This window comes from Ictidomys tridecemlineatus, chromosome 1, assembly GCF_052094955.1.
Source record: "Ictidomys tridecemlineatus isolate mIctTri1 chromosome 1, mIctTri1.hap1, whole genome shotgun sequence".
NCBI lineage: Eukaryota > Metazoa > Chordata > Mammalia > Rodentia > Sciuridae > Ictidomys > Ictidomys tridecemlineatus.
Window position 1 is genome coordinate 62,137,342 of NC_135477.1, and position 144,179 is coordinate 62,281,520.

The window sequence follows — 144,179 nt, forward strand, 5'->3', positions numbered from 1 at the left end:
CTATAACTAATTTGTTGTGATTTTGCCTTTGACAAGTGCTTCATCTGCATTTAATTTTCATGACAGCTCTGTGGGATAGTCCTCATATCCCTATGTTATAAGAGCTTACAGAAGTTAAATTACCTGACCAAGAGCCCCCAGTTTTTTGTTGGGATTCCCCCCAGGGAACTCATTAATGGGCAGTGAATACCGAGAACGTTTATGACATAAACGGATGAACTAATTTTCTTCAGAATTACATCATGGTATGTGCTTCTTCAGCAGCACATATATTAAAATTGGAATGATACAGAAAGATTAGCATGACCCCTGCACCTGCATGACATTTATGAAGTATTTCATATTTTCTAAATAATTACTTGGTGGTATAGCTTCATTTACAATAGGCACCTGCACTTCTATGTTTATTGCAGCATTATTCATATTAGCTAAGAAGTGAAAACCATCTAAATGTTTATCAACTGAAGAATGGATAAAGAAAATGTGGTACATGTATGCATGGAATACTATTCATCCATAAAAAAAGAATGAAATCCTGTCATTTACGACAACGTGGATAAAACTAGAGATCATTATGTTAAGTAAAATAAGCCAAACACAGAAAGGTGAGTACTGCTTGATCTCATATGTGTAATCTAAAAAAGTTATAGAAGTTGAGAGTGGAATGGTGGTTAGCCGAGGCTGGGGAGAATAGGGAGGAAGGATGAGGAAAGGTTTATCAGTGGATTCTAAGTTATAGTTAGGTAAGATTAGGAAGGTCTGGTGTGCTATTGCACAGTAGGGTGACAATAGATAACAGTTATGTACTGTATATCTCAAAAAGCTATTCCATTTAATGTTCTCACCATAAGAGATCATAAATGTTTTGGAGATAGATATATTTAACCTGATTTAAACATCACACAATATATATACATGTATTGAAACATCACAAGTTACTCCATTAATGTGTACAAAGTTAATGTTGCTATGTATCAATTAACAAATTTAAACACCTTAGCACTATTTGTACTGAGATCACCAGACATTTCCACCTGTATCAGGTATTTCTTAATTAGGCAAAGACAACAATACATACCCACCATTGACTTCATTTTTTTTATCCTCTCCAGGAAAGGGGTAATGGTTAAATGCAAGTCCTTTCAAGTTTTGGCCAAAACAATGAAGACCAACCTCTTCTACCTCAGTTTAGTCCTTTTTCCTGCTTTCACTTGATAAGTCTGTTGCTTTTGTTCTTATCTCTTCCACTTCATGTCTCTAATCATCTTACTAAGGCCTGATTACTTGTCTTTTACACTAACTTTTCCGCACACTAAGAGTTGAGTAGGGGGTTGTGTGTTGACTAATTGATAAACTCAGTGAGGGTAGGGATTCATTTTGGTCTTGTTACCTGGCAAACAGTTGGTGTTTGATAATTATTTGTAGAAATCACTGTGGAAAGATCTTCTAACTTGAAAAAAACTGATTTTATTTTTAAATCTCTTTTCTCATATAGAGAATAGGGGACATTTGTAGAAAATTGTCTTGGGAATGTTAACAAAATAAAATTAGCAATGGTCAATCATTTCTCTGTATTATGTAAGAAACCACTCTGAGTCTCTGTGCTGCTTTTAGCAGGTGACATGTTTTAGGGTAAGGAAGCCAAACTGGTATGTATTATGAGATTCCATGATGGATGGATAAATTCAGTATCTGTAACCCTCTGAGGGTAGGTATAATTCCCCTTTCACGTGCTGAAAGAAAGAGAGAAAGGAGAGAAAAGAAAGAGGTCATGTTGGTTAGGATCCTCAAGAGAAACAGAACCTATAGGATGGAGAGAGACGGAGAGGGAGAGAGAGGGGGAGAAAGAGAGGGAGAGGGAGAGGGAGAGAGGCAAAAATAGATGTTTCATGAGGAATCTGCTCACCAGATTACAGAGGCTGACAAGATCTGCAGGGTGAGTCAGCAAGCCTGGGAGCCCCAGGAGAGCAGATGGTATAGTTTGTCTGAAGGCCAGCAGGCTTGAGACCCAGGGAGAGACCATTCAGTTCAAAGGCAGGCAATCAGGCAAGAAGAATTCTCTCTTCCTGGAGGACAGTCTGATTTTTGTTCTATTCAGGTCTCCAGAGGACTGCACCAGGCCCACCTAATCTAGGGAAAGCCATCTGCTTCATTCAATCTAACGATTAAAATGTTCAGCTCTTCCCCAAACACTCATAAACTCTCAGAAGAATATTTGACCCCAATATCTGGGCACCCTGTGGTGACACATAAAATTAACCATCATAGAAGATAACTTCTTCAAGATTTTACCCAATGAAGAATAGAGCAGGGATTTGAATCAAATCCTATTTAAAAACCTGTGATTGTTGCACCCATCCACCCTGCCCCAAGGAGGGAGAAAAAGTACCCAGCAGGCCTTCCAAAAAGCTTAGCCTTTTACCAAGCGGCAAGCAGACTCCCCGACCCCCACTTCTTCTTCTCTTTGTACTACAATATTTCCCCCCCTTTATTAAAAACCTAGTCAACCATTTCCCCCAGTGACAGTCTGGGAAAAGGAACCTATAGAGTAGACATGAGAAAGAACACCGGGAAGTGGAGAGGACATCTTCACCTTCGAAGAAGATGAGAAAGGCCACCATCAGGTGAAGGGCCCTGCAACCTCTGAGAGGGAAAACCCAGAATGGCACAGGAGAAAGGCCACTGCTGCAGAAGAGAGTTCCTGGCACCGCTGATGGCGAGGCAGCTGCTGATGGCTGTGTCCATGTCCCTTGAAAAGGTGCTGCTTTAAAAGCTGCAGCTAGGGACAAGTGAGGTCAGGGGAATGGGAGACTGCCAAGTTTCTGAAGCTGTCATCTGTCAGTGTCTGTTCATTTCAGCCTGGCTACATAGAGCTGAAGGGTGCTCAGGACCAAGTAGGGGGTGGAGACGACCTGGGAGCAGGTGTTCCTTCTCCGGTGAGGGACTGTGGCAAGAAAGTTGCTGCCCAGCGTAGGGAAGACCCCTTGCAGTTGTTTCTTACAGTGCTGTCCATGGGTTTGAAAGAACCATGTACTGTATGTCCCCTAAATATAATGCACCATGTGATACTGGCTTAAAATGAGCTACCCCAGAGACCTGGAGAGCAGTTTTCCTATTTTTTTTTTTTTTGGTGGTGGCTATCAACCCAGGGCCTCATACATGCCAGACAGGTGAGTTACCACTGAGTTTCAGCCCCAGCCCTGGATAGTAGTTTTTGTTGGTTGGTCTTTATACAGTTTAGTTAGCCACAGGAATGTTGATTAGGCAACCTTAATAATAGCCAATCTTGTTAGGATATGATAACTATTCAGTACATTTTTTTTTCTAATAGGAAAAAAATTAAAAATTTTAGAATATTAGATACAAAGAAACCACTTTCTCTATGGTATGGAAAAGAAGTATCAGGGTTTGGGGAAGAATAAACAGAAATACTTTTTGGCAGTTATATTTGTGTCTTTTAAAAATTGCATTTAAATCTATTGATTGAAACAAGTTTTATTGAACATCTTCTATGTGCTTGTAACTGTTCTAGGTACTGAGAATACCTTAATGCTCAAAATTTGACTTATTATTCCTTTCTCATGAGTTTAAACATCAGTAAGTCCTGGAACATTACTACCAATGATTTCCCAAATCAGCTGCCAACACTATCAGGAAATCATAGAAATGTAAACTGTTATTAAGGGATCAAATTTTGAGGGGTACAATGTTACTTCAGGACCAGAGACTAAAGTCAGGTGCATATCCTGCTGACAATTTAAAATATAAAATGTAATTTATGGTTTAATATTTTCATTATCAGAGACTCCACACTAGGTGGCGCCCCAGGTCACGACTGAAGCAGTAAAAAGCAATTTAAACATTATATGGGCTTCCATGCTAGAAGCAGTTTCCCTCTGGATTCTGAGAAATAGTATTGAGAGAAAGGGATCTGGACACAGTGGCACAAGCCTGGAGTGGCACAAGTCCTTGACCCATTGACTCAGGAGGCTGAGGCAAGATGATTGCAAGTTCAAGGCCAGTCTGGGCACTTAGTGAGACTCTGTCTCAAAATAAAAATAAAAAGGGCTGGGGATATAGCTCAGTGGTAGAGTGCCCCTGAGTTCCACCCTCAGTATCACAGAAATGGGAGAGGATGGAGGTGAGGGTGGGGGCAGGGAGGAAGGAATGAGGTTGCATTAAGTGATGATCACACTGTTCTTTGTTTAAGGGATGAGAAGTGGAAGTGAAATCTACTACATTGGAAAGATGAAGGCTGAGAAATTTAAAAACTAAAACCACAGTATTAAGGTGAAAACACAGTCTTCTCTAGACTGAGAGGAACCCTGTGTTAAGAAATGTTAGGATAAAGAAGAAGGATTACTATACAAGGACAGATTATATAAGTGAACTTCACCTTTCATGGTTGGGAGGTTTTGAAATGAATTTAACAGATTCAACTAAGCTTAATGGATGATAGAGCCAGAAGAGACATCATCTCTCCTGTCTGTCAGAGGAGCCTCTGTCTAACCGAGTAGTGAACATGTTGTAGGCAGTATTACCTAACAAAGCTGGGAATCTGTACAACCCTGTAATGTTTACATAATCTCACACGTTAAGCTTCAGGTCTTGATAGAAATTGACTTACGGATATCCTGAGATAGTTTGGAAGAACTAGAAAAGAGTATTTTATTCTCAGATGCAGGTATTACTAAAAGTGAGGAGTATCTCACAAAATGCTTGGCTGACATTCTAAGGTTGGCATTCTTCTGGTCCATGTTTGAGGCTTAGTCTTTCCCCTTTCCTGGCAACTTCAGCTAATATATGCATTTCCTTTATTTATGAAACTTTTTTTTTTTTTTGGTGCTGGGAATCAAACCCAGGGCCTTGCACATGCTAGGTACTCTATCATTAAGCTATGTCCCCAGCCCAGATTTCTTTTTTTACTTTTTATAGTACTAGGGATTACACCTAGGGGCCCTTTACTAGGGAGCTGCATCCCCACCCCACCTTTTTTGAGACAGGATCTAAGTTGCTGAGGCTGGCTTTGAATTTGTGATCCTCCTGCCTCAGTTCTTCAAGTTGCCCCAGCCCAGATTTCTTGTTTAGGTAGAAAAAGGGGCACTTCACCACTGAGTCACATCTCCAACCCTTTTTGTTTTGAGACAAGGTCTTGCTAAGTTGCTTAGGTCCTTGCTAAATTGCTGAGGCTGGCTTCAAACTTGCTATCCTTTTGCCTCAGCCTCCCAAGTCTCTGGGATTACAGGCCTGAGCCACCATGTCTGGCTCCAGCTCAGATTTCTTAAACCCATAAAAATATGTGTATTTACATTTGTTCATGGCTTGGTTGCAAACTTTTTGTTTACCTTAATATTGATAAATATCCCACTGGATATATTCATCATGGTTTGTTCATCTATCCTCTTTATTAAAAAACATCTTGCTTGCTTCCATTCTTGAGGTAATTATGAATAAAGGTGCTGTGAACATTTGCAAAAAAAAAAAAAAAGTGGATTTATTGTTGGGTGTCTGCCTTCCCACAGTTAACACTCATCCTTTGTGAATTCCATGTTGTATGGTTTAATCATTTAAAGTGACAGGCTGTGAAAGGGACAGGATAAATTGGCATAAAGTGAGTGGAAATAAATTTTGCTTTTTTTTTTTTCACAGTAACTTTTCATGAAGCCTCAAGACATTGTGCTAATAATCAGACATGAAAAATTTCACACAAGCTACATATCAAAACCAACAAAACTGTTAATAATGAAATAACACATCTCAGAACTTTGATAGAACTTGGCTTAGACTTTTACATTTTGTGGAGCTGTTAAAAAAAATATAGTAGGGACCAATACAGACAGAGCTTCTAACGTTTTGCCAAGGAGACTTTTTGTATTGGTGGTGCTGGGGATTGAACCCAAGGCCCTGTGTGCAAGGCAAGTACTCTACCAACTGAGCTATAGCTCTAGCCCCACCAAGATAATATTTAAAGCAAGTAACATTACTATCATTTCATTAAAGAAAGGAAACATAGGTACTATGAAAGTGGGGATAATCTCATATTAAAAGTTTGAGTTGACAACTTTCTTTTAGCAGTTTTTCCCTTCTATGGATAGCTGAAATTTTAATCTTGGCCTAGAATTTGGGGATAAGAGCCTAAATCAATACCATTTACTTTAACCAATTTTGCTTAAAAGGTTGATGGGTGAGTGGCATAGGTTGAGGTCATTTTTTTTTTTAAATTGGAGAAATCATAGCTTCTAACAACTAGTAGCATACACCATCCCTGAAATTCAATCACTATATATATTGTCAATTAATAAAGTTAGTCAATATTTACCACATCAAACACCTTCATAACAATTTTTTTTTTTTTTTTTTTGGTGCTGGGGATTGAACCCAGGGCCTTGTGCATGTGAGGCAAGCACTCTACCAACTGAGCTATATCCCCAGACCAAAAAATATCAAATCAGGTAATTCCACCTATTTAGTAGAACTGTTTAGTATACTTGGTGGTGCTTGTCATAATTTATCAAGAAAGGGGCTGGGGATGTGGCTCAAGCGGTAGCGCGCTCGCCTAGCATGCGTGCGGCCCAGGTTCGATCCTCAGCAGCACCACATACCAACAAAGATGTTGTGTCCGCCGAGAACTAAGAAAAAAATAAATAAATGTTAAAATTCTCTCTCTCTCTCTGTCCCCCCTTCTCTCTCACTCTCTTTAAAAAAAAAAATAATTTATCAAGAAAAATAACCCTGAATAAGAATTGCTATAATTATATAATCTATGTCATAAATTACATAATCCAAACTATGAGCTACTAATTCTCTAAAATGCTTCATTCTCCATTATATGGTCCTTAGTCTAATAAATGTCTGTTGCAAGAATAGATGTCCATCAAGATCGCTGCAAAACAAGTTCAAAAGCCTGTGATAAAATTTTAACAGGACTTGGAAACTTCATTTACCTAATTATCTTGAATTATCAAAATGTTCAATATTTGTATTTCATAGTAAGGTAGGTCATCTCCAATTTCATCACATACATATAGACACAGTTCTGAAACTGTTACTAGCCCCAACTATAAAAAAGCATAATAGTTTTAAATTCAAAATGAAGAATATATTTATTCCATTAAAAGGATGTCCCTTTATCAGAAACGGAGTGTTATGGATTTTTCTTTAAAACAATTACCTTTTTAAAAGCATGATGATCTCTTTTGCTGATCCATTCATACTTATTTTAAAAAAGGAGCATGGAAAAAATTTACCCAAAGAATCTGATAGAATCAGGGTAGATTTTAGATTTTGCTTGGAGATGTGTCCTGAAGACATGTCCAGGTCAGTCATAGAGGCAAATGCACATAATTATGACATCAACCTTTATGTACTGTAGTACGCTAAATTATACATTTAAAAAATGTTAGTAATTCAAAGGCTGAGGACTTAGTTCAGTGGTAGAATGCTTGCATGCCTCACATGTACAAAGCCTTGGGTTCTACTCCCAGCATCATAAAAAACAACCTCCTACCCCAAACCTAACCCTTAGGAGTGCTGTCTGGTTTCATTGATTCCTGCAACCTCTAAGGTACCTGAATTTTAGACATAGAAACTTGTGATTGATAGTTAACTGTGAATTCAAATGTACAAATGATTGACCATTTCAAATTGTGTGCCCCAAATTGTGTCATGACTTTCCCTTCTAACCTATAAGATCCCCAAATCAAAGCCACACATACACAGCCTAGATTTTATATATGTCCAAGTGTAGTGGTGCTGTCTATAATCCCAGTGACCTGGGAGGCTAAGGTAAGAGGATTTCACATTTGAAGGCAGCCCAGGCAATTTAGTGAGACCATCTCAAACAAAAAGGGGCTGGGGATGTGATTACCAGTAAGGTGCCCCTGGGTGTAATCCCCAGTGCCAAGAGGAAAAAAAATACACACATAAAAAAGCTATTTCTTAATTCTTCCATTGCTTCTAGTGTGTGTGTGTATACACACAGTGAATGAAATTGGCAATGAATGAAATACTTTTGGTCTGAGTCTTTTTTTTAAAATTTTTTTTAAGTTGCAGATGGACACAATAACTTTTATTTATTTTTATGGGGTGCTGAGGATTGAATCTAGTGCCTCACATGTGCAAGCTCTGTACCACTGACCTACAATCCCAGCCCTGATCTGAGTCTTGAAGAATATTACATAAACACTTTGTCTTCACATCTTGAAAATAAAGATCATACAATTTAAGAGGATAAATTTCTTTTTTCTTTCCCAAGTAGTATCTTTACTAATATAAACCATGTGTTTGATTATCCAGAGTGAGGAATAAAAAATTTTCCCACACCTTTGATCTAGTCTTATGACTACTATTTCTGTCACAGATGTTTGGCTTTGTGATTAAGAGACTTGAAATGTGTGCTTCAGTTTCTTCCATGTCCTTAGTTCCAGTGCTTGCCACTCCTTGGCCTAGAATTCTGGAGCATTACATTTTAAGACATTCTTCATGACTACTTTTAACCTATTTTCACTGTGATGTAAATTCCTACTATTTGTTCTTTTAATGGATCAATTAAATATCCATAAAGATAAACACAAAGGAAGTTGCTGCCCCTTTATTACTGACCTGGTCAACTTATAATTAAGTAGAGTGACATTCATAGTTCATTTTGATTGAAAACGCTGAAAACACAGAAGCTGTATTTTCTTAGTGTTATTACCACGGTCAAGAAGAAAATCAAGGTTATAACAGGTTTTTCTTAGACTATACTACAAAATTAATGTAGCTTAATCACACCCTGTTCACTTTCTAGGTCAAATAAGCAATATGAAAAGGCGATAAAATTTTCTTTGAAACTTCCAAGTACAATCTGCATATACATGATTTTCAGAATAATTTAATACACCAACCTCAAGATACAACTATCGTCTAATACCATTATTTTAAATTTAAAGAAACGGATCCTTACAAGACCAAAATAACCCACAGGCCATAAGGTTGGTTTTCCTTTTTTGTTTAAACAAAAGTGCACCACGATGTTTCAACAAGTAAGGCAAATGCCATGGATGTGAAAGGTGAGGTTTGCAATATACCACACATCTAGAACCCAGGGGAGGTAAATTAGTCAGAAGTGGTAGTCATTCTAATTAAATAATCAGGTAACATCATGACAAGTTGGTCTGCAGCATCAAAACTGTCCGTTTAACTTTCTTTTTTCTTGACAATCAGAGGTCCCACGTTGTCTCCAGTCTCTTCGTTATGTTTTGTGTGAGAACCATCACAGAATGGAAACTAGAAGAGAAGGAAAGAATGTGAAACATCTAATCCCCAAACAGTATATAGTGCTTGGCAGAACTGGAGTGATGTTTAATTCACACATCAGAACTTAAAAGATTTTTTTTGAAACTTTAAATAGGCTTTCTTAAGAAGCACATGCAAAATACACATACTGAGTAGGAGGAAGAAATCCCTTGGGGATAAGACACATCAGGAGTTGAATTTCACTAATATTTGATTATAGATGCTGCAAACCTATTTCAGTCTATATACTAGTTATGTTTCCAGTGAACTATGTCCATTGCCTATTTGTAAGGATTAATCTTTTTCTTCATCCTTGGTGCTGGGTTCAAACCTAGAGCCTTGTGCATGCTAGGCAACCAGTGAGCTATACCTCTAGCACTATTAGTAAGATTTTATTTATTTAAAATTAGCTTGTATGCTATCTCTACTGACCATCTTTGCAGTAATCTTTCCCCCAGTCTTTAATCTCTTTACTTTCATACCACTATGCTACTATTTCCCTTTTACCATTGTTCATAGAGGCATCTACAGTTGTGATGACTATATATAAATACTCAGTTTCTATTTTTTTGTCCATGATTTTACATTTTAGTTGTAACTGGTCTTTTTGGTATCTAGTGGGAGGAAAGGAACAAAATGAAATCTTTTAAAAAAAATATTTATTTTTTAGTTTAGTTGAACACAATACCATTATTTATTTATTTTTATGTGATGCCGAGGATCGAACCCAGCACCTTGCATGTGCTAGGTGAGCGCTCTGCCGCTGAGCCAACCCCAGTCCCAAAACTAAATTTTTAATAGTACTTCCCAGAGTATTCCAAAGAAGCTGAATCCTGCAAGTTATTCTGATTTAGTTTCCTTCTGTTTAAAACACATATATAGCTCTTGAGTCATAGCATATATTTTTTTTTTATTTTGAAGAAGTCATTTTGTAAAAAAACATTATTATTAACCTAGAATTTCCAAAATTGCCTGGATTATGGGCATTTTTAACTTTGATATCCATCATCACAGAATTATGTAGGGCATATTTTGCAAAATGCTGTTTAGGAGCCTGTTGCTTCAATATTACTAGAGGCTATCACTTTTCAAATTGTTATACCTGTATTCATAATTTTATCAAAATAAAATCATATAAAAATAAGTTCCAGTATTTGATAGGGTGAGTTTTCCTTCATTATTCTTCTTTGCTAACTTTATTATGTTTTATTTATTCTTCTAGATAAGCTTGAGAATTTTTTTGCCTTATTTCTCTTGTAGTTTTCATTTTCAGTTCCCATGCACATTCTTCTAAGATTATTTCTGTTGTTATTTTATATGCCTTTATATCATTTCCAAATATAGTTCTAGTTAGATATATTCTCATATCTGAATATTCTTGCTGTATATCATTTGTTTTTTGCAACCATATCCTTTCTATTGTTAAAAGATAAAAATAAGAATTCAATAACATTTCTGGTGACTCCTCAGGATTTTATACTTAGGAGGTCCACTTATCAGTAAAATTCTTTCTTTCCTTTTATATTTGTACATTTTATTTCTATTTAACATCAAACCGTGAGAGCTAGCATTTATTTTTCTTGATATTTTGAACTATACTCTAGAATCTGGGAACTTCCTGGTTTAATAGAAGGTATACTGTGTCATTCAAGTTTATTCAGAAGAGTAACATAACAGTGCCTTGCCTTTCAAATAACAATCACCTCATTACTTAAATGAACAAAGTATAATTTCTGACACTTGAAACCTGACTATGATGGCACATAATCTCAAACTATGATACTCCAAAGCCTCAATTCTAAGATTAAAATAATATTTGACTGATGTTATAGAAATCCCATCTTAACTTAACTATTGGTACATAATTAAAACCAGCAATAAATTAATTAAAAATTATAGGAAAATTCAAGATATGAGCATATCTTAAATTTCTAGACATAAGTCTATCTTGGTGTAGATGGCAGTGCAAATGTAATGTATGAAAAGACTATATATTTCTTTTTTTAGATCACTAGGATATGGCATATGTTCATAATAAAGTCCTTGTAACAAAAACATGAACCCAAGATTTCAGTTTTTTTCTTGGAATAGATGAGGAAAGAGGCTATAAAGAGCAAACTAAAATGTATCCCATATCAGAGGTCAGCATTTCAAAGTGACATGTTTGATAAACAAACAGATACTTTTATAGTAAGAATAAAAGTTTACATTGTAAAAGACTTCATTTTTATAAATAGCACACACAAAGCATTTTAGTACAGTTTTATTTACATGGATTATAAAATATATTTCTGAAAATGAAACATTTCTAAATAAAAAGCCTCAACTAACTTATTGAAATGGCACACTTAATTTTTGTTTTTATCTCTTCAAAAACTAACTTTTTTTCACATATTACTTCCTCCAGAAACAAGAATCAAGAATAGGAAGAGTGATTTATAAAGAAATATACAAAGAAAATCTTGTTTTCTCTTGAGGTACCGTATCAAAAACAGGGCCTTATGTTTGCTAGGCACAAAGATGCATCACCAGCTCCAAAAAACAACAACAAAAAAAAAACCTTATAAAATATTAAGAAAGTCAACATTTAAAGTTTGAATATTCTTTTTTCTAATAATCTATTTCTGCCTAAAAACTGAAATTGGCCTGTTTCTTCATGTTCAAACAAAAAATAAATTTTCTTTAAAAAGTAGCAAGAAGGTCTGGGTGCAATAGCACACACCTGTGATCCCAGCAGCTCAGAAGGCTGAGGCAGGAGAATTGAAAGTTCAAGGCCAGCCTTATCAATTCAGGGAGACACCTTGTCAAAAGAAAATAAAAAGGACTGGGGTATAGTACCAGTGGTGAAGTACCCCTGGGTTCGATCATCCTAGCCAAAGGGAGGGGGGAAAAAAGGAGTAATAAATCCTCGCTACTTGTTAATAAACTTTAATAGGTTTATAGTGTATGACGCTTTTATATCTTTAAAATGTAAACTTGGGCCTGGCAGTGGTGGCTCATGCCTGTAATCCCAGCTACTTAGGAGGGTGAGACAGGAGGAGTGCAAGTTTGAGGCTAGGCCGAGCAACTTAGCAAACTCTGACTCAAAATAAAAAGCAAAAAAGCAAAAAACTGTGGACGGAGCACAGTTGTAAAGTGCCTTTGGGTTCAATCCTTAGTACCAAAAGAAATGTAAACTAGGTATTAAAATTAATTTTGTTCAGCAACACTTTTTTTTTTTTTTCCCCAGTGTTGGGGATGGAACCCAGGGCCTCACACATGCCAGGCAAGTGCTCTACTACTGAGCTACATCCGTAGTACACCACTGCACTTGGCTACAAAAATGCATGAAAATCGATTTCAGTTCATAATCTCCCATTTTCTCTCCTGTCCTCCCTTTCCTCTCCCATTCTCCTTCATCTACCCTACTAGATTCACTTTTGTTCTTCTATTAATTTATATTTGATTGATTCTTTATGTTATCCTATACAGATGCCTTTTAAAAAATATAGTTGTTTGTGGACCTTTATTTTTATGTGGTGCTGAGAATTGAACCCAGTGCCTCACACGTTAGGCAAATGTCCTGCCACTGAGCCACAACCCCAGCCCTACAGATGCCTTTTAATGGTACTTTCTTTTATCACTTGACTCCAAAATTTACTGTACTAAATCAGAACATGCCCCATTCAGTGCAGATTTCTAATTTTAAGTTGATGAAAAGACTAAAAACTTTTTTTCAATAGAGAACTAAAATGGGTAATTTCAAAATAGGATCATTAATTTCTTAATACAATATACATGGTAATAAAATATATTTAAATTAATCCAGAATTCTCAATATAGTATAAGTGAATGAATGTTACTTGGCATTCGAATTCAAAAGGCAAATTATATAAAAATATTGATGTATTTCAGGGAGTGCCTTGCTTGATATTTCTATGCAAGAGAAAGAAAATGTGTAGTGAATATATACATGCTTTCAAACATATCTTCATAAAGAGTTTTTGTGTTAAATAGCAAGTGTAATAAAAACAAATTTTGAAATTTGTTCAAAATTTAAACTTCTGAAATTAAAAATTCTGAATTATGTTTAACTGTCAAGTAAAGAACTTAAACAAAAAACTCAAAGGGTATTTTAATTCAGTTGACATACTGCCAAATTTCTTGTAAGATGCCAGTATTTCTTTATTATCAAAACCCGGAGAAAGTTTGTTAATCAAATTGCCTCAATTTCCTGGGTGTTCATAAAATAAATACTCTACTATTAACCCAATATGAAAACTATAAATCTTTAATACTGGGAAAAAGAGTGTGAGAAAAGGTTAGAATGAAAGAATAAGTACAAAAATATCAAAGATCCTTGCTCTTTCCTTGGAAAGACAGTAACACTCTCAGGGTCTTCATAAAAAACACAAGGCGCAAGATTTGTTTTTTTTTTTTAATGACCCCTATGTCTTGTGTCTTTTTCAAGAAGTTTCAAAATAGAAATAAATGCTCTTCTCTGTGTCTTCTATCTGAAACACTTAAAAAAAAGAAACTATCATATTATCTTCCTCTTCCAAACTTTATTTATTATTATTATTTTTTTGTGTGTGGTGCTGGGGATTCAATCTCGGACCTTGCACCTACTATACAAGAACTCTACCACCAAGCTATACTCCCAGTCCTAAACTTTGTACTTTTAATGGGAGTTTTGATGCTATGTTCCCAAGAAGTTACTTGGGGTCATTTTGGCTCATTACCATTACCTGAACTGAGAAATATGATTACTTTGGTTGAGAAAAAAAGTTAAAAGTAATGAGATCTTTGACACTACATTAGAGAACAATATGACAGTTTTTACTCATTTTATGTCCTTAATTTAATAAAACACAAGATAGTGGATATAATATGAAAATACATACAGAGAAATTAAGATTTTACAAGACCATAAATCTAAAATTGGGTTTTCAAGAGATCTAACATTGGGAATATTGTTTCTGTGAAAAAATGGACTTAGTATACAACCTATTACTAAACCATTAATAGGATGGAAGCTTTCTCTCTTTCATTCATACACATACACCTTCACCAAAACAGAAGCCTGCTGTCACCACTATCACCACTACCTACAAAATTAAGGACTCAAACTCCCCAGGTTATAAATGACAGAAAATAATTCTACATACCACTTGATGTGGGGGATGGGGGATGACAGAAATTTAGTAAGACTATGGTGCATACTCTTCCCTCTCATGACAAACTTCTTTCATTTTCTTTTTGAAAGTGAGACTATCTCTTCTTTTATAAGGCAGAGTTTCACATCTATCCTCTCACTCTCCTTTCCTTTCACCCATTTTCAAGACACCACTATCCTAAATAGTACCTTTCCCTAAAGTTACTTTAATCTTTTCTGTACTGGCTCATTTCATTTTTACTTAAAATATGGATAGCCCTTTTGTAAAATACTACAAAATAGGCCAGTTTCTGAAACAGCAGACAGCATATCAAGTCTGGAAAGAGAGAAGGAATGGAGTATGTTAAATGGTGGAATTACTGTGCATCAATAAGAGATCTGATTCAATTAGGTATGGGTGATTGCATCTTAAGAATATCTGTATCACACGATATTTTTTGATTGGTAAAAAGGAGCTTAGATTTTGTTATTTATAAATACAACTGGTTTGAATGAGGGAAAAATGAATATAATTCAATACAACCATTTCAACAAAGGTGTTAATTTTAAGTCTTATGTTAGTCAACCAGTAAATGTGTCACTTGGCAGCTGTGTGATAACCTTTGGAACCTGAGGAATGTGGGGAGTTTCCAAAGGTGTCTGAAGAGTAAGAACATTCATTACCTTATATATATTCAAAGTGAATCCTTAATTGAGTCATGCAGGAATAACAAGTACCCAAGACTCAAGAGAAAATTCATAACTGGCAAATCCTACATGCAAAGAAGATTACTGAAGCCCATAGACTCCCTCTTCTAACCCTCTGGGAACTCTATAAAATGAAAGAATAATAGTGGAATGTTTTGTTGAATTATAAAGTCTAATAAACATTCAAACCACTAGCTTGTGTCCATTCGTGATCCTTCTTGTCATAAAAATTGAGATCCTAGTTGAAGAAAATCCATATTTACTTTATTGGACACTTTTACCTCTGGGAAAACCCAATCAACCCAATCAAAGGAAAACTCTCCTTATCTCAAAGCGATGCTTTATTAAAGTTCCCTCAAGCAGTTACCTTATTTTTCTTTCCTTCACTATTTATATTTACTGTAATTTTGACATATACTCAGACTTACAGCATTTCTTTATTAGTAACTCACATTTTAACCTACTTGGACACAGTGTTTAATCATTCTGTTGAAATGACACCAAAGGTCAAATGCCTACTTGCTTAATCCAACTGTTCTACTACAATAGTTTATTCACCTGATTGTTTTTGTATAGTCAGATGTTCACTAATAATCTTTGAGAATTTTCCATTTCTACTTTAAAGCCACAATATTTTTAGTTTTATTGTAATCCTTCTGGCCTATTTCACCTCCTCAATTGACTCTTGTTCCTCTTTCCAAAATGCAAAAAATTCTCTAAGATTTCATACTTAGCTTTTGATTTTTATCAGTATTAAGGATTAGTTACATTCTTATACTTGACTCATCAGTTTTGCTGATTTCTATCTCCAACCCTGATGTCTCAGCTGTACTCCCACATTTTAGATCATCTGCTGTACATTTCCATTCAACTGTCACCTCAAATCCACTCTTTGAAATTGAACTTGTTATTACTATTCTGGAAAATTGTTTTTTTCCCTGAATTCCTTATTTTTGCTAATGACAATCTTTCTAATCTCCACCCTTGGTTCCTTTAGTTTTTGCTCCCCCAATCATCCATACACAAGTCACTAAATTTGGCTGATATTTCCCTCAAAATGTTTAACTGTTCCCCCCCACCACCCACAGCTAGCACTCTGGTGTAAGTATCATAACTTTATGTCTGAAATCTCTGCTGAAAACTATGTACCCTACCACTTCTGCATGCCTGGAAGGACAAATTCCTTATACTGTCACTCAGGATTCTCCTCAATTTAGGTTTATTCTCTGGGGGAAAGAGGAGCTTGTGTAAGGACCAGACTAGGGTTTTCACCCTATACACCTTTCCTCATATGAGCCTTTTATTGAAGATTTTGAAAATGGGTTCCTAATACTTGCAGCATATTTATATACCAGCTATATTTTCAGGGGCAATTTAAATCCCAAACATAAATTATTATGCTTTCCCAGAAAATTTTAGTCCATGGTGTAAGCTCTTTCTTTTCTCTTATTTAAAACATTTGTATTGCATTTACTATACTCTTCCAAGAAAACTACTGTTTTACTATATATATATACATATATATATATATGTACATATATATAGTTAGCAGTAAATGAACTTATATTAAGATCATTAACTGAAGATCTATTGCAACACCAACAGAAATTCTGTAATTTTGAAATGCATTACTTTTCATATTTTAATGAGCAAAAAGAGAATGGGACCTACTATAGACAAGGTTTGTTTAAAAACAACAAACCAAGTTTAGTCTATTGAATACTATTAAGAGATTATTTTCTAGCAACCCCACAAGTACTTACTAGGAAGCCTATTCTGAATATACAGTGTTATTCTTAAGGTACAATTTGTTGTAATGGGTCTGTTAATTTTTGGTTCATATTTCATATATTCATCAATTTCTGAACACAGGAACAAAACCTAGCTCTGTATCACTGGATTGTACATAGATCAGTTTGGGAGAAATAGATTCGAGAAATATACTTTTTAGAACCAAGCTCACAGTTTCTTCCACATTTAAAAAAAAATTTTTTTAGTTGTCAATGGACTTTATTTATACGCAGTGCTGAGAATCGAACCTAGTGCCTCACACATCTTAGGCAAGCACTCTAGCACTGGGCCACAATTCCAGTCCTCTTCCACATTTTTGATAATATGATTCATTAAAATGGTTCTTCACTGTGGGAAGGATCACCAACATAATGTACTTTCAAAAATGAAAGTACATTAATTTTAATTTTTTTCCAGAACTTGGTTAAACCCATAGCTCTGTGCATACTAGGCAAGAACTCTAATATTGAGCTATACTCCCACCCCAGAAACATCAGTTTTTTTTTTTAAATCTTTTACTATTATTTTTGGTGAAACAAATTTTACTTGAATGCTAATAATGGTAGCACATATGATGTTTTCACTGTATTTCTAATAATATACCAGAAATTCTGAAGTCATTCAAGAAAAAGATGAACCCAGGAGAGGATTCTATTGTCTGGCTCACTAGCTGCCATCATATCTAAACCTGAAAAGGTACCGTAGGTGAATAATTTCCACAAGAAATCTAAAATACAATTCTCATAAAATAAATAAGATTTTAAAGAATCTTGTATTGTTAGATTTTTAATTAAAGGAGTTAACAGCTGATAGAAGGTTTAGGATGCCAATAAGATAGGGTAATTTTCAAGTTTCTTTTGAAATTTCTGAAAACTTGTCCTAGTATCCAGAGCTGTTAATCTTAAAAAAAAAAAAAAAAAAAGTACTTCTTTTGTTTCTTGTTGTACTCAAGCTGCACACTCCCATTTCCTGGGATAGAGGAAACTAAGATCCACTTGGGGAGGAAATCCTAAGAGTAAATTAAAGAGATTTTTCTCTTTATTTGGTCAAGAATATTGTTGCATTCACCTGAACTCAATTGAGGGTATGGTATAATTTGACTGAATGGTAGTTATATATATGTTAGTAGTAAATATATGGAAAACAGAAGAATAGGATGCAATAAAAAAAAAAAGAAAAAGAAAAAAGGTCTGGAAATTACAGTCTGGTAATACAAGTTTGACAGAGTAGATTAAAAAGAAATGTTACATTAATAACAGCTTTGTATGACCTATTATCCTTACCTTTTTGGACCTCCAGCAACGGCAGAACACAGCTTTATCTCCCAAATCCTCCATGTCAAAAGCATGTACTATCTTGGGATTGTCTTTCTGGATGTGAAGATTTACCATTGCTTTATTGCTATGATCTTTGACATAGAATCTCTTGTAAGCTAAGTAACCAATTGCAGCCGTCCCAGCAGCAATGGTAACTGCTGCAATCCATTCAACTGGGGCAGGGAAGAAAAAGAGGAATAATTACCCAAACCAAAATACACACTAAAAATCATTCACAAATGTTTAGGAAATTCAGTTTTTGAATATTAAGGAGTGCAACAATCAAAGATTTTCAATGTTACCAAAATGACCAGAACATGCTGGTGTAATAGTGAGGGATGGGGAAAGTCCCAACAAAGGTCTAAGGCAGTTATATATTTTCTATTGAGTGATGAAAGTGAAATTAAGATAGAAGAGGGAAACAAAGGTTATTTTCCCTTCTTTAAGACAGAGAAGCAAAAACAAGGCTTAATCTTTCTCAAAGTGTTCATAAACAGATTTTTAAATAATTTGAGCCTGCAGGTATACACTGCTTAAAAGAAAACACAAAACCTGCAAAGTAAAATTTTAGATTACAAACAAACAACTACAACAACAAAAAACAACAAGAGGAGATTATGTTAGCAAAATGACTCATTAGTGTTCATTTAAATAGCTAGTTCCTTAGTGATTTTAAAATGATTTTATTTATCAAAACTTAATTCTAATTACCCACAGAATCAATATTCAAATAAAAAAAACACGAAAAGAACACAAAACAAAACCACTCCTAAAGCTAAACATTCAAAGGAATATATCTTGCAGAATTCTAAGTTACAAAGTCATTCAGAAGTCTGTTTTTCAAAGTTTCAAAGTGCTTTCTTATTAAAATAAAAATCAGAACATACAAATTTCACATAAAATGTGATCAATATAATTATAGTCTCATTTAATAAATTCAAATTTCTATTAACCACAAGTGGATGATTATCTGAATTCCCCACAAACTCCATTTTTAATTTAATGATATTATTCTCCTTTCTAATTATAATAGTAATAAATGTGTTTGACTAACAGGCCATTTACTTATTCTCTTTGTGTAGTTCTTCAAGGAATTCTTAGAAACCCAAATGCTTAATGACTACCCCAGCTCCAGGCAGTGATGGATAGAAGAAAGTTCTGCATAATCTGGTTAGTCTCAGCCTCAGATGAGAGTTGTCTATTCTCAGCATGGAGTGGGCTGCAGGATGATATTGAACAGGGGTCAGGAAAAACACAGTGCACTGCTTCCCAGCACTTCCTGAGTCACATCTTCACAGTGTTTGAAATAAGTTCCCAGACTATCAAATAAAGCCCTAGGGAGATTAAGTACAAAAAACACATTCCAAGGCCAAATAAAAACACATAAGGAGTTAGTAACCATATGGCTTATTTGCATTACTGTGGTCAAATTTCCTATTTCACTAATGTGATCAGTCACCATACCTAACATTGTCTCACGTGTAATTGTAGCTCAATCTTAACTCTAAACTGGAAAGGAAATATATCATTCCCATACTTAATTCCTTTTATCTTGGACTTCCAGTTTACTTAATAATTTTGTCTGTAACAAATTTTTCTAATTAATAATTTTGTTTTTAACCAATGTTTCTAATTACCATGTTCTATGGATTTTATTTTCAACTTCAGTATTTTTTTTTTTTTTTTTTTGTAATACTGGGGATTGAACCTTCAGCCTCTTGTATGCTAGGCAAGTGCTCTACTACTGAGCTACATCCCTAGTCCAGTATTCTTTCCAAAGTAATTTAGATTGTTTTCTTTTCCACAACACTTCCATTCTTTCATTGCTATAACCACCTAAGATAAACATTAACTGACACTTTGTCCTTCCCAGGTGCTGCATGACTGAGAAAACTAGTCATTTGACAGTGTTAAACCTTTGGCCTCATCAGAAGTTGTTTTAAAGTACACTCTTCTTGTAGATTTCTCTTGAAATTTTAGTGCTGTTTCATGGTATTATCCTGTGGTATTTCCAAGCAGGGCTGCAACTTTGCTGTGATTTCTACCTTGATCTGTGATCTTTCTTTTTGATGCATTATTTACTATGGAACTTTCTTGGAAAAAATATTCTCTGTTAGGAGCTACGTCTACTTAGCTAATGGAAAGACACTCTGAATAGCTAAAGTATCTATTTAAAAATGGACTAAAACATTGCTATGCACAGGATATGCTCAGTAATGTTTGCTGAATGTTGTCTTTAGTACAAACTTAAAATTTGAGGTCAATATTCCATAAGACTAAATAACACAACTCACTAAAAGTGAATCTTATATTTTACTGTTTTACGTGAATTGGGAAGTGCTTTCTGACGTATCTGTTTTAATGGTGCTTACAGATTGCAAAAAATCCTGAATTGGCTAGTTATTAGCTTAATGATACAAAAAAAAAAATTCTATAGGAACTTCAACATCAAACTCATAACAGGTCAAAAGAATCTCTCCTAGCTGTTAGAACATTCTTTTCTCATATTACCAACTGAATTCATTTAGTGACTTAAAAAAAACTTTTTTTTAACCTCCCCTAGATTTTGTGATGGTAAAATAAATGACAGAATAACTGGCATAGAAAAGAGGCAATACTGCCAAATATCATTTAAATAAATGAGTGCTGAGTGGCTGCTCCATGGGGAAATCAAAACATACTCTCTGATGCTACCCCCATCATGGGTCACTTATGCTGTAAGCAATTATCACAGTACCATGTGTGTTAGAAAAATAGCTTTGTATTTGCTCCAAATATGTGTTTTAGAATCACGGAGCTAGATAATATCTTAAGAATTTCCCCTTTTTCTCTCCCCAAATTCTATTTCCTTTTTTTCTCTTCCCAAATTCTAATTCTCTAATCTCATTTGGGGACAAATGTAAGAGTTCCCAGAAGTAACAAAAGAGTTGCTATTTTATCATTTCATTACTGTGGCCTGAATCAGTCTCTTCTGGCAAAAAAGTGAATTTCACTGACTACTCTAGGGAAAAGAAGTGGAAAAAAAAGCTAGATAGAGATAAACAAAAATGATGGTAGATTTAAAAATCAACAATTAGGGGAGAGAAAAAACTGAAAACCTGAGTCAACAAATAACAAAACCCAGTGACATTTAGTACTCGATAGGTATATGCCTATTAAGAAAAGTCATGCTGCCTCTAATACCAGCAACTCCAGAGGTGGAAGCAGGAAGATCACAAGTTCAAGGTCAGCCTGAGCCATTTAGAGAAACCCTGCCTCAAAATAAAATACACAAAAGGACTGGGAATGTAGCTCTGTGGTAGAATGTTCCTGGGTGCAAGTCCTAGTATAAGCAGAGGTGGGGGAAGAATAACCTCAGAGGCAAAAAGGGACTTTACCAAGACTCAATACTTAAAAATATTTTGTCAGTTGGCATCTTTCAGACTCTGGGTTAGAACTGGGTAGCTCCAAATCTTCAGCATTTCATTTTTTCCCCCTTTACTGGCTTATCTTCGTTTTGCTTTTTCTGTAGATATTTCTCATGGTGCAGTTATTCCTATAGTTAGATTGAACCCACTCTACCCAATTCTGTTTAATAAATTATCTTCCATTAAAGAACATAAACATTTCTAAACTCCCCCTTTCTTCCCTTGAACTATTATATAATCTCTAGACTTCTCTCAAAATTATTCAGAGATGGAGAAAACACGGACTTGACCCCGAATCCCACACCCTTATTTACAACTCATTCCTCAGATTTTCTTTATCATGAGGATTATTTTTTTCTTTAAATTGGAAATCTCACCCTTCTTCTTTTCTTTCAGCCCCTTTTCTGCCTCAAACTGCCTTCTCCTACCCACTGTCAACTGCCACAGAATCAGAACATTCTTTTCTATCACGAGAGGGGGAAGGGAGCTGTGTTGAAACCCAGTCTTCCCTGAGATTTTGCACAGACTGGAGGTGGTGCCTGGTAATGTTTTCTTCTCAAGGCTTGGTGTACTGGTGGAGTTCAATGTGAGTTGAGTAGAAGTAATGGACTAATTTGAATTTGCAATTTCATCTGTCCGGCCTTAACTGTCTTATCACGCCTATGCCAAATGTCTTACCCTTACACCAAATGACTTATCTTTGCCTTTCTCTTAACCTACTGTAGTAAAGTGTGGAATTTACTTCTTCAGATAAAAAACAAAAAAATAAAATTAAAAAAACCCCCAACAAACAAGAAACCCTTTAGTATGGAATATTTCAGACACACATAGAGACCATGCAGGATAAAGAAAAATTCATTTACCCTCATCGAGTTCCAATAATTATCAACAGATGACCAATCTTGTTTTGCCCATAGTTCCAAATCCCACCCTCTCATTATTTATTTGTTGTTTATAACCCATCGGAGCTACAACTTTTTCCTCAGTATGATTTACATATCCTTTCTCAGAAAAAAAGAATTCCTTAAAGCATTACTTTCAATGAATTAATGAATTTACTCAATCAATTTGGTGAAGTTAAATGAGGTGGGAAATTATGAATTAGTTTCAATAAAATATATAAGGATACAAAAGTCAGACAAGATTTACATAAGGTTTGGGTTATATGCATTCTAATGATTAGGGTTTGGGATGGATAATGAAGGGGAAGGTGAACAGAAAAATCTCTATTTTGTAACTTGGGGGTAAAGCCACTTGTGAGTGTAAGTGGTTTAAAGGAAAGGCTGGTTAAAGAAGCCCCTTTAAAATACTTAGTTCAATTGTTTTTTGCTTTTGTTTTTTCTTTCTAAAGATGAAGGCAAATTAGGCTGAAGAGAAGAAAACCATTATGAGGGGCTAAAGATTTAAAAGTGACAAGTATCAGTGAGGAGGCAAGAATTAAGGCATCTGGAGGATATGGGAAGAGAATGGCCTCAAGAATTATATTTTTCTTGTCAACAGAAGCAAAGGGATTAAGGATGAGAATAGATTCAATGTCTCCTGGAGATATTAAATAGCCCGGTCAGTTCTGGAAGGTCCATTTAGAAGGCACAGGGAAGAATCCTAAGAGATTAGGGAAGCAGGCAGGAAATGCCACTTAGTGCTAAAAACTATAATGAATTAATGGTCTCATCAACCAAATCGACAAGAAGACCCATCTTATGGGCAAAGATCTTTGATAGGATTTCTATTGCGATCACTCATTCTCATTGCCTACTTCCAGTCCTGGCCTGATCCCCATTTACTCTTATTTATAACCCACTCATTACTTTTTCTTTTTCCCTGAATATAAAGAATTCAGAATGTATATACATAAACTTTTACTTTTTATTCAACATATAAGTTATCATTGTCACATACTATGTTCTAAGCCTTTTATAATTATGAATTCACTTAATTGAGAACAGGTGTGATCATCTTCCCCTAAATTAAAAAATCAAATTGATCTTCAAATCTATAGAAGCTAATAGGTTTGTTTTGAAAATTGAGTAGAGGGCTGGTATACTTGAGGCTCTGATTCCTAGTACCTCGAAAAAAAAAAAAAAAAGAGGAGAAAGGAGAAAGAGGAGAGAGAGAGGGAGACAGAGAAGAGAGACAGAGAGAAGAAACAAATTTTAATGGGGTGTAGGGATGTTTATTCTTCCAAACCAAATTGTTTTCTGTTTCTACTTTGCCAACCACTATATTTGAGAAGGAAGGTACTGGCAGAGAGATTTACAAAGCCTCTGGGCCTCTCCCTATGGCCCCCACAACAACCTTTATGCTTATCAGTGAAATAAAAAGTAGTTACTCCACATAATGAAGTTGTCAATCAGCTTCACCAAGTGATTTTGTATCCTTTACTGGATGATAAACTAATGGAAAACTCATCCCTGAACTCCCTTATGTAAAGGCTTAAAAAACAAAAACAAAACACTTGTCTTGCTTACAGGAAAAATTAACCTGTACATAGTGATAAGAAGTCCTAGGGATTCCACAATATGCTACCTAAATGAAGTTCAATTGTGGTCATGGTTATTCAGGAGGCCTGGGCAGGGAGATGAAAAGTTTGACTAGCCTGGACAATTTAGAGAGACCTATCTCAAAATAGATAAATGGCTTGGGATGTAGATCACTTGCCTACCATGCATGAGGCCCTGGATTCAATCCCTAATACCACAACAAACAAGCCCCTGAAATAGAGTTAAATAGATTTCAATGCCTATTTACACAAAATGATCCCATATTTTAAACAAAAACACATTTTGGAATCTTTTGGCCCATGTGCAGTCTTTCTATAAAATTAAAAATATTGGCAGCAAAAGTCACATGAGCATTTTATTTTATCCAAAGTCTTATTCTTGACAAAAGTTTTTATAAAAACCAAAACCATAGATATAACTCGATATTTTAAATGTACAAGATGCCTCCAGATGATGATCCTTTCAAATAATTTTTGCAAATAATCACCTTTTTATTATTATTAACTTAGAAATGTCACTGATTTTTTCCCCTATCTTCCAAGTAAATTTTGTCAACAGAAGTAGAACTCTCCAACTTATGGACTATCTCTCTTTAATACAAAATTAGGGTTCAAGTTAGTAGGGGCTTATTACAGAACCTGGTACTACAAATGCTCAGAATTTATTGAATGAATCAATTGTATCAATTTTAATTACTTCTGGACAAGCTCTTTACCTTTACTGGTTACATTTACAGGTAGCCAAACTTTGCATTTTATACCAGGACAGAGAGATCACATATATCATGTAGCATGAGGAGGGTGTTATACTAACAAATATAGTATTAATATTGTTATAAAGTGAACTTCACACTAGGCAAATTTTATAAATAATTCTCTTAACTTTAATTGGACTTTCTGCAAAGTATTGTTTCCAAACGTTAGGTACTAGTACAGAGAAGGATGACTGTGGAAGCTGAAGGAAAGATCAAGGAACTTGGTTTTTAATCCTCTCTCTTGGACTACAGCCACTGAACGCCAGATGCAAGGGGCATAATAAAAAACTGGGAAAACAGAAGACCTTGGATTGGGTTTCTTCACCTTAAAAAAATCTGCAAAATTAAGATGTGATTAGTCATGCACGGCTTCAGGATTGCAGGAAATTAACTTTCTGGCTCCATGTCGATTTCAACGTGAGAAGGAGAACATGTTTGTTTTACCGCTCACCTTTCCTTTTTCTAGGCCCAGCGACTTAAGGACACAAAAGCAATTTGGGGGAAAACAAGAAAAGCCAGCAGCGAGATCACTAACTGTTAGGGTTTGACTAGTTGAGGGAAACAAGTATCAGAGCTGCGTAGGCTACTGCATGGCCCCGCGCTACTTATGCCTAGTGACCATCCATCCACACCCTGACCTCGCTCCTTTCACTGGTCCAGTCCAGAGCCCGCAGCCGGGCGGAGCGCATGTCCTTCTGCATCTCAAGGTTAAAGGACCTGCAGGCGTGTAGGACAGTGATAACAAACCACAAGAGCTGCGGGCGCTGCAACCGGTGCGCAGGCCGCCAGCCTCACCCGCTCCCAGGCCCCACTTCACCTCGTATGCTGGATTGGGAGGTCAGACCCATGGCTCTGTCGCTCGCAAGGTGTCTGCGCAGGACGCGGATCACAAATGGGCTCACACAGACCGCCGGAGTCAGAGCACAAGAAGCGTCCTAAGGGCACCGACTGGGGTTGCTACGGCGCAGGCGCCGACAGGCTGGAAGCACGTGTTTGTGTTCGCCCGGGGTTGATACTGAGCATGCGTGGACCTGTGTCCCGGGCCCTAAGGAAGTCTGGAATCCGGATTTTGACAGCTGCAGGAGGCGGGAGGAGGAAGACTTAGAGGGGCAGCCACTGAGTCTGCGCAATTCTGAAGGGCGGGGCCCTGGGAATAGGAAATCCAGGTCAGATTTTACATTTCTTCCAGGTGTGTGGGTTTCTGGTGGCGGGTACAGGTTCTTGCAAGACACTTCCCTTAACCAGAAAACTAAGATATTACCTAAAATTTTCTTGCTTAGTTCTTGCTTAATTTTTACATGTAAGGTCGGGTCCAGTTTTCATATAAGATGCCAGCGGCAAACACAGGCATCGATGATATAATCCTTTTCCAGAACCTCCCTTAGGTCCCGGTGTGCATCCACCTCTTCCTTCTGCTTTGACCTAGTTAATGATCCACTCAGGACCTTGGGGCGGGAGCTACCTAGAGGTCAAGTATGAAGGAAGGAGGGAAAGGGGAGAGATATACTTGCTTATTTCTACAAAAAAAGTGTTCACTTAAAAAAAATTATTATTCTTTCCCAACAGCCTGAAATTTGTTCCAAAATTCTTTTGAAAGAGCAGGTTAGAGGCAGCAACTGGGGATTGGGGCTAAACTTGAAAGAGTACTTTGAAGATGCGTCTTCTATCGAGCTACCTGCTTTCACTTGTTCTTACGGAGGGTAGGGGTTGCAGGGAGTTGATTTGCACAGAATGGGTGGCCTCCCATTTCTGCTTCCGAACTCTCCCAGCACCTGACAGCTCCTCTCACCTGGAAGCCCCAGGGGTCTATAGGCCCGCCCCCGGGAAGCTCTGGGGCGCGCGTTAAATGAACAAAGGCAAAACTCCTTCTGTGGTGTCGTAACGCCAATCCTGGGGTAGAGACGAGAAGGACCCCTGAAGTCCTCCAGATCGCAGTCATGCCCACCGGCGCCGAGCGTCAGCCCCGCAGCTGGGGTCTGGTCGGGCAGCCTCTGGGCATGCTCAGTGCGGCGCCTGCCGCGGGTCGCGCAGTCGGAAGCTCGCAGCGGCCGCAGCAGTGCGGGCGGCGCTGACGCGCGCGCGGCTGCGGAGGGGACTGGAGGACGGCGGGAGGGGGCGGGGCGCGGGAGGTGGGGCCGCCGTCGCCGTCAGGGCCCCAGGGAGCGCGGGGCGCCGCTGCCGCCGCTGCTCCGCTCGGTTCCGTCTCCTGGGCAGCGGCGGGACCGGCGACCGCGGCGGCGGAGGGACAGGAGCTGGGAGCCGCGGTCCGCAGAGTTGGGCAGGGGAGCACCCGCGCCTCCGCGGCGTCATGGGCCCCCTTCCCGGGCCTCAGCGGGCACCAGCCGCGGGAACCCCCAGGCCTCCTCGCGGCCGAGCCTGAGCGACCCCCGGGTTCTCAGGCACTCGCTCCCTACTCCCTATTTTTTCCTCCTTTCGCCACCGTTACCGCTTGTGCACTCGGTTATGGCAACAGAGCCGCCATCCCCCCTCCGGCTCGAGGCGCCCGGCGCCCCAGAGATGCGGACCCCACCGGTGAGCGATGCCGCCCCCGAAGGCGCCCCGCAACCAGCGGGCGGCAGGCTGCGTTTCCTCAACGGCTGCGTGCCCCTGTCGCATCAGGTGGCTGGGCACATGTACGGAAAGGACAAAGTGGGTAAGTCAGGGTGGCGCGGGGCTTCCAGCTACCCTTCTACCTCCACGAGCTCCCTGGCCAACCGAGGCAGCCTGGCGCTCACCACGGTGCTGGGACAACCTCCCACTCCGCACCCAGGGCTGCACGCCGCACCCCTGGCCTCTTCCGCCCTCCCCGGGAGCCTCGCTACCGGTGCAGAAAGGGGCTCGGAAAGTGGGGCTATTTCTAGGGTGTGAGGCTCAAGCTTACTGGAGGGGCGACGGGGAAAGGCGTGTCTGGTCTCCCCAGGGAAGGGTGGGTGTTCGTTGGAGACGGTGTTGTTAGTAAAAATAAGGAACTTCATTTTTACTGGACGGGGAAGTGAATTCTCCCTCGAGCGCAAGATCTGTTTATTATAGGCGAGTAGCTATTGCAAAAGAAAAGGAATGAAATGCAGATGATGCTAATCTAGTGCTTCTCAGTTGGGTGCAGCTGCATAGCTGGAGGGGGAAAAAACCAAAAAACTGGGCTTCCCCTCATACCCCGGGGGAAGCTTGCTTGGCTTAATCAGGATCTCTGCCTCCTTGTCCCTTGATGGTGTGTGTGTGTGTGTGTGTGTGTGTGTGTGTGTGTGTGTACGTGTCTGTCTGTCTCCTGGATTTCTCTGGGAGGCGTGGTTCCAGTAGTGCAGAAACTCGGATTCAGGGTAGGAAATACACCCTGCTAGAATGATACACAGATAAAACATTCATAAAACTAGCATGGCCTCTGTAATACATTTTGTAAGTTCACAACTTTTAAGGGATAATATGAAGCTTATCTCAAGTTAGGAACTGTAATTCACCTAGTTTATTCACAGTGGTTCCTAGAGCCATGATTACTTGAAGAATCTGATAGATGAGTACGTGAGTATTGCAGATCTTTGATCCGGAACAACCACTAGAGACTATTTGTTTTTTGCTGGTATAATGATTCAGGTTTAGGTTGGTAAGTAATAAGGACATTTTTAGACCACATGACTAAGGTTAAGCCTGGTTAAGTGGTAAACCTAAAGTCATACAGCTACTATGTGTTACCATGTGATACCCAGGGATTTTCCTTGGAGTATTGTTTTTTTCATTGTTCTGTACTTGCAGAAAGTACACAGACTGGGACTCAATTACACTCATGAAATGTTGAAAGAATGACAATTGACTGCTCTGTTAGTACATCAAGTTAGGAAACAGTACTTAAGGTGCTTAGCGTAGACATTTCCTCCTATGGGTCGTATCTGTGTATGAGAGTTTGAGTGTACCCATGGAGTCTCTGTTAATAGAGACTTACTTACTCATTTATATTAATAAATTGTGATGATACTATTCCTAATAATATTTTAGATAGAGGGCTAAAAGATTGTTTACCTAAGGGTCCTATAGCCCAACTTATATGCAAAGGGGGAAAAAGTCAAAATCCCAACATAAATAAAAACGATCTCTATGAAGATTGTTACTTAAGAACATAATCACTGCTTATCAAAGTATGTAATAGTGTTCTTATTAGAGTTACCTGAGATTAGTAAAAAATTAATTATGGTGACTTGAAATTACATTATAAACAGTGACTGAAAGAGTTGATTTGTCACTCAAATTTCCTAATTAAAGTAGTAGTTTACATTTTGGAGGATGTTTTTCCTCAATATTGTTTATTATTGTATTCAATTTAAAATAAACCTTTTTTCTATTAAGGTTTTTTTTTGACAAGGAACTGTCTTTGTATCCCCATAATACAGTTCTTCAAAGATACAGGTGCTGGCAACCTAATAAATATTGTGGAATTTAATTCTCAGGTACTTACAGAGTCATGCATCTATTGTTAGTATTTTGAAAGGACACCTATATGATGATAATCTTCCCTGTTCATAAAATGAATAACAGGATGGTTAGTAATTCAAAGTTCATTATGTCTCTGCACTATCATGAATCACAGTTTAAAGTACATTGTTAATCGGACTTTGGTCAACTGAAGTAATTCTCTGTAAACTTTGTTAAGGATATTGTGTGAATATTTGTTTTTGTATTGTTTTTAAATTTTTGTTCCTATCATTACGTGGCCAGATTTTTCCATTTTAGGTTTGATATCTTAACTATCTCCAAAAAGGAGTTGTTATTTTTGGTAGTTTAAAAATAAAAAATGTGGAACTTGATAGAACAAATGTGCTTAAACAGAAAATTATATGTTGTTGTAGCTAAGTATCAAGACTATATTCATATTTCTGATTATCAGAGTTATAGTTTACATTCTCCACTCAAATCTGTTTCATCAAATACACTTTAATTTTGAGTTCCAGGAGTAAAACTTTTTTTTTTTTTTTAATTGTAAAAATGGTTCATAATCTTTTAGGGAAAAAAATTTTTTTAAGTAATGCCCTTCCCCACATTCTTATTCTCCCAGGGACAATCACTGGTAACAATTTTCCATGCATCCTTAAGCCTTTGTTTCTGGGCACATACATAAACACATTAACACAATTCTAATTTTTCACACAGATAGATATATCAGCATTTTTTTTTTCTTTTATAGTGCTGGGGTTGAACCCAGGCAACCTAATAAATATTGTGGAATATAGCAAGGGCTTTACCACTGAGCCACACCCCCAGTCCCAGCTTTTTTTTAATCCTAATTATGTCGTATAGTATAAACATATTTTTGTACTCCTTGATTTACAATGGGGTTACATCTTGATACACCTATTATAAATAGAAGAAAATTGAAAATGCATTTAATACTACTATCTGCCAAATGTCATAGCTTGGCATCATAATATACTTTTACCCTTGTGATTGTGTGCCTGTAGCTTTGGAAGCTGTAGCTTTATGCCACTGTCTAACAGCGTAAAACAATATGCAACATAATCTTAGACCTGGAAAAGATTAAAATCTGAAGGATGATTTCTCCTGAAGACCTATTTTTTTGGCACCAAAGTTGAATGATTGTTAAATTGAACCATTGTAAGTTGGGGACTGTCTGTACTTTATTCTTCCTGTGTTATATTCTGCAGAGTAGATATATCAAAATTTGCTTAACAATATATTCTTATAAAAATATATTTTAGAGTTTTGCTATTATTTGTTATAAATAATGAACTAAACATTCTTTTACATTATAGCATACCTTGTATAACTTTACTATTTCTATAAGAAAGTTTCACAAAAGTGTAAAATTACATTAAAAACAGTGACCCAGAGAGAGTTAATTTGTCATCCAAGCCTAATTAAAGTAGTAGTTTAGATTTTGGAGGATGTTTTTCCTTAATATTGTATATTATTGCATTCCATTTGAAATAAATTTTTTTCTATTAAGGTTCTATCAATTTAATTTCCCAAAGCTCTCTAGAGTTAGCATAAAATCCTTTTCTGTTTTAAGAACAAAGATATTCTCTTCTGTAGCCACAGTATATTTATTAAATGTGGGAAATTTAATAGTGATTATATTTTATAGCCCCTTTTCTAATTTTGTCAACTGTTCCAGTAACACCAATGTGTTTTATCCCATTTGTTTTTCTCAGGGGAAGAGCTGCTTAAGGATATCAAATTGCATTTAGTTATGTCTCTTTTAGTCTCCTTTAATTTGTAGCATAACCTCAGCTTTTCTCTTTCATAATATTGTCATTTTGAAAAATAGGCTAGTTGTTTATGAAATATTCTTCAATTTGAGTTTCTGATTCAAGTGATGCATTTCTGGCTAGAATATTATATATGTGTACCCTTTATAAGATAGTATGTCTAGAGACCTGTATCTGTCTGACCTTTATTAGTGGTTAATTTTGGTCAACTGGTCCAAGTGTCATCTGGCTTCTTCAGTATATAATTGTTATTTTTCCTCTTGCAATTAACAAGCTATCTATGGGGAGACACTAGAAGGTCATGCAGATATCTGGAAGCCTCATTAAACTGTGCTCCTAGATTTGGCATCCATTGATTATTCTTGCATAAGTCTTTGATGGTTACAAAATCATGAGTTTTCCAATTCTAATATTCCCTGTAAAATTTTTCATTATGAGAAAGAGCCCTCCTTTTACTTCTGTCCATGCATGTCTACATTTATGATTGGTTTGGAGTCATGGATTTCTGTTTTTATAATGTTTAAGAACTTTTCTTGCCTCTCAAATTGTACTGAATCTCGCCATTGAGATTGACTTTCTGTCACCAAATTACTTTAGAGATTTACCTTCCTTCCTCACCCTAGAATCAGCCATTTGTCCAAGGAGCCCTGGTTAATTGGAATAATATTTAGAAACTCTGATTTTGGTGCTATATGTGATGTAACTACTGAGTACCTTTGCTTCCAGGTCTTTTCAGTGGATGTAATTTAAATGAATGTATAAATATTCCAGAAATCATAATTTTGTACTTCTAATTTCATTCCAATCTGAGTGCTTTCTTTTCTTTTTTGTTTCTGAATTTATATTTCTCTTCTTCCACATTGAGAACCCTGACTCCTGGTGTTATCATAGGTTTATGATTTTTGCTCAGTCCTATAATTTTCAGAATTTCTACTCCCATACTTCTGTAGAAAAAATCATAAAATGAAGAATTCAGCATGAGATTTTCTTATACTAAGGGTATGTGGTTGGCAACTGTTGAAAATTTTTTTAGGTTAGATTTTTGTTGTTATTTCTCCCCTCTTTACAGTAATAGCATTTATTTGAAATATTTGATTTCATGTGTTTCTGTTTAAATTCATTTCCATTCAATTATATACAGGAATGCTTATAAACTAACATGCTTTTGAAAGTTGAAACTCCTCCCCTTTGTTCAGAATGCCTTGTAGATAGCCAGTTTTATTGTTTTTTGATTCGATTTTACTGAATTTCTTATATAAATAAGCCCATTTATGAGAACTTTATTTCCCCTTCTTTCTGAGGCAGCAGGCATACTATGCTGTATATACTGTTTTGCACTTTGCTTTTAACAGATAATTTATCCTACCAATCAGCATAGAGCTTTTCCTCATTCATTTTTCATTGCTCAGTTGTGTGCCACTGTGCATCTGTACCACAGTTTATTCATTTGGTTTCCTGAATTTGCTTTGGTCTTTTATTTGTTTTCATTGCTTTATTTATTTATCCTAATAATACCTCACTGTCTTGATTCAAGTACTATATAGTTAAGTAGTGATAAATAGTAGCTTAAGCATCTTATTTTCCATTTCAAGGTTGTTTTGACTTTTTCTGGCCCTTTACATTTCCATATAGAGTCAGATCACCTTGTCACTTTCTCCAAGAAACCTGATGAGATTTTGTTTGAGTTTGCTTTAAATCTATAGATTGTTTTGGTGAGAATTAATTTCTTCACAATCTTGAAATATTGTGAACTTGTTATATTTCTCCATTTATTCAGTTCTTCTATAATTTCCTCTATAAGTTTTCAGAGTAGAGTTCGGTAGATTTTCCATAAGTATTTAATACTACTATGAATTGTATTGCCTTTTAAAATAACTTTTATTTTGAAAAAATTCCGAACTTAGAAAAATGTTTCCAGAATAGTGTGATGAACTATACAGCTCATCTAGATTTACCAGCTACCAATATTTTACTACATTTGCCTTATTACTCTTTGTAGATGATGATTTTGTAAAACTATATAATAACAAATTATAGACATCATGACCTCTTTCCTCTAAATAATTGTATAACTAAAAATGACTATTTCTTACCTAATCTTGACCAAATGATCAATTTCAGAATATAACATTTGGCTTTTGCCATTATTTACATAATATTTCTTATACTTGACCTTAGTTAAAGGCTGAAAAGCGATATACTAATATCCTTTATAGCAGTGTTTTTGACTGTACAGCATCAGACATTGCATTTAGTTGTCATAACTTTTTTAGTTGCCTGGCATTTAGATCAGGTCTTTATTTTTATTAATCTTTTTTAACCATGAAAATTTTCAAGAGTTATAGGCATATGGCGTTTTATAATATCCTTAAATTATGTTTGACTGATTTTTTTCAGGTGTGATTAGATTCAGGTTATGCATTTTTGGTGAAAACATTGTTATGTTGTGCTCTAAAAAATCATGATAAGAGGCACAAGATGTTAATGATAGTGTTGATGTAACTTTGATCATATGATTAAGTGATGTCTGCCTAATTTTTTCCAATGTAAAATTATCATTTTTACTATAGTAATTAAGTAATTTGAGAGGAACATTTTGAGATAGTTGTATACCCTGTTCCTCATCAAACTTTATATCCAGTGATTAAACATCCATTGATGATATTTGACACACTCACTTATTAATATGATGGTTGCAAAACAAATAGTCAAACCTTTTCTGTTACTTTGGTTAATCAGCATTCCCCTCCTTATTTATTTATTTATTTATTTATTTATTTTAAATGATTTTGGTCATCAAACCCAGGGTCTTATGTGTACTAGGCTAGCACTCTACCCAGACCTATCCCCTAACCTTTTTAATTTTATTTTGAGCAGGGTCATTTTGTGTTGCCCAAGCTGGCATAATTTTTCATCTTCCTGCCTCAGACTCCTGAACAGTTGGGATCATAGATGTGTGCCACCATGTCCAGCTTTCTTCATTATCTATTAGGATGGAATATTCATTTCAAATTTAAATGAATAGATACTATCTATTATTGTTACTGTTGATTTTAATGCTGATGTTCTCCCAGATTTGGGCACTGGTAGCTTCTTTAGGCTTGCTACTGTATGTTAATATTGCTTTTTTTCTTGTATTTTCACTTTCTGGCATAAAGGTTTTCTATGTTCATTTTGTGCTTTTCATGTTCACACCCTGAAATGAGCCATTTTTCTTCAAGGAAACTGGCTCCTATGGGGATGAATGGTGTTTAGAAATCAAGATCTGGATTCCAGGTGTGGTCATTGCTCCTTGCATGTAGTTCTGTTTATTCTTTCACCAGATTGGATAAGAAATATTTAATTTCATATTGTTGAAATTTTGAGTTCATTCTTATAATTTAGCAGAGTTTTTTGTTTTTGGTGTTTTTGTGCTAGAGATTGAATCCAGGTCCTTGCAAATTCTATTAAGTATAGCCTCATACCTATAATGTATTTATTTGTTTATGTTTTTGTGGTGCTGGTGAACCAACCTGGGCCCTCACCCATGTGCTTTACCACTGACCTATCTGCCTAGCCCCCCCACCCCCCCCACACACACTAAAATTCAATACTACAGGGTTTTTGTTTTCTCCCATTTTCTGTTTATATCTCCTTTCTTCATTGAGAACTTTGCTCAAAACATTTGTATATTTAATTTTTGAAATATTTAAACCAACTTGCATTCCTGGAACAGAGTTCACATGTCCATGATAAATTATCCTGTATATATTGGTGGGTTTAATTTGCTTGTGTTTTGCTAAATTTTTTTTGGCTATGTTCACTTGAGATCATGTTCTATATATTTTATTAAATCTGTTGTGGTTTTTAAAAATCATGATATATATTGGCTTTGTAAAATTGGGAACTAATTGATATTTTTTCTGTTTTCTGATGAATTTGGTAATTTTTTAATTGATATTGTTGTTTGATAAAATTTACTCATAAAGCCATTGGTCCCTGCAAGTTGTCTTAGGTTTTAAATTATGAATTCAGTATTTTTAGTAGATGTGACAATTCAGATTTCTTATTGTGTCAGTTTCAATAATTTATGTCTAAAGGAATTTGTTCATTTTATCTGAATTGTTGGTTTTACTAGTATGAAAATTCTGATTCTCTTACTGTCCTTTTAATGTTTGTAGGATTTGTAGTGATATTGTGTTTTTTCACTTATTCCCCAAGAGAATATATATTTTCATGTTATTGATCTCAAAGAATCACCTTTTGATTTCACTTTTTCCCCCTCCATTGTCCATTTCTTATTTCAATGACTTTTTTGCTCACATCTTTGTATGTATTTGGAATTAATATATTATTCTTTTGCTGGCATCTTAAATTGGAACTTTTTTTCTTATATAAGCACTTAGAACTACACATTTCTCTTTTAAGAATTTGGATTCCAAAAATTTTGATATGTTGAGTTTTCATTATTTAATTTAAAATACTTTCTAATTTCCTATTTGTTTTTTGATTCATAGATAGACATATGTTGTTTACTTTCCAATTATTTGGTATTTCCCCAAACATTGTATTGTTATGTCCATTGTGGTTAGAGAATATTCTCTGTATGAGTCTAACTTTTAGATTTTAAGACTTTTTTTTATGGCCTAGCTTGAGTTAGTAAATGCTCCATTTGTGCTTGAGAATGTGTATTCTGTTGGATGTAGTGCATTTTTGAAATGGAATTTGGCCATGTTGGTGTTGTGGTTTAGATATGAACCCAAAAGCTCATGAGTGAGACAATGTAAGCAAGTTCAGAAGTGAAATGATTGGGTTATGAGTCTTAATCTAATTAGTGCATTAATCCCCTGATAGAGATTAACTGGGTGGTAACTATCTGTAGGCAGGTATAGTGTGGCTGGAAGAGGTGGGTTTTTGGATTATATATTTTGTCCTTGGAGACTGTGGGGTGTAGGCAGGGGCATACTCTCTCTCCCTCTTTCTCTCCCTCCTCTCTGCCTCCTGGTGCCATGCCCTGAGCTGCTTTCCTCCACACTCTTCTGGTATGACATTCTGCCAATCTCTGGGCCCAGAGCAGTGGAGCTGACTGTCTGTGGACTGAGACCTCTGAAACCCTCAGTGCCAGATAAACTTTTCCTCCCCTAATGTTGTTCTTATCAGGTCTTTTGGTTGCAACAGTGAACAAGTTGGTCACTAAACACTGAAACAGTTGGTCAGGCTGGCCTCAAATCCTAGCCTCAAGTGATCCTGCTTCCTCAGTCTTTTGAGTAGCTGGGACTCTGGGGTGCATGCCACTAAGCCCCACAGGATATAACATTCTATGTGTCAAATTGGTCAAGTTGTTTGATAGTGTTGAAGTTTTATATATCATGTACTAATGTTTTATTGATTACTAAGAAAGTCATTGGGGTTTTATTTATGGTTTTGTTAATCCTTTCACTTCTGTCAGATTTTGCTACATGTCTTTTGAAACTGTTATTAGGTATGTATATATTTGTGTCTTCTTAATGAGCTGACCTTATTATTATAGAATGTTTTCCTATATATAAGAATCCTTTTCTTGAAGCTTATAGTGTCTGATATTGTGTAGTTTGATGTATAATAATATCGATATATCATCTTTCTTATGACCTGTACTTGCATATTACCCTTTTCCTTCATTTTTACTTATAACCCACATGTCTTTATATTTAAACTGTTTAGGATTTTGTTTTTTCCATCTATTTAATATTCTGATTGTCTTAGCTCCATGTTTTTGTTTTTCATTTGTTTTTAGAATATTTCAGCCTTTGTCTTGTCAAATATTTTTTCAGTCCCTTTCTCTCATTTAAAAAAATTTCCCTTAAGTATTTTTTTATACTTTATTTATATAATTGAGTTTAAACAGAAGACACAGTTAGCATATGCTTATTTATCATGTCATAGTTTTACTTCTAATAATAAAAGCAAAATGCCGAAGTCTGGCTGGGCAGGATACACCCTAAACCTGGATCCGCCCTAATCCAGTAGGATCCTCCCTAAACCCGGATCCACCCTGGTCCTTGAGCAGGGTCACCTTTCTCAAACATACATGCAATGTCACTGCAGATGTCCAAGGCAAGTCCATTTCCACGAGTCCTTCCTTTAAGCAACATGGGGTACGATGACAAGGAAATTGTCATACCTACTTGGCTAATGGCTCTCAGCAGCAAGACATGTTTCTGGAAGAAATATTTTTAAAAAAGAAAAGAAAAGAAAGAAAACTTACCTAGAATGTTCCTTTCATGGATAATTTTTTTTTCCCTTAAACTGGGGATTGAACTCAGGGGTGCTTAACCACTGAGCCACATCCTCATCCCTTTTTATATTTTATTTAGAGACAATGTTTTGCTGAGTTGCTTAGGTCTTCCTTAAGTTGCTTAGGCTGGCTCTGATCTCTCAATCCTAATGCTTTCAGCCTCCTGAGCCTCTGGTGTTTGCCATTGCACCTGGTGCAGATGGAAATTTTAACTTGTGTTTATCTTTACATAATTATAATCCTCCTGAATACACAACTTTTGTTGTGGTGGTGGTGGTAAAAGACCCCAATGTAAAATTGACCATCTTAACTATTTATAAGTATGAACTAAGTGTTAACAGAGTTCACATTATTGTGCAACACATCTCTGGAACTTCTTGATTTTTTTTTTTTTTTTTGGTATTAAACTGCTTTGTTTAAAAAAAATTTGCATTCTTTAATTTTGGAGGAAAATAAAACAACAACAAAAAACACAGTACAACATCTAACTCTACTGCCAAATTAGATAGGGGATAGGGGCTTGAGGCCCTTGTTTCTTGCCGTAAGATGCCAAGGACAGGAGAAAACCCACTAGAAAATCAATCAGCGGAGGAAGCCAGGTGGGAAAGGGCCATTCAAGGCTGTAGGAGCCTTGGGGACACTATATAGAGGTCAGATTTCTCAGTGGCAACTCCTAACCTACTACTTTTAGGCGAGAAAAACTTTATAACCATTGAATAATTCCCCTGTTCCCTTTTCTCCCAGCCCTTGGTAAGCACAGTTCCATCTTCTGTTTCTAAGAGGTTCACAATTGGAAATCTTTTCATCAAGACTTTTTATGTATATAACACTCTTCATTAGTCCCACAGAAAATGTCATAACCAGAGGAGCAAAGGATTTACTTGTTCTAAGTCCTTACTTTGAGGAATGGAATTCCTTTTTCATAATTTTTAGTTATATTTTAGTACTCTTAAAGTCCCCAGATCTTTTTAACTGCTTACAAACTCATCTTATCCAAATGGATTAATATTTACCTTCCTTCTAATCTATAGTAGGTCTTAAACAGAATTGATTGCTGTATTTCTTAAGCTGAAACTCTGCTTTTGTTGAGTTAAAGACTCCTCACTTTGAATGAACTGATTATAAAAAGGTGCCCCTTCCTATACAAGACTTGGTGCCTGCTCTCAGCCCTCACTTTTCCCAGTGGCTACATATCCTTGTACTATCTATACAGCTGTGAACAGTTCATTAGAGTCAGAAAAATTTCTTAAGTTGCTTTCTTAAAATAGAGGAGAGACTTCTAAAACATTACCAAGTAGGAAATCCATATGTGGCCACTGTTGGCATTTTTATTTTGTGTTTATAAAAACAGGATCAATCTGTGCTGCTGCTTTTAACTTGTCTCTGGTTTTTAATGGAATGTCTATTACGGAGGTATTTTCATAAAAATTTACACTTACATTTATTAGAATATGAGGGAACTGTAAGGGTGTAGCAGTTGGAGACAATAAAACTAAGTGATTTAGAATTTGTGTTCTAGTGCTTTGCATATAAAGTACTAAAACATGTTTGTTGAGTATTAAATTTTCTAATATAAGTAAAATTAAATCGCTAAACTTATGACAGTGGTTTGCCTATTCTGGAACAAATATATCCTGTGAATTAATGTACCCTATAATTAAAACACTAAAAACTTTCTAATTTTTGTTCCATAGGTATACTGCAACACCCAGATGGCACAGTTTTGAAACAGTTACAGCCACCTCCAAGGGGCCCGAGAGAGCTGGAATTTTATAATATGGTAAGTAAGGTAAGATTTGTTTGTTGCATTAAAAGTGTTTTTCAGAGTTTTTTAGTGGTGACTCACGGTAAGAAATATGTTTGACAGCCTGTCCTAGTTCACTATGTATAATAGAAACAAAAACTTCATGAAAAACAATGCTTATGTTTTACGGTATTGGATGCAGTGTAGTATTTTCTATTCTATTTCATTTCTCAAAGGGTCTGAGTCACTAAATTGATTTCAACCTGGGTAGTGACCCACAATATGATAAACACTTAACTGAGAGTCTCCATAGTGTCAGAAATGTTAACTTACATAAGTGTTTTTACTATAGAATTTCTTAAAAATGCTAATCTGCATTGTGAATCTCTAAATGGGAAAGGAAAACATCTGGTTAACCATAAAGACTAGGAATGTTTTTTTAGTACATTCATAATATTCTGTGACCACCACCTGTATCTAATTCCAAAACATTTCTCATCATCCAGAAAAAAACCCTCTACATATTAAACCACGATGCTGCATTATTCTTTCTCCCAGCACCTTAAACCATTAATCTGCTTTCTAATGGGCTTCTCTGTTGCCATTTCATATAAATGGAGTCAGACAAAATGTGGTCTTTTTTCCCTTAGCTTTCATTTTCTGTAATGTTTTTAAGGTTTATGTACATTACGACATACATCAGTGCTTCATATATTTTTATAGCTGAGTAACATTCCATCATGCATATATACTATATTTTGCTTAGCCACTCACCTGTTATGGATGTTTGGGTTGTTGCACCTTTTGGCTTTTGTTAATAGTGCTATGAACATTCATGTACAAGCATTTCAGACTTATTTCTACTTTTTGGTATATACTTAGAAATGGAAATATTAGGTTAATTGGTAAAGCTGTTTATCCTGAAGTGGCTGGACTATTTTATATTTCTTCAGCACTATATGAATGTCCTAATTTTTCTACATCCTCACCAACATTTCTTATTTTGTCTTGAGTGGAATTCTAGTTACTATAAAATGTTAATCTTAATGTAGTTTGTTTTGATTTGCACTTCTTTAATGGCTGATGGTGTTTAGCATCTTTTCATCTTATTTGCTATTAATATATCTTTTCCAAAGTATGGAAAAGATACCTTTCTGCAGGTTGTCTTTTCATTTGCTTTCTAGTGTCCTTTGAAGCACAAACTTGATTTTTTTTTTTTTTTTGTGTGTGTGTGTGTGTGTGTGTGTGTTCATGTATATGTGTGTGTGTGATATTGGGAATTGAATCCAGGACCTTGCACAGTTTAGCATGTGCTCTATCGTCCAGCCCCAACCCTTTTTTGAGACTCAGTCTCACTATGTTGCCTAGGCTGGTCTTGAACTTGTGATCCTCCTGCCTTAGATTCCTGAGTAGGCTGGGATTACAGACATGCACCACCATAGCCAACAATCTTTTGAATAGGTAAAGCCCAGTTTACCTATTTTTTTTCCTTTTGTTGCTCATGCCTTTAATATCATATCTAAGAAGCCATTGTCTAATCTAAGGTCATGCAGATTTATATTTTTTGTTTTCTTTTAAGAGCTTTATAGCTTTAACTCTTAAAATTAGGCTTTGGATCCATTTTTTATGAATGGAAGAAGGCATCCAACATCCTTTTGCATATGAATATCTAGTCATCCATTATTATTTTTTAAAATCGCTGTACTCTCCCCATTGAATTATTTTAGTAGCTTTGTCAAAATCAGTTGACTAAATGTAAAGGAGAAATGCTTAAAGGAATTTTGCCAGTAATGAAGGGTGAATTTGGAAGCAAGAGGCTGCAAATTGATATTGGTACAGACTGGTTTGTAAGTTCTCAATTCTGTTCCATTAATTTAGATATCTGTTTACACTCTTATTATAGCTGTGTAATAAGTTTTGAAGTTGGAAAATATGAGTTTTTCAACTTTGTCCTTTTTGAAAATTGTTTTGGGTGTTCTGGTTTTCTTGCATTTCAGTTTATATTTTAGGATCAGCTTGTCAGTTTCTGCCAAAAAAGCTAGCTGAACTTTTTTTTTTTTTTAAATGAACTTTTTACATTAGTTTGGGAACTTTTGTAGTTTTATCCTTTATTCTTTTAATGCTACATTTTGTGTTGATTGAATTTTACATGTTGTCAACTTTTAATTTTAGCAATAAATTGTAATTTTTTTATGTCAGTGGTTTTGGTTTGCTAGTATTTCATTGAATATTTTGCATTCATAAGGGCTGTTGGTCTGTATTTTTTATAGTGCTGTATATGATTTTTTAAAGAATTCATCTACTTTAAAAGAACTCAGCTCAAAATAACAAATAATGTTAGACTTACATGAAAATTCTTTAAATGATGGGACACTGTAAAACCACTCTTCCAGTTACCAATTTATTGCCTCTCCGTTCCAAATTCACCCATCATTACTGCCTCTGTGATAATGAACTTAATCCTTGTAGCATTTCTCCTTTACAGTGAGATCATTGTTAAATATCCCCAGTAGAAGGCATCAGAGAGATATTGCAGGAGAAAGAGGCTGCAATATCTGTTGATGATTCTATCTGTGTTCTATTGGTCAGCAGTATAGGGTTTCTTGCTACAGTTGAATATCTGGAAATATGTATCCTCTGTCACCACAGAGCCCTGGCCCAACCTGGTTATCACTTTGTGGCACTTCCAGCACAGAGGGCTTCTGTGTATGAATTTGTGCCTTGACTCCTTCATAGTCATCTCCTCTTCATATTTGTCTTCTGCCACCATCCTGGGATGGACATCAGGCATTCTAGGTTTCCTACCTATATGGCAGACAAACTCTCCTTTGGGCCTGTGTTCTTGGTTACTCTCTGTGTGGTTGCTTCATGCATATCCAGTTGTGGGCCAGCTCTGGGTGGGTTAACCAAGTGGACTTCTCTACTATTCATTGAGCTTCAGTTTTGCCTTCTGCAATGAGGTCTAGATATCTGTTCACACTCTATTATTGTAGTTGTTGAGTAAGTTTTGAAATTGAGAAATATGAGTCTTTCAACTTTGTTCTTTTTGAAAATTGTTTTGTCTATTTTGGGTTCCTTGCATTTTGGTTTGCATGGAACCAAATGAGTTCTGCTTAGGAAACAGGCCTACTTTCCAAGTTTATCCTTCTTAAGCCAGAGAGTATCTTAGAAAATTCTCATTACATCTTCTGGTTGCTCTTTCATTGCTGCTTAGTAATTCTTTATATTAAATGTGCATTGCTTAAATCACTGAGGGCTTCTTTTTCATTATTGCCTCCAGAAATGATGCATGTTCTTCATGGGGAAAGTTAACTGTCAGTTGTGCAATACAATGTGGAATGCTTCTTGTGCATTCCAGAATACTTTATATTTTAACTCACCATGGTATGTAAATATATTTGAATAGAGAGCCCAAGTGCATATATGTGTGCTTTCTTCCTTTCTTTTTTTTTTTTTTTGGTGGGGGAGGGCAGGTGAGGGTATTGAGAGTTGAACCCAGGATCACTTTACCACTGGGCTACATCCTCAGCCTTATTTTATTTTTTGAGACAGGGTCTTGTTGAGTTACTGAGGGTCTAAGGTTTTTTTTTTGTTGTTTGTTTGTTTTGTTTTTTGCTTGGCTCTATTGTTTTTCACTTGTACTGAATGCTTTATATAAGTGCATGGTAATTTTTCACTGGTAGTGCTTCTGTTGTTCCTATATTAAATATGTTTCTAGTATTTCTCCCCCTATTAAAGTTCTCTTAAGTTTAGGGACCATCTAGCAGAAGAAGATATTAGAAGTTTAATAGATAACAGTGAAAGGAATAGGTGGGTATATTCATTTGTTATGGCTGCCAGAAAGAGTAACACAGATTAGTTATGCAGAAATTTACTATTTTACTGTTTCGTAGGCTAGAAGTCTCAAATCGGGGTGTGGTTTCTTTTGAGGTTCTCTCTCTTTTTGTCTTGTAGATGGCTGTTTTCTCTGTCTTTTCCTGGTCTTCCCTGTGTGTGTTCATGTCCTATACTCCTGTTCCTGTTACAATTATAACAACTTAGGGATTACCTTAATAACCTCATTGAATCTTAATTACTTTGTTTTTCTTTCCCAGTATTGGGGATCAAACCCAGGGCCTCACCATTGCCAGGCAAGCAGCCTACCAGTGAGCCACATTCCCAGCCCCCATTATTAAAGACTGTTCACTGCCTTAGGTACTGGGGGTTGCAATTGGGCATATTACTTTCGGTGAAGCACAGTTTAGCCTATGATAATGTGTTTGATTCCTATGGAGTGAAAGTTTGTTTTCTTTCCTTTTTGTGAAAAGTGACATATTACTGGAGCATAGGCTTTGGGATTGTGTTCTAATTTTAGTTCTAACATTTAGTTGTATGACTATGAACCATGACTGATTTTTCTCCAGGTTTTAAAATCCCGTGGTTATATTAATACTGAATTATTAAGTTCCAGTGAGATTTAGATTGCATACAGTAATCTAGATATCATGCTTGAATAATGTTGCCACATTCTTGTTCTGCTTAATACACAACATTTCTTTCTTAGTACACAATATTTTTCAGGGCTGTTTTTGTGGAGAGACAATAATGTATTTTCTTTTCTTTTCCTTTCAGTTTCTGATAAAATGGATTCTATCATACCATAGACATTCTAGCAGTTGGCCCTAATGAGATATTACCTGTATAAATATGTATGCTCACTTGTAAATTTGTTTGCAGTTTAGACTTGCCTTAAAGCAAAGAATTTCCTTTCCCCCCATCAAACATTTATATTTACTTGTCAATCTGGAATATACAAGCAGACTTAATAATCATTAAATTTGTATGGAATTGTAATTTTGAGGATGCATGAGATGCATTCCCTTGAATTAGAAATTGTATTCTGTCTGGGATATTAGGTCATAAATTTTGAGTATTGGGTTTTTTGGGGGGCAATATTAGTCCTTTGTGTGGTGAGAATAGGTGGGTGTATATTTGGGCAACCATACGTTGTATATTTTTTGAACAAACCTGATTTATAATATTCTGTGCTATGTTTTCCTAAGTATACTTTTTTTTATATTGTACCAAATTATAGGTTTTGACTTGCAAAATGTGGTCACCATTCTATATGTATATTCTATATTCAGGCATTTAGAGAACCTAATATGTTATCAGGTGTATTCATATTCTATTACTGTAACAAAATACCTGAGATAATCAGATTTTAAAGAGAAAAGGTTTATTATGGCTCACAGTTTTAGAGGTATCAGTACATGATTGATTGGCTCTGTTCCTTAGGTTGTGGTGAGGCAATACATTATGGGAAGAGCCTGTGGGTGGAACAGAACTTCTCACCCCTGCCCAGGAAGCAAAAGGGGAAAAACAACAACAAAAAAAGAGTATATAAAGAGATTGGGGTCCCACAATCACCTTTAAGGTATGCCCCCAATTATCTAAGGGCCTCCTATATACTAGAATCTACCTCTTGAATGTTCTACCAGTTGCTGACTATACCAAGCTGGAGACCAAGCCTTTAAAACATGGGCCTTTGGAGGATATTTAGCATTCAAACTATAGCATCAGGTATCTCCAATTTCCTCACTTAATTTTAAAGGCAGTGTATATAGTATGATGGCTCAGAGTTAAAGCAGTAAGTCTCTTTTTCTTTCAGTTAGTTTCACTAATTAAAATTTGTGTGAATTTTAGTGAATTAATTACTAGTTCTTAGTTGCCCTACAGTAATAGCTAATAACATGTACTAAATAAGCCAAGGTCTGTTGTACTCATTACATTAAAAAATCACCACAACCAATGATTTTCAAATGCTTTTTACTTTATTGCCTCATCATTTAAAAAAACCCCCAAAAACCAAAATTAATACATTAGTATTTAGAATAAAAATTATTAGCCAGGTGCAGTGGCACACATCTGTAATCCCAGAGGCTCAGGAGGCTGAAGCAGGAGGATCCTGAGTTCAAAGCCAGTCTCAGCAGTTTAGCAAGGCTTTAAGCAACTTAGCAAGACCCTGTCTCAAAAATATAAAAAAGGGCTTGAGATATGACTCAATATACAAGTGCCCTTGGTCTCAATTCCTTGTACCAAAAAGAAAAAGAAAAGAAAGAAGTCTAATTTTAAGTCTCCTCTGAGATTCAAGGGAAATTGTTATCTGTGAGCCCCTATACAAATAAAAAAGAAGTTACATACTTGAAAGATGCATTGGCCCAGGGTAAATACACCCATTCCAAAAGAGAGGAAAAGGAAAGTAGAAAGGAAGGATCAGACCAAAGCAAGACAGTAACCCAGCAGGGCAAACATTAAATTTTAAGGTCCATGTATGGCATCCTGGGCACACTGTGGCAGGAAGTGGGCCTCCAAGGGCTTGAACAGCCTCGCCCTTATGGCCTTGCTGGCTGCAAGATACATGTCTGTTCTCTTGGACTGGCTTTCTTTACTGCCTGCAGCTTTTTTTTTAGCAGGAAGTCCATGTTCTTGGCATCTCTAACTTCCTAGGGTCTTTTACAGCTTTGGCTTCTCTCTCTCACAGTTCCATGTGTCACCCTGTAGGTAGGGCAGCTTGCAGGGACTCTGACTATTATTTACTGCCTGGCCTCCTAGGCTTTCGTTCAAAATCTTGGTGAAAGCTTTTGTGATGTTATGACACTTGTGTTTCCTTGCCTACAAAACTAGTGTTGCAAGGAAAACACCAAAGTCTGCTGTTAGCACAAGCAGTTCCTGTGCCTGACTGAACCATGGCTGCACTGGTGTTTCAGTCAGCTTTTTCACTGATGTGACTAAAAGATCTGACTAGAACAATTTTAAAGGAGGAAAAATTTATTTGAGGGCTCACAGTTTCAGAGGTCCTAGTCTTTAGAAGGCTGGCTCCATTCCTTTGGGCTCCAGGTGAGGCAGAACATCATGGCAGAAGAATGTGGCAGAGGCAAACAGGGTTGATCAGGAAGTAGAGAGGGGGAGATTCCACTTGCCAGATACACAAACATATATATATATACCTAAAGTCAGGTACCAGTTCCCATGTCTGCCAGCCACACCCTACCACTTCTCTTAGCACGCAGTTAATCCCTCTCAGGGGGATTAAATCACTGATTAGGTAAAGACTCACAACCCAATCATTTCTCTTATGAGTCTTTTTGCATTGTCTCACACAGCTTTTGGGGCACACCTCACATTCAAACCATGACAGCTGGCTTCTGAGTTCCTTGTCAGCTGAAATGAATGCCAGTGGAAAGAGAAATGAGGTGGTCTTGGGTGGGCAGAATGTCTTGGAACTGTCTTTTAAAAAAGATTCTGCCCTAGAAATTCTGAAACAATTTTCACTTAGATACCTTTGAAGCTGTAATGGGTGGGTTCCTACAAATTCCTGAGATGTCCTCAGGACACATTTTCTTGTACCTGCATGAAATGCTTGGCTCCTTTTTTTAAAAAAAAATATTATTTATTTTTTAGTTTTAGGTAGGCGCAATATCTTTATTTTATTTTTATGTGGTACTGAGGATCGAACCTAGTGCCTCACTCATGCCAAGCGTGTGTGCTACCACTTGAGTCATATCCCCAGCCCTTGGCTTCTTTTTTAATGACCCTAATATCTTCACCATCCTTGACCACAAATAGGCACTTTTAGCCTATTTTGTCCCATCATCCTAGATGTGCAACACCTATAAAAGCTTAAATATAGTATGTTATGTAATAATTCAGAATTATTATATAATAATAATTGTAGCATAACTACATTATTGATTAACATTGTGTACATATACACATATGTAAGCTCTGGATTATGATTTCTGTCCTATTTTGATGTACCTGTGTAAATTTCATTGAAATATTTGTAGAATTAAAAACTTGGGACTTAATGGATTCAACATTCTTTTCTTGTCAAGCTGTGAATTTTTCAGTCTATCTCCTTTGCTTTTTGTTCCCAGTTCTCAATGCAAATCTAGCAGAACCAGTGATACCCATGTTGCAGCCTGAGTGCTTTGTTGCCTTGAAATTTTCTCACCAGATAAACTAGTCTGTCCTGTTTAGGGTCAGTCTCACACAACATCCCCAAACATGGACATAGTGCAACCAACCTATTTTTTTTTCCTCCCACAATGTAACAAGAATGGTCTCTAGTTCAATATCCAGTGGAGTCCACATTTTATCACTCTAGCCTTTACTGTCCACATTTTTCTGTCTTCCCTTCCGTCTTTCCTGGGATGGGATACATTTTTTAACTAGTGATTCAGTTGCTTAACAGTTTTCAGGGTTTTTTTTATTTGTGATAGTAAAATGTAGTTTGATTCTATTTTTTATAGAAAATTGCCCACTCGGTAAAGTTCTTGATGATATTTAAAAAGATATCTCTGCTGTATCTGGTATGACTCCCTTTTCAGTCCTAATGTTGTGTTTGCTGTGTCTTTCTTTCTTGATCATTTGGTTGCTAGCATACTTGGAGTGTATTATTGTGTGGAAAAAAAGAGAAAGAAGCCATGATATTTCACTGTTCAGTATTTAGAATTTTATTTATTCCCCATGTTTCAGCTGAACAAAACTAGAGCCTGGGTCCAGGATATCCATAAATCTGTAGTATCTTCTAGAATTATTAAAGGTTATAAATCATGGAATTAAGACTTATATTGTATTAAAGGATAAGTTTTTTTTAAAGAGAGAGAATTTTTAAATATTTATTTACTTATTTTAATTTTCAGTGGACACAGCATCTTTATTTTTTATTTTTATGTGGTGCTGAGGATCAAACCTAGCACCCTGCGCATGCCAGGCGAGCCGCGCTACTGCTTGAGCCACATCCCCAGCCCCAGGTTTTTTTTTTTAATAAGAAAAAAATGAGCTGGGTATGGTGGTACATGCCTGTAATCGTAGCTACTGCTACCTGGAAGGCTGAGGCAGGAGGATCAAAGATTGCAAGTTTGGAACCAACCTCTAAAACTTAGCAAGACTATGTCTCCAAAAAATAAATAAATAAATAAATAAAAAGGACTAAGGTCATAGCTTAGGGATAAAACACTCTGAGTTCCAGAGTTGAGATGATGTTTTAAGTAGGCACTCAATTCCCTCCTTCCCTGGGGCATGGAGGGCAGTTAATTGTTCATTGAATCTCCTCTGACCAAAACTTATTTACATATTTAGGGTAAGAATTATTTTGCATTTGATGTCAGTTACCTGCAATTTACACTGTTGTGAAATAATCCAAAGGACAGTAAAAGGGTAGTATTACAGAACCAAGGAAAGTGTGTTTTAAATAACACATAGCTTTTCATTGGAGACATAGTGATATTTTTTGCTTACTCCAGATTTATTTCCAATTAAAACTCTCACCAGATAATTGAGTCAGTGATATTGTGTTTGAGAAATGTGCAGGGCAACAATAAGAAACTAACCAGTTTTATATTTCTCTTTGTTTCAGGTTTATGCTGCTGATTGTAGTGATGGTGTTCTTCTAGAGCTTCGAAAATATTTGCCAAAATATTATGGCATCTGGTCACCTCCCACTGCACCAAATGGTAATACTTTCTTAAAAGTACAGCTTCTAGTTTCAGTTCATAAGATTAGTTTTCTGAATTTATATAAAGGGAAAATTAGTGTGTGTTATAAAAATACAGAATATATGTGTTCTTACTAATCTTTCTTCACCTCACTAAACAAAGCTTTTTAAAACTTTTGCTTTACCATAACCATTTTCTTAAATGGCATATACAAGTTAATGATCAGACTGTTGTTATAGTTGAATGAAAGTATATATACTAGTACTTAATACTGTTTTAATTTATATATGTTCTTCTTTTCTCATTTATTATATAATTTCTCTTTCTATTTTGAGTAATAAAAAAATTCAAGAAAACAAATTTCTCTGCATGACTTCTCTCTATTCTATCTCCCTTCTTCACCCCTGCCTTCAGGCTTTAAGTTGCAGTCTTTTGAAAAGCACTGCAAAGTTCCTTAGAGGATAAAATAATCTATATTAAGAATTTAATTTTCTTAGTATTAGTTAATACTTGCAGCAGTATCTACCCCTTGAATAACTTTGCTGGAGCAGGTAGAATTTAAGCGAGTAGCCATTGTTTGAATAAGTTTAAGAATAACCTATAGTTCCTCCTCTACAGTTGTTTTGGTTGGGTCTTTAAGTCATAGCATTGAAAAAGCTGATACAGATAATCAATACAGAAATCAATAGCAAAATGTTAGACTTAAAACTGGTAATTATGTTAATTATAAGTCAACAAATTCATTTAAAATTTAAAAAAAATTATTAGACTGAATTGAAAAAGTTAATATTAGCTTTGTTTATAGGAGGCAACAAAGACACATTTTAATTATAAGGAAATAAGGATGTGAATAAGTAAAAGGACAGGAAAAGATATTTAAGATATGTAAACACTAACAAAAATAAGCATAGCTGTGTTTAAAAAAAAGAATGACCTCTATAGTATTTTTATTTTTCATTTTTGGTAGTACTGAGGATTGAACCCAAAGACACTCTATCATTGAGCTACATCCCCATCCCTTTTCATTTTTTGTAGTCTTGTTAAAATGCAAATTTATAGGCATTCAGACATTTTGATTATTCAGGTTTGAGTTTAGTGGTATGATTTGTAAATAAAAGGTACAAGTTTTCTGATGTAGATCTTGAACTACATTTTGAGAGTAGAAAGACAAGGAGACTCCACTTTGAGCTTATTCTTCTCCTCATTTGTTTCCTTCAACTCATTGACTTAGTATGCCAAGTTTCATTAGTAAGAAATCATGGTATCTCACTGTGATTGATTATCATCAGTTAGGTTAGTTGTAAATTGATGGCTCCTTTGTGTGTTTAGGACTGTCCTGTTCTTCAATTGTATGGAAAAACTGAGAGTGAGCTCAGGCTCTGTTAACATAAGGCAGAATATGCTTTATCTGAAATGTTTGGGACCAGAAGTGTTTCAGGTTTGTGAGTTTTTCAGATTTTGGAATATTTGCATATGTATATGAGATATCTTGATGGGAGCTAGGCCTAATCATGAAATTCATGATTATATGCACCTTGTAGTCTGAAGGTAATTTCTTTTCTTTATTCTTTATTTTTTTGGTACCAGGGATTGAATCCAAGGTCCCTACTATGCAACATCCCTGGCCCTTTTTATTTTTAGTGAGACAGGGTCTCACTAAGTTGCTTCTACCTTAGTTATCTGCAAGTTGTGCACTTGATAACAGTAAACTCTTTGAGCTCATTTTCTGTATGTTATGTTAAATTGTCTTATAAAACACTAATTCTATTAGTTGAATATAACTGGAGATTTTAGTGCTAGGAAGATGAAAAGATGAGTTGAAGAAAATAAAAAAGAGGGTAGAAAATTTAAATAGTAGGCAAAAAATGACAGGTCATAAAGTATACATGAAATGGAATGGTCCAGTGATATCAACAGTTGCCTCAGACAATTTCCTATTTTTTTCTTACTTTATTTGCTCTGGAAGGTGTTGGACAAAACTGTACCATGCAGATTTCTCAGTTTAAATTTTGCTAGACTTCATGGAATCATATTTCTACTTTTAACCTTTTGATTATAAGTAAAATAAATGTAAGGTGGCCAGCTTACACGTACGTTTAGGGTACAAAATCATGAAAATAAATATTTTAGTAGATTTAAAATTTAATAAAGTATTAATTATTTAATATGGTTTGTATCTGTGCTTTACATAACTTAAATTAATGACATTATTTTTAAAATTGGTGTGGGCACCTTATGTTCTCAGGGAAGTGTTTTATTATTTTTAAAAATTTATTTTTAGTTGAAGATGGATACCATACTTTGTTTTGTTTATTTATTTTTTTATGTGGTGCTGAGGATCGAACTCAGTACCTCACACATGTTAGGTGAGTGCTCTATCACTGAGCCACAACCCCAGCCCCTCAGGGAAGTGTTTTATAAAACTAATAGTTTTTTCCTTCATAATCCAAAGTAGTAAAATGCTGAAAATAGTAAAAGTCATTTTACTCAATTTGTTCAACGAGATTATTATATAGCAACTTGAACCATAATTGCTGACCACATACATTATTTTCTTTCGAATTTTCGACAGCTTTATTTATTTATTTATAAAATATTTACTTTTTAGTTATAGGTGGACACAATATCCTCATTTTATTTTTATGTGGTGCAGAGGATCAAACCCAGTGTCTCACACATGGTAGGTAGGTGAGCGTTCCACCTCTGAGCCACAACCCTAACCCCTGACAGCTTTATTGAGATGTAATTTACATATTATAAAACTCACTTATTTGAAACATACAATTCAGTGGTTTTTAGTGTATTCACAGAGTTTTACGGTCATCACCATTATCTAATTTTAGAACATGGCCGGTGGGATTTTTTTTCTTTTATTTTACTTGTAAATGGACACAATGATTTTGTTTATTTTTTTATGTGGTGCTGAGGATTGAACCCAGTGCCTCATACATGCTAAGCATGTGCTCTGCCACTGAGCTACAACCCCAGTCCCTGGTAGAATGTTTTTAATATTTTTATTGGCAATTATCTTTGAAGATTTGGGGCTAGTTATATGTAATAAATCTCATTTGTACTTGTGTATAAACACTTAGAAGTATATTACATGTACCATAAAGAGACCTTTAGATATTCGATAGTTATTTGAAGTGATAGAAAAGTTTAACATCAAGAACATGAAGTAGATTTGAGCAGATGGAGAGTTTTCAAATAGAATTGGTAGGTTTCTGGATTCAAGCTTCTAATCAGGTTTCAGGAAGCATGTACTGAAACAAGCCAGCACACATCCGTTCCTCACCTCCCTTTACTCCAAATTTGGGGGCTCACAGTCTCTACTTAGAATTCTTTCTACTATAAACTTTTTTTTCTGAAAAAAAAAATGGCTGGATATTGATGTGGAAAAACAATTATCTCTCCTTTTTTTGCATTTGGCTTAATTTTTTGTGGTGATTCTTCACTTGGTCTTAACTCCTTTTTTGGGAGGTTCAGAAAAGAAGATAGTAGGGCTGGGGTTATAGCTAAGTGGTGGAGTGCTTGCCTGGCACTTTTAAGGCGCTAGGTTGATCCTCAGCACCACATAAAAATACATAAATAAAATAAAGACATTGTGTTCATCTACAACTAAAAAATTTTTTAAAAAAAGTATAGTAGATTGTACAGATAAAATTGGTGAAAAACGTACTGAAACTTGGAATTCATATTTCAATAATTTATATAATCATTAATGTTCATTAAAGGGAACTTGAATAAGTCATCTTTCAATTCCCTGAGTGTCCTCCACCCTGACTCCTTTTAAACAGATGGCTAGTTGCCTTCATCTTTATTGTTTAGTTATCCGTGATTTAAAATTTTTTTTCATAATTCAGATGTTTCTGAATTTTTTCCTTTGATGCTGGGAAGTTTTCTGGCTCTCTTTCTTACAGTATCAAGGCTATGTTCAAGCAGTAGAAAATGTGCTATAGGTTTTTTTTTTAAAAATATTTTATTAGTTGATGAACCTTTATTTATTTGTTTATACGTAGTGCTGAGAATCGAACCCAGTGCCCCACACATGCTAGGCAAATGCTCTACCACTGAGGCGCAACCCCAACCCTATAGGAATTTTTTATACTTAACATATTATAAAACAATATAAGTGTCGTATGTAATTTATGTTTACAATAATTTTTTTTTAAAGAGAGAGAGAGTATTTTTTAATATTTATTCTTTAGTTTTCGGTGGACACAACATCTTTGTATGTGTGCTGAGGATTGAACCTGGGCCACACGCATGCCAGGCGAGCGCGCTACTGCTTGAGCCACATCCCCAGCTCAACAATAATTTTATATACGTGTGTGCACTTGCATGCGTGTATGTGTGTGTGTGTGTGTGTGTGTGTGTGTGTGTGTTTTGACATACTGGGGATTGTACCCAGGGGCTCCTGTATGCCAGGCAAGTGTTCTACCATTGAGTTATATTCCTGCCCTTAATAATATATATGTATATTTATACACAAATATACATACATATATATATATTATATAGACAATTTGAGACAGGCTCTTGCTAAGTTGCCCAGGCTGGCCTTGAACTTGAATCCTCCTGCCTTAGCCTTGCAAGAAACTGAGATTACATGCATGTGCCACCATACCCAGCATGAGAATTATATATATTTAACAAGATAGAAAAGTTTTTTCATTCACAGTAACCTTTATAATCTTATATTATGATCAACAACATGAAAATATATAAATATTTTAAGCATACTAAAAATGTTCTTGGTAAAGCCAATGAGAAATCTTAATAGTCTGTTTATAATAGCATGAAGTATATTTTGGAATGATTTCTACCACAAATTTTTTTTTAAAATATTTTTTTAGTTGCAGATAGACACAATATATTTATTTTATTTATTTATTTTTATGTGATGCTGACTTAAACCCAGTGCCTCATGTGTATGAGGCAGGCACTCTACCCCTGAGCCACAACCCCAGCCCCCACAAATTTTTTTAACTATACTAATTCTAGATATATTTTTCAAATGAATTAATGTATAAGTATTGGATTGACTATAGCCCCTTAACTACATTTCTGGTTACTGTGACCTCATGAAATGACCTTTACATATTTATGAAGAATATATATCCTTTTATTTATTATATAGATACCATCACTAATCTTTACAGAATGTCTCTCTTAGATCTAGGGTTAACAAACGCCAGGCCTAAGACCTCTGGAGGACTGGCTTTTTAAGAATAAATTGTCCTGAGTAGAGAGTTTCCACAGTTTGAAAATTAAATCTAATTACTTACATTATCTTTATAATTTGTACCAACATACATACATATATATGTAAAAATGAGCTGTATTTTTTAATATTCAAAATTTTGTCTCTACTTGCAAACCTCTTACAAGCTAATCATACCATTATATTGTAAGACTTTACAAACACCATATAGTTTAATTTACATTTTTGATCTTGGTCATAGTAAACCTAAACTATTCCAGATACAGCATATTTATCCTATCTTTAGTCCATCAGATTTTTTGATGCAGTTTAGAACATATCTTCTTTTTGCCATCATTGTTTTTATCATTAATATAGCATTAAAAATAGGTTCCATATTTAGTGCAGTAATCTTTAACATCTATGATCTCAATCTGTAACTCTTCAGACTTCAAAAAAAAAAAAAGCAAGCTGGCAATGTTTGAGCAAGAAAGTATTGAACTAGTAAGATGGAAAAGTGAGTAGATTTAGCCAATATATTATAATAGTTGAGCAATTATAAGGCCCTGTTTGACAGGATTGTGTTTTGTAATCATGGCAAATATTTTAACTTGAGATAAAATCAATATGTAATAGATGTTTTTGTTACTATTTAACTGTGGCTAAGACTTGATATTAGCCTCAGGGTTAATAAATATCCATTATTAAATGCTTAATTGGGTTGTGACTGTCTTTTTATTTTGTAGTTGTTAACTTATATGGAAGGGTATGCATATACTTCATAGAATCATTTTATATTTTTGTTTATACTGAATATTGAAGTTTGACCTGAATCTCATTGTTGGTCTAATCTAGTTGGCAGATTTTAATATTTATCAATGCTATACATGTTTAATATTTATATATACTTATAGGTAAAGTTAATAAGTGTTCAGTTAGTATCAGATATGCACCAGGCATTATGCTAAATAAAATGCTGTTTATACTCTTAAAAAGTAGCTCTGTAAAGACAAGGATTTTACCTGTTTTGTTTACCTGTATATCCCAGAACAGTACCTTGTGTGGTAATTATATGTAGAGTATATGCAATTTTACTTTTGAAGTAAAGGAATGTTGTAACCTTCATTTGTGGACCTAGTATTGACACTGCGCCATACAGTATCTCATTTAATCTTTGTGATATCTCTGTGGTAGATTCTAAAATTATTTCCATTTTATATATATTTGAGGTATAGAGAAGTGCTACTGAGGTCACAGAATAATACATGGTAGAGTTGAGATCTGAACTTATTTCTGTGCTTCCAAAGTAATTGCTTTAAACTTTATCATTTTGGTTAAAATTCTTTAGATGTGGGCTGGGGATGTGGCTCAAGCAGTAGCGCGCTCGCCTGGCATGCGTGCGGCCCGGGTTCAATCCTCAGCACCACATACCAACAAAGATGTTGTGTCCACCGAGAACTAAAAAATAAATATTAAAAATTCTCTCTTTCTTTAAAAAAAAATTCTTTAGATGTAAGTTCTAGAAATGAACTTGATTAAACAAAAAGGGAGACTTTATTTATAAGGATACAGGGGTATCTTATGAAAGCCAAGAGTTACATATCTGAGCCCAAGATGGGGCCAGAATTAGAAATCAAATTGTATAAAAGCCCAGGACAATCTCTCTCTGTAGTTTTCTTAATCGTTCCTCTTCTCTCCTTGGGGATCTTGTGCTAGCTCCTCAAGTAGACTCAGAGATGTCACCAACAGGTTTTTTTTTCTGAATCCCTGTTCTAAATTGGTAAGACTGGCCAAGGTTGTGTCAGATTCACTCCTTCCTCAGTGAATTCCAAAGTGTGACAATGACTGCAAACAAATCACTTCTGAGGGTCTGTGGATAGCTCTTGAGCCATCACTGTAATACCCAGTGACATTCTATTTAGTCAAATTGAGTGTTGTAAAAATTCTTTGCCTGTGGCAAGTAATACAGTGTTTCTAAGATTGAAACCAACCCCATAACAATATTTAGTCTTAGGTTATATAATACAGTCTCATATTTTCTCATTCTTTCATCTATTAAGTTGAAATAATGGGTAGTGACCTACAAATGGAAAAGTACTGCTCCATTCTACCCCCAGAGGGGCCTCGCTGAAAAAGTGCCCTTTGTTATCCAGTCTGTAGCATTACCTTATGAAGCCGTCTGTAGAAAATGCCTTTGATCATATAAGTAACTGAATCTCCAGATTGACCTACTTTGAATTAAGCTGTGTTCTGTGGAAAGAATTTACTAGTAGCATTTTTCAGAGTGAATTAATACTCAGATTTATATACAGATGACAGATTATAAAAAAACAGTAACAATCTCAGTGTTCAGATCATGTCCCAGTTTTTTTCCTGCTTACCTTCTTCAGAAGCTTACTTGGAATTCATAACAACATTTCTTTCCTAAGAACTCTGTATCTTTAAAGCATCTTTTGGTGTTTACTTTTAATAATTTAGAAAAAATGATATGAGAATCTCAAGTTCTTATTTTTATTTAGAGAAAATTGAGTTCAGAGAACTAAAACAAAACACCAAACCAACCCTCAGTAGGCCTTAACTTTAGGTTTTTATTTCTGAAAGCTAGTAATAATTAATGTAGCAATTATTTGATCATTTCAATCATAAAGTTACATCAAGAACCTGAAAGTAAAGTGAATTGAGCTAGTGAAAATAAAAATCAAATAAAATCCGTTGCACTCATCTCTATTTACAGAAGAACTGACTCTCTCATAGAGTGAGAAAGGAGGGCCAAGTCTAAACTCCCACTGGGAAGTAGGATTGGAAAGGGTAAACACTCATAATTCAGCAAAGTATTATATTTATACTATAAGTAGTTTACATTTATAATTTCCTCCTTTCCAAAAAGAGAGAAAAAATAGGGATCTTTATATTCAGACTTGCAAAGTCTCTATCCCAGCTTCTATCAGTTCTATTTTATCATAAACAATGACAGATGAATGAATAAAGAAAATGTGGTACCTATACACAATGGAGTATTACTCAACCATTAAGAAGAATGGCTTTGTGACATTTACCAGTAAGTGGATGGATACGGAGACTATTGTGCTAAGTGACATAAGCCAATCCCCCCCCCCAAAAAAAAACCCCAAAACAAAGATTGAGTGTTTTAGCTGGTATATAGAAGCTAACCTACAATGTGTGGGGGGTGTGGGAATAGAAAAAAGTTCAGTAGATAAGACAAAGGGGAATGAGGGGAAGGGAGGGAGGATAGGAAAAGGAAAGACAGTGGAATGAAACTGGTATAACTTTCCTATTCACATATAGGAATATACCACAGTGAGTCTCACCATCGTGTTCATCTACAAGAATGGGGTCCTAATTAGAATAAGATATTCCATGCTTATATAATTATATCAAGATGAATTCTACTGTTATATATTATAACTAAAAAGGACCAATAAAAAAAGAAACAGCTTGTTTTTAATCACCAAATCAACAAGGGGAAAATAACCTTATACTGAGATATAGATGTGGGGTTTTCCTGCTGCATTTCTACTCCCATGGACAGCCTTGTCTTAGTAAGATTTTTGGGTTCTTTTGTCTCCAAATCAATGAGGATAATTTGAATGTGAAGGATCTACCATAACAGAATCTTTAGTCTTTTCTGATATTTGGAATCGAAGCCATGGTACTGAAGTTCTTATACAACTATATATATAAATAGAGAAGAAGGATCCGTTTCCTCTTTTGCTTGATTGGAGATGGTAGGAAAGACTGAAGGACACTGCGTATCTTCTTCTACATCACTTGGTTGTCTTTTAAAGTATAGAAACTTGACTGTGTTCCAGCTCCTTTATCAAGACATTCCACTTGTCCCATGTTTACTGTCTACACTTGTTATGTTTGTGTCCAGACCTTTTGTTTTTTCTTATCCTGTTGAAGATGTCAGAAGTGTGAAGGGCTCCTTCTTATACAGTTGGTGCTGCTCTCATGGGTTACATTTGCTCTTTTGTCATATTGGGCCTAACTTGGGTATAGTCATAACCTTCCTCCCGTATTCCTTTGTCTAAGGGAGAACATTTTTCTCTTGAGGAAGAAGATCTTTCTCCCTCTTTTTTTCCCCACCTGTGTTACTGAGGATTGATCACAGGGGTACTTTACCATTTAAACATCCCCAACTTTTTATTGATATTTTTTTTTTTTTTTTGAGACAGGGTCTCACTGTGATGCTGAGACTGACATTGAACTCCTGTTCTTCCTGCCTCAGTTTCCTGAGTCTCTGGAATTAAGTGTGTGCCACCACACGTGGCAGATGTATGCCTTTTAAATCTGAAGGGCTTAACTAAGTTATCTCAGTTTTGGTTCTGCTGGAGGGGGATATATATATGTGCGTGTATATATGTATATGTATATAGGTTGTATATAGTGTGTGTGTGTGTGTGTGTGTGTGTGTGTGTATATGTAATGTTGTGATTTAATAACTTTGCTAGTCCTGGTAAGACAGGAACAAAGAAAAGGACATCAGAGGGTAAGTCTTCTCTTACCTCTAGTACCTGTTTATTTAATTTTGAGAAAATCGGCTCTTTGTATGACCTTATTTATGTTGATAGATAGCAGGATATAAGCTTCCCTTATCTTGAAAAGTTTTCAGGAGAAATGCTTGTTAGTACATTCATAAATGAAAATGAATCATGATATCATTTTACCTAGGAAAAGGGAAAAAATTTCCTTTGCATACTTTTTTCCTCATTGGACCTTCCTTTCAAACTCCAACTGTAAGCAGCTCATCTGTGTATAATAACTGGGGCTTTTATAATTTTATTCTTGAATCTCCATTTAAGTTTTCTGTGGGAACATGCAAGCAGAATGCCAAAGTGATTTACAGACCAACTTTTGGGGAATGCTGCATTCTAAAAAGCAAGATATTTGTTTTCTCTTTGAAACTAGTAAGACTGAAATGTATATTTGCAATGACCATCATTTGGATGTTTTTTTTGTGGGGGGTACCAGGGATTGAACCCAGGGACACTTAACCACTAACTCACATCCCCACTGTTTTTTATTTTTTGAAACAGGTCCTTGCTGAGTTGCTTAGAGCCTTGCTAGGAGGTGGCTTTGAATTTGCCATCCTCCCATCTAGGCTTCTGGAGTCATTTGTATTACAGGCATGCGCCACCATGCCTGCCTCCAATTACTAATTTTAAATGGAAAATAAATATTGTTAAAGTACTAAGATTTTTTGCTTAACAATACATAGATACCATAAATAGTATTCAAAAGGGGTATGAATGTATTCTGGGACAGCTCTTGAAATAATAATATTACCCTTTTTTTAAGATTTTTTTTAAACATTATTTATTTTTATGTGGTGCTGAGGATTGAACCCAATGCATTATCCATGCTAGACGTGCGCTCCACCACTGAACCACAACCCCTGTCCCCGTTATTGCCTTTTTGATGCTAGTGGAAACCTTATTATCTACTTTATACCTTTTACTTATAGTTGAATATGTATTAAATTCATCTCCTGCTAGAGTTTGTCAGTGAAATTTATACTTGTTATAAATTTGTTGGTCACTCTTTTTTTTTTTTAGGTAGAAGAGTAATAATTATGGACTCTAAATTTATTTCAGCTTATTTCTTTATAGTATAATAACTTTATTTTATTTTTATGTGGTGCTGAGGGTCAAACCCAGGACTTCGCATGTGCAAGGCGAGCACTCCACTGCTGAGCCACAACTCCAGGCCCTGAACTTCTCATTTTGTTTTTCTCTTCACAGTTACTTGAGTTAATTTGTCTATTCTAATTAAAGTTTTTCTTTAATAACAGATTTATACCTAAAACTGGAAGATGTGACCCATAAATTTAATAAGCCCTGTATAATGGATGTAAAGATCGGGCGAAAAAGCTATGATCCCTTTGCCTCATCTGAGAAGATTCAGCAACAGGTCAGCAAGTACCCATTAATGGAAGAGATTGGGTTCTTGGTGCTTGGCATGAGGGTAAGAGTTATTATTGGCATAACTATATACATTTTTTTTCTATGTTTTTCCCTTGAAAAACTATGAATATCATTATAATACTAATATATCAGAAGATAATGTTTTGAAATTAGATTATCTATAACTCCCCAATGTATGAATTGTATACCTTAGGTAATGAAGGTAGGGATTTTTATCTCTTGTTGACTGATATATGGTTATTGTCTCTGGTCCTGGTACATACTAGGTGATTAAATAAATAGAAAACTGAACCTCAACATTATAACTTTGGTAATTTTGTTTTAAAGAAGCTTTAAGTTTAGTTGCAAAATAAACATTAAAAGTAAATGTGATGTATGATTCCCCAGAGAATTGTGCTACTTATATATTCAGTAATTTTACTATATTTTTAAAATGGAAAATAAATTAAAATATAGGTTGCTTCAACCTTTGGGGTTTAAAATAGTTGTTTTATTTCCTAACAATTCTGTTGACTGGCATTTTTAGTTTTTGATTTTTAACTGATAGTTTTACATATATGGCATACCATGTAATGTTTTGATACGTGTTTAATATTCATATCAGGGTAAACATATCTATCACCTCAAATATTCACCTTTTCTTTGTGGTGAAAATATTCCCAATTCCTTTTTCTAGTTTTAAAAAAATATACAGTACATTATTATTATCTATGGGTTCCTTACTATATATTAGAATGCTAAAACTTCTTTTCTCTTTCGACCTTTGGATTTGCACTTCAAGTTGTGCTTAGGGAGACAGTTCTTTCATTGGTTACACCCACAGCTCCTTATGTGGTTGCTGGTATCAGATAACTTAACTGGGACTTGCTGGTTTAAAATGACCTTGCTCTTGGTCTACAAGTTGGCACTGATTGTTGACTGGCTTTTATATGTGATGTCATCTGTCAGAAGGCTAGCTTAAGCTTTTTCATGTCACAGTACCACATTCCAAGAGGCACACACCAGCAGGAACTGCAAGTCTTGTTCAGCTGATAGGGTTGGGAAATAGATTCTACTTCTGATGGTGGGAAAAACCAAGTCACGAGTTGAATTACAGAGTGCAGGAGGATGAGAGAGAATTGTTCAGGCTGTTGTGCAGACAGTACCACGCAGTTGGGAAATAATATGGAATAAAATTGTCTAAACAAATGGTATGTCTTTTAGGTGTGTGGAGATAAAATTTGTGGATAATGCCAAATGATTGCTTACTTATATAAACATAATGAAATCATCATGTAAGATAATATGTGAGTCTTTTGCATTTTAAACAGGAGAGCTAATAAGAAACATAGGTAATTGTTAGTGTGGTAGTAATAACTGCACAATCGAATTTGATATGATTGTAAACAAAACAAGAAAAATCACCCATTTATTTCATTTTAGATAACAATAAATTGTGGGTATACAGAAAAGTAATGGAATAATATTAAAACAAGAAATAGATATCCCATAGCAATCTGACTGGACAGCTATTTAAACCTCCACTCTTTTCAAATTTCTTACCCTTCCATTTTCTCACTTAGTGGATGACTTTTGTCTTTCACTTTAGAAAAAATAAAAACCATCAGATAGGATTTACCTTAATTTCCTGCTAACAAATATTTATACTTTACCTACAATTGCTGTTTTCCTTGTGTTCCTTCCTGTTGAATTGGAAAATTTTTAATCCTTTTGTCTAAAGGCATCCCTTCTTTATATCCTCTAGGTCTCACTCTCTCCCACTATCTCAAGAGCCTTATATTTCTGTCCGTAGTTTCCTCAGCGTTTTTAACATGAATGAGTGCTAGAGTTTGCAAGTAGAGATAATTTGACTTCACAATCTATTAAGTTGATCGTGTGATTTTTGTCTTTAATTCTACTTATGTGATGAGTTACATTTATTGATTTGTGTATGTTGAATCAATCTTATATCCTGGGAATGACCAACTTGATCATGAAATGCAATCTTCTTTATGTGTTTTAAAATACTAATTGCTAATATTTTAATAATATTTATATCTATTTTTTATAAATTTTATTTATTTATTTAGTTGTAGTTGGACAAGAATGAAAATAGTCCTAAAATGTATATGGACTAATAAAAGACCCAGTATAGCCATAACAATTCTGAGCACTATGAATAAGCTTGCAGGTATCACAATATCTGACCTCAAATTATACTATAGAGTTATAATAAAAACAGCATGGTGTTTTCATAAAAAGAGATATGAAGATCAGTGGAATAGAATAGAAGACACAAGCAAACCCACACAGGTACAGTCATCTCATCCTTGACAAAGGAGCTAAAAAACAATGTTGGAGGAAAGAGACAGCCTTTTTAAACAAGTGGTGCTGAGAAAACTGGATATCCATATACAGAAGAATGAAAGGTGACCCCTATCTATCTCCTTGCACAAAAGTCAACTCAGAATGGATCAAAGCCCTTAGAACTACACAGAAGCTTTTCAACTGATAGAAGAAAACATTGGGTCAACACTCCAACATATAGGCTTAGGCAGTGACTTCCTTAGTAATAAGTTCTAAAGCTCGAGTAATAAAACCAAGAATCATAAGTGGAGTGGATCAAATTAAAAAGCTTCTGAATAGCAAAGGAAATAAGTATAAAGAGAGCTGGGCGTAGCAAAAAATGCCTATGATCCCAATGACTTGAGAGGCTGAGGCAAGAGGATCACAAGTTGGAGGCCAACCTCAACAACTTGGTGGGACCCTGTCTTAAAGAATAAAAAGGACTCAGGTTGTATATAGCTCAGTGGGGTAAAGTGCCCCTGGGTTCAATCCCCAATACCAAAAAAAAAAAAAAAAGTGAAAAGAGATCCTTCCTTTTCACATGGGAGAAAATCTTTGCCAGCTACTTTTTCAATATTTAAAGAACTTAAAAGTCTCAGTCAATAGATAGGCAAATGAACTAAACAGACATTTCTCAAAAGAAGAAATAAAAATGAATAAGAAATACTTGAAAAAAATGTTCCAAATCCTCAACAATCAGGAAAATGCAAATCAAAACTACACTGAGATTTCATCTCACCATTTAGAATGGTAAACATCAAGGATATAAATAAATGCTGGTGAGGATATGGGGAAAAAGGAACACTTAAACATTGTGTGACTGCAGATTAGTATCACCACTATGGAAATCAGTATGGGTGTTCTTCAAAAGACTGGAATGGAACCACCATATACCCAGTTATTCTACTTTTTGGAATCTATCCCAGAGCTGAAATCAGCATACTGTATTACTGTTTATATTCCAGTGTTTATAGCAGCACAATTCAATTCACAGTTGCCAGATGAATAATGTGTGTGTGTGTGTGCGCGCGCACGTTTGTACACACACAATATGCATATAGGTGTGTATGTGTGTGTGTGTGTGTATATACAGAGAGAGAGTGTGTGTTCGTTTATATATACTACTCCACCATGAAGAAGAATAAAATTATGTCATTTGCTGGAAAATGTATGAAACTGGACATCATGCCAAATGACATAAGCCAGACACAGAAAGTTGTGGGTCAAATCTTGTGTGGAAGCTAGAGAGAAATAAGGAATTTAAAAAGGGGATCTCATGAAAACAGAAGTGAGAACCGTAGAGTAGAGGTTGCAGGGAGTAGGAGAGTGTAGGAACAGCAGAATGAAATTGACTGAATTATCCTGTGTAAATGTGTGCATATATTACATTGAATTCTGCTTTTATGTATAATTATGATATACCAAGTTTTTAAAAAGTTAATAAGTAGAGGGAAGACCAATTAAGTAAAGGGAAGGGGATTGGGGGAGAGAGGAGGGGAAGAAAAAGGGAAATACTATGGAATGAAAAAGAACAAATTATGTTACATACAGGTGAGAATATGTCACAGTTAACCCCCACTGTTATGCATAACTATAACATGCTAATAAAAACAGTAAAAAGGATATTAAACTATTGATCTTCTCTTGTCTTCTTATATCTTCAACTTCTGCCTATCCACTGTCTGGTTTTGGTTTAAATATGTTCAAATCACTCAATTCTTTAAAAAACAGAACACCAAAATCACTCCTGTTGTAGATTTAACTTGTCTCCTTTTCAGAACCAAACTAGTTACTTCAATTTCTTTGCTTCCCACTCAGAATCTAGATCATTATAATCTGGCTTCTGCCCATCATGTTACCAGATTGCTTTTCACTAAAGTCCCTAATAACACCCCCATGTCACTAAATTTAAGTAGCATTTTTCATTATTCATTTTACTTTACTTTGAAAAGCAGCCTTCAATATTGGCCAAGTTCTCCTTGAGACATTTTTCTTTGTGTTGGTGACATTCCACCTCCAGTCTAAGACCACTTTGCAATCTCCTTTACCAGCTCATTTCTTTCTGTGTATTCTTTAAAAGTTGTAGTAATTTCTTGTTTCTATTTTAATACTCCATCTCTTTTTTTGTACAGTGCTTTCTGTTCTTTTTGGTTACGTTTTGGTTTCACAGATAACTCCCAAATGTGCATATCTTCAACCTCCACTTTGTATATCTTCTAATTTGTGTGTGTAACAGCCTACCAGACATTTACTTAAACGTCTCAAACCCAATCTGACTGACACATTTATCCCTCTCTCAAATGATCATAACAGTAACACCAAATCTCTCTTATTCCCTGTTTAGTGAATGACCTGCCATACATTCAGCCTTACAAAGTAGAAACCTGGTAGTCACTGTCATCCCTCAGAGCCATCTCTTGATTCCCAAACATCTCTTGAGTCTCATTTTCACTGTTGTCCCTCTCTGAACTTTGGTCTCTCAAATTCAGTTTTGCTCTTTTCTAATTTGCTCTCTAAACATTGTAAAATATATGTCTAATCACAACATTCTCTTGTTTAAAAACTCTTTATTGGGTTTCCATTACCTTTAGTGTACACTTACAGGATAAATAAGTAAGCATTGTGTAATTTAGCTTTGCTAGGATTTATTGCTTCCCTAGATAAATAAAGGTTTGTTTGCATTTCCTTATATTTTTAAAAAAATTTTGTTTGTGGTGCTGGGGATTAAACCCAGGTCCTTGAGTCTGCTGAGCTTCATTCTCAGCCCCCTGTTTGTACTTCTTTAAAAGCAGCTTTATTGAGACTTAACTTATATATCTTTGAATTCATTCAGCTAAAGTCCAGTTGGGGGTATAGCTCATTGGTAGAACATTTGTCTAGAATGGACAAGGCCCTGATTGGATTCCCAGCACCACAAAAGTAAAAATAAACAAAGCTGTCCTCTGGTATCTGGGTGTTCTGCACTCATGAGTTCAGTCAACTGTGGATCAAAATTAAAAAAAAAAAAATCACATTTGTACTACCGTACAGACTTTTTTCTTATTCTGTAAGCATTACTATATAAAACATTTACATTGTTTTAGGTAATATAAGTTATCTAGTGATGGTTTAAAGGATACAGATGGATGTATTTGTAGCTTAAATGCAAATTCTGTGCCATTTGTGTAAGGAACTTTAAGTGTCCTTGGATTTTGTTGTCTGCAAGGGGTCCTGGAACCAATCCTCTGTGGATATTGAAGGAGAAGTGTATACATTTAATTTATTTTTATCTATTTATGTAGTTGGACAATCATCACCACATTTACTTTTTGTAATCACTCTTCAAAAACACTTTATACTCATTAGCAATCACTCCCCATATCTTTCCAACCCCTCTATTAGTATATGACAACTTATCTATTTTCTGCCTCTGTAGATTTGCCTCTTCTGGACATTTCATATAATTAAAATAATGTGGTCTTATGACTGTCTTCTTTTAATATTTTAATATATTAATATTTTCTTTTAATATTTTCAAGGTTCATCCATGTTGTAGCATATATTAGTACTTTAATTGCTAAAATAAAATAACATTCTACTATATGGGTAATACACATTTTATTTTTCCACTTGTTTATTGGGGGACTTTGGGTTATTTTCTTTTTAATGAATATTTCTGTAAATGTTTCTATTTACGAGTTTTATTTCTTTTGGGTAGATTTATTAAAATGTGAAATTTGTAGCTACTATGGTTAAGTTTATGTTTAGCTTTTTAAGAAGCTGCTAAAGTAGTTGTACCATTTTACATTCCTACCAAAAGTATTATTTTCTCATATCCTTGACCCATGTTCCTTTTTTTATTCTTTATTTTGAGGAGGAGGGGATCCACCTGGTAAATGTCTTGTAGTGTCTTATGGTTTTGTTTTGCTTTTCCTAATAGTTAATGTAGTTGAGCATCTTTTCTTTAACTTATTGACCTTTATGTATCTATCTACAAAGAAATGTGTGTTCAGATTCTTTGTCCACTTCCAATTGGCTTGATTTTTATTACTGAGTTGTATACAGATCCCTTATGATCTAATCAACACTTGATTTTATAACTATTTTTTCCTGTTCTGTGGGTATCTTTTCACTTACTTGATGGTGTCCATTGAAGCACAAAAGTATTTAGTTGTGAAGTCCATTCTATTTATTTATCTATTTTCCTTTTTTTAAAAAAACTTGTGCTTTTGGTATCATGTGTAAGAAACCATTGCTTATCCCAAAGTCATCAAAATCTAATTGACAGATTTAAACACTTTAACTTTTAAAAAATAATTTCTTTAGTGGGTGGTAAGTTCATTGAACTTTTAAAAATTACAGTGTTTTTTAGACTGGTAATGACGACAGACTGGGATAATTTTGAAATTAATGTTCCCAATTTTAAAAATTGCCCTCCAGGATTGTCATGCCTTTAAATAAATTCTTGGTATTATCAAATAGACTGTTAAGTTAACCCAGTATATTGGTTTTTAAAAATTTTTTGTTATGTTTCCTGTTACAATGAAGAGGTTTGGTAGGTAGAATAATTTTCTTATTTTCTGTGAAAATTTAGGAATTTTTTATTTTTAAATGTCTTTAAGCAATTATACTGTTTTCTTGATTTCAAGATCATATAGACTAATAAGACTAATCATTGACTTAACAAAGTTTATTGACATATGTGTTATAAAAGAGTAGAGCTGGTCATGGTGGCATACACCTGTAATTCCCACAGCAATTCAGGAGGCTGAGGCAGAAGAATTGCAAGTTGGAGAGCAGCCTCAACAACTTCGTGAGACCCTGTCTCAAAATAAAAAAATCAAAAGGGCTGAGGGGCTGGGGTTGTAACTCAGTGGTAGAGCACTTGTCTCGCATGTATGAGGTACTGGGTTCTATCCTCAGCACCACATAAAAATAAATAAACAAAGATATTGTGTCCATCTATGATGAAGAATATTTTTTTTAAAAAGGTGGGGCTGAGGATGTAGCTCAGTGTTGAAGTGCCTCTGGATTCAATCCCTAGTACCTAAAAAATAAATGAGGTTGAAACAAAATAGGGCCTGTAAAGCAAAGGAGTCAAAAAAATGGGGAATAGAGTGATTTTGGAAAAGGTGGAGTTTTTTTAAACTGGCTGTTGCCAGTTTCTATTTACGAGTTTTATTTCTTTTGGGTAGATTTCTTAAAATGTGAAATTTGTAGCTACTATGGTTAAGTTTATGTTTAGCTTTTTAAGAAGCTGCTAAAGTAGTTGTACCATCAGACTTAAAGAACCAATTTAGAAAACTGAAAAATAATAACTGACTTAAGAGAAGTGACTTGCTTTGGAATGTAGTATTTTTAAATAGTGATAGTGTCCATATGGGCTAACAGTTGTACACATGGTTATTTAATTTTCTGTATTGTCTGAAAACATGTGGTGTGTAACTGTAGTGATTTATTACATTTATACACCAAAATTAATTAAAATATAATTTGTAAAATTCACCTGAAAAATTTTTAAATGCATGTATTTTGCAAAATTTACCTGAAACATTTTAAATACATATATTTTAAGATTGTAGATGATTTTGTTTTTAGTGGTTCCAGTATTTTTAAAAAATCTATATTTTGTAAAGATAAATCTAAAAGAGACACAATACCTTTTATTTTATTTATTTTTATGTGGTGCTGAGGATTGAACCCATTACCTCATATATATGAGGCAAATGTCGTACCAGTGAGCCGTAACCCCAGTCCAGTGTTCCAGTATATTTTTAGCAGCAACTTAATTGTCCCCCCCCCCCCTTTGGTACTAGGGATTGAACCCTGGGGCGCTTAACCACTGAGCAACATCCTCAGCCCTTTTTAAAAATATTTTATATCAAGACAGGGTCTCACTGAGTTATTTAGGGCCTCAGCAGCTTGGTGAAGCTGGCCTTGAATTTGAAATCTTCCTGCCTCAGCCTCCCGAGCCACTTGAATTATAGGCCTGGCTTAAACTTAAATTTTTGATAAAGAAATACTTGCCCTTTGGAGAGGTTACCTTACCTAATTACTGATTCCTGGTTACTTGGAGAAAAAAAGCCAGCCTCAACCTCAGCAACTTGAAAGTTATACTCGTACCCTAAAAACACACACATGTGTAGCAACAAACAAAGGAATTTTTAAAAAAATGTCTAAGGCGATATGCTAAGGTGAATAGAATGCTGAGCAAAAGCAAGCTTGATCTTTATTGACCACACTGTCTAAAAATCAGATTTTTTATGTATTTCTGTTTTTCTATAACATGGGATTTAAATTTCTCTTTTCCATCAATAGATTTAATGTGAAATGTATTTAGATGTTTGAATTTTTTGCACCTGACATCAATTCATGTAGAAATACCAACCAAGAAGAGCAGTAGCTTATTCAGCATTCTATTCTCCTTATCCTATCTCCTTAGGTGTTTTTAAAAATTCCATTGTTTGTTGCTACACATGTGTTTTCAGGGTGGGAGTATAACTTTTAAGTTGCTGAGGTTGAGGCTGGCTTTGAATTTGTGATCCTCCTGCCTCAGCATCTGGAGCCCTTGGGATTACAGGCAGCTGCATAGCACCCAGTGGGAGTATCTTTTGATTTACAAATATCTTTGCTACTGGCCAAAAGTTGGCAGTAAGTAGAGACTGGAGAAACTCTCAGATCTCTTTCCATTCCAGTTTTAGTGAAGTAGAAATAAACATAGGAACAGAGAAAGTCAATAAAGGAGTTCCATTGAAACTATTTAGCTTTTAGTCTATAGGTGAAATTTAGGTATTCATATGTGAGGTTTAATTTGGCTCAGAAAATATGCTCCTGAATAATAGAATAGTGACAACTGTGCTTTCAGAATCTTGTGCGCGCGCGCGCGTGTGTGTGTGTGTGTGTGTGTGTGTGTATGTATGTACACGTTGCTAGAGATTGAACCCAGGGCCTCACACATGTTAGGTAAGACTGAGCTATGTCCCCAACTCTGTTCTAAATTTTATTTTTGAGATAGGGTCTCAAGGTCTCAGTCAGTTGCCCAGGCTTGCCATGAACTTGCCATCTTTTTGTGTTGCCTTCAGAGTAGCTGGCATCACAGGCAAACATCACCACACCCAGCCTTAGAATCTTAAGGTTATTTGTTTATTCATTGGTCCTAGTGATTGAACTCAGGGTCTCACTCATGTTAAACATGTGCTCTACCACTGAGCTATGTCCCTAGCCCTAAACCCTTTTGAAACATGTAAAATAGATGTTTTATATATATTATGATTTTTTTAAAAAAAAATTTAGTTGTGTTTAACAGTTCTTTAAAAAAATAATTTGTCCTGTAATCGAATGTAATCTTTGATGTTTTTTTGCCATTTATAGTACCATTTTGTTCAAAAGAAATTGTCTTTCTTTGGCTGGGGGTGTAGCTCAGTGTTCTAGCTCTTGCCTGGCACACTTGAGGACCTGGGTTCCAGCTCTAGCACTTACTGCCTTAAATAGGCCTATATGTGAGAAAGAATGTGGTCTGAATTTTTTCAATGTGGTAAAACATTTTAAATGGTAATAAGCCATATCAGACTGGAAGTTAAAATGTATCGATTTCCAAATATATTATTTTTTGTTTGTTTAAAATATTTATTTCTTTTAATTGTACACAATAACTTTGGTTTCATTTATTTAGTTTTTATGTGGTGCCAAGGATCCAACCCAGGGCCTTGCACACACTAGGTGAGCGTTCTACAACTGAGCCACAATCCAGTCCCTAAATATATTCTTACTGCTTCTTAAAAATAATTTTTGAGAAGATGCATACTTTTATGGTTTAGATTCCAAAAACTATAGAAACATATAGTGAGTAGTTCACCTCCACACAGAATATCTTAGTTTTCTTTTTATCTGCAGTGTATTCTTGTGGAGATACTTTAAACTTATGCAAATATGCCATCTGTGTGTTCTATTATCACAAAACCTACTTTGAATACTATTTTGTGTTTTGCTCTTTTCCCCCCACTTAACATATACCAGAGATCTTTCTATTGTGGCACAGTATTGTTATACCACAATTTAATCAGTTCCCTTTGATGGATTTCTAGTTCTAGTCTTTTGCTGTTATAAGTAATGTTACAGTGAATGACCATAGACTACCTCATTTTATCAGTGTGCTAGCATATCCTTGGGATAAATCCTTAGAGGGAAATTGCTGGGCTCATATACATTTATAATTTTGACTGGTATTGGCAATTTGTCTGACATGGAGCATGTCTTTCAACTGGGACAATTTTGCTGCCCTGGGAGACATTTGGCAATGTCCAGAAGAGACTTTTTCAGTTGCCACATTTAGAGGGAAGGGCTGTATTCCTGGTAAGTTTGAGAGCTGTTTGATTTCTGTGAACTCTTCAAATCCTTTGTTTTTCCTTAAGTGTAAACATTTCTTATATTCATCATATAATAAATCTCAGCTAGTTTTTCAATTTGTATTTTGATTTCTTAGTTTTGGTTGCAAAAGCCTTCTCTAATTATGTTATTCAAGGATTCTTTCTTCCATGTTTGTTTTTTTAGAAGAGGTATCATTTCATTTTGTGCATTTTGGTCTTTGATATATTTGGAATTTACTTTGGTGTACAGCATAAGGTATCATTGTTTGATAAGTAATCCATCCTTTCTCACTGGTTTAAAATCCTATTATCACATAACTAAATTCTCTTATGTGTTTGATTCTAAAATATTTTTAGGAGGGAAGGTTAGTCCTATTTTGTTTTTTCCTGGATCTCCTTTTTTTTTTTCTAAGTGAAGTGTTTTTTGGAAGAAAGGGCAATCCTTTTTTTGAGTTGGGGCCTCATTATATTGTCCAAACTAGCACCTAAAATTCCTAAACTCGAGCTATTCTACTGCTTCAGTCTCTTGGTTGGGACTATGGGGGTATGCCACACCTGTTCTATGTGAACTTTAGAATTAACTTACGTGGTTAGTTGTAAATTATCTGAATAGAATTTATATCTTTTATGAAGTGGAATTGTCTATTTGGAGAACATTCATGGGTGTTTGTTTTAGGAATGTTCTAAAGATGTCTTCATATAGATTTTATACTTACTCAGTTTATATGTCTTAATCTTTTGGTTTCATTTGTAAATGGGATCTTTTTTCCATTTTCTGACTGGTTTTATGATTATAAAAGATTGTTTTCTGTTTACTAATTTGTACTTAATCACCATTTCAGATTTTTATTGTTTATATTCATTTTTCAGTCGATTTCTAGTCCAGCAATTACCTATGAAGAGTAATAATTCTATACTGTCCTTTTTATATGATTAAACCTCTACTTTTTGGTCTTATCTATTTGCATCTGCTACTAACTCCAGAACAATATTAGATGATAATAATGACAAAAAATATTGTGATAGAATACTTTTTGTGGAAGCTTTTTATATTTTAAAAGAAATACTTCCTTATTTTTCCTTTAAACCTGATGCTAACTTTTGGTAGATTGAGATAGATAAGGTTATCTACAGTGGATATTATATTTGTTAAATACTTTTTCAGCATCTGTTGATATGAGTACATGATTTTTTTCTTTTCAAACTATTAGAATGAATGATATAGGTTGATTTCATTTTTAACTCACCTTTAACTCATATTGCTGGGTTAACCTCATGTGGTCAAAGAGTATTCTTTTTTTAGTGTTCACTGTTTTTCTTTCCTCTTTTTGATAGGTTTATCATGTTCATTCTGATAGCTATGAGACACAAAATCAGCACTATGGAAGAAGCTTAACAAAAGAAACTATAAAGGATGGTAAGTATTTAAAAAAGAAAATTTTTTTATAGTATCATTAACACTAATTCTGAAGTCATTTCAGTTTTAGTTTTCCTTCAAAATAATAATCAAATTCATAATAATTTTTTTAAATGAAGCAGATTCACAGAATTGGATTAATCAGAACCCCTGGTTCATAATGCATCCAAATCATGGGACCACAGATGGCACTTTTTTAACATTTTCATTCATATCTTACTAATAAGTGTGTTAATTTTTCATTACTGTGACAAAAATCCCTGGGACAGTCAACTTAAGGAGAAAATGGGTATTTTGGCTCAGAGTTTCAGTGTATGATCATTTGACCTTATTGCTTTGGACTTAGGGTGGCACAGTACATCTTGGCAGGAGCATGCTGTGGAAGAAAACTGTTCTCCTTCTGGCATCCAGGAAGCATGAAGAGGGGGACAAGGGGCCAGGATCTCAATATGCCCTTCAAGGGCACAGTCTCAGTGACCTCATTTCCTCCCACTAGACCCGTCTCAAGGTTTTTCCACCTCCCAGTAAGACTAAACCTTCACACATAGGCAGGGGACACTATAGATTTAAACTAGCCCTATGCTTTTTAAAAAAATATTGAACATTTGTGAATCAGCTATCTAGCTCATACTGAAACTAAAGGTTATCTTTAAAATCATTTTTTAAGTAAAGACTATGAGACATAATATATCAAAATTGCTTGTTATGTAAGAGACTTTTAGGATATATGCTGTGTATAATGCTTTTTTGAAACTTCCAGTGTGTAGTTGAGCTGTGAAACTTTTAAATAGTGTCAATATATACTTCTAAAATATTTGTGGTCAAAATATCACAAAAACAAGGATATCCTATATCTCTGAAACATTCATTCTTAGCTCTACTAAGATAAGGACCAGTTTATGTGTAGCGCGAATTTGTGGAAAATTTTTGTTATGTATAGAAAATAAACATCCACAGTGTGAGCCTGACAGTTAATGTTTCCTTTAGTATACTTAACCAACAGCCAGATAATATTCAGATTGACTTTTTAAAGAATATTTTTCTGGGATACAGTTTGGTCCTATCTGAATATATTTCTTAACAGTTATTGTTCCAAGGTGAAGGAACAAGTTATTTAAAAGCAGAAATAAAATTGTACATACCCATAAATTCCCAAGTATGACAAAATTTTAAGACATAGTTTTAAGAGATGCCTAATGACACGGGTTATTTAAAACATTTAAAAGTTTCTGTTTTGCTTAACAGTCATCCTGGAGAAGTGCTAGTCCCAAAAGCAAGTTTTAACTCTTGTGAAAAGACCAATCAGTATTGAGGAAAAATAAAAATTAGTAGAATTATGATTTGGTATTTGATTACAGGCCATTGACATCATTAAAAATGGTTATATGACTCTAGGATTTAGATTAACTCTTAAATGTGATTCTAACAAACAGGTTTTTTTTTTCCATAAAATTCCTCACAGTAGCAAATTTTGGAATGGCATTTCTTCAGAGAAAACATAGAACTAAACTTCCAGTCTACCTGTCATAAATTTATTTTTCTTTTTTCTTTTGTTTGGAGTATTTCACTTTACATTTGTGTCATTTAAATGTTTTCTTATATGAGTTCATCACCAAAAATTGAGATCTAAGATTTCTATGTCTAACTGGAATTCCTAGAATTCCAAGTTTGACTAAGTAACTGTAAGGATGGTGGGGAAAATACTGAAGAATTTTATCTACTATGAATCCACTTTCCAAATGATAACTATTTTATACATTGATTCTAATCCGAATGTATTGTTTTATAGGAGTCTCCAAGTTTTTTCATAATGGGTTCTGTCTAAGAAAAGATGCTATTGCTGCCAGTATTCAGAAGATTGAGAAAATTCTGCAGTGGTTTGAAAGCCAGAAGCAGCTTAGCTTTTATGCAAGTTCATTATTATTTGTTTATGAAGGTTCATCTCAGCCAACCACTACAAAATCAAATGACAGAACTTTGGCAGAAAAGTTTTTGTCCAAAGGACAATTGTCAGACACAGAGTTACTGGAGTACAACAATAACTTTCATGTGTTAAGTTCCACAGCAAATGGAAAAATAGAGGCTTCAGTAGGCAAAAGCTTATCCAAGATGTATGCTCGTCACAGAAAAATGTATTCAAAAAAACATCACAGTCAGACTTCATTGAAAGTTGAAAATATGGAGCAAGACAATGGGTGGAAAAGCATGTCACAGGAACATTTAAATGGAAATGTACTTTCCCAACTGGAAAAAGTTTTCTACCATCTTCCCACTGGTTGCCAAGAGATTTCGGAAGTAGAAGTGCGAATGATAGATTTTGCTCATGTGTTTCCTAGCAACACAATAGATGAGGGATATGTTTATGGTCTAAAGCATTTAATTACTGTACTTCGAAGTATTTTAGACAATTGAATCTTTTGCTGCAGTCTTTTTAAGGGGTGGACAAATCATCATAAAGAGCAGCAGTCATTATCTCTGCACCTGTAATGCTGTGTAAAAACTTTGTATTGTGAGTCAACATTTTATTTGTCTTTATACTTTTGGTAGAAAGGTTAACTTTTTTATAATCTTACTCAGGAATACTAATTTGTTCATTAGAAAACTATGAAGAATAAAGAAACAGGAATGTTAAGCAGGGAATGTGGTGGTACATGGCCTAAACATCTATTTGGCTCAAGCAAAATGCAAACCATTATTCAGTAAGAGTTTATTTAGCTTTCTGTAGCCAATGTATCATGAAATCTATCCACCCAATCTTGAAAATGAGCCATATCTAACCTATGACATAATTAGAACACCTTCAAAATCTAGAAAGCACAGGTTGATATCCTTAGTATTGCTATGTATGAAGTTATTAAAACTGGAGAAAATTCTACTTCAGAAATAAGTACCATTTAGGTTTTATATTAAAAGTTCAGACCAGCGTATCAAAAGGTGCTTCTTAGTGAAATGATTTAGAATTGTTGCATTCCAAAAGCAGGTTTTTCCATTTAATTTCCATTTATCTATGTAATACAAAATATTATACTTTGTGAAATACACAACGGAAATGGACAACAACAACAACAACAAAAAATATCTTGAAATTAAAGGCACTGATGATTTTTACCAGGGTCAGAAGAGAGAAATTATTTGCAAGAAACAAATTTTTTTCTTTAAAATTCTTTTATTGCAAGTTCTTTTGTGGCAAAAATGGAATCTATACTTACTACAATGTGAGAAGACATTACATGATATGTAGGTATACATATAATACTTTTTCTCAAACAGAGGCTTCAAAAAGGTAAATGATTGAAATTTTTTTCCCTCTAAACAATATTTTAGAGTGTTTTGCTTTTAAAATTCATGTTAGTTAAGCAGTGGTATAGATGTTTGTTGCTAAATATAGTGTTTCTCAGAATTTGGTTAAGCAGTGAAAAACAGCATCTGATCATGTGTTTTTAAAAATACTGTGTGTAAATTAGTACATTGTATAGGGTTTGGAGCATATCTAAATCTGTGCTTCTGTTTCACTATTATTCATAACAGCTTTAGATCATATCAAAAGAGAAACTAATTTTATTGGGGGCAGAGGCAAAAACACATTTGTAAATATTACCTTTGTTTTACACACACACCACCTTTTAAAAAATAACTAGGTATGATTTAAGATCTTTTCCTCCTCTTTTTACCTCAGAATCACAATTTAAATTTTTAAATCCAAGTGCCATTTTTATGTGGTATGGAGGAAATTTTGTTTCTTAGCTTCCCAACTCTCACCGAGGGTACTTTGCAAATATCTGAGTCCAAACAAAGTCACCAGATAAATTTCTATGAATACTATACTTAGCAAATCTTTTAAACTGGCATAACTTTATATGCATTTTGTTATTTTTATTTAGAATTAGTGTAAAATATTTTTCCTTGGGATGTGATGTTTTTCTGTATTCCCAAGTGGGTATTGGCCATACATTTTTGTGGGAATGAAATTCAAGTCTTAATTAATAGAAACTTTTTTAGTTTTACTCTTTTTTTTCTTCAATATGGACTTTTGTTGTTGTTGTTACTTAGATAGTGTTAAGCTCATATAAATGAACACTATGTTGAATCTTCAGAGGATTTTTGTATGGGATTGTGTCAGCCTATGTACATTAAATTTAATAAATTTAAGTATTATCAGATTATTTGCACATTTTAGTTCAATAAAGTCTGAATCAGCTGTTCTAGATTTTCTTTATCTGTATTTGGAAATAGAGTTTTGTAAAGTCAATGTCTTGCCTTTCTGATAAAATAGATCATGTTTTGTTTTAATAAAACAAGAAGTGCTTTTATCTTTGTTTTTCAGGGAAGGGATTAACATTTAATTCTTTTTGTTTACATTTTTTATCACTGTTACCCAATGACCATTTTATGTTATTACTTTATAAGTAAGCTTGTATGTAACAGAATAAGTATCTGTTTCTGTAATCTACATGTGACTATTATCTAGTCCTGTCTTAAGATTATGCGGAAGTATGCCACTGTGGGGATGAATGATCACTATTCAGCAAACATGTTTGAACATGTAAATGTTTAAGAAATAAGCAAATTAATGATATGGTTTGGATTAATAGGATTATTAATTTTTTTCTCCCCTAGGAAACATAAATAATAATGTTAGTGTATTTCTTATGAAATGCACTCATATAAAGGACTTTTAAGAAATTGTGGATGTGAATACATTTCTCAAATGAAATTTAAATTGTAAAATAGTTTTATAATAAAGTATTTACATTAATTGATATTTTAATATGGATGGAAGTTGCATAGATTCAAATAAATTAAAATCCACGATAAATGATACATATTTTATCTAAATAGTTTTTCAAGAAATAATTATGAAAATGTGTATATTAAATGGCTCTAACATGGAGCTTGTGGTATTTCAAATTGGTATTCATGATTCTTTGTTTTATGTGTCTGGAAAGAATGTACTTATTATGCCTCTTTACACTACAATTTGCTACTGTGGGCCTCAAGACTGTTCTACTGAATTAGAACTTTTAAAGAATTTTGGATTAAGTATAATTTAGTATTTATGATTTCCAAGATATTCTTATCATGTCTGTAAAGTCTCTACCAAATTATAATATTTGAAAAGGAATTAATTTCCATAGTTCTTTGAGTTGTAGTTTTCTTGCTTCAGGAACCTGGAAACACATTTTTAATTTTATTTTTTAAGGATATTGGAATATTATAGGATAAACAAACTAGAACAGTGAAATAATTTTATCATGAAATTACAGAAATCGTGTCCACTATTTTAAAGCATTGTCATCTTTTTAGTACCATTTTATCTTAGAGTTTGAATTTAAACTTGATTTGCTTTAAAAATTGTTTACAGTGCTTTGTAATTTTATTCCTTATCCAGTGCCTTTAACCTTGATTTGGTATATTTGTAGCTTCAGTTTTCCTTCCTATTGTATCTTATAATGTCTTTAATAGCCCAGGAGGCATCAATTTCTTCTTAAAAAATTGTCAGTTTGATTATCTGAAGATGTAGTAATTACTCATTAATATTTTGGGAAACAAGTACAGTTTTCTTTGGAGGCCAGGCTTCTTAGTTTATTCAAAAACATCGGATGTATCGGATGAATAATGTGTGCCAAGCATTTGTAATCCCTACCCCTAGTATACAGTTTGAACTAATCAGACAAGGCCCTAACTATTTTAAGCATCCTGTCTAGGCCAAGTAAGGTTTAGGAACTCAATTTAAATAGAGATATAGAGAAAAATGCATTTAAAGATAACTAGCATTTGAGTTTGTGTAAAGATTAATAAGTACTGAATTAAGGTGAGGCAACTAACCATTACAAAGTTTAGATAATTTTGCAGCTTTGTAAACTTCATTTGACTCTTGAGTTTGGGTAGTAGCTATTGATAGTGTAAAAAAGCCTAATTTTTCAATATTCTTGGTGGTAAAGGTACGTTTACTTAGACTGTCCATTTAGAGTAGTGTTTAACATAACATTACTGTGAAAAAAAACATTCCATTACATATTCATAAGCACATTAACTGCACATTTTAAAATTGTATTTTACAGTTTAGTACAAGTAATTTTAGGCCTCAATCTTAAATCACTGATATTTAAAATTTGGCAGTAGGGGGTTGTGATGGCTCATGCTATAATCCCAGAGACTTTGGATTCTATGGATTATGAATTTGAGGCCACCCCAGGCAATATAGGGAAACCCTATCTCAAAAAATTAAAAGAAAATAAAAAGTCTGGGGATATGTAGCTCAGTGGTAGAGCACTCTTGAGTTCAATCCCTAGTACTACAAAAAAATTTTTTAAAATATGAAATTAACGTTTTGACTCAGTGATTTTATTGAAATTTTAAATAGTTCAGGAAATTGTTAATATTTCAGGAAAATTAGAGTCATCGTTTTTTGTTAATGTTTTAAATTCTTATTGCTTAATTTGATGGATTCTAGTAAGAGGAAAAGGTACTCATTCAATTAAACAAATTGGCTTGTACTTTCAAGAATTGTTTTTAATGTCATCATTGGGGTTAAATTTTGGCCTGGTGTTCACCTAAAATATATATAAACAGTGTAATTATAAAGTGAAATAATCTTAAGTATGATGTATGATACACCTGCATATAAATGAAAATGAAGTGCACACAGACACTTTACTATGGGAACTGTACTGGAAGATTTATGAAAGCATGTGAAATTGCACCTAAAATTGTGTTATTAGTGACTATAAGCAGCAATGCTAAATTTCTTGTACTTGATGAATGAATGTACTTAGTCACAGTAACTTTGGTTTAAATGTCTAAGTAATGTCTTTAGTTTTTTTTTTTTTCTTTTAGTGTGTTTGTAATTTGTACTATTGATGGGGATAATTCTTGGACTGCAGGGGTTATTGTCAATGTGTGATTTGTGTTTTTGTTTTATAGAGTCATCTAATGTGATATACCAATTTTTATAAGTGATATTTAGATAATTCTAATAACTGTGTATATTTGACAACCTATTAAAATGTTTTGCATTGGAGTTTTTTTTCCCCCCCATTACTTGTAACATGCTTATAGCCTCATGGTAATTTAAAAGTAACTCATTCAGTCAAATATTTTAGTGTGTGTTATGTACCAGAAACTATAGGCATTACTAGGGATTCAAAGATAGATAGAACTAAGTGTTAGTAGAAAGAAAGGTCTAATTCAGGAATCATTTTGTATGAATATTTTTCTATCATGAACTAAATAAAGTCCAATTTACAGAAGTGAACTATAGGAGAAACAAATTGACTTGGCTGTGAAAACAGTATAATTTTAAAACAAGTAGATAAGATTTTTGCATGTATTGAAGTTTAGTGAATTGGTTACTTAATCAGTGACCAAGTTATTCTTTTCATGTATTAAGAGGAGGATACGCCTACACTTTACCAACCATAGTTTTTAACTTCGAGATTTAAAAAGTTGAAGATTCAGTTCCTGTTCACAAAATATATGCTGTCTGGTCTAATGGGGGGGGGGCATGTAAATGTAGGGTAAAATGTTATTGGAGCTATGACTGCTACTTACCTAGCAGGATTATGAAAGAGGGCAGTTGGAACAGCACAAAGAAATAAAGGGTCATGGTTCATAACAGCAAATGTAAGTCAGTGTCTAGAAATGTCTCATTCAGCCTCTGTGAGTATGTACATGGGAAAGATCAATACTTCTCAAAGCACTCCTCCCCGCCTCCCTGCCCTTGTTATGACTGGCTGCCAGCTGCTGAAAATAACAGGGAACCCTGTCACTATGGTCTCCTCGTTACAGCTAAATATAAAGACTTCATCTTTTAGATGAAGTGAAATACAAAGTGAAAATAATTATAATGTAATAGTAAGAGTGAAATATAACCTCTTGTGGATTTTGCTTCAATGCATACTCTTCAGTAGTGATGCTACTGGTCCATGGACCATACTTTAAGTACCAAGATTTGCAAGAAGTTCTCAGAGTATATGAATGTGGTATAATTCATATGCTTGGTTTGACGTTGAAAATTATGAATTTTTAAGGAAAGGTAGGAATGTCTTTAGAATTTTTTTGTAATGCTGAGGATCAAACATGGGACCTTGTGCATAATCAGCAAGCACTGTACCACTGAGCTACACCCCTAGCCCTTAAAATTTTTACTACAGGTTAACATAATTTGACAAAGTGCCTTGGGATTGGTTTTTTTTTTTTTTTTTTTAAGGATCAAGGTAGAAGTCATCATTTTGGAAACAGTTGCCATTTGAGTACATTTAATCAGGGCAGCTCTGAATATTGCGAAGCAAGCACTGGGATCTTAAAAAGGTTTTTTTTTGTTATTGTTGTTTGTTTGTTTTTAATGGAGAATTTCCATACAAAGAGAAAGCTGTTTTTGAAGGCAATTCATTGATTGGGAAGAAACCCTCATTCAGATTTGTTAATTAGGGCATCTAGCGGAAGGCCAGCAAATACTGACTTCAGTTGTTTATCCAAGTCTATTAGAACATTCTGTGGTTTGACCTTTTTTTTTTTTTTAATATTTATTTTTTAGTTCTCAGCGGACACAACATCTTTGTTGGTATGTGGTGCTGAGGATCGAACCCGGGCCGCACGCATGCCAGGCAAGCTTGCTACTGCTTGAGCCACATCCCCAGCCCTGTGGTTAGACCTTAAGCAGTAGGTGTGAGTGCATTCCTCTGGATCTCCACTTTAGAAAGCCTTAGGCTTAGTTATGTAATTAGCCATCACCAGAGGAACACAAAGAAAATGAATATGATGGGGTGGGACATATTATATGGAGAGAGAAACTATTATCTCATGCATTTTGAAGATTATAAACTTAAGGTAAAACAGATTTAGCTTACGGGATTCGGATACAGTTCAAAAAACGTCATGTTTGCTAATTTGTAAAGAAACTACTACCACAGTCTTAATTTCCATTTTCCACACTCCTTATAGTAGTTGGCCCTAACCCATCCAGGTTATTTCAGAGGCAGAACAAATCAAGCAATGGTCTGACCAGCTTGACCACTCTGTCAGTAATTGTTGCTGCACAATAACCCAAAATGTAAGTGGCTTAAACAACTTTATTGTTTGTATGGCTCTATAAGTTGGTTGGGTGGTTCTGCTGGTCTTGGCTAGAATTACTCATGCTTGTAGGAAGGTCAGCTGGTGTGTGGCATGTGGGTAGATATAAGTCTCCTACATCTTCTCAGCAGAATAGTCCAGGCATTTCTCTCCTTTTAAGGGCCCAAGAGAAGCTGAAAAATATGAGAACAGGATTAAAGTTTATGTTAAAGTTGCTACTGTTGCCAAATCCAGTCAGTGTAGGAAGGCACTAAAGAAAAGCATTGACAGAGAAGGGGTCATAGCCCAAATCAACACATGCTCCAACCTCAGAGTAGCTCACACAGGGCACCAGAAAGGTGAATCTTGTCATGGTTCATGGTTTCATCAGTCAGCCCCTTCAGAGATAAGTAAGACTAGATATTTAATTCTAAGGATCATAACAGAGGCAGCAGGATAAGTATCATATGCAAATCTTTAAAAGCCTTTTTCTTTTTTACTTTCATCCAAGTTTCCATTGATTACTTCCTCTAGGTAGAGCCCAGGGGGGCAGCTCATCTTCAATTTTAAATTACTGTGTTATTGTGGTTTGTTATCCTAAGCACTCTCATCTTATTCATGAGCCTCCTTGATGAAATGTGTCAGTTGATTTTCTTCCAAGTGTGTACAAACTGTAAGCTTCTGTGACAAAAGTTACACACACACACACACAAATGCACGTTTTATATGTAGTATTAATACCAGTCCTTTAATTGATGTTAGAACTATTTTTTCACTGAACCAGTAATTTAAGTTCAGTATTAGATGCAAGAGCTACTGAATTCTAAAATAATATTTGAACTTCAATATCCTATTCTAATGTTGGTTTAGTTGATTCATGTTCCTCTAAATCAGAATTTCTTATTAATTCATTGTTGTTTTCTCCCTACCACTTTCTCTTATTTTATTATTAGTATATAATATCCCAGCAAGAGTGAAAATTCATTATTCCCAGAGTGGATATTATTATTTTTTACCCACATATTAGCCTGTTTTGTGTTCCTAGAAAAAAAAATCAGAAGCTGGAAACTTTATAAAGAAAACAGATTCATTAGGTTCATGGTTTTGGAAGCTAAAATTAAGAGATTTGGTGACTCCGTTTGTTCAACTCCAGATGAAGACTTTCTGACTGCCTCAAGCATGGTGAGAAGCATGACAGGTCACAGGCAAGACAGGAAGCAAGAGAGATGAGGGAGCCAGGCTTTATTCTTTTTATAACAACCTGCTCTCGTGGGAACTAATCTCTGACAGACCATTAATGTTTTCCAAGGGTGGGACCCCTTGACCTAATTACCTTCCTCTGTTCCTCACCTGTTAAAGCTTCTACCACTTCTCAGCATTGCTGGGCTGTGAACTGTGAGCTTCCAGCACATGAACTTTTGGGAGACACATGCTATATCCAAACCACAGCAACCCTCCAGTAGACCACTGTTTTAACATCTTTTATTGACCTTTTCCTTGTCCCTGTAACTATCATCTTATTTCTTCCCTTTTCAGCAAAATTCTTCCATTTATTTCCACTTCTCCTATTTTCTGATAAGTTATTCCACTGAGGCTTTGAGAGTCTCATCCCCTCCACCCCAGCAACAGAAATGGTTATTGTTGAGGACACCAGTGACCTCTATATTGTTAAATTGAAGTTCAATTCTCACCTCCCATTTTACATGACGCAGTAACATTTGACACATTTTGATGTGCCTTCCTTCGTATGTGTCTTCTTTATTCACTCGTTGCTCATTCTCCTTTTTTCCCTTCCAACCTCCTTTTTTCTCAGACTCTTTTGCTGAGTCTTTCTATCTTCATCATCCATTGGTCTTGGTGAATTCTGAAGACCAGTTCTCTCTTTTATGTAATAATTCTACAGGTCAGGGTCTCAAGCCTATTAGATGTAACCATTTTTAATAATGAATACTTTATAAAACCACACTTGCTATTCCAAACTGAAATGTACAGGTGATATTATCTATTCAGACATGTAATTTTTAAAATGAAAATACAAAATACTAATTAAAAGTCAAAGCAGATCTAAATAAATTGAGGACACATTGTGTTTATGGAGGTAAAGACTCAATGTCTTTTAAAAAATATTTTTAGTTGTGGATGGATACAATACCTTTATTCATTCATTCATTCATTCTACCAGGAATTGAACTCAGGAGCACTCAACCACTGAGCCACATCCCCAGCCCTATTTTGTTTTTTATTTAGAGACAGGGTCTCACTGTCTTAGTGCCTCACTTAGTGCTTCGCTTTTGCTGAGGCTGGCTTTGAACCTCTGATCCTCCTGCCTCAGCCTCTGGAGCCACTGGGATTACAGGTGTACACCACCGAGCCCAGTTTATTTATTAATTTTTATGTGGTGTTGAGGCTCGAATCCAGTACCTCACACATGCTAGGCAAGCAGTTTGCCACTAAGCTACACCCCCAGCCCTCAATGTTTTAAAGATACCAGTTATCATCCAAGTGATCTATGGATTTAAAATAATTCTAATTAAAGTGCTAACTGAAATATTCCCCCATAGAAATATACAATCTTCCTTGTCAGTTTCCCTTCCCACCTCCATTCCCCGGCAAACAGTATTCTGTTTTCAAATCACATGCATTAGTTTGAATTTTCAATGTTTATTTGGTGTGGTTGCTTTCATCATAACTGTTTTGAGATTCATTCTCATAGTTGCATGTATCAGTAGATATTTCTGTTTATTGCTGAATAGAAGTCTATTGTATGTATGTACCATAATTTGTCCATTGACCTGTTGAAAAAAATTTGAATTGTTCCCATTGTTTGGGTACCACCATAGCAAGGTTTCTTTGAACTTTTGTGTCCAATTCTTTGTATCAACATAGTCTTTTCTTTTTCTTGGGTAAACACCTAGAAGTAGAATGACCAGGTTAGGTAGTGGTTTAACATTTCAAGAAAGTGCTAAACTATTTTCTACAGTGACTTTCTGTTCTACATTTTTACCATTCACTTGCTACATGTACTTTACAACACTGGTATGGTCAGTTTTTAAAGTTTTTAGATATTCTAATTCATATAGCTCATTCTGGTTTTACTTTGAATTTCACTAATCATGTGAAGTATCATTTTTTTGTGCTTGTTTGCTACCTGTATGATTTTTTATGGAAGCGTATGTTTAATTTTTTTTTGCCCATTTATTTATTAGAGGTTGCTTTTTTAAAAAAAAAATTAGTATTGGGAGTTCATCATACATTCTAGATTCATGCTCTTTATCAAATATGAGATTTGCAAATGTTTTCTCCCAGTCTATGGCTCATATTTTATTCTCATGACAGAGAACATATTTTGTCTTCTGTTTAAAGACCAGAAATTCTTAAATTTGCAGTTTCATCATTTTTTTTTTCTTTTATGAATGGTGCTTTTGATATTGGATCTAAGAAATCTTTACCTAATCCAAGATCACAAAGAAGTTTATGCATGGATAAATCTATCCTATAAATCCAGGGATGCACAACCTGTGCATTATGATTGATAGATTCTTATTGTTATATATATACATATCAAATAAAATTATAACCCTTAGATTTTTCCAATCACACAAGGCTTTATTTATTTGCAATGCTTTTTCTTCTGTGTAAAGTAGTTTCATGCCAAAATTTATCTCCTGATGAGTAGATGAGAGAGCTGATGCCCAAATAGTTTAAAAGCTCTGCCTAAGGTATCAGGGACCTAGGTGAAAAATGAAACACACTATAATTCCAAGAGAGGCAAACTTTAGCCACCAGTTAGATCTATTACATTAGTAGAGATAAGCTAAGGTATTAAGGCATGCTAGTTATTTTTTTTCTAAACTAGAAGTGAGTATTAATTGTGAGAAAAATTTAAGGGGAGTTTTTGTAGTTCAGTGGCTCCTCTTTTAGTAAAATTATTTTGACCTTGATAGGGTGAATGTTTCTGTGTTCTCATCAAATGGTAGCACAAAAAAGAAAGAAAAGAAAAAAAAAAAACAGAAAAAAGACCTTAAATAGAAATCGAATAAAAATAGAAAAAAAATTAGGTTACATTTCCATATCTGTAAAAATTCTAATAATGAAGAAAGGAGTATTGAAGAGAAAAGAGAATGGCAGAAGACAAATGGAATCTTTAGAAAGAATCTTTCTGAAGGAATCAAATTTGATGTGAGGCCAAGAGAATTAGGAGACCCTCAGAACCACACCGTGGGGGTTCCACCACCTAGATCAGTTCCCGCCAGTGGGCCAGGTCTGTGGGGTGGGGACAGGTGCTGCTCTCAAGGCACACAGGTCGTCAGGGAAGCAGAGGCACTGATACATGAAGACAGTACCTGAGGCCACTGTTCACTTTACAGATGGAGAAACTGAGGCTCAGTCTTGTTAACTAATCATGTCCAAGGTCATGCAGTTAGCAAATGTTAGAGGCAAGATTTGGGTCCCGGGCTGGTAGATGCTCATCCTTTTTCTCTTGTCCTAATCATTTCTCCATTTTCTACATTTTAGAGTATTTTATTTATCTTTTTTTAATATGAAGTTAGAAAAGTCCCACCCAAAGACAATAGAAACAATTTTTATCTGAGAGCACTTGGGGAAAGAATAATATTAGATAAAACTCTGAAAAAACTTCCCTAATACCTTCCTCCTTCCTCAAATATACCAGATAATGTCACTATGGGGTAGAAGTCCCTCCTCTCCAGTAGGAGAATCACCACAGGTGCACAGGTGTGATTTTCCCTGGCTAGACAGAGATGAGTCAATATAATATCATTTATAATACTCAATATAAAGGTGGTCATAGAAGAGGTGGAGGGAGATTTACTATGATGACAATATTGTTTATTATTATTAGTTCTTGGAACCAGGAATTGAACCCAGCTGGGCCGCATCCCCAGCCTCTTTTATTTTTTATTTTGAGGAAGATTCTCGCTAAGTTGCTTAGGGCCTTAGTAAGTTGCTGAGTCTGACTTTGAACTTGAGATCTTCCTGCCTCAGCCTCCTGAGCTGCTGGAATTACAGACTTGCCACCAAGCCCGGGCAATATTGTTTATCTTGATTGTGACAGTGGTTACACAAAGTATCCATCAAATCTCATGGAACTTTTTGAAGTTGTACTTTGTTGTATGTAAATTTTAATTTTAAAAGTTCATTAAAATAATCAATAGGCAACTGTGGGACCTGCACATCCTGTGCTAGTTACCCTCTTGTAACTATTTATTTTCATGGTACTAAATTATACAGCACGGGGTGAAAAACAGTATGATTGAAAGATTTTCTGACTTATTAAAGTTATGTATCCTCCCGCCAGCAGCATTTCTTAGGGATTCTCTATTTTAATCTCTGTCTCTTAAATGTCTAATTGTCATTTCAGTTATTCTGAAAGAAAAGATCAGAGAACCATGCATTTAAATTTAGTTTCTCCTGTGGATTTATATACTTGAACATTCTTTTACTTTTTTGGCACATACTTTCTTTACCTAAAAAAATGGCAAGTCACTAAGTCAGAAAAAAAATTGTATTATTTTCTCATGGACTATCTTTACTTTTGCTATGGTGGTTCTGGATATTTTACAAAATAATTCACTTAGATGTTAAACCATGTTTTAAAGTGTAGCTAAATACCAGGTAATATTTATTGAGTCTTTACTTAATCCCTAACAGTACTTTACATGGGTTAACCATTAACCATTTAGCAGCCAGAGTAATTAGGAATAGTGTAGTCACACGGCAATCCAGCTGCACTGTAGCACCGCGAATTCCAGAAACACTTAGAAAGATAGGCAGATTCCTTCCTGGTATTCCCTAGCTGAGTTAATGTCAACAACATCTTTCCAGTTGTCCTTGAAAAAGACTTGGAGTCATCCTGGACTTCTCTTTTCCCATACAGTCCAAATCCGTTCCAGTAGTAAATCTTGTTGGTTCCACCTTCAAAATACATCCAGATTCTGACTCCCTCGCACCGCCCTAGTCCAGGTCACCCTGGTACTCATCCCAAGAATGCTCAGTAACATTCCCACAGTTCAAATGTCTTTGCTCTTGTTGCCTTATCTCATTTCTTCTTAGCAGCAAAATGCTTAAAATATAAGTCAAAGTGTTTCATTCTTCTGCTCAAAATCCTCCTATAGTTTCTCATCACCCTTGAATAAAATCCAACATATTCACGGTGGCTTTCCAGAACCTTTTGTTCTCAAATTTGTTACAAGCTCCCTGATCTCATTTTTTTTTTTTTTCCTCTCGGTGCTACTGGGGATTGAAGACAAGCCATGGGGCCTTGTGCATGCAAGGCAAGCACACTACTAACTGAGATAGATCCCCAGCCTGATCGCATTTTCTGCTATTCCTATCATACTTTACCCTTTTTTTCTCAAGGCAGATCATGCAGTTCCTTTATCCAATACTCTGAAGTTGACACTTGGCTTTATGTGGAATTGACTACTCTCACATGTTTGTACAGTTCTCCCGGACACTTTTCAGTCCTCTGTGAATGTATCACTGTCACAGAAAGTTTTCCCCTGAGTGAAAACAGTCAGCACCTCATTAGCCAGGGATTTTACACTAGGTTTTCTTTAGCACTTATTACTATCTGACATATTTTTTTTCTTATTCATTTACAGTCTGTCCTCTGCTTCTTTTGCCCCCATAACGCTGCCTGCAAGCTCCATGAGAACTAAGACGTGGCCAGTTTTGTTCACAGTTGCTTCTGCAACACTCTTGAGGCCCAGAGAATGATCCCCAGAAGTAGGGCACTTTGGCATGCTGACCACCTTGAACTGGAGGATACTGGGAGGGCTGCAGAAGCAATCTCCTTCTGACTTTCTCCAGCCCTTCTTTCTTTAGCTTCCCTTTGTCCCTCAAAGAGGGCTATACAAATTAGAATCCTTTTTTTTTTTCTCAAGGCAGATCATGAAAACTAGAATCTTTTTCCTCCAAAGATACCTAGAAAACTTAGAAATATTATTCTAACTTCCTCCTGGCCACAAAGAAATTCTCTGGCCTAGATCATGAGATCTTCATTCTAAAAGGATCCTACCTTATACTTGGGGGGGAAGGAAAGGCACAGAGAGGCTAGGAAGAATTGGGACAGGGCCTGCTGTTTCTTATCTCAGTCTATTACCATAAGGGCCTATCCTTTGTCTAATCACATTTCTACACAGCTGTCCGTTCTTTGTCAAATCTAAGCATAAATATGGACAGTTTCCCTTGGGTCTAGGGGTCTTCATTTTCAAAGGCTCCCATGTCATGTAAAGCGTTCATTCATTTACTTGTTAAACCTTTCTCCTCTTCTCCTGCCTTTTGCTGCAAGAATGTTAGTTGTGATGGGTGAGCATAGGTACCATACCTTTCCTTCCCTGTAGCACCTAGAACACTACTTGGCACAGAACAGGTGCTCATTCTATGTTTGCTGAATGCAAGAGAATGAACGAATGAGTAATGTCTTTGGGAGACAATCACAAGTCTATTTTACCATGAAGGGCTGTATTCTGCTGTGCTTTTGACTTTTTTGTATTACCTATCTTTTAACAACTTCTCTCTGCCTCTTTCCTCTTCCCCTACAGTACTGGGATTAAACCCAGGGCCTCATGCTTGCAAGACAAGTGCTCCATCCCTGAGCTACAATCCCCAATCTCTAGTCTCTTCTTTCCCTTTTAGCAGAAGCTTTTAAAGAGGAACAAAAGTTCTGGTTCCGGAACTAACTGTATTCCACATTGTTTCATTCATTTGGTCCTGATTTGTATCCTTTATGAGTAAACTGTTAATATAAATGTTTCACTTTTTTGACTTCTGTGGGTCATCCTAGTTGCATTTTGAACATAAGGGAGTCACTGATATGTAGCCACTTGGTCAGAAGTGCTGGTGGCCCGCACATTCCAAACTGGTGCCCGAAGTAAAAGCAGTTACTTGGGGGCATGGCTGCTCTTTAACCTGTGGAGTCTGAATGCTAACTCTGGGTACTCCAGTGGCTCAATATGTGCTTCTGTTAAAAGACACCATAGTTTAAAAATATATATACTGTAGATTCATTAACATTAAGCTCCCAGCCAGAAGCACTAGACCTCATCCCTGAGCACAACTTATCTGCACACTTATTTTCTTCCCTAAGCATATTGTAGCTTTCTATGTTTAGGAACCTGAGACCACACTTCAGTACTACTCTTGGGAAGAGCATTTTAATCAGGAAAACTCATGGAACTAAATAGACTTTTTAAAAGGCACTTGATTGCCACACATGGTGGCACAGGCCTAGTATCCTATCTACTTAGGAGACTGACAGGAGGATTGTAAAATTCCAGGGCAGTCTGGGCAACTCAGTAAGTCCTGTGTCAAAATAAATAAATAAATAAATAAATAAATATTTAAAAAAAACTAAGGAAAAAAAGAAGAAGAAAATAAAAAAAAAAAGGGTTGGGTGGGGTGCTGGGTATGTAACTCAGTGTAACTCAGTGGAAGAGTATTGCTGGTAGGAGGTGGCAGTGGGGCGGGGAGAACAAAAAAAAGCTCTTGTTTATAGTATGAGAGCTGAAAAAGCAAGGCAGTCCATTGCCTTGTTCCTTCTCAGCTGTTACCTGGAAACTCAATATTTTTGCTCTTCTTTGTCCACAGATGACTGAGTAAATGTCACTAGTATTGGCTCCGAGGCTACAAATAAATTTTAGCAAGTAGGTAAATTTCCAAATATGGAATTCATGAATGAGGCTCTCTCTCTCTCTCTCTCTCTCTCTCTCTCTCACACACACACACACACACACACACACATACACACACACACAGTTAGAATCTTTTATCCCACATCCTAAAAGAAGTCTGATGTACTTTCTAAGAATCCTGTGGAATCCTAGGGATAAGACCAGCCTGTCTGTATTCTTCCTACACCCTGATCCTGTTGGTCACCATCCTGCTTTCTGCTCCACACCTATTCTGTGTGGACTCAGCTCCTCTTCCTTGATTTCCTCCCAAATAACTAACACAGTGCCTTTGTGTAGCAGGCTTCAGGGGAGGTTCAGAATGATAAGCCTTGTTACATTGCTGTAACACAAACAAATTAAAATAGAATGTCAAATATCCCTGCCTTAAACTATCCTTCAGTCCCTACATCCTCCTTCCTGGAATTTTTAATAGTTACTATTTCTGAGTATTTAATGTCTTTATTTAAAACAGCAGACTTTCTGCCTACTTTGCATCTTAAGCTCAACAGCGCTAGCCAAGGCTTTCTCTCTTTGTTTTCCCCCTCAGCCTCAACCATGTCTATAAATAGAAGAACAGAAATTTAGTTTTACTGAAATGAGTTATGGTAGCCACTTCTTCATGAGCACAGTTGGCTGTGGGAGTTTTACTAACATTTCCCTCCCTCTGTGTTCCTGATGTCAAACCCTTGAAACCTCACAAAATCTTTATGAGAAAGTTTTATTTCAAATTAAAAGATGAGGAAAAGGCCGAGCAAGGTTGAGCAGCCTCCAACTTCTGAAGTCCAAGTTCACAGAGCTTTAATGTATGCTATACATGTCTTATTTCATTTAATTCCCACAATAACCCTCTGTGATAAGCTTCTGTTTCTAATCCCCATTTTATAGTTAGGAAACATGTTTGGGAAGTGGTCATGTGGCTTGTCTAAGGTCAAGTAATAATCAGAGCCAGAATGAGAATCTAAATTAGGCAGTAATAATAATAATAATAATAATGATAATAATTCTATTGACATCTCTACTTACAAAACGTTGTTTGCCAAAATTAATGCTGTAAAGGAGTTCAATCTAGATCTTAGAGGCAAGGGTGAATTTGCTTACTTTTGTGCTGAATTTGCTTACTTCTCAGTTATCTAATTTATTTAACAAAGGATGCCTTCATTAGTGAAAATATGCTATCCTGGGTACTTTCAACCCCTTTCCCCCAAAATCTGTAATTGAAGTAAATGCACAAAATGTCATCCAAATTGAAAATGTAAATTTGAGGATATTTTTTTTCTTGGTACAGATGTTGAAAAGCCAGAAACCAAACCAAACCAAAAATTGGATTATCTCTATTTGAGAGTACTGCATAACTCAGGAAAAGAGGTATTAAATAAATCCTGCATTATACTGGGTAATTAGTTACTTGTAGCATTCTGATGATTTTCTAATGTTGCAAAGCAATTTTGAAAGGATGTGGATTAAAGGAATAAAAAGTAGTGGTAGGTGCATGCACAGATTATATAAGTGAACTTAAAATTTCAAGTTGTACCTAAACAGAGAGCTTTCTTATGAATACACAGACAAAGTATATGAATCTTCAAGATTAACCATGTATGGAAATTTTTATTTTAACATTTTTTTCTCTTTGTAGTTTTATGGAGATGTAATTCAAGACCTTTTTAGAAAATTTTTTATTTACTAACTACAAATCCAGTTTTAGAGCTTTTACATCACCCTCCAGATTCTCCTCAAACCCATTTTAATCTTTTAAAGGACATGACACACACACACACACACACACACACACACACACACACTCACTTGCTCACTTCTAAAGAGGGAAAAAAAATCACCTAGTACCACCTAGTGGTGTATAAGTGGATAGCAAATTGACATTGGAGTTGCTGAAATTCTCAGATTTGAGATTTCTTCTTTGAGATCATTAAATTGGCAACAAATTTGTATGGGTTATAATTGAAAACCAACCTAAATATTTACAAGCTTATGTAAAATCCTTACTAGATAATATTTTAAAGCTTTAATTTAAAAAATGAACAACATTTTTAAAATTAGAGTTTACTTGGAGCCCTAGGATGCTTAGCACATAAGTGCGTAGCGACTGTTGTTTGACACAGGAATGGGTTGCTCCCTGACATGTGAAATTAACTTTATAAAGCAAAGATGGTGTGAGAAAATACAAATAGAAAGAATTTTTATTTTGGGGTATTGGAAAATGACTATCATTTTCCTTTTGGTTTTATTTTTCTCTTGAGTATATATATATATATGTGTGTGTATGTGGATATGTATGTGTGAGTGTGTGTGTGTGTGTGTACACATATATTTGGAAAAACAGTTAAAAAATTTATATTTAAAAGTGAACATTAAATTTCAAAATATGGAATAAAGACAGAAGTAACTTAAACATTTCAAAATATTGTAAAAATGCAGAGCAAAGTATCTGTAAAAATAATATTCTACCAAGTTTACTTCTTCTCGTTTTCTCTCTGATGCACATAATAGCTTGATCACTTAGGTTAAGATTGAAAGTGGTTGTTAATTGGGAATGTCTTCTCAGCCTCACAACATGACTTCTTCCAGCAGACTCCACATATTGTCTGGTTTAATGGAAGCTCAATATTGCAAGATTAATTAACTCATGTCAGTGTAAGATTCATATGGTAAAATGCTCATAATTCCAAAAGCAATCCGGGAGAATAGTGTTGTATTACAGAAAAATCATTCAGAGAAACAAAAAATTTTGGCCAACAGAGTTATGTAAGTAAGTATCTTCATATAATAATAATAATAATTATTATTATTTTGGCCAATAGAGTTATATAAGTAGGTATCTTCATATAATAATAATAATAATAATAATAATAATAATAATAATAACAACAACAATAATAAAGGCACAATTTATATTCCAATTCTGCCTGTGATTCTTACTATCCATGTGACCATTGGAACTCCTCCTGAACTGGGTAAACCACTTATCCTCCCCAGTAAAATAGGGATAACAAAAATACTTACCTTGAAACATTTTTATGGGAATTAAGTGAAATAATATGTATGTAGCATATATCAAATGCTCAATAGATACTAGGAATTTCTGCTATTATTTTGCTATTAATATTATTTTCTTAATAAGTAAGATTTGTCTTAACTTTGACCCTGGGGAAAATCTAATCAGACCATTTGCACAGGTGTAGAAACAAATGTGTTGAGGAGGTGTAGAAAGTGCTGTCCTTGGTTCTGAAACCACCCCTCCAACAGAGCATAATTGTTTTGAAGCCTCAGAATATTGATGACTTCTGGCTTATCCTCTTCCAAGAATTTTGAAGCAGGTGAGGGGACATGTGCACATTCAAGCATGCACACACACACACACACACACACACACACACACTCACACATACAATGGGGAGAGGGAGGGAAGAATGGGTGAAGGAGAGAGAGAGAATGCTCTGAAAAGTTATGGAATAAAGAGCTGGAAGAAACACATGATTTATATTGTTTCTAAGTGCATAGCTTTTCATCATCAAGAAAGAAAGAAACCGACACACCCTTTGTGTTTGGCCAAGAACTGTGGGTGTGTGTTGAGGAAGATAGTTTATACGTTCCTTCCCTGAAGCTATCTTTGGTATACTTCCCTAATTAGTGTTCCTAATTAGGTATTAGTACCTAATTGCTAAACTGTAAGTTCCCTGAGGGCAGGAATTAGGTCTTGAGCACCCTCTGATGCAAGAGGACAATGCAAATTAGCTCTTGATGCCCTAACAAAGTAGTATAAATAAGGTGGCTTAACAGAAAGTAATTTTCTCACAGTTCTGGGGCTGGATAACTTGAGGCTAGGGTGTTAGCATGATCGGGTTCTGATGGGCACCCTCTTTCTGGTTTGGAAATAGCTGCTCCCTTCTTTTCCCTGTGTCCTCACATGGGGAATCAGTGCTGGACTATGGGGAGAGTTCCACAGAGCAAGCTCTCTGGTACCTTCTTATGAGGACACAAGTCCCATCCTGAGGTCCCCTAATTACCTCCCACAGGCTCCATCTTCAGAGAGCAGCACAATGAGGGGCTGAGCTCAACATATGAATTTTGCGGGGCACACAACCATTCAGTCCACAACCGTTTGTAAAGGAGAAAATCTGTCACACAGAAGTCCCTAAATAAATGGTAGTTTTATATAAAGAGGAGGCTGTAACCTGAGCCTCATTGTTCTTACTTCACTGCATAATTCTATTTCTTTTTCATGTGGCGACTAAGGAAGATAACTCTGATATAACGTTGACCATGTCTTTCTTTGCTTGGCTACATGTACCCTTCCAGTGCAGAAGAGGTGCAGATGAACTGTGCTGAGAGTGGCAGTGATCCACAGATGTGAAAGCTCAGCCTGGAGCCTGCCTAGCAGCAAGGGCCTGAGTCTAACTACACTAAGGGGCGGTTGCTGGACGGAGCCCAAGGACACTGTAATTTAAAGCCAGTGCAATGCAAAAGATAATGAACAGCTAATATAAATACAGTGCTTATCATGTCTCAGGTGTTCCAATTATATATATTATATTGGCTCGTTTAAATCATGGCAGAAATCCTAAGAAGAAAAACAATTATTATTCAAATTTTATAGATGAGGAAACTGAGCTAAAATATGTGAAGAACCTGGACTAGTGTCATGCAGTGTCACAGATGAAGGCTACACTCAGCAGTCTGTGCTCTTCACTGCCATGATATGCAGTCTTTCCTGAAGTTCAGACAACACTGTACAGTGGTTTTTAAATGACTCCTTGCATATACTGAATATCCCTCTGGTTAATATCTGAAGACTGTGAGGAGTGGTGGGAAGGAGAGATTGAGAATGGGGATTGAGAAGTATCTTCCCTTTGCAAAATGACACACTCAAGGGAGTGACAGCTTTTTTAGGAAGATGGGTAGAGCCTCATCAGGCAGGGGCAGAGCAGCTCATGCCTTTGTCTGAGGAGGATGGGATGGTGGTTGGGTTAATCCTGGGATAGTCCCAATTGTCTAAATCCTGCCATAAATTCTCAGCAAAATTCTTGGTATCCCAATTCTTTGAGACCAGTGCTGTAACTGTCAAGGGAAATCATGAAGCTGGAAACTATAACCGGAAAGATCACAGTCCCCAGATATGATTTCTGGTGCTAAATCATAATAGACAGCCTTTACTTCCTCCTAGTCCAGAGGATTTAAGGATCTGAACTGCCCTTCTCTCTGCCTGAACTTCCGGGTTTTGTTAGAAGTGGCCATCTCATAACTGGGAGGTGGCCCACATTCTTTATATTATTCTAAGGTTAGAGAGAAGCTCAGTTTCTCTAAATCTCTTTTAAAGTTTAGTTTATTCCAGGTGATCCAAGGACTTGGTTTAGTTAGATAATACATCACAGCACACTATGGGCTGCTGACATCTCATTTCTGAGTATTAACATGATTTTCACTGCCTTTAAGCCAAAAACCAGTGCCAGATTTTCTCATACCCTTGAGGTTCTACTGTGTGCAACTAACTCCTGTTGATGTAATGTAAAATTTTGACCCAGAAATATCACTTCCATCTGTACTAGTTTCTTAGATTGCTGTAACAGATTACTGCAAAATGGGTGGCCTCAAACTAAAGAAATACATTTTCTCACAGCTTTGGGGGATAGTGGTCCTACCTAAATCAAGCTGTTGACAGGGCTATGCCCTTTTTCTTGCCTCTTCCTTACTTCAAGTTGGTGTTCCTTGTCTAGAGCTGTCTTGATACTAAAAATTTACTAAAAAATACTTGTGACTGCATTGAAGGAATTTTATTATTCTTTTCATGTGAAAAGAAATGAAAAGATAAAACTGTAAGTAAATCAAGGAATATCATAAACAGAAATGCAAAATATTCTTGATTTGTACTACAAATATCTGGTTGATATCAACCTCTGGGTTTGAATTATCTATCGGTTTCACTTTACAATATCCCACACAGCATTACTTCAAAAACACCCTAAAAGGTGAAGGCTGAAAAAAACTTCACGTAATTAAATATTGGATTAAAGAAAGTGAATATAAGTTTCTTAAAGGAAGATTTCATGCATACTTTCCCCCCTCTGTTCAAAGCTGCTATTGGCCTGCTTTTCAAGTCCCAAATCTTAAGCAAAACAAAAATTTTCATACCCGAATGAACTATATGAGAACTTTGCAAGTGGGCTGGATCCTCCAGAGGTCTGTTAAAAATTTTCCACTTCAGTGTATCTTCCATGACAAACTATGCTGGCTCTCCATTTCAACTTCTATTTGCTGTTTCTTCTACAGTAATAGAAATCTCAGTTTTCATGTTGAAACATGGAAGCTCTACATTTCCCTGACCCTAGGAAAGCTCGGTGTGGTCATGTGACCAAGTTCTGTCAGTGGTGATGTGTGCATTTTTCATGTCATGCACTTTTAAAAGGAAAGAGTCTTAATTTTCTCCTCAATTTCCCTGATAGCTGGAATGTAAATGTGGTAGTGAGCTACTTTTGACTATGCAGATACATGCTACAAACCAGCCTTGTACCATGCTGTTTCTATTTGCTTATCTCTGAATACTAATGAGATTGAGCATCTTTTTCATATATTTATGAGTCACTCAAGTGCAATATGCAACTCAATGATTGAAAATGAATAAGAAAGTGCATCCAAAGAGACAGGAAAGATTTATTTTTAACCTTTCTTAAATTCTAATGAGAGATGTAAAACAATAAATTTCCTATACAAGTGCTGCCCTAGTTATGTCAAACGAATTTTTACATGAACTAAATTTTGCTTGTATTCCATTCTAAATAGATCTTAATACCATTTGGGGTTTTATTTTTTAATTCTTTTAGTCTGTGAGTTGTTTGTCCATGTATTATTTAGTTCTCAAACACGTGATACATCTTAATAAACTTTGTAATTTTATTGCATTATGGTTGGAGAAAATAGTCTGAAGTACAAGTTGATCCTTTGGAATTTATTCAGACTTTTTTTAACAAGCCTAAAATAGTTTATTTTTATACATATCGCATGTATACATAAGAAGGATATATTACACTATATTAAATAATTTAATAGACCCAATATTAACTGTTCAGATCTTTGATATCTTCATTTATTGTTATGTGCTTGTTCTACAAGTTTCTGAAAAGATTATGTGATACATCTCTCACCATAGTTATTCTTTTTAAAATTTTATGTTTATATTTTAATGAGCATCCTAAACATACATATTCTGGTCTTTGTGAGATGAAATGAAAATTGATTACATTTGTATTTTGGCTTAGATCAGATTTTCCCAATTATTTTAGTGTTTGGAGGGAATTCTTACTTTGAGAGGGGGGCTTAGATTTAGTTATTTCTCTCCCTCCCTCTGTGCTTATCATGTCTCATTTGTGGTTTTGCAATCATAAAAGGAATGCTAGAACTTCAAGAAGGAATAGTTCACAAAAATTTTACCTGGAGTGTCTGGCAGCACTTTATGGCCCACTAGAAAGTGTGGCGACCATGCAGAATGCATGTGTAAGTATGTAGTGGCGTGGGCTGTGCTGGGAATTCTGGGAGGAGAGGTGGGGAATGCAAGCCAGAAAATCTTTAAAACAAGGCTCTTCATTTTATTCCATATTGTGAAAATCTTTAAAGCAAGGCACTTCATTTTATTCCATATTCTATATACAGTTCTCAAATTCTTTGTTGTTTTGGCTTTGATTCTGATTCCTTAATAATAGAACAGGGATAACGTTTACTTAATATTACTCTTGGAGATGTCATGTAAACTACTTGTTACTATTTGTGAACATGATTTGAAGATCTGAAATGATAAACTCCCAATGTGTAAGGAATTCTTTCATTATTATTCTCAAAACCATGTCTTTGTAAATGTCTCAAGCTGTATGAGTGATGTGTTTGAAGTCTCTGGCTGTCTCAGTTTGACTATTATCACTATTTAACACCATCCTAAAGATACTCAAGTGATATACTTGAAGTATCTGGCTGCTGTGATTTTCTTTTTATCACTATTTAGAATTCTCCTGGGTTATTTGTTCTCTAATTGGCACTGTTATCAGGAGACCAATTTTAATTATAGCTGCTTAGTGTTTTAGAAATATAAAGCCAAATGCATCATTTTAAAATGTGATTAGCGCTTACTAACTTGTGTTGTATTATAGTTACCTATTTAAGCTGGTAATCCTTCTCCCCCGCCCCTTAATATTCATACTCCAATTATTCAATAATGACATTAACTCTTTACTTTTGGTTGAATGCCCAGAATAAGTTCATATTTTCCAGTCTCTTTGATAGCTGGATATGGCCAAATGACTACATTTTGCTTAATTGGCTATAACCGGGAGTTATCTTTAATGGCAGAAAGATCTGAATTTCTTATATACTGCCTCCTATCTGTTGGTAAAATAAGGATGTAATAGCTGGAGTTGAAAGCATCCATATTGGAATATTAGGTGATCCTTGGAATAAAACATATTGCAGGAGGCAGCAACAAGATAGCCAAGCATAGATTTCTTGCACCCTTCAGTGCCTACACAGTTCTGACCTGAATACCACTGGGTTTCTTAAATATGTGTGGGAAACTTCCTTTTACCCCTTCCTTCCTTCCTTCCTTCCTTCCTTCTTTCATGCCAGTTGCTTTTGTCATTTGTGACTAAATGATTCCTATTACTTGCTATATTTATTTACATCATTAAAATGTTTTGCACATACCAGTATCTTAATTATCAAACAACATTTTCAATTAGGGAGGAAAATAGAGACTAGATCATATTCACTTCTGTATGTCTCACAGGGCAGAGCACTATTTCATTAAGAGAGCAGGTGCCTAATAATGGCATGAGTGACGCCTGTCGGATCTCTGCTTTATTTTAATAGAACAGAATGCCTATTATAACCTTCACAGTAGCCACCTTAGAGTCTCTAAAACATCTTTTAATAAATGTTACTGCCATTGCTCAGTATGATTTGAGAGATATCATCAATTACGTTCAAAATTTTTGGCATTTTATCTTTTAAATAGCTCAGCAGTGGGAAATCTTCCTTTTCCCCCTGCAGTCAGAAGTTGATCAGAATGAATTCTGGTAAATTCAGAGAGAGACTGAAGGGTAGAAGTGGACAAAGGGCAAGAGGAAAGGAAATAAATGCTTTTCATTACGTTTTGCTAAAACTCACATGAAAACCTCCAAAGTAGGCAGTCTTATCTTCTGCTTTCCTGGGAGAAGCTGAGGGGATACAGTCTATGTTACTAGAGACTCAAAATCAGGTCTGCCTTATTCCAAAGACTATGCTTTTTCCTATCAGCCTTTCTGCCTCGTTAGGTCTAAGTTTATTTGAATAAAAACCAGGAGGTGACTGTAAATCATGGAGACAAACTTCTTTGTTGTATAGGTGTCATGCCATGGGGCAGGATAAATACCTCTGACACAAGGAACAAGCAAAAAGAGAGGGAATTGGGATTTGATGTAAGAGGAGGTCTGTCTGCAGGGGGCTTGGGCAGAGCTTAATGCATCCTGGAAAGTGTGACAGGGCTGGGGTCTTCCAGGAAACTGAGGCAGTGTGAAAACACCCCCTTCCCCCCTCAAACACAGATGCTTGCTATCAAGGCAGAGAGATTTCAGACGTGTTGCTCAGAGCAACAGGTATGCGTTTATTGAAGGGATAGGGAAAGGAAAAAGGGGACAGTCTCAAGGGAGAGAGTAGGTTCTCTCAGAGAGCAGGGACAGTGTGTCTCTTCTATGCTTCAGTTTATTGGGGATCCCAGAGAAGTTTCCAGAGAGTCCCGCCCAGGTCCACCTCTTGACTTTTGACTGACAGCAGAATGACATCAGACTTTCAAGTCTCTACTGTGATGATAATTCTAGGCTGCTTTGGCTCATGCTGACCAGTTCTAGCTGGATTCTTAATCATAAATTCTTACAGATTTTACGGTTAGGAGGAATTATCCTTATCATCTTGAGTTTTGGGATCTGGTCTGTGAAAAGGGTTACAAAAGTCTTCTCCTTCAGGGTAACATGGGATCCTCTTACCAATATTATTTTGGGTCTACATTTTAGGTAGTTTGCTGAGGAATAGGACATGGCCTGTCCACTTAAATCAGACTGTGCTGCGGGTAAGTTGCTTCTTGGAAAAGAAAGCATGTGTGGGTAAGCACAGAGGGCCCATTTTATAGAATTATTCCCTGAACCTCGTGTTCCTACCACTTCCTCTGTCTGTCTCCTATCAGAAAGTGCTCCATGAGAAGAGTTCTGCTTTGTACTATTTTACATATGTATGGAGAACAAGGCAGGGAGACAGGAAACCCTTGGCTGCAAGAAGTGGCCTTGCTAGAACATAGGTGTGTCCAGAGATCAGATGGGGGTCCATAATTTAGGGAGTTCACATATCATGGCTAGTATGAGCTAATCATTTTATAGCCCTTCAGCTGAACCAGCTCAGTCCCACTGGGCTATCTCATTGCTGGTGATGGGGTGGAATCGGGGCCGGGGGGTGTCATGTAGGTGAAGCCACAGGGCTTCCAACAGAGTATCTTTTGTATCTTCTCAGCAAGTGTGTAGCTTCCCCATATGACTACCTTATTTCAGTGTGTGTGTGTGTGTGTGTGTGTGTGTGTGTGCGTGTGTGTGTGCGTGCGCATGCTGTGCATTTGGTTTCATTCATTTTCATCTTTTTCTTTTTTGGTACTAAGTATTGAACCCAGGGGTACTTTACCATTGAGCTACATCCCAAATCCTTTTTTATTTTTTATTTTTAGACAGTACTCAAAATAAAATAAATAATTGCTTAGGGCTTCGCCCAATTGCTAAGTCAGTCCTCAAACTTGTAGTCCTGCTGCCTCAGCCTCCTGAGTCACTGGAATAATTTTCATCTTATTTCCTCTCTGATCATTTTACTCTACATGACATTATTTCTAGATAATGCCCTCAAATGGCAACAGGTTCAATTCTCCTTTGGAAGTGAGCTACTGGAAAGGCCTGGGTATATACTATCTGAGACTCTCACTTTCCTATGTATTTGAAAGAAATTCTCTCATAAACTTTAGGAGAGGAGGGAGGATTTAATTGCTATCTCAAGCATCAATGGTGGTAATCTAGCCAGAACATGCTGGGGAACAAAAAGGCCCAAGGTTCTCTGATAGTATTGCATTTTCCTTGCCTGCTCTTTTGAACCTAATCCATACATGTGGAGAGCAGCAGGGAGGCAGGCATCTTCATGAATGTCCATGCTGTTGTCTGCAGATAGAGTTGTTGTTTATTGAAAGAAAACCTAACATTCCTGGCAGGAGGCTTTCTTTTACCTGCTTCTTCTGTACCTGTCTGTAGATGCAGTCTTTCCAGCACTGCTAGATGGAGCGCTGTCATTGTAACTATGTGACTGCCTGTTCAAGAAGTGGCTTGAAAAGTTTTGTGATTGCAGCCTGTAAAAGACAGTTCAGTTGTGGTGCTGTTGAGAAAAGGACAGGCTTCTGGCTTCGAAGGAAGATGACAGAAAACAATATCAATGGCACAATGAGGAGGAGGGTTCTCCAAGCAGATGCAGCCACATGTTGGTTAATAAAGGGACATGTTCTGAAAAACATCATAGAGTGTACTTGCACAAACTCAGATAGCATAGGTTAATCACTAGAGGTGGCCTCTTGATGCAGTCAGGGATGTGGTAAAACACAGGGTACAGGAAGCTGCTGCATAACATGGCATAGTATTTTATGGTAACCTTTCCTTAAACTAGTAGGAGTACATTCTAGAATAACAATAAAAGTATGTATAGCAGATACACAGGCTGGTGACATGGTCATTAACTGTCATAGTCGTCTGATGCACTGTACACAATTGTATGTGCTATATTTTCATACAGCTGGCAGCTTAGCCCTTTGTTTGCACCAGCACTGCCACAGACATGAGTGATGTATGTCCCTGAGACATGATGACAGCTATTGCATCATTAGGCCTGAGGAATTTTTCAGCTCCATTATAATCTTATGGGACCACTGTTGTGTACATGATCTGTCATCAACTGAGTTGTCACTTCGTGGTGCATGAACATAGGTGGGAAATGAAGGGAGGCAGGCCATGTTTTGCACACGAGCATAGCTGCTCTCCATTGCATGGCTGCCTGTCTGTGTGATGGTGAACTGACAACCGAGCCCCTCCCTGCTTCATATCTATGTGATGATGGGGAGATAATCATCATAATAGAAATTATGATGTCTACCTCCTAAGATTGTTAAGAAGCTATGTGCAGACATCAAAGTTAGCAATGAAGAATGTTGATTTTCAGGTTGTACATGCAGCTTAGCAGAACAGCTAAAAAAAAAAAAGAAAGAAATTCTCTCATAGACTTTAGCAGAGGAGAGGAGGTAGCATGTATGAGGCCCTGGGTTCAATCCCTACTACCGCCAAAAAAGAGATGATGATGATGATATTAAGAGTCTCATGGGAGAGAATGAGTATTTGGGGAGCAATTGATTTGATTTTGTTCTAGATTATCTTAGGTAATTATCATTTTTAAAGTATCTTTTTATAATGCAACAGCAATGACAATATTATCTTATTTACTTATCTGAATAACTCCACACTTCAGGGTGAGGAAAAATGAGGCACAGAAAAGAAATTAGACTTTCCTTTTGCATAAAGTTTGTAGGTGGCAGAGTCAATGTGTTGTGCTCAGATGATGTGATTGTGAGCAATATTCTCAAAGGCCTCACGGCTATGTGAGATACGGATGGACTTTTTCATTGCAAGGGTGAGCGGGGAGTGACTGGGATGAGCACCTCATGAGAAAGGAGAATGGGGATGAGGCAACCAATTGGGGCATCTTTTGAAGTCCAAGAAAGGCAGGAATGGACACCTGGGTATGACAGTCACCTGGCCAATTCTCATTCAGCCCTCAAGCCTCAGCTGCTGACATGTCACTTCTTCTATGAAGCCTTTCCTGGTTCTCAGACCATGTTAGATAACGATGTATATAGGCATTAGTCACCAAGACTTTACAATACTCTAAAGATTCAGGGAGTTTTTAAAAATTTAAGCTTGGAGGAAAACAAGGATGGAGAGTAAAGACAAGGGTGTACATGGAGCTTATCAGGTTTAAAATTACAGTTTATTTTTCCTTCCCCGTTGGTCTCCTTTATTTTAAGGTTTTCTTTTTATTTTTCTCATTCTTTTTATTTATTTATTTTATTTATATATGACAGCAGAATGCATTCCAATTCTTATCACACATATAGAGCACAATTTTTCATATTTCTGGTTGTATACAAAGTATATTCACACCAATAGATGTCTTCATACATGTACTGTGGATAATAATGACCATCACATTCCACCATCATTGCTAACCCTATACCCCATCCCTTCCCCTCGCACCCATCTGCCCTATCTAGAGTTCGTCTATTCCTCCCACGCTCTCTTTTTATTGTTCCTTTTTTCTTCTATTCTACCTGAAGAGGAAGTATCAGATTCCTTTTATCACCTAAAAAATGTCATCAGTGCCTTCTGAATTCAGGCCAGATGGATAACACTAGTCAGTAGCAATAAGATACAGGTTAACCACATTTTCCCACAAGTTTAGACTCAGGGGATGTTCAGAGGGCTCACCCTGTGGACCTCAAGTGAAGCAGGAAGAATTTATTTCAGGGAAAACTTACAAACTGGGATTATAGGCCTGCACCACTGTGCCCAGCAGGACTCACATTTTTCTTTCTTTTTAAAAAATTCATTGTACATAATTGCAGCACAACTTTTCATTTCTCTGATTGTACATGATGTAGCATCACACCATATGTGCAGTCATACATGTACCTAAGGTAATAATATCCATCACATTCCACTATCTTTCTTGTCCCCATTACCCCACCCCTCTCCTCCCTCCCCCTTGCCCAATCAAAGTTCCTCCATTTTCCCCATCCTTGACCCCATTATGGATCAGCATCCACTTCTCAGAGAGAACAACTGGCCTTTGATTTTTTGGGATTGACTTACTTCGCTTAGCGTGATATTCTCCAACTCCATGCATTTACCTGCAAATGCCACAATTTTATTCTTTTAATGCTGAGTAATATTCCATTGGGTATATATATATACTACAGTTTCTTTATCCATTCATTTATTGAAGGGCATCTAGGTTGGTTCCACAGTTTAGCTATTGAGGACTCACATTCTTTATGAAGCTACCCCATGATCTATTTTTCACACTTTACCCCACTTTCCCCATTTGATCCTTTCCTTCCTCCCAATTTATAGCATCCCTTAAAACACACACACACACACACACACACACACACACACACACATTTTAGTCTCCACAATTCAATTTACCCTATTTTTTCTCCTCCTATTCTGAATTTTCAGTTATTCTGCTGTCTGAGTTGCCTCTGTTTGGTAAATTTCCCAAACTCTATTTTAGATTTTAAGATCCAGCAAGCAGTGTCAGTTTTGTCTCTCCTCTTTCATTCCTCTTAGAATCCCTCAAGATCTGAATCTGGCTCCTTGCAACCAGAGGCAACTGGCCAGAGGCTCTGGGTGCTTTAGGCTCCATCTCTAGGCTCAGGGAATCAACAGTTGGCATACTTGTGATCCGTTTGCAGCACATCACTTGGCCTCTGCACCAGGGCTGGGAATCTGAGCTAGCAGGGCTCCTGCAGGCAGACTCTCTTCTTGCTCTGGGCCAACCTTGAGGCAAGACTCAACTTGATGAAGCCTTTGGATACATCCATATTCCTTTGTGTTAATGAGTGTCAAATATTTTAAGGTGGATGAGGATTTACACGGTACAAAAGAAAAATAAAATCCTGCAATTGATGATCTGTTCTTTACCTTTATGGTTTCTTATGCTTCTGTTATTTCTTTTAGCTCACAGATGATTAAATTCTCTCTGTGATCCTGAACAATTTATTTCTAACTCAACTTTGCATACTCCATGCAGCACAACAGAACACCTACTATCTTAACAGCTGAATGGGGGCTATGTACCTTGGGTGCTTTGGTTCAGTTCACTATGTCCAAAAAGGGAGATTTTCTTTTTTTCTAATTGCAGTTCTTAGCGCCATGTTTCTCACTTTGATTGGGTCATGACTCCAACCCTGTTAGAGAATACCATTCTAGGTCTAATCAGGAGATAGAAATCATACAATGATTTAAAAAGGAAAAGTATGATATAAAGAATTATTAAACTTTGATAAAAGAGTAAGACATAATAAAAGCTTAGTCTAACTTATATTTGAGAGTGACTTCCCTTTAAGGCTGGGGTTCAAAACTTATTGCAGCAGGTATAGTTGCAGTCATTGGGTGACAGAGAAATTTGCTGATTTGCATTGGGGGGAGTTGGTCTATAATCTCTGGACAAGAAGGAAACAACTTTTTAGTGACAGGTGGGGCACAGGTGAGCTGCGTCCAGTGGTTGGGCATGTGGATGTGCAGACAGGGTGGTAGCACCAGCGCAGGCTAGTGACAGTGTGAAAAGGACTCTGGGAGGGTGATCTCCAGGCCAGGCCAGTGCTTTTCCGTCAAGAGACTGTGCCTTCTGGGTACATGTCTGAGGCCAGGACAACCTGATACTCTCACACCAACATTCCTGACTGACCTTCCGTCCAAGAAACAGCAGGAGAGCTCCTTCCTTTTGGGATACTGTTAGATCGCCCTCTCTGAAGAAAGCACAATGGTCAGTGGCACATGCCTGGATCATCCCATCCACTCTGGAGGCTGAGGCAAGGCAGGAGGATTGAAAGTTCCAGGCCATTCTCCACAACTTAGTGAGACTCTGTCCCAAAACAAAAACAAAAACAAAAACAAAAACAAAAAACAAAAAAGCTCAGTTTAAAAGCTCTCTTGGATTTAGACTTCACTACCAAAAGAAAAAAAAAAGTGTGTGTGTGGGGGGGGGGAGAAAAGAAAAGTACACTGTACTTCTGTCAAAGAGAAGTGCATAAAGAAATCCATCTTTTAATTCAAGGCATGTACTGAAGGGAGAATTTGGAGCTGAGCAACAAATTGATAACAGATACTGGTTGTTTCCTGATTGGTGCTCATAGTAAATCTCAATAAACACTAGCTAAATCTTTTGTCCCAAGCTAACTGGTTGAGTTAGTAGACATTTGACTTAGAAGGAGCACTGAGTTGAAATCCAGGGGACATAGAGTCTTACTTTACTAGCATTGATTTTTGTAAACTTGAACATGTTTTCTAAGCCTTAGTTTTCTTATCTGTAAAATAAAGGAAATGGGTTAAAATATAGCCTCCAATGTCCATTTTAAGATGTAAAAATATTAAAATATGTTGTAATTTAATTAGCCCAGTTCTTCTGGTGTTGCTGTGATATGACATTGTGTTGATCATATCATTGAAGATCGTCTTGCAATGGATGAGGATGCTTCCAAGGACTCCCTTCCACAGACACAAAATACTAGAGAAGTTGTAGTCCTGTTACTTGTGGTTATGGAATGAGAAATTCACCCATCTTCTCTTTTTTGCATGACTTGTGCAGCAAAGCATAAGGATAGGAAATATTTTTCTTGTCATTGTCACTCAAATACTGGCTTTCTCTCTAGGGAGAGAGATTGAACAAACAGCAAAAGTCATTTTGAAGGGTTTCTTTCTCAACACTTTTATAAAAAAATAGCAAGTTAGTTAAATTCTATTCTCCTTCAGGTATGACTAAATGTTCCCTATGGATTCCAGCCCATTTTCTGATTAAAAGAATATCAAAGAGGTGAGCATATTTCTTGCTGTCTTATCAAGGCATCTAGCAATAAACTATTTGTGTTAAAGTGGGAAAAATTACACAGAGGGATAAATTTTTGATGCAAGAGAAGAATAAATTTGCAACTTGGTAGAAGAATTTAATATTCAAATGTTTGAAATTACAGTGCCAAATAGACCCTAAGGGACCAAATAAGGTATTTCTTCTTGGAAAGTAAATCAGTGATCTTCCATTCATATAAGCAAATCAATATTATAGGTGAAAATGGTTTTTCTTTGCCAGTTAATACATTTTCTTTCTCTTGCACTTATGTGAAATTGAATGATTTCCAAATATCTGATTGAATCATATTTTTTGAGCTGTCATCTTGCCAGATAACTTAAGAATACCAATATCTTTGATATGAGACGTATTAACATGACAGAACCAAATCCTTGGTCACCCTTGATAAATATTATATATGTATACATAATGCATTGAGGTAGCTTATTTTAAATATTAGTTGCAACGTGGAGAACATATAATTGCTCTTAGAGGAAAATATAGTTTTAACCTACCTCATTGTTGAAAAGTGTAATATAGAGTGACTTCTTCATTTTTCAACACAGTAGCTCCATAGGTTCCCAGTAGGACCTAATTTAGTGGTAATGTGGGTAATAATACCTATGTAAACTGCATAAGTTGAAAAAAAATGTGTAAGAATTCTTTTGGATTTTTCAATTGCCTGCTTGCACCAAAGCCTCCTAGAATGCTTTTATTAATGAGTAGGTAGGTTTATGAAACCATGAACAGAAAAGTTCATGACACCACCGGCCTCAGTGTATTATAGTTATGTTGGAATATAAAGAGACTCTCCCAGCCAGTAACAGTGAAGTCTGTTAGGACTGTTTTAAATTTGATTCGATCTGTAGTGAAACCAATCGGGGTGCAGTTGTCACTGTCCAGGACCATCTCCCTCTTGGTAACTTGTTTTTATTCTGTGTCAGGGTCATTTGCTCTTGCAAATGAGTATTTCTGGTCAGTAGGTGGCTCATGAAAATAAGAGAACCAAGGAGAAAATATTCAGTGTAATTAAGGAAACTCTTGATGTCATGTTAATACTCTCTTTAATTTTAATTTTCATTCATTCAAACCTACAAATGTTTATACATATTATAACACAATAGTATTTGCTTCTTTAGTTTTTACTTTTTGCAAAAAAACCCTAAGAACATTTTTTATTTTTTAAGTTAAGATGCACTCTAACATGTATGCTATCAATACTATTGATTTTCTTCATAGAACTTTTTTCCCCTCTTCATAGACAAGAAAAAAAAGCCATGATGTGAATTGTAATCAGTTTCAAGTTGGCAAAGTCAAGCGTGATGAATGTTGATTTTATGTACTTTAAACTCTGATGGGAGATAATTTGTACTATTGAGATACCGTTAGTTCTATCTTGGCATCAGAGTTGCTTCCTGTTGTAATTGTTGTTTTATCTTTTCCTCTCATGGCTACTCCACCAAGATACTCTGAAGTTCTTCATAAAAATGCCAACAAGATTTAGGTTTGAAGAGCTTTAAAAAGCACATTTACTTCTCCATAAGAACTTTACTTGCTTCCGGAAGGAGTATGTATTTTTAAACGGAAAAAAAAATCAGGGCACTTTTTGCAAAATGACATCAAAATTACCTCTCTATTTCTACCTGCAGTGAAATGGAGTTTACATAAAGAAATCTGATAGGAAATTGGAGCTTAGAGTATTTTTATAGAAATCTTTTTGGAAAAACTATTTCTCTTTTGTACAATAATTACATATAAAATTCTTGCTGAAAGACATTCAGCAAAATTAACATGTCCAATGCCCATGCTTTTGCTGGATAAAGTGACCCAGCCATAGATGTCGCCTTAAAAATGAGGGTTGTATGTATGTGCTCATGTGCACGTGTATGTACGTTAGGAAGAGAAGAGGAAGAGGAAGTCAGGGGGATCTACCCTTTATCCCCAGATGCTGGTGAATCAGACTCTTATCAAGGATAGATAACTGAAGGAACATCTTTTTCCTTTTGTCCCCTGAAATCCATTTATTTCAGCATTTCTAACCAATGCATTCTCCTTTTCTTCTGATGAGACAGTCCAAAAGGGCAACTTTCATAAAATTCTTGCTTGCTTCTAGGCTCCAGCTTTTTGTCTACTTTGGGGCTTATTACATACTGTTTCATGATTAATGGTAAATGCAGTATGGGACTACTGAGATGTGTTTTGGCTCAATGCCAGTTAATCTGAGGAGCCAATTGAGAAGTAGTTGTAGGAACCAGGTGATTTTTAAAAAATCTATCTATCTATCTATCTATCTATCTATCTATCTATCTATCTATCTATCTCTATTATTTTTGTGGCACTGGGGATCAAACCCAGGGTCTCACAAATGCTAGGCAAGCTCTCTATCCTTGAGCTGCAGCCCAGCCTTACTAGGTAGAAATTTAAATGCAGGATTTTCTTAGACCATCTGTGCTGCTATAACAAAATATTACTAATTGGGTGGGGGTTAGAAACAACAGAAATTTATTTTTTAGAGTTCTAGGGGCTGGGAAGTCCAAGATCGAGGAACCAGCAGATTTACTGTGTGGTGAAATCCTGCTATTTTGGTACATAGATGGCTTTTTTTTTTTTTTTTCTTACTGTGTCCTCAATGATGGAAAGGATAAAGGCACTCTCTGGGACTTGGTTTTTCCTTGCAGAACTGGGAATGGGACCCAAGAGCCTCATATGTGCTAAACAAGCATTCTGTCACTGAGCTATACCCCCAACCTCTTTCGTTTTATTTGGAGACAAGGTCTTGCTCTGTTGCCTAGGCTGGTCTCCACCTGGTGATCCTCTTGTCACAGACTCCCTAATAGCTGGTATGAACCACAGCGCTCACCTGGGACTTCTTTTATAGGGACACTAATCCCATTCATGAAGGCTCTGCTCTCATGACCTAATCACCTCCCGAAGGCCCCATCTCCTTGTATCTTCCCATTCGGTATTAGGTTTCCATATGTTAATTTGGGGGACACACACACACATTGAGATCATGTCAAGGGTTCATTCTGTTGACTATTCAGCACTCTCTTTTTATGTACACTGAAGTCTAGACCTTGGAAACCTCATGTAGCGGGAGTTAGAATTGTAAGGTGGATGCTTCTTGTCAGACAATTGAGGGATCACAGTCTGCTCAAAGCTCTTTGAGTTTAGACAGGCAAGTCAGAAGGACAAGAGAGAAGTCAGGCACAGCCATTCCAGGGGCACTTATAGTATAGAAGCAGGAAGAGAAGACCTTCCACTTGTGAGCAGCCTTGCTTGGGAGGGAGCAATAAACAGAGCCCAAAGGACAGTCTGTCCATGCTCAGGGACTTCTCCCAACTTCCCTAATTAGGTCAAATAATCCTCTTGTGTAACAGCAAGTGAGAGAAAGGGGGAACAGATGACTGGTAGAATCTTCCCTAATACTTAGCATAAAGTTAATGGTAGAAGTACTTATTTCATGAGCATTAGTAGGAACAAAGAAAAAGAAAGAAAAGGACTCCTTTTCAAAAGCAAAAGGTCTCCAATCTGGCTGACCACCACAAATAAATTGGGAGTTTTAACTAATAGTTTATTTAGAATTTGCATGTATTTTCTTCATCCTTTTGAATATTTTGGTATTGGGGATTTAACCCAGGGGTATTCTACCACTGAGTCACATCCACAGCCCTTTTTATATTTTATTTTATTTTTTTTATTTTGAGACAGGATCTCCCTCAGTTTAGCGCCTTGCTAAGTTGCTGAGTCGATCCTCCTGTCTCAGCCTCTGGAGTGCCACCGTGCCTGGCATGTGCCACCGTGCCTGGCTAACTGGGAGTTTTAAAAAAATTAAAAATTCTTGGACTTCACCAGAATCAGACTCAGATGTTCTAAGGTGGGGACTAAGAGCCTGTGTTTTTTTTTTTTTTTTTTTTTGAAAATCTGACCTCAAAATTCTGATTAGTTAGTTCTGGGAACATTTGATTTAACGCCCTGGGAACTCTTTTCCCAAACCTTTTTCAAGGGCTTCACAGGGCAGAACTATATTTTGTCTGCTGGGAGGAAATAGTTTGACCCACATGAGTTAAAAAAAAAAAAAAAAAGAAAAGAAAAGAAAAGAAGAAATCTGGTATAAGCATTAAAACCATAGAAAATGGTTAGTTAGCAACTTAGATTGACTTTTGAATAAGATGGTCTTAAATTGCTTGACAAATTGTGTTTGCAAATGTTGAAAACAACATCCAGATACATCATTGCCAATATTGTCCAAGCTAGTCGAAAAGGAACTTCAATTGTTATATAGTGGTCATGTTGGTGACTAGGAGGACTGGGGCTGGGAGCCCACAGCGTATGCACATCACTAGAGTCCTGGCAATCTTCCCAGTCATGCTGATGTCAGCGGGAGCCCAGGAATGGTTTTGTGGTTTCACTGAGCCATGCTTTCAGGAACCAGCTGTCAGGAGTATTTATCGTGCGAGGAAAGAATTAGGCATTTAAAATTCGTTTTTTTTTCCCCTTTGAGGAAGAGTGAAGTTTCTGATTTAAGTTTCATGGGTTATCACATTGATTTTTGTTTGTTTGTTTCCATTGGACTGAGGATAATATAACAATTAAGGGAGAAATAAGTCTCTGTACTGTAAGGGCTGCACAGGGTTCAGAGCCCAGGTTGTAGCCCCCACTGCAGCCTACCTGGGACCAGTCCTAGCGTAGCTGCTGATGGCTGCACCAAATGGGGTCATTTGGTCCAATAGAATGTACCATAATCTGGATTTGGCTTATTCATCTTTATGGCATTGCTTATCTTCTCCCTAGATCGCTGAATTTTTAATAAATTGGTAGTCAGATCTAGAGGCTTAATTTTCAGAAAAGACTTCTTCATACTACAACATTCTTCTTTTTAACTTTTTAAATTGGCTCATTATAATTATACATAGTAATGGGATTCTTTGTGATGTATTCTTACAAGCACCTACCGTAATTAGGTGCATTTCTTTCCCCAATACTACCCTTCACCAGTCTCCTTCCTTTATTCTTCAGCTTTTCTTTCCATTTTCATAAGATCCCTCTTTTCTTTTTTGTCCTTTTCCCCCCTCTAGCTTCTATGTATACTACCACATTCTTAAAAATTCAGACATAGCATTAGCTCCTAAACCCCAACTAATGTATTACAACTAATTTGTATGACCTAGTTCATAATTGGGCTCAGATGCACCATGAATTTAAGGGACAGTTTGGTAACAAAAAGAGAAATTCTTCTTACAAAATGGCATTTATTTGAAAGACTTAGTTTTGCTCAGAAGAATGATTTTCTTTTATGGCATCTTTTACCAATTTATTTATTTTTAAATCTGGATTGTTTTGCAAATTTGCATATAATTCTTGCACAGGGGCCATGCTAATCTCCCTATTGTTCCAGTTTTAGTATAAGTGCTGCCGAAGCTGTGGCATTTCCCATTTTCATCTTAAAATGGGAAAATATCACCTACCTTTTAAAGTGGATTTATGTTTAAATAAAATAGTGAACATAAAAACATTCACTATAGGGCTTGACTTAGAGTATGTTTTCAAATAGTATTAGCTTCCTTTGTTTCTTCTACATGTATTATTATTATTATTATTATATTATTATTATTATTTGGTACAGGGGATTGAACTCAGCATTGCTTAACCACTGAGCCACATCCCCAACACAATTTTTATATTTTATTTAGAGACAGAGTCTCGCTGAGTTGCTAAGTGTCTCACTAATTTTCTGAGTCTGGCTTTGAACTTGCAATCCTCCTGCCTCAGCCTCTCTAGTCACTGGAATTGTAGATATGAGCCACCATGCCCGGCTTTACATGTATCTTTGAACACCCTTTCAAGTCCAGCTCAATGTCAGATGTTGTATTGGGAGTTAAAAGAAGTTAAAAGAACTAGATTCTCAATAAATGTATTTTATTATTGAGCCGTAAATGTGGTTTATGCCCCAAAGAAACTTTGGTGCAATGGGAACACACACACACACACACACACACACACACACACACACAACCAAGTTGTGATGACAAAAAGGGCTGGAGGAGTTCTGCTGTCCATCACTATTGAGAATTTACATGATGGAGTCCTTGTAGAGGAGGTGAGACTAAAGCAATATGAGGAAAATATGCGAAACATTGGCACAAGTGCATTCATTCCAGGCCTGAGGAATATTATAGCAGGTGAAGGAGCAGAGAAATATAAGCAAGGGCATTTTCCTAATAAGCAGATTCATGTGACTGGTTAGAAAAGAAAGCTGCTGAAACAGAATCACGAAAGGCTGTTTGCAGACTGGAGTGAAATTGAGGATGGCCTTAGATGCCCTTTGAATTTTATCCTAGTCCACAGAATAATGGGTTATATGATAAAGTAAGTATGTAGGAAAGTGAATTTAGAGCATAATGGATTGGGAAGATGTAAGGACTGAAGAATATCAGTTGTAGAGTACTATTAAAATCCTGGAACCAGGGGAAAGAATCTTGGGTGACTTCTTGCTCATATGGATTTAGATCATGAGAATAATAGCACTAGACTGTAACACACAGTGTTTATCTGAGTTCTAATGTTTGAAGCATATTGGTTTGGAGTTCTCAAAATATATTTTTTTTCAAGTAAGTGATTACAGTCAAGATGGCTTATGGTACCAAGAATAAGTAGGATGCTGGGACTCCCAGAAGCCCTATGGATCCCTCCAATATGATGGTGCATGCTTTGCAGAAGAAGAAAGTTTTAATGTTAGATGGCTAGTGCTATCTGATTAGTAAAATGGGAGTAAGTATGCGTAAAACAAAACACACAGTATATACTAAATGCTTGATTTCTGCCAATTAGTACCCTCTGTGCCAAATATAGTGACCAGAGGAAGGGTCGGGTTTATACTACTGTCACAGTGGTGGCAAGATAAATGCCTAGGCTTACCATTAGTCTTTTATTTGTTCCCAGTGGGTCTTAGCTATTTTGTGTTTAACCTTGGAGAGTGCAAAGAGGATAGAGTGCATTGGAGAGGTGGAAACAGGATAAATGAAGTGCTGGTTGTTCTCATGGGCTCCTCTGTTTGACTCTCTCACCTAATAAGTGGTCACATCAGCTACTCTGGCTGAGGGAACGGGCATCCTATTATAAAAGTATGTCTGCATCTTTGCTTTTACAAGGTCTTTCCCCCTTGCAGGTAACAGCTATTCTGCAACACCTCCTTGTGATAAATTGAGACTGATTTTCCATCAGAGGGAACTCAGGTGAGAGATTAAGGGTTTTTATTATTATCATCAGGGGAGACAGAGAGGTTTAGTCCATTAGGCTGTGAGGCCCAGGCATTTTATAGCGACAGGATGTTCTGTATTTTTTTGAAATGTGAATCTCAACACCAAAATATAGTAGTTCTCACTGTTGTTGAAATTTAAAAACTTTCTGAGGCTTGTAAATGTTCATATAGAAACCACATACGGTTGCTTAAAACAAGTCTGTGACTGTAAATGTGTAGTTCTGGTTGCTAATTTTGCGCAGCCAGTTTGGTAAGAATGAGGGTCAGGCCGATGGATCATGATCTTCGAGACTGATTTTTATATTCTTCAGTAAATGAGTGACTAATGAGTGAAAGTGTCTGGGTTTTTTGTAGGTTTTACTCAGAAATAACAGTTTTCCCCTCAAGTGTTTCTCCATACTTTGAATTGACCTGAGCTGTGGAAAATAAAATTGAAATGGGCCCAACAAAGGAACTGCTTCTCTGAATGCAGAGAATCTTTTGCTGGCTTTGGACACTGGGTGGCAGACATGCTCTTGTTAAGATTTGGTGAGCATGTTTGAAGAGCAACTTGGCCCTGACAGGGATGATGAGCTCTCTTAATTAAAAAGTCAACCCCCGCCCCCACTCCAAAGGCCACACAGGATGTTCCCATCGAAATAGAAATCTATTTTGCCATCCGTGGGGAGCATGTTTTCACATTATTGATGGCTTGGCTGGTGAAACTCGTGAAGCCTTTCAATTCATTTCATAATGGAATGGGGTCACTAGGATCTTAACCTCCCATTCGTCAAAGGTGAGTATTGGGAGATAAGTGAAATCTGGATTTAAAATGCTGATGTCATGTTCAGTACTAAAAATATTTTCGTGAGACTCTTGTGATCCTAGAACAGGCTAATAGAGCAGACCATGAGTTATATTTTTCTCTCATGATTGTGGAGAGAGAAATGCTTCCTTGTACATTATAGAACCAAAGATTTAGGTTGATCCTGAGCAATCATCTAATGACGGGGATCTCTTCAAGGGAGATTCAACCTTGGCTGTGACTGAAACTCACCCAGTGCTTTCAAAAAGTCCAGGTGCCTGGATGCTGGATACAGTGTCCCTGGAGGTGAATCACATGCACAGGAGGTTTTCGTTGGAAAAGCTGCATAGGTGGATCTAGAGTGAAAGCTACATCCTTGAGTAATATTTGTAATTTCTTAAGCGTGCGCGCACGTACACACCACATACACACACACACACACACACACACACACACACACACACACACACCCCACATTTGTAGGATCAGTCTTAAGAGGGAAACAGCCCACAATGGTTGTTTAGGAGTACAGAAAGGTTCCAGATGTCCACAATCCATTTTTCTCTTCAGATTAGTAAGAATTTTGTCATTGTTTTTTTTTTAAATGTCTTTGAGGCTAAAGGGCATCATTCACTATCAGCTTTTAGCATTATAGTTCTGAGTTATTAAGTTCTAAAAAATGATCAATAAGTCACTGGGCATAAAGCACTGGGTGGATCAGTGTTGAGGAAAGTTTAAGATCTTGCTTCCTTTTGGGAAGAAAAGGACTAGGTCTGTGGAGGCACGGAAATTCAAGGGCCACCCAAAGTGTGGCAGAAAAAGGATTGAGATTCGTGGATTTGGATGTTCTTCAAGACAGATTTTATATGTTTCACAAAATTGTCATTTATTGCCCAGCCCCACAGTGTGGAAGAAGTGAGTGTGATGGTTTATTTCTTCCATGGGTAAAGATGGGAGAAGAGGAACCCAGTGTTGTCAACGGGGGTTGTAGTTTCTGAGGAATGGTGGAGACAAGACTGCTCTTCGTGGAGGTCTTAGAATTCAAGGCTGAGCTATGTCTCCAAGACACCCTAAAGGTAGATTAAAAAGTAAAAAGTATTGTCTGTTAGCCAAATGAACAAGAATATAATATATTTGATTATTATTTTCCTCTAGTTGATCTGTTATTTTAGTGTTATATAAGCATATCCTGAATAATCAGCCAATTTGAGTCAGTTGCATTCAAAATTGGTTCAGTGGCAAAAAAAGTTGCACTTTTTATTGGCATAAATATAACATAAAAATAAAGTACAAAAAGTTTTGATTGATCGTAGCTTTCACTTTCAGCATGGTTATGGCATAGTTACTCAAGTCTAGGATTTAAAACACCTGGGAAGGTAACACTGTAGTGTTCAGTTTAAAATGGTTTATATTTTTCTTACATAAATTTTACTCCAATTAAAACAAAAGATAAAAAACCAAAATGCAAAATCTCCTGCTCAGAGGAAAATTTCCTCTTTACTATCCTACTATCTGTCAATTCTAAATTAGCCATTTAACCCATTAGGTGTTTTTTTAAAAACAAATCCTTAGAGCTTTTTTTTTTTTTTAAATCTGTTATGTTCTTTAGTAATACACATTTTATTACACTCCAGGAAAGCAAATATAGAATTCAGAATAGATAATGAACTGTGTGCTAGTGACATTTGGTATTCACTGGCTGCCCATGTGGTTAATCAATCTCAGAAATATATGCTTTGAAAACCAATTTGCTTTTCCTTCCGATATTTACAGTAATCTTGTTCCAGTTCCTAATTAATGGGCATGTTTAACCATAATAAAACCAGTAGGGTCTAAGAGGAGAGCCTTTAACCAAAGCAGCTAAGCCAGCCTTAGGGTACCCCCAACTTCTAAATTTTGCATGTGGCATGGAAGGATTTGGTGTGGGGGAGATGAGCCTCAAGGCCTCTTGTATCACAGATTCTAATTTCTGTGAAACTAGAAATAAATATACACTTCCAAACTAGATTTAAAAAAATACATTGTTAGAGACCTCCATTTTTCTGAAGATAAATCTCATAAATATTCCTTTGGAATCTAGTCAAGTATTTATATATAACTTTAGCACAGAAATGGAAGTGTTGGCAACTATAAATATTTCTGACATTTTGTCTTTTTGGTGTTCCTTTTCAAAGTCACAGGAAGAACAGTCAAGCACTCCTGATTCTCTTGGAAAGAGCATTATCCAAAGCTGACTGGTTGCTGCAAGAGTGGCTGGGAGATGGTTTGAAAGAGTGGCTTCTGATTTTAGCAGGCTGAACCAAACTAAAGCAAAAAGTTTAAAGTTAGCAGGAAGTCGCTATTCTTATGTAATATGAACCATAGGCCAGAAAGACCCTCCTCTTTCAGAAGCCGTGTTTCGTGTGGTTTACTTTATTCAAGGAGAAAACAAATTTTTCTCGTTTCTGATTTTCAGTAACTAATCAGTTATAAATGAATTAGGAATGTGGGCATTTTACCTTTTTTCCCCACAACTGTTTGCTTGGCTTTCAGCCTCTTTTTGCTGAATGAAAGGTGCTTTCAATGATTAACTGACTGAAATATCACATTTGACAGAAAAAGTTGAGGTATTTGCACAGAGCTGCCATGGTTTTGCCTGATAAATGTGAACTGCTTTATCAGGTTCCCAAGAAATAATTTGCCCATATTGTAATGAAAATGACAATGGAGTATCTTGATGCTGTGTGAATGCACTGCTCGTTGTGAATTATCCAGGTAATTGGAACAATTATTTGCATTGTGTGGGCTTTAGTGATGAGGCCACAGGAACTTTGCAAAACAGAAATTGGCTAATATAATTTGGGAAGAAGGAAGGCTGATGATAAATAGTTATGAGGTCTCTCACTCTTAAATGCCTCATAAATCATACCACATTATGACCTGAAACTTAATTTGAGCTTGTTTGGAACAAAAAGAAGTTTCATATCTTTGACCTTATTTTTGTTAATTTCCTCTAGTTGCTATTGATATTATTTATATATGCCAAAAATTTCCTACTGATATGTTCTGTTTAACCTTTTTGTTGTTGTCCCATGAATTTTCTACTTATTATGATCCTGTTTTTCTTATAGCAGAATAAAAAGAAAAAATGCAATTATGCCTTTTAAATAATTTTCTATCAAAGTGGAAGAGTAAAATTCAGACCTAGAAGGTCATAGTTTTTCATGAAAAGTCAAAAGTCTTTTTTTGTGTGTGGAACTGAATAGTTCACATGCAACGGGTGCCTTTATCAAAAGAATCAACTTATATTACCATTATGAAACATTTTATAAATGGATACTATAAGTCATTTTGGTTTGAGAATTCTGTTTTAAACAGGAATTGAGCTTTCCCTAGATGGTTTGTGCTTTCCCCCCTTTCTTATTCTTTCATGTATTTGTCTGCTTAGTGAAAACTAATCATTCAAAAAAGAGCTTGGATTTATAATTTTTCCCTGTCCACTGCCTGGGCAGTAGGTAGCTGTCCAAGGTTCTGAAACACTCACTTCTTAGCGCACTGGGTCTGAATTTTGAGTGAACATGGGAATCTCTTAGGAATTTAAGAAATGAAGGAAATGATGCTTGGATCTCACCTCTAAAGATTATGGATTCATTGGTCTTTAAAAGGCTCCCTGGGAGATTGTAATGTGTGAACTAAGTTGAGAGCCACTGTGGCCATAGCTGTTTCTGTTATCAAATTTATTATCCTCTCTGTGCATAGTTCATTGTTTTTAAAATTTTCTTCCTTGGTGAAAATGATATGTTATTTCAAAAATAGTTATAGAACAAAGGGAAACAAGATTTTGTTTCATGATTTACACATAAATAGGAGTTTTGGGAGACCTGTGGTGTTTCTCTTAGAAACATTTTCCCTCTGCCTGGAAGTGTTTTTCAGATGTTTTAAAAGTAATTTTAGATGGTTTAGGAACCATATAATAATTAGAGAGGATCTAATTTTCTGCTCAAGTGTTACCAAAGACTTGAAGGAAATGGGAAGGGGAAAGAGTGATATTGTAATAAGAGATTCTTGGGTTCCATAATTTGGGAAAAACATTATGGGGTAGAGGGTATTAATAGTATTTGTCTCAAAACCTTGGGATATTATTCTAGTTTAACCATGCAAAGCCTTCAAAGGGAATATATAGTAGTGGAATAAAATTGTGGAACCAAGGAACATTGTTTGTTATGCTCTGGCTCTCGTCCTAGATTCTACTATACAATAACAGTCTACTTTAAGAGTCTACATTGAATCATATGGAGAATTTACTTCTACCCATCCTGAGGGCAGTTATGAGGCCTAGACCTAAAACAATAGTCTATTTTACTGTTGTCTTTTGGGATAATCTGTAATTTAAAAAAATACTCTTACTTGGATTCTTCTTTCCTTTGCCACTAGAGATACTGACATTAAATTGTGATAGCATGTGGCTTGGCCAACATTATTTTTAAAACCTAATAAGGTAGATTTTAGTGCATAGTGAGGGATAATCATCACTGGACTCTTCTGTTTTCTTCCTATGAAGTGTGCCCCTGAGTTTCGGATCTTTTAGCTCCAGTGGCAAGGGCCAGAGGCCTCCCTGTGATGATGAAGAGGACCAGAAGCTCTAGAAGGGGGAGTCATCTCCACGATCACCTCTTCTAAACACTTGGGATGAAACAGGTCTAAAGAGAGAGAACATGACCAAAGGAAATTAGAGAAGGAGATTTTTTTCCCCCAAAAAAATTAGGAATGGAGATTTGTTCCTGTGTTCCTTCTCCAGCTTTCATGGATCAAAGGATTACAAAGAAAGAGCATATCATTATCATATGATCTTAACTTATCGGAAATGTGCATCTAAGGACAGGGAGCAATTAGAGATAAATACTTGTCCTTAGGAGTACAATGATCTGTGAAAGTCAGGAAAATATCAAAGGCCTGGTCCCACTTCAATGGGTTTACTGGCTCAGTCCCTGCCTCTATCCCAGTCCTGTGGTCACAAGATGGACAGTTCAGTTTCTCAAGACTTTTATGAGTGCCTTTTATATACCTGTGACTACTCTTTACATTACCTGAGAAGTCATCCTAGCACATTGTAAGAGATCACTTAGTGCTAGATGTTCCTCCTCCTCCTACCTTACCTCCCCACCCAGCTCATAAGATAAGTGTTTTAATATTTGCACCAAAATACAGATGAAAATACTAGCAATAATATTAAGTAACATTTATTTATTAAACAACTATTATGTGTTATGCCTTCTTAGTACATTATTTGATTTTATTCTTGCATTAATACTCTGAGATGATTAGTATTATTATATATCTCATTTTATTTTTAAAGTTTTGAGACAGTGTCTGACAAAAACTGACCTCAAGGGCTGGGGTTGTGGCTCAGTGGTAGAGTGCTTGCCTAGTATGTCTGAGGCACTGGGTTCAATTTTCAGTATTGCATATAAATAAATAAAGGTCTATTGACAACTAAATAGTTTTTCATTGACAGCTAAATATATATATATTTATATATTTAGCTGTCAATGACAGATATATATATCTTATTTAGGCTGATTACATTCAAGTCATCTTTGTATCTTTGTTTATATATATACTGACCTCAAATTTGCCTCGTCCTCTGAGTTGCTGGGATTATAGGTGTGCAGTACCACTCCCTGCTTAATTTTTGTAAGTAAGATAGTTAAGTCTCAGGGAATTATTTGTCAAAACAACATACTATTAAGTGACAGATCTGGGATATTAACTCAGCTTCATTTACTTCATAGTGCTATAACACAATAAACTTAAAGTTGAGTGATTATGAATTTCTTTAGCAAGTCAATTCTTCATTTTATTAAATAAATTATCATTATTATGAAATGGATCTTTTTTCCTGCCTGCTTTCTGTCTCTCTTTTCCTTCTTAGTAAAATGAGTCCTCTTCTCTGAGGCAGGCCTCTGTTATCTAAAGCACAAATGAATTCACATCAGTGCATCAATGCAGCAGTTCTTAGCCTTGGCTGCAAAATTAGGAACATAAAGGCAGCTTTTGGAATTACCCACACAGAGCTCTACCCCATCCAATCAAAGCACAATTTGTGAGGATGAGTCTGGGATCTCAAAAATTTTAAGGGCTTCTCAAGTGATGCTAATGTGTAGCCAGAGCTGAGAACCACCATGTTAATGGCTTTAGAGGTCTCACATAAAATATATGGATGTGAACTGAGACTCTCAAACTCTAACTCCACAGGAAGACTTTGGGTGGAATTTTCTGTCTTTAGGAGAAGTATTTATAGGCCAAGGGAATGTGCAGGGGGTTGGGGAAGAGAGCCTTCCTCAACCCATACCAGTCAGAGGATTGGTCAGGGAGGAATGTGGTGGGAAAGATGGTGCTTGCTTTTAGCTCGTTTTTGCTCTATAATGAGATATAGAAGATCATTAGTATTCCCTGGCCAAGCAAGAAATGAAGCTTCCTGTGTTAAGGGACATATTTTTATTCAGCCGTGTCCTGTTAGATGGACACTAGGATTATGTTGCAAATATTGCATTTTTTGGTCTTTTTCTGCATATGTACATGTATACATGCATATGTACTTGTTGTAATAATAGAATCTGTTTGGTTCTCACCCTTTTCCATAGCCAAGGAGGTTACCAGAGACAATCAACTCCTTAAATGCTTGACACATGCGCTTGTTCTTTCATTTTGCTTTTACATCCATAACCAGCATCATCAATGAAATGTCACTCTGTGAGGGTCTGGTTGACTGTTGTGAAAAAGCATCTTCCATCAAGTGAGGATAAATATAAAATTAGGGATCAGACTGTGACCATTCATGTCTCCTACAGTGTGTTATTCTTGCTTCTGCCAACATTGCTGTAATAAGTCTTTAAATGTGCTTCTGCCAAACTTGAGCTGTGAGTACTATTTTGAAAATGTATCTACTTACCTAGTATTCATCTCTACTTCTGGTATACCCGCTTCATGAAGATGAGAATGTATTTTTCCTGTGCCTGGTTGTATCCCAAGAACCTAGCACAGTACTAGTGCATGGCAGGCACTCACACATTTCATGAATGATAAAGGTGGCACTGACTATAGAATTGGCTAGACTGGTCTTTATACAATTCAAGAATATCAGTTGCAAGTAAAATTGTTCAACTAGCCATCTCTTCTTTACTTAGCATACTACATTCAAGGCATCTTTGTTTACTCCTCTACAAAACTGCTCTCTCTCTTTTTTTTAATCTCTAAGAAAGTTTTTTTTCAACATGTTTCATTTTAATTGTTCATCTAGAAGTCAAACTTCATTACCATCCCCTTCCATCATTCAAGGTTTTGTGATCCTTCCATGTTTAATTCATGCAGATGTTTTGTAGGCTGTTATCAGTCAGGAGATGAAATCTAAAGTACAGGAATAAAAAATCCCTTAAAGAATATTACGACAGACTAGTAGTCACCATGATGTTCATATACCATGAAAGTAATTTCATACTTTATTCCTTATGCAGGTTTTTCAATGTTATCTTCATATTTGGATGAGATGTAAAAATAGGATTACTTTTTCTCTTTTCCTGCCCTCCTCAATCCTATGATTTTTTTCAATCTGTAAAGGATCTCATATTGAGGGAGACCCATGTATCACAGTACTTTACAGTTTGCCCATCTTTGTCTCTCACATTTTCTAAAATGATGAGTTGTTAGGTCATAAACCAAATCTCATGTGAAATAATCTATGTACTCTTCAGGGGATATGATTTCTTATTCTCTTGATTTTCTTGAATAAGGGCTTAATTAAAAAATAGGTATCACATTTTATTTCGAAGCTTTGACAGTAGAACTAGAGGAGCAATCTATCACTGAGGTTCTTTTCACTTTACAAACTGTTTTAATTAGGTTAAATTTTTTGCTAATTGTTTTATCCCAATACATGGTCAATGAAGAATGCTCACAGCTTGCTAATTGTACACCTAAGAATTGATTGCTTCACTTCTAATTAATAATAATAGCAAGGAAAATGGCTCAATAAGATTGTGATTGTTAATAGGATGCAAACTTTTCAGAGAGTAAACTAGTTATTTTGCAATACCATTCATTATTGAGTTAATCTTTATAAACAACTTTGTAATTCAATGAGCCCTGGGATGAAACCAGCAATCTCATTTGCTTTATGATGGTATTTGATGGGCTGTTGAATACAAAAGATCAATACATAATAGGATTCTACCTCAGGGTGGGGCCCTGACATTTATTTTGATCAAGATTTAATGCAGTTATACATCCTTCTTGTAAATGGCATTTATTAAATACCAGTTAAGGTTACCTAACTGTGATCCAGGTCAGAGTTTTAAAAATTGTTATATGACACTGGAAACTTCTAAGGAGTTTGTAAATGACTATTTTTGAAATCTCAAGTCATCCTATGGAGGGAAGTTATCTGAAGAGCTACAATCACTTGCTTGGTTTTCCTCATAAAATTATTTTTTTCTAAGTTCTGAAAATAAATACTGGTCGTAGTTGTATTTGATGCCACTGAAATGTTCACTTAAAAAAGGTTCAAATGGTACATTTTATGTTATGTATATTTTTTTCACAATAAAAACTAAATCAGGACAACAGCCATAGAAAATAATAGAGAATACTAATAAAGCCCAAACTGGTAAATGGGTGGCAAGACTAATCAGAAGAAGGGCTGAAAGAAAAACGTACAAAATGAAAAAGTAATAAATATAGGTACAACATAGATTTAAAAAATGATAATAAAACTTGTGTGGATTCTGATTTGAACACACCACCAGTGCCGTTATAGGCCATATCCACATGCTCCAGTGATTAGGACCTAGAGATCCTTGGAAGCAATTTTTAGCTTACTGCGGAAGCCAGGAGAAACAGAGACACATTCCTTTTTAGAATTGTGTGGGGAAAGTTAGAATCAAGAAGAATCAGCTTTTTAATGTGAGAAGACATTTTTGAAACAAGTGGAGGGACTGAAGACCAACTAATATTAAAAGCTATTAATGAATGAATTACCATTGTGCTGAATGTCGGGCAAGTCAATTTTTTAAAAAAAGTCTCACTTTAAAAAAAAATAAAAAGCTAACATTTAAGGAGAAATTTTAATAATGGCTAAATTTTGCTTTAAAATGATGCAGGAAAAAAAGTGGCTGCAGGTATTATAGAAGAACAGTGTAGGAAGGTTGGTAGCTGAAAGCTGGTAGTGATGACAGGGAGTTACTATGTTATTCTCTCTGTTTTTTTTACATTTATTTGAAACTTTCCAAAATAAATGTAGACAAAGTAAAATAAAGTAATAAAAAGCAATAAACAACTAAAATTTGAATATATCTATGCCTTTTGGGCACTGACCCCCCATGAAGACCAACAGAGACAGCATGTTCATATTCAGAATGTTAGCACTGATTTTATGCTTAAAATAAATTTTCTTTGCATGAAACTCCATGGGCAAACCTTTCAGAGTGCATTTTAAGGTAAAATATATTTACTCTCCACCAAATAGTTCCATTTCTATGATAATTCCTGACTTGTATATCGGTGAGAGATGGAAAAAGTTCTTGAGTGGAAGGGGCTCTTGAAAATTAGTTGCTAAATTTCGACATATAATTCTTCTGTGGAAACACAATGAATGGGACATCACACTTTACAACGTTGCGTAAAGTGCTTAGCTAATAGCACGATCTTAACCCTGATTAGGAAAGTAATTATGCTTTATTCTAACTTTTCCCATACAAATCCTAAAATAGAATGTGCCCCTGTTTCTCCTGGCTCTTGTGCTAGGCTGAATAATGGCCCCCAAAGATCCTAATCACTGGAGCATGTGGCTAAAAATATTCTGTAGATGTGTTGAAATTAAGAATCTTGAGACAGGGAGATTATTCTGGATTATGTAAGTGGGAATTATCTGAAGAAGGCAGAGGGAGTTTTTTTTTTTTTTAAATGGGAGAGAGGGTGATATGAAGATGTAGCTGAGAGACTTGACACAGAGTGTAGAAGAGGAGGTAATGATGGAAGAAGAAAGGAAATTGAAAGTGCTGCTCTTAAGACTTTGAAGGTGGAAAAATGGTCACCAGCCAAGCAACACATCCATAGAAGCTGCAGAAGGAAAGAAAATGGATTCTCATGTAGAGCCTCTTGAGAGAGTGTGGCCTTGCTAACCCCTTGAAACTGTTTTAGGACTTCGGACCTGCAGAACTGTAAGAGAATACAGTATTGTATTGTTCTAAGATGTTAAATTTGTGGGCAACTTCATAGCAGCCATTGGAATCTAATATGTCCCCCTAACTCTTATAAACATGACTGATTGGGAAAGGACCAGAGGGGTCTGGCCCATGGGTGTGCTTAAATAGTGTGCACTTCACAACTCTCGCAGTTGTGACCCACTGTTTTATAATGGAGTTCCCTTGATATGATATGTGGGTACTGGGGAGGGAAAACATTCTGCAATACTAAAATTAGTCTCAGATTTTTCGTGGGTCTGAGTTCTGGTCTGTGACCTTTGGGAAAGTTTCTTAGTCTTTCTTTTTACACCCTCATTTGATATAGGAAGGCTAGAGGACTGAAGTTGTCTAATGGCCCTTCCCTAGGTCAGACAATGCTCTGGCAAAGTAACTTTCCTTTAAGGAAGTACTTTGTTATTGAGAACATATTGCTCTGAGCTTATTTCAGAAGGATTACTTTCCCCTGGAAATATTTTAAAACTGGTTACTTTTTTCTCTGTGCCCCTCCTCATCCAGAGGAGGAAAGTATTTTTTTCTCTGATCTTCACTGAAAACATTTGGAGGAGTTCCTGGAGGTAAGACTCACAGAAGTCTTAGATTGGGGTTGCCACTAAAACTGAGTGGGCTATGGGGGACTTTTAATTCTCCAGCTGGTCCACACTCAGCCTCCAGAAAATTTTCAACTATTAGGTGTTCCTTCCGGTTTATGACATCAGTGGGTGAATTGGCATCCTTTGTGTTCATGTCTCTCTGGTTTTCAATGATTTGCCCTGTGATTTCAATTCAGTCCTAGATAGAAGAAGAGTTAATTGATTTTAAATATGTTAACTTTTGTTGGGGGAGCTATAGATGACTTCCAAGCTCTTTATACCCTGGAATTGAAACTGGAAGTCCAGAACATTGATATTTGTCAAATAACTTAATAACTTTGCATTCCTTACATGAATATCTCTTGGTCATTTATTTTTATTTTATTTATTTATTTATTTATTTTAGTACTTCTGGGTTCAATTTGCTAGTATTTAGCTAAGGACTTTCATCTTCATGATGCATATCACAGGTCACTAGCTCTTTTGTCTTTTTGGGTTTTGATAATCAAGTTGGGATACATTCTTTCCTCTGTTTTCTGAAAGGGCTTATGTAAGGTTGGCATTCTTTTTTCACCTTTGAAACAAGTCACCTTCAGAGGTCACCTCTGACACTCTTTATTCCTGTTTCTCCTTTCTTGCCTTCTTTGGGTGAATTCACTATTTTATTTTATGTATTGAGTTTTTTGTTATAAACAAATAATTTTTTCAGAGTGCTATATTCTAGAGATGATTGCAGTTTCTGAGTTATTGCAGTTTCTCTTCAAAAAAAAAACATCACCCCATCTCATGAAGAGTATAAGAACCTTGCAGAAGTCTTCTCCTCCTTGCCCCTCCCTATTCTTTTTGTTATTGTTGTCTTATATTTTACCTTAAGTATGCAATCATTTCTACAACTTCTGTTGAATCTTGAAGCAACCCATCTTTAAAAAAATTAAACACACACACACTTTGCTGGGATGGTTATGTCTTCTTGCAGATTGCTTTACATCTGGTATAATTCCTCTTCAGCCTGAAGAACTTCTTTTAGTATTCTTACAGTGAAAGTCTGTTGAAAACTCATTCTCTTTGCTGTTGTCACTCTGAAAATATATTTATTTTACTTGCTTTTTTTTTTAAAAGGATATTTTCTCTTGATATAGAATTTCAGCCTGAGTGGCTTTTTAAAAAAATTTGTGATTTAAAAAATATTGTTGCATTTTCTATGTCCTTCATTCTTTCAGGAAACAAGATGGTTATTTTTTATGCGGATTTTAACATGGATATACTGTGTCTATATTTTGAATTGTGTTTGAAAACAGAAAATCTGCTTTTAAAAATTGTGCTTTGTTTTTATTTTACTCCCAGCTCTTTGAATGGTGTGTTTGAATAAGTGTAATGTTTGTATTTATCCTGCTTGGGAATGATGATGTGTAAAAGGTCTATGACTGATTCCTTTGAATTCTGATTTTGGAGAATTTTCAACTAAAATCTCTTCAACTACATCTTCAAAGAGTCATTCTGCCCTGCACATATGGATAAGGACATTGATCACAATATTGTTTATTGCAGCTAAAATTTCAAAATATTGTTTTGTTAATCACTAAGGAATTTATTAAATTAAAAAAATCTGGAATTCTATTTTTGTAAAAATGAGTTAGATATATGTTAATAAAATAAGTTCTACTTTATGTTTAATTATAAAAGTAAAGTGTTTGGAAGAAGACCTGGAATGCCTAAGGTCTTTGGGAGACAGAGGATACTTGATTTGTTTTGCCTTCCTTTGGCTGCCTACAGGCATATTTAAGTCCCTCTGGATGGATCTTATCCTCAATTCACAGGCTGAATTTGCCATCTTTCTTGACATAGGCCAGAGGCATTGATGTGCAGCAAGTTTCTTTAGTCATCAACTATAACCTTCCCACCAATAGGGAAAACTATATCCACAGAATTGGTTGAGGTGGGCATTTTGGGTTTGGCTATTAACATAATGACAGAAAAGACAAGAGGACTCTTAGAGACATCTTCTATTACACCTCCATTGAAGAGATGCCTCAATATTGCTGACCTCATCTGAGAGGGTCTGTCCTGCTACCTAGCTCCAGCCAGGGTTCAATCCTGGGGGTTAAGGAGAAGCTAGAAAGGGAAGGGAAGGAAGCCAAGGGATGGACATCTTATCATTTTTTCTCCTTTGAATACATGTCACTTTTTGAGGCAAAAAAAAAAAATGCAAAGTGCATGTAAGTTGTTATTGTTGATCTTCATTAAATACTCTTACTTACATGAACAATGTGAGAATCTTACAAGAGTCTATTCTCATTTATAGGATGATTTTGTTAGGGTAAATACAACTGATATAAATAAATCAGTTGTATATGTAGACATATACATTCCCTCCATCCACATTCCCTCTGTCCACATTCTTTGTCATATAAATTTTCAGCACTCTCTAGCTCTGACTCTACAGTTGGTTTATATGGCTTTATTTCACCAACAAATGTGGTTAAAATGATTATGTGCCACTTCTGACCTTAACCTTTTAGAGATTTGATGTAATGCCCTTATGCTCTTTCATCTTTGACACCACTATGAGAGAGAGTCATGCTCAAGTTGTTCACTGCTCTCAGGAATGATGAAAGTTTTATGATACAGAGTTATCCTAAAAATTCATGAATGAGCTAGGCAACCCGTGGACAAGACAAAAGTTGAGTTAACTCAAGACCATCCATGTTTATCTTAGATTAGCAGAAACCCTCAGTGTATGAAAATACGTGTTTATTGTATACCATTGAGACTTTGTGGCTGATTGCTATTCAGCAATTTTGTGGTAATAGCCAACTGATAAATCGAGTGTCTTGAGAGTATAGAATAGTCCTTTAGTAAATTCCAAGAAAACTAAGCAGTTGTAATTCTCAAGGCACATGCCTTGCCCAAATAACGAATTTATGCAGTTGGAAGGCACCACTCTCCCTCTCTCTGTCTCTTTGTCTCTCTCTCTCTCTCTCTCTCTCTCTCTCTCTTTCTTTCTTTTCTTTTTCTTTTTTTGTACTGGGGATTGAACCCAGGGTTGCTTAACCACTGAGCAACATCCCCTTTTTTATATTTTATTTAGAGGCAGGGTCTCACTGAATTGCTAAGGGCCTCGTTAAGTTGCTGAGGCTAGGGAAGGCACCAGTCTTAATCCCTGATTTTTAAAATATTGATTTGATGATCTGTTTGAAATTTTATCATTTAGGTTAACACACTTCTTTTTCTATCATCTATTAAAATATAAATGGCCCATGAAAAGAGTAACACGTTAACCCATTACTAGTAAGCATGAAACATCTATTTATTAGATAACTACATTGAAAGAAGGAATAAAGGGAACTGAGTCATAGGCAGATGGTATGCCAGGAGGAGGGAGTGCAAAGCACAGAGATGAGCAGAAGCTAAAAATGAATATTGGTTCTTCACAGTTTTGTCTTAGGATTTACCTTGTCTTAGGGGGTTAAATAATGAATCGAATAATATTATATATTTACCTATATTATTTTAATATATCATATATTATACTATTTTATATTTCATTCAATTTAACTCTTTCCTTTTATAGACAATGATACAGTCTATTTTGGATTCTGAGTCTATGTTGGAAACCTCTGGTCAGAGAAATCCCAACAAACCACTGAGGCACTTGGAAATATGTTTTGAGTAAGTGGTTGAATTTTTACATCTCAGCTTTGCCCCTTGTCCTTGGATATGGCAACAGCATAACATAGATTTTTAATATTTATTTATTTATTTATTTATTGCTGCTCACTGAATTTTAGTCTTCTGTTGCTTTCTTGGATAATGCCAGAGTCTTCTTTCTTAGCTGTTAATCAATCTGCATGAGCTGAGGTTGTACGCAGTATACTCAAGGTACGGGTGCTCTGACTGCATCTGCCTTACTTGATCAGTCAGATAAGATGTCATGAGAACTGTTCTTCTGACATGGTTCCCTGTCCTGGACTCCTTTTGCTATCTTTTGCTAAGATAAGGTTCAGAGGATTTGTTGGTTTTTTTTTCTAGGCCCTTTTATGAAATTATTTCTCAATTATAAATGACTGTAAAACAAGAATCACAAATCTTCACAAAATAGGTAAATTTTTTCCTCTCCCAGTAAATTCTGTTTTATTTTCTGTCTAGGGTAATCTTAAGGAATAATTGGATTTTACTTAAGCTGCCAGCCATCAGCTGGTGAGGTCCCTTCCTTTGAATAATTCATACATGAGCGCAGTGGGGACCATATCTATGAGACCAAGGGAATGTAAAATGATGACATTACATGAAAACATTTCCTTTCTTATTTGATTAGAGACGTGGGCTTAATTTTTCATGAATAGACTAATTCCAGGGTAGTGAATACGTAAAAAAATTCGAGTGATGTTAGAGTAAGATGGAAGGTAGAAGAACTGTTCTTGGTTTTGTTTCCCGGTTTTCCATAACCTGGGGGACAGACCAGCCAAATCATGTGGCATTATGCTCTTCTACTGAGTATTCTTCACATCTAGGTGCAGCAGCTTCCATGATCTTGGGGAGCTGGAGTAGATTGTGGGAAACTTTCCTGAAAAATCACTGTTCCATGCAGTCTTTTATAATTCAGCTTAACAAGAACTTCTTCTCCACTGCTTGAGCCCAATACTTGGCTAGTACAGGATGAACAATGGTGACCATGCTATAATTTAATAGTCAAGAGTAATATTTAATGGTGTTACATAGGAAATACCATAGTTTTGGCACTATTAAGGATTTTGTTTTCAGTTGGACCCCAGTTGGGAGGTGACTGCCCACTATAAGGCCTAACATGACAAAGAATGTAAAGAGTGGTGTCGAGTTTGAAGAACTGCAACTTTTAGACAGATAAACCAGGGTCATTCTTGTACTAGGAAGTGAGGTGAGCAGGTAACGTTTACAAGGCACAATAGAGGAAGAAAAATATTTTAAAGACCTGTTTAAAGAAATTTTTATGTAATTTCAGGTTCAAAGAATAAAAATAGTGTAAAACATGGAAACCTGGGCTGGGGATATGATCAGTTGGTAGAGTGCTTACCTCACATGCACAAAGCCCTGGGTTCAATTCCCCGCACCACCACCCCAAAATAAATAAATAAATAAAAATAAAAATAGTGTACAAAAAATTACATAGGGGCTGGGATTGTGTCTCAGTGGTAGAGTGCTTGCTTAGCATGTGTGAGGCCCTGGGTTTGATCCTCAGCATCACATTAAAAAAAAAAAAAAAGGTAAAAAAAAAGATAAAGTTTTAAAAAAATACATGGAACTTGATACAGGAAAGTTGTCTATCCACACCAAATACCATTGTAAGAGGTTTGAGAAACACAGCAGTGGTAAGTATAATGACAATGGCCTTGAACAGAGGCAAACACTGCACAGATCATTTTTAGATTCATAATAAGGAGGCATTTGAAACATACGTCGTTGTCATCATCGTCATGACCACTACATTGTTTTATTCAGGACTTATTGACTCTGTGATAAGTGATTGATGCACTTTAGGCTCATTTTATAGATAAGAGACCTGGAGAGGATAAACTACTTTGCCTAAGACCACACAGCTGGTATGGAGTGGAGCCATTACACGGCTAGAATGATTTGCCTTAAGATTTTAATTATCACACTACATGGGCTTAGCCACTAAACACTAGATATACAGTTTCATTCTCAGCATTTGGATTTCTCCTTGCCAAGAAATCTTTTTGTTGTCTTTTGTTACAGAGTTAAATATGCCCCCCAGATGTATTTAGATGCCCATATGAATGGACCATTTCTGCTAACTGCACTCAAAATTCTGGTAACCGGAGTTGATACAAACAGCCTCTTTTACAGAAAAAAAAATCTGTTTACAAGGCTTAATTATAATAGCATGCTGTTATTATAGTCTTTATTACAGTCATTTTAAGCCCCTTTTCATACACGGAATAAAGGCAAGCATATAAAAATCAACCACAAAGACATCTCTTCTGTTGAAACAATATAAGTGTTTTGATAAGTGAGAACACACTGAAAATCCTTGTCACTTTCTCTTTCCTAGTTTGCTTTTTGTTGGTTTGAGTTGTCATTAGAGTGTTCTGGTTTCTCCTGGAAGATCTGCCTTGTGTTAACCCATCCTGACAGCAGGGTCTGTGCTGTATTGGCAATGACAGCTTGCTAGACTGCTCTCTTCTGTGCAGACTGATGCTGACTGTTCAACCTTCATTTTTCTTCCAGAGATTTTTCCTCCTCTGAATAAAAAAAAGGCAATTCTTACTGTTTATTTTGTTGGCAAGGTTGTATTTTGAATATGGCTTTAAAAATGTCATTTAAATATGATTTTATTAGAGCGATTTTCTTTGGGTCTTCATGTCGAAACTGGAGAGATGTCTGTCTAGTAATCGAGGTCTCGGGCTATGCTTCCTTTTTAAAAAATTTGTAATTCTGCACGTTGCAGCAAAAAAGCATCAAAAGTATTCTTTTTCCAGTATATTTCTCCTTTCTGAGTCTTGCTTTCTGCTGAAAGTTCAGGGACAAAATGATCTACTTTTCTTTGTATTTTGTGAAAATGATGAAATTGTTTTTTTTTTTTAAACTTTTCTCAACTTTTCTCATCTAGAATTCATCTTGTAGAAATACAGAAATATCAACACTCTTACCTTAGGTAAAATTCCGTATATTCCTCATTATTTTGATGGATAAGGAACGAAATGCAAAGGGATATGTGTATCAGTGGCATTTGGGATCATTATGAGTGATTGTTATCTGAGGGTAAAGCTGACTGCAGCCTTCCCACAGGCAACATTTAAGCTTATCCCTTTTAATGTCAGCGAATCTATAATATTTTGTACTGTTTCGTATGCAGATGTGTACAGACATGCACTTGCATTTTTATCTGAATGCAATTTTGATCATTTTTTCTTAACATTCCCTCTTCCCCCAGAGTTGTACTTTTTTCTCTAGAAGACAGCTCTGCCCACCTAGGGCACTTCTGAAAACAGTAAGCATAATTTAGGGGAATAACTAATCTGCTGTTCCAGTCAAAATTAGACAAAAGGGCAGTTGACAAAACAGTACAGAAACCTCATGGAAACAAAGTACCCATTGTATTTCACACAAATCCTGCACCATCAGTTGCCTAAGGCAACTACTCCCCTTCGTCACTCTCACTCTTTCCTAGACTGTGTCTCAAGTATCTATCTCTTTCTTTATGCCACTCTGGTTTTTTTATTTCCTGCAGATTGGATCCTCCATTTACACATTTGTCTGTAGCAAAATAGTGTAGACATTTGTGCCTTTAGCTCAGTTACATTCTACCCACTGAGTATAGCTGGAATATCACTTAATTTAAATTCTCAAGGAATTATTTTGATTGGGTGTTGCCTAGACCATGGATTGTCTCCTCTTGGGTCAAGCATCCTCTATTGATCTAATCAATCATAGTAATAAAGTGAATAGCATGTGTACTTAGACTGCTTCTTGCAGAGTTGTGGGCAGGACAGGCATATTTAGACTAGAAGTAATAGGAATTGTGACTGGCTGAGGAGGTAAGTGGTTTATAAATTGAGAAGACATCTTTTGATGGACCTCAAATCATCCTTCTCATTTCATCTAGAAAGTCAGCCAAGTGCATTAATAAAAATAGCTTATATCTTTAATCTAGTTCAGCTTATTGATATTTTGTTTTAGTAAAAGCAATTGTCTAAGACTCTCCTTACTTGCTTCTAATTCTGTTTCTGGTGTTCTTTCTGTATGGCTCATGACCCTAACATTTTCTCTCTTGTACATATAACAGTAGCTCCTTAGGCTAAAATTCTGATCTATTGACTTTGTTGGCTTGCATCTTCCAGGGCTGTTCCCTGAATATTTCCTCTTTTAATATCTCAGGGAGGTCTCCTTGTTGTCATTCAGGTTTTTTAGATCCAAATCCAGCAATGGATTACTTGGTGATAATTTGGGCCCCCTTTGAAGTGGTGTTTGAAAGCTTAGCTTACTCATGTGACTCTCTAAATTCTTTCTAAGAAGAATGGAGAGAAACTCTTTACTGGCAGAGGACTGGTTATGTCTGAAAAGTAGGAGATTCATTATTTTTAGGAACATGAATAAAAATTAGCATTCACACAGGTAGGAAGCAAATGGGACTATTATGCTGAAAAATCTAGGTCAGCAAAGTCATCATGTTGGAAGGGCATCTTAACCAGGGGGACATCTGTTGAGACCAAAGATGTTAGCTAATTGCACTTCTAATTTCCTCATGTTCCAATTTTTGGCAATTTATCTTGAGCATCTTTGAGGCCTAGATAAGACACTTGTTTGAGGTGCAAGGACACCACTCACTTCAAAGTTATATGTCAAGCTTCTTGATGATCCACCACTGGTCTTTCCATCCAAGGAGGGTTTAAAAATCAATCTGAGTCTTTGAACAGCAATATCAAAGCACTGATGCTCTTCCTCTCTTGCCAAAGATCTATGCCAGACACAAATATTTTGTCTTTCCAATTCCACATTGAATACTTATTCCATTTGAACAGTAGCCTAAATAAATCACTTTATCAGCCTTCAAAGTCAGAGTTATGAGCAGAATCGCTTAGGGTGGTTTCAGTCTTCAGCCATCCTGCATGAAATTATTTAAACCAGAGTCTAAGAGCACAGTATGGGGACTGATATAAGTGATGATGAGGTGTCTTCTACAATCCTCAGGTTCTCTTTTTCTCTCTATGCTCAAGGACCTTGGCCAGAATGAAGTGGACTAAGCATGAGGAGGAACATCAGTTAAGTTACTATGCCAACTTTGGTTAGCCATTGGCCTCCTGGATCTTTGTTTTCTCAGTAACATGAATGGGTTGGGATTAACCATTCCTAGCTCTGGCAGTAAATTGCTTGGGTCTTTGTGACCAGTTGGGAAAGTGTGTTGCAATTTATGATTTTTTTAAATGAATTCCATTAAAAAATAATGATATTTAGGAAACCTGCTTTTGAAAGAATGAATTCGATACTGTTCCTGGAATACTGTCCCCTCCCATGTATTTGCATTAGGCTTGAGAGGTATATTGGTTTCTAGTGCTGCTGTAACAAAGTTCCACAAACGGAGCGGCTTAAAACAACAGAACTTTATTCTCTCACAGTTCTGGAGTCTTAAAGTCCAAAATTGAAGTGTTGGCAGGGTCATGCTTCCTCTGAAGCTTGTAGGCTGGAGTTTTGTGCGTGAATCATGAATCCTAAATATTAATAACATGAATGACAAGTGAGTGACTGTCCATACTCTTGAGAGTCATCAGTCAGTGGGAGTATTTTCTTTTATGGGGACAGCTTTCTCTCTCTGTAAAACCTTCTGGGTAGCTAAGAACACTCTCTCCTCTGACTATTGGATTGATTTTTGGGAGTCCTCTATTTGCCTTTAAGGGCCTAAATCCCATCTAGCTATTTGGGTAGTCCTTAGTCACATGACCCAGGTAACTGGGTTGTACCCCATCTTAAAGTTCTCCAGGGAGTATTTTCTTTAGGATCTACTCCAATGTGAAAAATTCCTACTTTCAATAGTTTTTCTTCTGAATTTAAAATCTAATATGGTAGACTGAGTGTTTTTTTCTGTGTCAGACTCCTTAAGAAATTTAGAGGAAATTATTCAAATTTTATCTAAAATGGCTCAACAAAATTCAATGCAGACTTCTTGATGAGGGTTGCAGTGGAGTGAGTTGAAATCACTGGCAGATGACCAGTGAGCTGGGGCCAGGCAGGGAGTCCAGGTTGGATGTTTCTGCTGAGACCAGGCACACCTGATTTCTGTTTGCATGGAAATCTGAGCACAGGACGGTGGGAATAGCAGCTCCAAGGCTGTGACCTATCTTTTCTTTCCCAGACCCTATCTTAGAAGCCAGGCAGGTTACTTCCAGAACCAACCGCCTGCTGCTGGTCAAAAGTTTTGGACTCAACCAAGCAAAAAGATGCTCATTTTGTTACTTGCTGGCCTCTGTCTCTCTACTGTCTCTCCATTGGCCAGTGGCCTCTCAGAGATCACCAGCAGCCTGGACATCAGCAATGGGGCAGCTGCCAGTTGTAAGCTCAGGCTGTCTGGCTCCAGTTTACCACAGTCATCAAGTCCCAGTGAAGGTGGGCACACCTTCTGTGAGGACACCACTCTGTGTATGTGCCTGGGGCCCAAGCACCCATCTGGCATCGCCATGACTTGTTTGACCCCATTGCTGAACACACCTGCTGTGTGGAGATGAAGCAGAGCCATGTGCTGCTTTACTGCACCCTCTGCCTTGCAAATCTTCTGAAATACCGGACTCATCTCTGCTAGGTGCCCATCCCCCTGCCCAAGGATGACTTTTGGAAGCTGCCCATTCTCTACAGGTCCAGCAGTTTATCAAGAACAAAGAGCACAAGATTAATTTCCCGGAGGGGTGTGATTCCTGATAGGAGAAGGATTGATCCAAGCCAAACTGTGAGGCATCCTGGCTGATCCTGTCTCTGGGGTCTAAGAGGATGGTCTGCTGCCGATTTACACCAAGATCTGAACTTGAACACTCTACTTTTGTAGGCACACACACAGAAAAGCAGACAGTGTCTTATAAGGGCAAGAGAAAAGAGAGGATTTTATCTTCATAATGCTTATCTTTGAAGAATAAAACTCACAAAATATTAGATGGTGACACTCTTTTCTACTTTGGGACTACCAGACCATGACTGCTGGGGCTGGCCAGGGAGGAGGCAGGCAGGTGGTGTTCATTCACGGGACACGCCCCTAAGGCCTGAGGCATGGGACAGGCCTGGAATCCTACAGCGCTCCCAGAGGCTGGATACCCAGGAACAAGTCAGAATTGTGCTTTGGAATCCAAAGCCAGAAACTTAGGCATCACGGCACACTCTGTGTCACTCCCGTTAAGTGCTAAATAAGTGGAGAAGTGGCCTTCCTATGGTGCCTCAAGAGCTCTGGGGGCTTCAAGCCACCTTTTCTTCCATTTTCAACTCTAGTTTGTTTAGCTTGAACTTAAGCATGAGGTAGTTTTTGAAGAAAGCCTTCCACTATAAAAAAATTAAAAAAAAATTTTTTTAGAGCTCTGTTCCAAGTATCAAGGTCTCCAGGTACATTTGGTGACCTCCTGACTGTCCTTTGAGGAAAGGCAGCATTAGTTTTCTTCTCTGGGGAATGTGCTGAAAGACCAGGCCTGATGTTAGTCCTTGGGGTTTCCTCTTAAGGCTTTGATTGGAAAGATTGGGGTCGTGGGGCTATCACCTCTTTCACCTCCACACCATGTGACCTGAGGCCTCTCAAGGTTCATTTCTGTCACAGCCCTTCTCTCACAGGGCTGTTTTGAGGATTAAATGAGCACCAGCTGTGTGCCTGGCACATAGTAGGAGCTTGTAGGACATCTCCTGTTGGTAATGATGTTCTCCTCCTCTCTTCCAGCCCCACAGCAGCACCCTCATCTTCAGGGTAGCATTTACCCCCTCTGTTCATAACTGTTCTGGGTTTACAAAGTGCTCTCCTAAAAAAATCATCCTGTGGGAAACAAAGGATATTTTAGATGGTACTTCCAGGAGGGCTAGACTTTGCAGCCTTTCAAAGTCCCCACTGTGTTTCGTCCATGGGTATCTAAGGGTTGTAAAGCAAGGAGCACTGTGCCAGCTCCCTCTCAAATGTCTCACTTAGAATCATGGACCATGAGAGACAGCACCCTGTATAAATCTCAAAGACATTATGCCTAGTGAAAGAAGCCAGTCTGCAGAGGTCACAATACATGCTTTGACATTTCTGTGACGCCTTAGAAAAGGCAAATGAACAGAAGTAAAGAAGAGATCAGAGTTTGCCAGAGGTCTGACTGCGATGGGGGCTTGATTACAAAGGAGAAATTTGGGGAAGAATTTCAGGGTGATGGAATTGCTCTGCACTGGGATTCACAGGGCCCCTTGCCCAACGGATGAACAAGTTGACCTCAGCCATAGGCCCTGGTGTTGGAGATTGTGGGAACCTCCCAGTGCTTGGGGACTCAGCTTGAGACCCACCATTCTAATCGGAGGTCTTCAGAAAGATGATGTATAAGACCAACAAAAGCACAATTAATTATTCTGGTCAACTCAAAACTGTGGGTCCAGAGCCCAGTGGAGGCTGAAAGCCTTTTTCTCAAACCTACCCACTTCCACAGAGGGAGTTTCCAGGGACACAGTTTGAGGAGGGGAGGGAGATGCATGAGAAATCATTGCTGTAGATTGATATTAGTATTTACCAAATGGAAAAACAGGCCCAGAGAATAGTGGAGTGACAGAGCCTTTCAAAGCAGCTTTTCTGGCAGAAGTCTAGATAGAAAATTTCTTTTGCAGCACTTTTTAAAGAGAAATATATATTTATTTATATTGTGTGTGTGTATTAGTATTTGGGGAATTATTTAAAGATATCATGAAATTGACTTTTTTTCAGTCTTGGGGGGTTTTGACACATATATAATTCAACATAACCATGGTCACAGACAAGTACAGAACAATTCCATCATCCTGAAATTTTTTCCCAAGTTTCTCCTTTGTAATCAAGCCCCCCTCCCACTAAGACCCTAGCAAACTCTGATCTCTACTCCTGTGTATTTGCCTTTTCTAAGGTGTCACATAAATGTTAAAACATGTATCATGACCTCTGGAGATTGGTTTCTTTCACTAGGCATAAGTCCTTGAGATTTATATGTGCTGTTTCTTTCTGATGGTGTTCCATTTTATGGTTGTATCACATTTTGTTTTACATTTAACCAATGAAGGATGCTTGAATTGTTTCCATTTTTTTTTGGTGCTTATGAATAAATATAAAAGCTGTATTAAAAACAAAAGTATGTATGCTCATTAAAACTTCCTTATTGTCTCACTGCACGTTTCTAGTATCTGTGTTTTGAATTTATTTACATCTATTGTATGCATATGGTAGAAATGTAATGGTGTGTTACTGAGCATGTCTTTCTCAGCTGCAAGTATAGTCACATTGATAGTTTGAAATCAGCCACTCTTGAGAATTTTACACCATGGAAACTAATAAGTACTACACACCAGACTCTACTCCCTTCCCCTAGAGCATGTAGGAAACATTTCTCAGCACAATGCTGATTCTGCTAACTATGACTGTGTGTACCAGAAACCTGAGGATAAGAAATCATCAAGTATGCCCTATGACTATAGATACCATGTACCTTGGATATTTAATGTTAGCTATGATTTCAGTGAGCACTTGAATAAATATGTACAGCTAAATGTGATTTACAATTTCTATCTCTGCCTATTACTAAATTAACAAGCCAGAAAAGCTTTTGCCAGTCCACATATCTTCACTTTTGTTTTTGAAAATAATATTATTGAACTTCAGAGGATGACATATAAATGTCTTCAAGAATACAAAGTTGATAGTTTGTAAATAATTAGAAACCTTTTATTTGGACCAGTTCAGAGATAAGATGACAAAGATGCTTTGTGAAGCTTGGAGTTGGCTAGGCTTTTGACTTGCTGTGATCTGATGAAATATTTTAGTTTTATCTACTTTCTTCTTTTTTCTTTGTTATGCACTGGCACCCCAGGCATTAGCTGGAAGTGAATTAAAAGGCCCCTGAAGCTGTGATTCTGCAACCAGCATGATATTAGAAAAGAATTGATTATCTGGAGGTGTTTGCATATCCAAGCAGCCCTCCTACCTGTTCATTTCCATTTTAACCTAAGAGGTTTGTGGGAAACTTGTTAATACCCTTAAAGGATTTGATCCCTCTGTCCGTGTGGCTTCTGATTCAGGGATGAATACTTAAAACCCATAAAAGGGGAATCATAAATAAAAGAAAGCACAACAGAGAAGAAATATAGTTCTAAAAAAGTATTAAAAACTATCTGTAGGCTGTGTCAAGAAACAAATTCAGACTTAGGAGAGACTTTATTTGAAAAGACTATTGCAATTGGGGGAGAAGGAGTATTGATTGCAATAGAGGGAAAGAAACTCTTGCAAAAGTATGCTTTTGCAAGATCTACCATCTTACCAGTTTCTCAGGCTGTTTTTTTTTTTTTTTTAATAGCAAATAGTAAACATGGTGAACAAGAAAGAACCGGTGGGGAGAGAACCAAGTGATGTGACTGGACAGTTGAGCAGAAAATTTCTTTTTTTGTGGCTTCCTGATTCTCAGAAGGAGCTGTTTAGGGGGATTTGTTCTGTGTTTCAATGTTTCCTTTAGCTTCCAATGCTGACCTAGGCACAAGAGTGGGCCAAAGTTTGAGGGACTGGGGAAGGAGAAGCCTGGCAAGTGGGGGCAAACAGATAGATCATTTATATGACAACAATGGGAATTTGGAAGGTCAGTACTTATGGGTCTCCTATAAATCACATGCAGCTAGTCTTTGCAGTAAGCCATTTCCTCAAATCCAAAATGATGGTAATGTTAGTTTTTCTCCCTCACCATTTTCTACAACCACTGGTCTCGGGTAAAGTTCAATGTTTTCAGCAGTGAAAGCAATTTATGCCATATTTTACATTAGATTTCTCTTCTGCCCCCGAATATAAAATATTGTTGAACTGGAGACAATTAAGAACAAGCAAATATATGAGAGCTCTTTGCCTTCCCTCTATTTACCTAAAATGAGTGCATAGATTTTTTTTTTTTTTTACAGGGAGAACAAAAGTCGATCATTGAAAGACCACTTTGGACCCTTATCGGTCTAGAGGTGATACTAGAAGAATTTATAACAACTATCTTCTGGTTTTTTGCCTTTCCTCAAGTTGCCACCTCCAGAGACTCAGTCCTTTTTCTTTGTCTTGACACCTCTCTAAAATTTTACTGTTTCTCTCTCTCTCTCTCTCTCTCTCTCTCTCTTTCTTTTTTTTTGGGGGGGGGTACTGGGGATTTAACTCAGGGGCACTCCACCACTGAGCCACATCCCCAGACCTATTTTGAGTTTTATTTAGAGACAGGGTCTCACTGAGTTGTTTAGTGTCTCACTTTTTGCTGAGGCTGGCTTTGAACTCATGATCCTCCTGCCTCAGCCTCCCTAGTCACTAGGATTACAGCATACACCACCATGTCCACTTACTGTTTTCTCTTGAAGTTGCTACATAAACTGAAATTCAAAGTCAGTTCCTGAAAAATTACTCATTCTCTGGGGATTTCCTATAAGTATATGAACTATTCATGTCAACACACTTTTATTTATTTATTTATTTATTTTGTATATTGATCTGTCTTTTATAACAGAGGTCTGTTCTAAGAACCTGTGGGGGTTATTTTTCCCTTATAGTACTTAACTGTAGGCTCCAATGTGTGGCCCAAGTTGAGAGCTATATTATATATTTTTGTTTTGTTTAATTTTTCCTTCATTTAAAAAATGTCTTCTGGAATTTCTTGGTAGGTGGAAGTAAAAATTCTGCATGGGGTGCTACAGTTTTGATGCTGTGTGTCCCTTTAGAGACCCACGTGAATTGGATGCTTAGTCCTTAATGTCTAGGTATTGGGAGGTGGTGGAACCTTTAAGAGGTGGGGCTTAGTGGGAGGTATTTAGGCCATTTAGGGCACTTCCTTTGTAAGGAGTTGAGGTATTTTCTCATGGGTACCTGTTTAGTTCTTTGGGATAGGGCTTTAGGAAAGAAGCAAGACTGGCCCCACCCAGCTGTCTGGCTTCCTCTTTGAGATGTGATCCTTCCTCTCACATATGCTCCGTCAATGCTATCTGCCAGGAAATGCCACAGCAAACAATGGCCCTTGCCAGAGCCTGTAATATGTCTTTTAGATTTTCAACGTTCATAACTGTGAACCTAAATCAACCTGTTTACCTCACAAAGTTAGCCTGTGTTAGGTATTTTGTGATAGTGACAAAAAGCTAATATATGGGGACCGGCCTTGTAACTTCTGTTGCTGATACAGATAACCTGTATCTTTCAACACAAAGTCCCTAATGTTATCTACAAGTTATAAGATTTCACCAAAATATTTCTGTAATTGGAAACTGTTGTAATATAGGCATTGAAAAAGATTAAAGTGCCCTAAAGCTGGATTAAGCTCCTTTCAATAGCCAGTACAGAATCAACTTTCTTTTATCTTTTATCCTCTTGATTTTTCCCTCTCTCAACTCTTCTTTCCCTGTTACCAATACATCATTTTAACCACTGTAGGAAATTTATCTTCTCCATAGAGTTACTCTATCTGGATAGTTTATTTTCAATTATGCAAAAATTATACAGAATGTAGCTTATTCATTCAGAAACCACTTATGAGCTTTTTAAAATCACTCGAACTATAGTCAATATTACATCAGGGCAGCTGGGGCTGTAGCTCTTGCTGAGCACTTGCCTGGCATATGTGAGGCCCTGGGTTCGATTCTTAGTCTAACATAAAATAAATAAATAAAGGCATGCTGTCCATCTACAACTATAGAATAAAAAAATTAAAAACCTGAATATACCAAGGGCTGGGAATGTATGTCAGTGGTAGAGCACTTACTAGCAAATGGGAGGACCTATTTCCAATCCCTATTACCTCAAAAAGGAAAATAAAGACTTTATGCCACATTTTCTTTATCCATTAGTCTGTTCACTGATCCCTAGGCTATTTCCATAATTGATTTCATTTTAAAGGAACTTACAATCTAATTTGGAATCATGTAGATATATATATATATATATGTGTAAATACCTATTATATATTTGACCTTTTCAGAATGCTCACCTAAGATTTTGATTGCAAAATTTATTATAATAATTTGATATTAACTTTATAACTTGATTTCAATGGTTACTCATAATTTAATCATGGTGGTTTCTTTTATTACCATCCTTCTGCCTTGAGTGTTGACTTTTCTTGGCAGCTGTTTTACTAATGGGAAAACTATGCCTCTCCCTGCTTGTCGCTGTTAATAGTCCTCACTGCAGTTTACACTATATGTAAGAAATAGATCTGAACAGGATTCTTTGTTGTCTAGGCCTGTCCCTCTCTCTTTGCACCTGCTGGTTTGGATCTCTCAATTGCCTCATGCAGACCAGTTTCACTCCTTGGCTGCTGCCTTTTCAAAACAAGCCAAATACCAATCTGGCTAAATAAAATCCCTTGCCTTCCTCCCCAGGTGAATGGGAAATGATGGGATGCATCCAGGGAGCCCAGGGTCAGTTGAACCCCATTGGGGCCAGCCAGGGGAACAGCCTCAGCAAGCTCATCACAGAGGAAGAGTCCAGGCATTCGCAGGAGCCAGAAACAGAGGGCTGTCCTTACATAGCAGTTACAAAGCCATGAAAGTGGCTGGGTTTGAGCTCTGCCACGCTCCGCTGTCTTTTTTGTCCTCCGGTAGCCGTGGAACTGTAGGTTTGAATGAGGTATTAATGCAGCAGTGGAGACTGCAAATGATTTTGTTTTGTACTTGGCAAAGGTTGCCCTGCGGTTCATGGCAATGAGGGTCGTCTGCAAATTTCATTGTAGGCTCTGCCGGACTCTGAAACAATTTCACTTTTGACGCATGAGAAACAGGGTCAGCGCCTTCAAAATGTAACAAGAGGATTGTGTAGACATCTTCTGGCATGAGAGAGGGACTCAATTACTATTTCTTGACTGTAAAAAGACACTGTTAAGGGCTATTCTTAGCCCAGCAAAGGGAGACCTTTCCATTTTAGCAGAGTCCTACTGTATTATACAGCAATTACTAACAGTTAATTTAGGTAATGGGATAGACTTTATAATATGAATTTATGGTTAGAAGCTTCTGTTGGTGTCTGCAAATGGGGCTGACCATGAATTAGTCTTTCAAAGATTTTGGAGAAACATTTAGAGACATTCTTAAAATGGACCATAGAGTACAACATTGTCAATAGCAATCCTATATAATACATGTGAGCAGAGTGCCTTTGAGATTCATTAAGTTGCTGCATACATCCATGATTATTTTTCAATGGTACTTGGGATTGAATGCAGGGGCACTCTACCCCTGAGCTACTTCTCCAGTCTTATTTATTTATTTATTTACTTTGGGACAGGGTCTCACTACTTTGCTGAGGCTGACCTTGAACTTGCAACCCTACCTCAGTCTCTTGAGAAGCTGGGATTACAGGTGTGCACCACCACCTCCAGCAGTTTTGTTTCTTTTTATTGCTTAGTAGTATTCCGTGAAATGAATATACCACAGTTGGTTTAGCCATTAATCTGTTAAAGGACTCTTGGGTTGTTTCCGTTTCTTGGCTAAAAGAAAGAAAAAGAAAAGAAACAAGAAAATCTGCCGTTATGGTTAATTATGTATGTTAGCTGTGTTAGGCTATGGTAATCAGTTATTTGGTCAAATGCTTAGTCTTGATGTTGCTGTGAAAGTATTTTAAGGTATAATTAACACAGAAATCAATAGACTCTGATTAGATTACCTTCCATTATGTGAGTAAGCCTCACCCAATCAGTTTAAGAGAAAAAAAAATGATATTCCTCAGGAAGTAGGAATTCTGCCTCTACATTGCCTTAGAATCAAGGCTGTGCAATCAATTCTTCCCTGGGTTTCTAACCTGACAGCCGGTCTTACAGATTTTAGATTTGCACAACTACACAAGCCAGTTCCTTAAAAAACAAATATTTTCTCTCTCTTTCTCACCACATACACACACACACACACACACACACACACACACACACACACACGCACGCACGCACGCGCGTGCGCACACATTCTCTGGAGAACGTGGATTAAAATAGCTTCATATATATGCTTTGTGTGAATATAGCTTTCCTTTTTCTGGGATGGATGTCCAGGAGTGCAGTTGCTAGGTCATATGGTAAGTGTGTGTTCAGTACTTTAGAGAACTTCCCACCTAACTGTAATTTAAAGTGGTTGAACCATTTCATATTCCACCAGCAATGTAGGACTGACCCAGTGGCCACATTTGGAATTAGACTTTCTGACAGGTGCGGACAATACCTCATTGTGCTTTTAATTTGTGTTTCCCCAATGGCAAATGTTATCAAATATATTTTATGTACAGGAAGAAAAGCTTATTTTGGCTCACAGTTTTAGAGGTTCAGTCCATGATGGGCCATAGCTCCGGACTGGAGGTGAGGCAGAATATCATGGTGGTAGGGTA

The 144,179-nt window shown here is 36.2% G+C and overlaps 2 protein-coding genes, 1 long non-coding RNA gene, 2 other non-coding genes and 1 pseudogene across 7 annotated transcripts; 3 read left to right on the top strand and 3 right to left on the bottom strand.

Annotated features, from left to right (window-relative positions):
• Positions 1-249: 249 nt before the first annotated feature.
• LOC120885933 (U6 spliceosomal RNA) lies at positions 250-348 on the top strand (annotated as a pseudogene).
• An 8,227-nt stretch (positions 349-8,575) lies between these two features.
• Cisd1 (CDGSH iron sulfur domain 1) lies at positions 8,576-25,913 on the bottom strand. Its single transcript, XM_005334331.5, has 3 exons — positions 25,705-25,913; positions 18,193-18,398; positions 8,576-9,267 (listed from the first exon to the last, which is right to left on the bottom strand). Exons 1-3 carry the CDS (start codon positions 25,733-25,735, stop codon positions 9,178-9,180), a joined length of 327 nt encoding a protein of 108 aa, XP_005334388.1. The 5' UTR covers positions 25,736-25,913; the 3' UTR covers positions 8,576-9,177.
• A 1,285-nt stretch (positions 25,914-27,198) lies between these two features.
• Ipmk (inositol polyphosphate multikinase) lies at positions 27,199-78,837 on the top strand. 3 transcript variants are annotated; one of them, XM_078041907.1, is made up of 6 exons: positions 27,199-27,540; positions 39,050-39,144; positions 48,503-48,599; positions 59,597-59,769; positions 71,735-71,816; positions 73,606-78,837. In XM_078041907.1, exons 1-6 carry the CDS (start codon positions 27,351-27,353, stop codon positions 74,226-74,228), a joined length of 1,260 nt encoding a protein of 419 aa, XP_077898033.1. In that variant the 5' UTR covers positions 27,199-27,350; the 3' UTR covers positions 74,229-78,837. The 3 variants fall into 3 exon arrangements, with proteins under 3 accessions (XP_077898033.1, XP_077898044.1, XP_005334389.1); XM_078041918.1 differs by having other exon boundaries at positions 59,597-59,715; XM_005334332.4 differs by having other exon boundaries at positions 39,050-39,135.
• A 2,036-nt stretch (positions 78,838-80,873) lies between these two features.
• On the bottom strand, positions 80,874-95,888 carry LOC144366269 (uncharacterized). Its single transcript, XR_013425283.1, has 2 exons — positions 95,705-95,888; positions 80,874-81,061 (listed from the first exon to the last, which is right to left on the bottom strand). It is a non-coding gene; the product is annotated as an uncharacterized LOC144366269 (long non-coding RNA).
• A 15,721-nt stretch (positions 95,889-111,609) lies between these two features.
• LOC120885964 (U6 spliceosomal RNA) lies at positions 111,610-111,715 on the bottom strand. The gene has a single exon (XR_005728752.2). It is a non-coding gene; the product is annotated as a U6 spliceosomal RNA (small nuclear RNA).
• Positions 111,716-126,805: 15,090 nt separating this feature from the next.
• Positions 126,806-126,912, top strand: LOC120885993 (small nucleolar RNA SNORA67). The gene has a single exon (XR_005728777.1). It is a non-coding gene; the product is annotated as a small nucleolar RNA SNORA67 (small nucleolar RNA).
• Positions 126,913-144,179: the final 17,267 nt, after the last annotated feature.

Bases quoted from the DNA above. Each gene is read 5' to 3' on its own strand.
- Cisd1 (XM_005334331.5), bottom strand. From the start codon at position 25,735: ATGGGTCTGACCTCCCAATCCAGCATACGAG. The intron at 18,399-25,704 runs GTGAAGTGGGGC...TCCCTGCCCCAG, and splicing joins CTCCCAATCCAGCATACGAG to TTGAATGGATTGCAGCAGTT. The intron at 9,268-18,192 runs GTAAGGATAATA...CTTCTCTTCTAG, and splicing joins GTTGCTGGAGGTCCAAAAAG to TTTCCATTCTGTGATGGTTC.
- Ipmk (XM_078041907.1), top strand. From the start codon at position 27,351: ATGGCAACAGAGCCGCCATCCCCCCTCCGGCTCGAGGCGCCCGGCGCC. The intron at 27,541-39,049 runs GTAAGTCAGGGT...TTTGTTCCATAG, and splicing joins GTACGGAAAGGACAAAGTGG to GTATACTGCAACACCCAGAT. The intron at 59,770-71,734 runs GTAAGAGTTATT...TCTTTTTGATAG, and splicing joins TCTTGGTGCTTGGCATGAGG to GTTTATCATGTTCATTCTGA.